This window comes from Crotalus tigris, unplaced genomic scaffold (genome assembly GCF_016545835.1).
Source record: "Crotalus tigris isolate CLP2741 ecotype Arizona unplaced genomic scaffold, ASM1654583v1 scf7180000017892.488125, whole genome shotgun sequence".
Lineage (NCBI taxonomy): Eukaryota > Metazoa > Chordata > Lepidosauria > Squamata > Viperidae > Crotalus > Crotalus tigris.
The window spans coordinates 344,157-488,125 of NW_024096708.1; the positions used below are offsets into that span (position 1 = coordinate 344,157).

Sequence of the window (143,969 nt, forward strand, 5' to 3'; positions counted from 1 at the left end):
ATGCCATGCCATTCTATTGCATTCTATATTCTATTTCATTGCATTCCATTCAATTCTGTATTCTATTCTATTCTACTGTTCTGTTCTGTTCCGTTCCGTTCCGTTCTATTATATTCTATATTTTATTCCATTCCATTCTATTGTACTCTATATTCTATTCTATTCTATTCTATTCTATTCCATTCCATTCCATTCCATTCTATTATATTCTATATTTTATTCCATTCCATTCTATTGTACTCTATATTCTATTCTATTCTATTCTATTCCATTCCATTCCATTCCATTCCATTACATTACATTACATTCTATATTTTATTCCATTCCGTTCTATTGTACTCTATATTCTATTCTATTCTATTCTATTCCATTCCATTCCATTTCATTCTATTCTCCATTCTATTTGGTTCTGTTCTGTTCAATATGAGTCCCAGCTGAATGTCTCTAAATAACTAACTGGTTGCTACTTCATCCTATAAGCTGGAAGAAGCACTGAGACTGTAAATGTGATTTTTCTCTTAACCATTTAGAGGTTTAAATGATCAGACAATGTTTTAGCACACTTCCATCTCCCGTGAAATGGGAACACCACAAAGTTTAAGTCAGTTATGTAGAATCTACCTTCCCCCTATGTCTGAATCAAGATATGGTTTCAGGGCATAGAGAATAAATCAATCAACACACCTACACAGAGAGAGAGAGAGACCACTCCGAGCACAAAGGAATCCGTGGTAAATGAGGCTGACCTTTCCTCTCTGCTCTGGTTTCGTCTGCAATTATCGAAGCAAGACCATCCTTCCTTGAAGGCTATCATCAAACCTTTTGTTCCAGCAGCTCTCTTGGTGGAAATTTGGCCAGAAATCACTTAGGAAAAGACTTTTATAATAGTATAATCTTCTTGAAGATTTCCCCAAATACTTCACTGCCAGGAGAAATCTGATTATTTCAGGCCTTTTGGTCTTCTCCTACAGATAATCCTTGACTCACTAACCACAGCTGAGCCCACAATTTCCGTTGCTAAGTGAAACAGTTGTTAAATGGGTTTTGCCCCATTTTGCGACCGTTCCTGCCACAGTCGTTAAGCAAATCACCACAGGTATTCAGTTAGCCACACGGTTGTGAGTTGCTTCCCTATTGACTTTGGTTGTCAGCAGGTCGCAAAAGGGTGTCATGGGAAAACCCAATAGAAAAGACAAGAGGCAGCAACACAATAATTCTTACTTTACGATTCAGAGGTTTATTTTGCTGACGATTTGAAACATAGCAAGCGACCATCGTAAATATGAGTCAGTTGCTAAGCGGGTGGGGACGCTGCAACGGTCATAAGTGTGAAAAACAGTCGTAAGTCACTTTCAGTAATATTGTAACTTTGAACAGTCACTAAACGAACTGTTGTAAAATTGAGCACTACCTGTCACTACCTGTGTTTTTTTCAAAAGAGCTTTAATTCTCGGGTCTTCTTAAATAATGTGTGTTTTAAGGTGGGTTAGTCTCAAACAGTTTTTATTTCTACTCTGTGGTTTTATTTGGATGCATTTTTGTTTCATTTATGGGTTGATCTGTTGTTGTTTTTTTACTTTACACTGCCACTAGATCTACCGGATACAGGCAGCCAGTAAATCTTAGAAAGAAATCACAACATGCCATTTTACATGTCTGTGGAGAAGCAAGTCAAATTTTATTTTGTGGAATTTACTCGTAGCTAGGTAAGTATTGTACTGGAGTCATAAATATTAGTCTCGACTGCAAGGGAAGTTTTTATCCATGTCTACCTCAGATGAAATAGAGAAGGTCTTTCTAGTTTTCAACTTTTGATCCCCTTTTGGAATGTGATCACTACATGTTGTCCACACCTGGATCTGCCTCTCAAAAGAATGAAGAAGAAGAATAACTGAGCCCACAAGTTGGAAAGGACCTTGGAGATCATCTAGTCCAACCTCCTGCTCAGGCAGGAAACCCTATACCATTTCAGACAAATGGCTGTCCAGTCTCTTCTTAAAAACTTCCAGTGTTGGAGCATTCACCACTTCTGGTGGCAAGTTGTTCCACTGGTTAATTGTTCTCACTGTCATGAAATTTCGCCTTAGTTCTAGGTTCTTCTCTCCTTGATTAGTTTTGTTCTAGACCTAACTCAGTCTTTGTAACCTCAAGGTGTGTGGACTTCACCCTGTCCCCCATAATTCCTAGCAATGCCTGTGTTAGTTGGAGAACTCTTGAAACTTGGATAGAAACTAATCAAGGAGAGAAGCAACCTAGAACTAAGGAGAAATTTCCTGTCAGTTAGATCAACCTATCAGTGGAATGACTTGCCCCCAGAAATTGTGGGTGCTCCATCACTGGACGTTTTTAAGAAGACAACCCTTTGTCTGAAATGGTATAGGTTTTCCTGCCTGAGCAAGGGGTCAGACTAGAAGATCTCCAAGGTCCCTCCCCACTCTGTTATTCTGTTAATCTGTTAAAGAAAGTCTGAATCATCTGGCTCAAAAGAGAATTGAATATTGCAACCTCAGGCCTCCATGATCAGCAGAAAAGATGAAGCCTCTGGGTTTTCTAGAAGCTTGATATTCTGCTTTTGGCTAGATTACAAAGCAGGGCAATCTATTTAGTTCCTTTTTCAGTCCTTGACCAAAATGACCTCATCTCTCTGTCTGATTTCCTCAAAAGTTTCTAGGAACTGTTTGCCAGTGGTTGGAAAATGAAATGCTTTGTCTTCTTTATCGGAGGAAGAGAGAAAGTTTGCATTAATATCACATTAACTATCCATTATAATGCGCCGTGCCCAACTTCTTGCAGCTTAAACATAATGTGGGCTATTTAATAACTTCCGTGTTCTGGCAGATTGCTCAGGCCTGTCATGCAGCACTGATCGGATAACAAGGTTATTTGTTGGAGGTGGGAATTGTTCCTTTTTAAGTGCACCCTTGAAAAGGGAATAAAACTTTCCCAGTGAAGTGAAGACACCGTATCGTTAAGCCCAAAGGGATGAGCTGAGATTAAGTAGGGACGGTGAAAAAAAAGTACACAGCCTAGAACAACCTCAACTTCCAAAGCTCTTTAAAGCAGACCATGGCTTTAAAGGGGTCCTTGGCACTCTCTGAGCTTGCTTGTTTTCTTGCAGACGTTTCATTACCCAAACAAGGTAACATCATCAATGCTAGGAAGGTGTGGGCTTTGCTCTCAGTTTATATTCACACCGAATTTTGGGTGCCAGGGACCAGTTCCATGGAGGGTGGGTTCCACGGACCGGGGGAGTGTGATTTTGCATTCTTCCTGGATCCTGCACATGCACAGATGGGGCTTCCCTTGCTTGCTTGCCCAGTTCCTAGTGGGCTGCAGACCCTGGTTCTAGGGGCCTGCCCTGTCTGTGGATGGAAACCAAAAAGTGAACAGTAGGACCAAAACACCTCCCCACTAGTGTTTCAACACGCAGAAGAGGAGAGATAATCTCCAAGATTAATATCAGACCAACAACCAAGAAGTAAACAACTGCCAAACAAGCTAATAGTAAACAGCCCAACCAAACAAGATTATTCCCACCAACAGTGACAGGGCAAGACACTAGTATAACAAAAGCAGGAAATGAATGAATGAATGAATGAATGATGAATGAATGAATCAATCAATGAATCTATCTATCTATCTATCTATCTATCTATCTATCTATCTATCTATCCATCTATGTCTATTTATGTATCTATCTATATCTATCTATCTATATCTATCTATCTATCTATCTATCTATTATCTACCTACCTACCTACCTACCTACCTACCTACATATCTCTCTCTCTCTGTCTATCTATCTATCTATCTATCTATCTATCTATCTATCTATCTATCTTTCTATCTATCTATCCATCTATGTCTATTTATGTATCTATCTATATCTATCTATCTATCTCTATCATCTATCTATCTATCTATCTATCTATTATCTACCTACCTACCTACCTACCTACCTATCTCTCTCTCTCTGTCTATCTATCTATCTATCTATCTATCTATCTATCTATCTTTCTATCTATCTATCCATCTATGTCTATTTATGTATTTATCTATATCTATCTATCTATATCTATCTATCTATCTATCTATCTATCTATCTATCTATCTATATCTATCATCTATCTATCTATTATCTACCTACCCACCTACTTACCTACATATCTCTATCTCTATCTCTGTCTGTCTATCTATCTATCTATCTATCTATCTATCTATCTATCTATCTATCTATCTATCTGTTGTCTGTCTGCCTGCCTGCCTGCCAGTCAGTCAGTCAATAAAAAAAATAAGTCAATAAATAAATAAGTCAATAAATAAATATTATTTCCCTCCTTTGTACTCATTGAAATCATGGGCAAGTAGAACACTATGTAAACAATATACAACTTTGTACCCAGTAAAGGAATGATCTATGGACAAGAAAGGGAAAAAAAAAAAAACCAGCCCATCTTACTCTGTTGAAATCTCCTTGTCCTCTTCAGGCTAACCTCTCCTTCTTGGCGTTCCCGCTCGCTTTCGTTCCATCGCCTGACCTGCTCTTCCCTCATCTTGTAAAAGAGGATGTGTTTCTGCTCTTCGTTCAGCTCTGCCAAAAGCTCCGGGTCAATGTACAGGTCTCGCAAAATTTGCTGCAGCATGGCAGGCTGGGGGACTGAGCTAAAGCAGATGGGTAGAGCTTCACAAAAGGGAGGACAACTCAAAGTCAAACTCAAGTCCCGTCGATGCCTACCAGGTGGAACTCCAAAGCTTTTTCAGAACCAAGGAAGAAAAAACAAAATAGACGGGGGATACTCCCGGTAAGCGTGGTGGGGTTCCTCCTGGTCCACTTGCACCCCTTCAGTGATCCCCAAAGTAACTCCGGAGGGCTTCACCCATCAACAGCATGCCAGAAGAAGGATGGACTCAAGGCTTATTATATTGGCCCAAAAGACAGACAAGAAACACAAGACGTTCGCTCTTGTTAGTTGCCAGAGTAGAGCTCAGAATTTTTTTTAAAATCAGAATATGACACATGGTTCCCGCTCGGTTGTGTAGTACAATACCAGGCATTGCTTTGACTTTACATCCCTCTACTTCTTCTTCTTTTTTTTTTTTAAATCTGTGATGTCATGGGTAAAACTAACAACTACACCGGTGATATCTGTGTCATGTCAGGGAATTGATCTCCTCTAGGAAGAGCTGAACACCTGAATCCTTTCGTCGCTGTAACCCATGCTACCAACTGCTCGTTCCAGGGTCATGTTTAGTTACTGTCAACACACACACACACACACACACACACACACACACACACAGGCACGGTGATTCAGCATTCCCCCTAATTAAAAAGGATTTCTCATCTCGGAAGAAGGGGACGGAGAGAATGAGGAAGACTGCCTTACCAAACTCATAGGGCAGGTAATTAATATTAATTTAGTCTTTTTTGCCCATCGCTGTATTTTCCCACCTCGGGGAAAGAGAAGGAAACAAGATTGCTTTTAAAGCCAGCAGTGACCTTTGACTGCTCACTGGCATTTCCTTGCTCTTAATGAAATAATATCGATAGCCCTTTAGGATCTTGGTTGAAATAACTCAAGACGCCGCGGTTTGTTTCATCCAACAATCTCAAGGTATAAGGCACGTTGGAAAGCTTTCCAAAGCCACAGGTAGTTGATTACCTTTTGTGAAGTCCTGTCCGAATGGCATCAAATCAGACAGAAACTTTTGAAATAATGTAATAGAAAAATTATTATCTGCTGTTGCCAAGAAAACATTGTTAAAGTGTCCATGGATTGAACTTGACTCTGTCTTTTCTTTTCCTTTTTTTAAATGATTTTTTTTTCAATAATCACAGTCCCCTTGTGATTGGATCCAAGTCAGCCTGCCAGCTTTCACGCCTAAAATGGAACTAGAACTCATTCTTTCCTGGTTTTTAGACTGATTCGTTAACCACTAGACCAGGGGTAGGCAACCTTGGCTCTTCTATGACGCGTGGACTTCAACTCCCAGAATTCCTGAGCCAGCATGGCTCAGCTTGGAAACCTCCCCCTTTTCCCTCAGCGTGGCTGGCTCAGGAATTCTGGGAGTTGAAGTCCACGAGTCATAAAAGAGCCAAGGTTGGCTACCCCTAATCTAAGTCCTCCTGTTCTAAACGGTGAGCCTCCTAGACTAGCGGTAGGCAACCTTGGCTCTTTTATGATGCGTGGACTTCAACTCCCAGAATTCCTGAGCCAGCATGGCTCAGCTTGGAAACCTCACCCTTTCCCCCCAGTGTGGCTGGCTCAGGAATTCTGGGAGTTGAAGTCCACACGTCATAAAAGAGCCAAGGTGGCCTACCCCTGCACTAGACCAAACTGGTGCTCAGTGTATTAATTCTAATTAATATTGATTCTTGCTTGCAGTTCATATGTACAAGTGTGCCACTTAACTATTATTGGCCTTGCTAAAATGAATAAAATTAAATTAAAAAAACAACCAAGCTGTATATATATTTTTTCCTACCTAAGCTGCATGCTTTTCTCTCTGATCTGATAGGAAGTAAGGAAGGTGACCATGATGCAAGAGCTATTATCTAGGCAAAATGAGCTGAAACGTTTTAACTGGGTAACATTCAGAAATAGCTGTCAAGCACCAGAGAAATCAGGAGATCCAGGCAATACAAATGTGCAATAAAGATTTATTGTAAGCTTAAACTCTCTACAAGAATCCGAGATCAGTCGAAGGAAATTACCAGGAGTGAAGAATAGAAAAGGATTCAAGATAGGATGGAGTTAGATCTCATCTGGGCTTGCAAGAACTCATGACTGATGATGTGTTTGACCCCTTCCTTGGGCTCAGCCTGATCAAACCTCAAAAACAGTAACTATGAGAGGAATATTGGAGTCCTAGTGGACGATCACTTAAACATGAGCCAGCCGTGTGCGGCAGCAGCCCAAAAAAGCTAATACAATCCTTAGTTGTATAAACATAGAATCAAAATCACCTAATAATAATAATGATAAAGTTGGAAGAGACCCTGGAGATCATCTAGTCCAACCCTCTGCTCAGGCAGGAAACCCTACACCATTTCAGACAAATGGCTGTCCAGTCTCTTCTTAAAAACTTCCAGTGTTGGAGCATTCACCGCTTCTGGAGGCAGGATGTTCCACTGGTTAATTGTTCTAATTGTCAGGAAGTTTCTCCTTAGTTCTAGGTTGCTTCTCTCTTTGGTTAGTTTCCATCCGTTGCTTCTTGTCCTGCCTTCAGGCTCTTCGGAGAATAGCTTGACTCCCTCTTCTTTGGGGCAGCCCCTGAGATATTGGAACACGGCTATCATGTCCCCCCTCGTCCTTCTCTTCGTTAAACTAGACATACCCAATTCCAGCAACCGTTCCTTATATGTTTTAGCCTCCAGTCCCCTGATCATCTTTGTTGCTCTTCTCTGTACTCTTTCTAGAGTCTCAACATCTTTTTTACATCGTGGTGACCAAAACTGGATGCAATACCATTTAGTAACACCACATACGAATACTGGATGAATACTGGATGTTATCTCTAATGGGATAGTAATTGGGCCCTACCTAACAACCCTGGAGATACTAGGTGATATTTTTTTATTATTTCTCCAGACATTTTGATTTGTGAAATCTCACAATTTGCTGCTATGTTATGGATATTGGACGTTACTATTCCATTTCATTAGCTGTTAACGGACGGAATTGTTGATACTGTTCCAAGCTTCCCTAGAATCTAAACTTGACAAAAGATGAACTAGTCTTATTTCAACTAAATAATTTTAACAACTTCCTGTTGGGCCCCCTTTCCCACTAGCACTGTAGACCCAATTTTGAGCATGCTGTTTGGAAAAGAATGATGTTGTGTTTTAGGTAGATGCCAAATGTTTCTTTAATGAGACTTATGCGGATGGATGTGTTGATTTTACAAGCATTCCAGCAAGTGCTCTACTTATTGTTTAGAGCCAATATATCCTATGTATATTAGGATGTCGGCTTTCTAATTCGTTATCAGTCTTCCGGTGTTAGGCCCGAAAGATGTGAAGGTGTAATTAAATTGATTTATTGTTACTCAGGCTTATGCGCAGAAAACTTCTCAACTTAAAATTAGCAGCTGCTTAGAGTTGGAGGAGAATTCAACAGAATTCAAAGGAGATTGGACTTAGTTTGCTTGGGACCATGAAGGGATTCTAGGCTGATTCCTCTTTTAACTCCACCCCCAGGTTCTGCCACTCCATTCCTACATCCAGTGAACAAACAAAAAGATGGGTCCCTTTACTAAAAATGGAGAAGTTCACACTGGAGGTCCCAAAGGTGCTTTTTTCCGAGGCAACTGGACTTTCTTATTTATTTATTTATTTATTTATGAGACTTATATACCGCTTTAAGTGCAAGCACTCTCTAAGCGGTGTACACCAGTAAGCAATGTATGTGTGTGTGTATGTATGTATGTGTATGTATATATATAGTTATAAAAATACATATATATATTTACATTGCCCCCAACAATCTGGGTCCTCATTTTACCTACCTCGGAAGGATGGAAAGCTGAGTCAACCTTGAGCCGGTGAGATTTGAACCACTGACCTGCTGAACACAGTCAGCTAAAGTGGCCTGCAGTACTGCACTCTAACTGCTGCGCCACCTCTTGTTTTTCTTTGAAGATGTTTCGCTTCTCATCGTTTCTTCAGCTCTTGGAAGCTTCTTGGATGAAAAGAGAAACATCTTCAAAGACAAGCAAGGAAGTCCAGTTGCCTTGGAAAAAGCACCTTTGAGACAACCATGATCTGGATGATTGAGAATCTCCATAGACATTTCTGAAACTTCCTGAAACTTTCCCAGTTAGAGAAAGAACTCATACACTTCCCACGCATCTAAAAATTCATGGTTCCCAGATTGAGCAAATAGGACTTTATGAGCTGTTTCTGTAAATTAATGTACTGTATAGCTGGCTTTGGGGAATGTACTGTAGAAGAGAGATGGGGATGGAGGGAAAACTTGAAGGAGTGATTACACAGTCCACAGATTGAAGCAAACATGAGGAAGGAACTCCAGATAACTTGGCATAGTCTTTCAAGCCTGTGAAAATCCTTCTGGATCTTGAGTCTATCATCTAAAGTGTTGGCTATTCCCCCCAGCTTGGGGTCATCTACAAATTTGATGAGTCCTCCTTCTATTACCACATCTATATCAGTTATGAAGATGCCATGTTTTCCCCAAAATAAGACTGGGTCTTATATTACATTTTGCTCCAAAAGACACATTACGGATTGTTTTCCGGTTAGGGCTTATATTAGGGAAAATACAGTACTAAATGCGTCCACCTGGCTGACAACTGGGGCTTATTTTGGGGGTGGGGCTTATATTACAAGCATCCTGAAAAATTGTGCTAGGTCAGTGACGGCGAACCTTTTAGAGACCAAGTGCCCAAACTGCAACCCAAAACCCATTTATGCATCATCGAGTGCCAGGGGGATGTGGCCCATTGGCTGGGTGTGGCCCATTGGGTGGGCATGGCTGGGGCGGTAACAGCAGACTGGGTGGGACTAAAAAGTTCAATCAATCAATTCCAACTTTGCAAGATCTTTTTTTTTTCCACGAGAAGTTGAAATTGACTGATTGAACCTTTTTTTTTTTTTTTTTTTGCACAAAGTGGCAGAGGCCTAAAGCGAAAAGGTTTTATAAAACCCAGCTGAAGGCCTAGGACTGGGGCGATGGCGCGTGTGCCCACAGATTTGGTTCTGAGTGCCGCCTCTGGCACCCATGCCATAGGTTCGCCACCACTGTGCTAGGTGCTTATTTCCCGGTTAGGCCTTCTTTTCGGGAAAACACAGTATTGAAGAGAACTGGGCCTAAGATTTTGGAAGTTATTATTGCTGCTGTTGAAGGAAAAGTCTTCATCATGATTCAGTCCAAGCCGGGAATAAACAACATGGTGACTGCTTTAGAAAGAAGGTTGCAGTTTATTAAAGAGGAGAGCCAGACAGAAAGATGGCTCTGGAAGAAAAGAGAGAGAGCACATGTAGGGAGTGGGTTTTTATACCCTCTGGAGCCTTTTGTTTGGAATTGTTCCTATGGCATGAACTTTGACCTAAGTCTGAGTGTGCCTTTCTGGTATTCTGATGGTGGTGGGTTAATCCTATTATGCCCCATAGGTAATATTCTGCTTCCCTGGGGCTGTGGCTGATGACTGTTGGATTTTTTGGGTGTGAGGGATTCTTGATTCTAGGGATCTTTCTTCCTAATCCCAGTTTCCTGACTCCAGTCTTTCTGACAAGATTATCACATCTGCAATCCTGCAGACTTGGTTTCTCTTTGGGACAGAGAAACTTGGGGCAGAGTTGGTTTCTGCTTTTAAAATCATTTAGGGAAATATATTCTGCCTTTTAAATATTTCCAAAAATATTTCTTTCCGGGGGGGGGGGTGACTTCCCATACTGCTGTTAACTATTTACACCCATTTGTTCTGGCTGGATTTGATTCCCAAGGCTCTGAGCTAGCAAAAGATGTCGCAGTAACTCCTGCATTATTCCAAGAAATGCAACATTTTACAGTTGATGAATTGATGATTCCTTCCATCCAAGCAGTTTTCAGAACTTTGGTGTGGCGCCAAGCAGATGGTGATCATGGTTATCATCTCTATCTTCCCCCCACATAGAATCATTTAAGAAAAATACAGAGGGAATTTATGCCAAGAAAAATATTTCCTGCTCTGAACTTCCCCCCAAATCGTCGTTCTTTCCCTTAATATGGTTGGTTTGTCTCAGTTCTTCCAAGAATATACTTAAGCCTATAGTGCCCTCTAATGGACAGACTTGATTATGGTTTTGGAAGGAAGGAAGGAAGGAAGGAAGGAAGGAAGGAAGGAAGGAAGGAAGGAAGGAAGGAAGGAAGGAAGGAAGGAAGGAAGGAAGGAAGATTTGGGTGGGTAAGAGGAAGGAAGGAAGGAAGGACTGGGTGGAAAGAAAGAAGGCTAAACTTTTGCATATACCATTGTTCTTAAAGAAGTGAAACCACAATAAGATTTTTTAACTATACAAACATCTGTCCATTTTCCCCTTTGGGAGGGAGGGAGGGAGGGAGGGAGGAAAGGAGGAAGGGAGGAAGGAAGGAAGGAAAGAAGGAAGGAGGGAGGGGAGGAAGAAAGGAAGGAAGGAAGGAAGGAAGGAAGGAAGGAAGGAAGGAAAGAAGGAAGGAAGGAACATTCCCAGAGGGAAGGTATATAGATCTCAGCATTCAAAGGGGAAAGGAAGGAAGGAAGGAAGGAAGGAAGGAAGGAAGGAAGGAAGGAAGGAAGGAAGGAAGGAAGGAAGGAAGGAAGGAAGTCTCAGGAGCATTCCCAGAGGGAAGGTATATAGATCTCAGCATTCAAAGGGGGAAGGTAGGAAGGAAGGAAGGAAGGAAGGAAGGAAGGAAGGAAGGAAGGAAGGAAGGAAGGAAGGAAGGAAGGAAGGAAGGAAGGAAGGAAGGAAGGAAGGAAGGAAGGAAGGAAGGAAAGAAGGAAGGAAGGAACATTCCCAGAGGGAAGGTATATAGATCTCAGCATTCAAAGGGGAAAGGAAGGAAGGAAGGAAGGAAGGAAGGAAGGAAGGAAGGAAGGAAGGAAGGAAGGAAGGAAGGAAGGAAGGAAGGAAGGAAGGGCTCAAGTAAAACATAACCCTTTCCTGAACTAAGGCAGCAAAGATAAGAGTGACTATTTTGCCATCATGTGGAAGTGTTCTTACAATCACCGGTTCATGCATCAATCAATATCCCCTAAGCTGCTTTGGAAATCATGATCCTAAGAGGAGAATTATCACTCCTTACAATGGATTTTCAGACATTGATAAACTTCAGTTTCCCTCATTCTTCAGTGTTAGCATTGTGGCAGGGATGGCCAGGAACTGCCATTCAAAAATGTGGGGACAGTTTGAAGAGGTTCTGCATCTTAGGAAACTAGTTGATACCATCACAGCTGGGGGAAGATGCTGCATTCTCATGTTTTGACCAAGAATAGCAGGGTGTCAACGCTGCTAACATTGGATGTTTTTGCTTTGACAACAGTTAAGAGATGCAACCATTTTCTTCTTATGTTTTACTTTTAAAGTTAGATGATGCTGGTGAGGGGGGAGGAATGTGCATGAGAGTTTAGATAGACATAATAATACTGGACTTAGTGTGAGAATCAAGGTTATTGAAATAAGAGATGATAAGAGTTGGGCTGGAGAACTGGAGGGGAAGCCTGGATTTCAAACTAATTGGAGAATGTGATTTATGACTGTTAATTGGAGGAGGGAATTGTGCTTTGATACTATGTGCTCAGGGGAGGGGAATTCAGATTTTGGCTTTGCCTACCACATATGCCGGCGTATTAGGCGACCCAGCGTATAAGACGACCCCCATCTTTATCGTCGAGCCGCATTCCTAGAACGTCATCTTATACGCCGGAAACTACCAGTATTTCCGGCGTATAAGATGACTCGGCGTATAAGACGACCCCTGTCTTTGGCGCTGAGTTTAGCGCTTCCAGAAGTCATCTTATATGCTGGCATATATGGTATGTATGTGCCGACGCTATGCTACTTGAATAAAGATTCTTTAAGGTAAACAATGCCTTGGAGTTCTTTGAAGAGTTTCATCTGTCGGAACCAGGACACAGAGATTCTGAGTAAGGGGACGTAGAGCAGTTCTGGACACCAGCCACGACAGAGAGAGGACGGTTCAAGGGAAATAATGAGAAAATATCTCACCAGCCAAGGTGGGGATGGAATAAGCATGGATTGTTGTCGGTCCAGCTGGAGAATCTGCTGTGCCAAATATGTTCTGGAAAAATCTTCACAAAGCCGACATTAAAAAAATGTTGGTGCCGAAGAAAAGGACTCACTGTATCATCCTCACCTATGACTTTTCCTACCTTTAGTGGAACCATGGATCATCTACGCATTGTTCTCTAAGGATCAATCAATCAGAATAGAGCTGGAAGGGATCTCGGAGGTCATTTAGTCCAACCCCCTGCTCAAGCAGGAAATCCTAGACCAGGGGTAGGCAACCTTGGCTCTTTTATGACTTGTGGACTTCAACTTCCAGAATTTCTGAGCCAGCATGGCTCAGCTTGGAAATCTCTCCCTTTCCCCTCAGCATGGCTGGCTCAGGAATTCTGGGAGTTGAAGTCCACCAGTCATAAAAGAGCCAAGGTTCCCCACCCCTGTCCTAGACCATTTCAGACAAAGGGTTGTCCAATCTCTTCTTGGAAACCTCCGGTGATGGAGCACCCACAACGTCTGGAGCCTAGCTGTTCCACTGATCAATTGTTCTGTCTTGTTCCTCCCATTCTGGCAACAATCACCTGCCTAATATGTTAGTCCTTGACTTCCATCTGTTCATTTAATGACTGTTCGAAGTTACAATGGCACTAAAGTGACTTAGGACCATTTTTCACACAACATTTCAGAAAAAAACTCAACTTTAGAATGAGCTTACACTTGCAAGAAATGTTCAAAACAATTTTAAAGATATTATAGGGTCACCTAGATTCAGAGTACAGGAGAGGGGGGAAAAAGCTAAATTTTTAGACCAACCTTCAGCTTGATGGATTCCAGGCTGATGCCTGGTAATAAAGATAAAATGAAAGCAACACAGGCAACTGAAACTGCAGAGGTATAAAAGCAAACAAAACCCATTTCAAATTATTGGATAAAGATAAGTATCTTGACCTAATCCTGAAGAAACTATAATATCAGCTCCAATTCTCATTAGAAGTAATATCCCTAGAGGCTATAATAAAGAAAATATAAAACGTATTAAAAAAGCGTAAAAATTATCTCTTAAATTAGCTAAACTCCTGATGACTTCACAGAAATATTCATCTGATTTTCTTGGCAACAGAATCCACGGCATTTCATTTCTGCTGGCCAGTGGCAGTCAACTTGTACTCTGTTCTGGGCCCAGTGCTCTTCAACATCTTCATCAACGATTTGGACACAGGGATGGATGGGGAACTCATCGAATTTGCAGACGACACCAAGCTGGCAGGAATAGCCAACTCTCCAGAAGACAGGCTTAAGATACAGAAGGATCTGGATAGACTTGAACACTGGGCGCTATCTAACAAAATGAAAAACCAAATGCACAGGTATAGTATAGGGGATACCTTGCTCAATAGTAGTAACTGTGAGAGGGACCTCGGAGTCCTAGTGGACAATCACCTAAATATGAGCCAGCAGTATGCTGCAGCTGCCAAAAAGGCCAGCACAGTGCTAGGCTACATTAACAGAGGGATAGAATCAAGATCACATGAAGTATTAATACCACTCTACAATGCCTTGGTAAGGCTGCACTTGGAATACAGCATCCAGTTTTGGTCATCACGATGTAAAAAAGATGTTGAGACTCTAGAAAGTGTACAGAGAAGAGCAACAAAGATGATCGGGGACTGGAGGCTAAAACATATAAGGAACGGTTGCTGGAATTGGGTATGTCTAGTTTAATGAAGAGAAGGATGAGGGGGGACATGATAGCGGTCTTCCAATATCTCAGGAGCTGCTCCAAAGAAGAGGGAGTCAAGCTGATCTCCAAAGCATCTGAAGGCAGGACAAGAAGCAACGGATGGAAACTAATCAAGGAGAGAAGCAACCTAGTACTAAGGAGAAATTTCCTGACTGTTAGAAGGATTAATCAGTGGAACAACTTACCACCAGAAGTTGTAGATGCTCCAAATGAGGACCCAACACTTAAAGTGGTATATAAGTCTCATAAATAAATAAATAAACAAACACTGGAAGTTTTTAAGAAGAGATTGGACAGCCATTTGTCCGAAATGGTATAGGGTTTTCTGCCTGAGCAGGGGGTTGGACTAGATGACTTCCAAGGTCCCTTCCAACTTTTTATTATTATTATTATTATTATTATTATTATTATTATTATTATTATTATTATTATTAACTCCCCTTTTTATAAGAAGCTCCATAGAAGAAAAAAAAAACGAAACCAGCCTGCTCTTGAGCCTGTCAGCATGAGAGTGCCAGTGTGCGGTGAACCTGTGGCACAGGGCTTCACCCAAGGCATAACGTTTTGAAGGGCTCCGTATTTCCCCTATACAGCCAGGCGCAGAAAATATATGTTTCAAGTTGTCAGCTTCATCTCCTGCCGCCCTTGTTCCATGCACGGTTACTTGGGCCTAGGAAAGCCTGCAAAATTCAGCAGAATTCCTTAATGCTTTGACAAACTGGTCAGAAAATGCACGACTCCAATTTTGGTTTCAACGGGTAGACGGGGTTTGAAAAGCTGGTCCGCGCTACAAAGGGCGGAGGCTAAATATAACTAAGAGAACTTTTCTTAAGTTTACTCAGTTTTCTTTTCTTTTTTCCTCAGGGCAAAACACATCATGGCGAGCAATGCATTCATTTTATAGGCTTGGCTCTATTTCATCGTTTCTTGCTTGCACAGCACCAGATAGAACTCGTCTGAATATCTTCAGAAGAGAAACTGGAGCAAGAACTTCCTAATAGAAGAGAACATATGTAGCTTAAAGTTGAGCGGTGGAGTCTTGGTGCTCTCTGAGTTTTGAAACTTCCTGGTGAAGCTTCCATTTCAAAATGGCTGGTCGTTCTGGAGAAGCACAAGTCTCCTGTCCTTTGTGGGACCATCCTTGTTGTGATATCAGTCACCTAGCCTTGTTTCAAAGAAGCTAGTCAAAGCAGGAAGTGAGCCATAATCTTTTGAGCATTACGCAAGATAGCTGCAAGAGCAACACAGTGGCAAATGGGACTTAGTGCAAGTATTAAATATTCCTATCCTTGATTGAAAGACCTACAACAGTACTATTTTCATGGACTGATTGTTTTTTTCAGGAACCTTGTATTACTGATCTAAACAGCCACATTCCATGCACTGTGGCTACAAGATGGGTGATTTTTCCATCCTGCATTGTTCCAACAATCTTTCAATTTTGCTCTGCGGAGCAACGAAATATGTTAGATGAACCCCAATTGGTTTTAGTACACTCTCTAGCATTGCTTAGCTTCATTACATGCAATTCAGCTAAATCATCCCCCATAAAGATGATCAGGGGGCTGGAGGCTAAAACATATGAAGAGCAGTGGCAGAAACAGTGTGTCTTATCTAATGAAGAGAAGGACGAGGGGTGACATGATAGCAGTGTTTCAATATCTCAGGGGCTGCCCCAAAGAAGAGGGAGTCAAGCTATTCTCCAAAGCACCTGAAGGCAGATTGAATGGAAGATAAATTTATCAGGACAATTGTGGGAAACTGGAGTAATAGGGAGAGACTAAATGAATATAATTGGGCGAGTCCTTCAAAAAAAAACCCTGTAATTAAATGGTCTTTCTAATTTCAAATAATACATATAATAATAGAGGGAGAACTGTTTGAGGATTTAAAAGTACTGACATGGAAGATTAGTTGGCAAAGGAAAAAAGCCAGAGTAAGGCTGAAAGAAACTAGGGTTTTGATCTAGTAAAAGGGATTTTATACTATTGATTAGTGGTTTGAATATGGTGGAAAATAGATAATTTTTAGAAAATAAAGTAACATTATAATTGAATAGGTAAGATGTGTGATAAAATTAATAGACTTTTGGTTTAATATGGTGAAAAATAGATACTGTAACTTTTAGAAAATAGAATAAGATTATATGCAAATTGACAAGATGTGTATTTAGAATTCTAGATTTTGTTATAAAAAGGGAAAAATGTAAAAGTTGAGATAAGGGAAACTCTGGTCGCCTAAAGCTTGGAAATTATAATATACCAAACGTTAACTTGAATATTGAGGGGAAATTAAAGCCTGGGGGAAAAGCGATAACAGGATATTGATTGTATATAAGGGTTGAATGCAAACACAATTAAGATATGGATAAGCTAAAAACTATTGATAAATGTAGCAAAGATGGTTTTACTTAGTTGATAACAATAAGAACTATATCAGCTCAATACGAGATAGTAGATATTAAGGTAAAAAGAGAGGAAATATTTGATGTTGCAACTTGAGATTTGTGCTAAAGATTTAGGTATGTTGTTGAATTATTGACTACCCAGCCACCACGTTGCTTTTTAAATGTTTAATTGTAAAATTAGAAAACGAATAAAATATTATATATATATATATGTATATATAAAGGAGAGAAGCAACTTAGAACTAAGGAGGAATTTCCCGACAGTGAGAACAATTAATTAGTGGAACAGCTTGCCTCCAGAAATTGTGGGTGTTTCATCACTGGAGGTTTTTAAGAAGAGACTGGACAGCCATTTGTCTGAAATGGTATAGGGTCTCCTGATTGAGCAGGGGGTTGGACTACAAGACCTTCAAGGCCCCTTCCTACTCTGTTATTCTTTATTCTTTACATCCTCAAGGTATAGAATTGTTAAAAGGAGAAGCCCAATGCTTTCCTTGAATTAACACAATCTCGGGACCAACATAGTCTAAATCAGTGGTAGGCAACCTTGGCTCTTTTATGACTCGTGGACTTCAACTCCCAGAATTCCTGAGCCAGCATGGCTCAGCATGGAAACCTCTCCCTTTCCCCTCAGCATGGCTGGCTCAGGAATTCTGGGAGTTGAAGTCCACGAGTCATAAAAGAGCCAAGGTTGCCTACCCTTGGTCTAAATCCTTATCACAGCTTGGACCGCCAATCAAGAGGGCATGATTTTTCAAATCAAACTTTTCCCTTTTAACACCCAGTTTCCAGTTTGTCTGGGCAACTAAAGTAACAGCACAGCACACACAAACACACTCATTGCTCCAGTGTTCATCTCATGTAATGAGCTCCTAGTGGAACAAAGCAGACTCTGTTCCCAAACAGAGATGTCACCCAACAATACAGTTGCCAACCTTTATAATTGCTCAGATGCACAAAGGTAATGCAATAATCCTGATCTGGCAATTTGATTTAGTCTTTATTTTTGGTCTCATAAAAGGATGAGAATTGCCACCATAGCATTCTTCCTAGGCTGGGAAGCAAAGCCTTTCACAATTCCACTTCTGCAATGCATCAGCCTTTTTTGCAGATCAGTGCCCGTCCAGAAATCCCATTACAAAGAGCAGGGAGAATTCCACAGAATATGGGCTAGTTTCGCTTCTGTTAAATTTCCTTCATCTACTGGGAACCCTGAAGTCCACATATATGAAGCTGTAGGTGTATTGAAAGAAAACATGAACAATCATATAGCCAAAATTATATTTGGCCCAAGGGATTATGAGATCCAGCATTCAGCTTCCCTCTTTAACTAGCTAACAATTTCTGAGAAGTCCATTGGTCAAGAGTTGTCTTACGTTTATGGTCTTTCCCCATCTACTAGTTAGTTATGTTAGATGCAAAGTAACTCTAAATGCAAATGAGAGTCTCTGTATTCAAATGTAGCATGATGGATAATAGCCAGTTATAATTATCCTCCAGGATAGCTGGGCTGGAAAGCTCTGGACCATCAACCATCATGGAAGGAGGTACCAGAAATTCTTTTTACTGTCTTTCACAGGCATCTGGATGATTCAGCCCAGATATTGGAGTCCTGTCTGCTATATCATTGCCCTCAAAAAAGGACCAAACAGATGAATCCAGTATTTTACAAACTGAATAATCCAGGTCTAGTAGAATCAATGCTTTCAAATGTAGGTGCTAGAGAAGAGTCCTGAGAATCCCTTGGACTGCAAGGAGATCAAATCAGTCAATCCTAAAGGAAATCAGTCCTGACTGTCCTTTGGAAGGACAGATGCTGAAGCTCAAATACTTTGGCCACCAGATGAGAAGAGAGGACTCCTTAGAGAAGACCCTGATGATGTTGGGAAAGATGGAAGGCGAAAGGAGAAGGGGACGGCGGAGGAGGAGATGGTTAGATGGTATTATTGACACAACGAACATGAATTTGGGCAAACTCCAGGAGACAGTGGAGGACAGGGGCGCCTGGTGTACTATGGTCCACGGGGTTGCAAAGAGTCGGACACAACGTAGCGATTGAACAACAATAAAAAAGCACCTTTGGGATTACCAAACTTGGATCACAGTGTGAGCATATGCCGCCAGCTGAGTACAATCCTGTTGCAATATTCCAAAACCCACATTACAGGATGGATGCTGAGAAGAAGCTTTCAGCTTTTGATCTTTCTCTCTATATATCTCTAACAAATCCTGGCAGGGTCACATAAGCCAATGAAAAACTCAACCTGCAGATCATTGATCAGACAGTAAAATTCAGGAGCTACCTAAAAATACACACTCAGATGCTTTCTATTTTTGGTCCTTGGTCACTGGTGGAGAAATGAAAGCCAAGGTTACACCATGTCACATAAATACTTGCAGAGCCATCTGGATAGGTTTTAAGTAAAAGGAACATCTAGGTCTACAATTAAGAATAAATGTGTTGATGCCACTAGCCTTCCAAGGAAGGAAGGAACATCTAAGGATATGGTAAAAGTCCAAATCCACGGCCATACTTGTGTATGGACAACATAGCTTACCTCTGATTCTTCACCCCAAGACAGGGACAAGATTAGAAGGAGCAACTAGCGACTTACAAATGACCTGCATCTCCAAGGAATTGAAATTCAGAGAAATCGTTAAGCAGAAATAAATGTACTCGCTGTGTGAATTATGGCCCATCGCGGTTGTGTCTTAGGACATCAAAATAATGACTATGCTCTGCGGGAGTCATTGAAAAGAGGACAAGGTCCTTTTCAGCACTGTTGAAAATCCTTCTGGAGAACACTGACAAACAGCTGTTGTGCAGGATCTGAGGTGTGGCTGGGTAACAGATGCAAAAGGCCAGAAGTTGCCTTTCAGTTTTACGTGTTTATTCAGCTGGACCAAGATGGAGCCCCTCTCAAAGAGAGGAAGCCCCAAAGGACAAGAAACCCTTGTATTTTTTCTTTTTGATTACATAAGCAATCCAGCCAGCAAAGCTGGCACACAAAAGATAAAGGATTGACCCAGAAAGGCTGGCACACTATAGATAAGAGAAAACAGAAATGGCTAAAGATATTCTTTTTGGCTGTTTCCCTAAGGACATAAAGGAATATAAAGTAATGATACTTCATATTCACATGGATTTTTTATGATCTATACATTCTAAATGTTCTTGTAAGATAGATAGATAGATAGATAGATAGATAGATAGATAGATAGATAGATAGATAGATAGATGGGTGGGTGGGTGGGTGGATGGATAGATAGAATAGATAGATAGATAGATAGATAGATAGATAGATAGATAGATAGATAGATAGATAGATAGATAGATAGATAGACAGACAGATAGACAGATAGGTAGGTGGATAGATAGATAGATAGATAGATAGATAGATAGATAGATAGATAGATAGATAGATAGATAGATAGATAGATAGATAGGTGGATAGATAGGTGGATAGATAGGTGGGTGGATAGATAGATAGATAGATAGATAGATAGATAGATAGATAGATAGATAGGTAGGTGGATAGATAGATAGATAGATAGATAGATAGATAGATAGATAGATAGATAGATAGAAAGATAGATAGACACACAGAATGACAGACAGATAGAACAATATTTGCTGATGTTATAACTGATATACTTGACACTGAGTCCTCTCAACTTGCTTTTTAGGATTCATACATTCATCCTGGAATTGAATATAGTCTGATCTATTTATATTTAAAATAAGCATACCAGATAAGCTTTTCTGCAATGTTCTATCAGGTTTAGGAGGAGGAGAGTACATAACTGCACTGAATGAATTGAAAGGTATCAAACAAGCCTCTGTCCAATCTTCCACACACGTTTTTGAGGTCACGAAATGAACAAGATATGATCCATAATATATTTTTCCCCTTTAGGATCCAGGCCAGAAAGTCCCCTAATCTGGGTGATTGCTAATCACCTTAATATGATTCTCAGGTGTCTTGGAACATTGGGTGTTTCCCTGAGTGACTTTTCATGACTCTGTGTCCATGACTGTGCAAGTACCCAGAAATAGTGGGGCCATCTGCACGTATGCACAATCTATGCTTTCTCCTGATTCCTGGTAACAACACAGCAACAAGATGGCAGTGAGATATCCCAATTCTTAAGCTCCATTTTTGCCCATTTCCTGTTGCTCCAGGTTCTTCTGTAGACCTTCAAGGATGGAGAAGAAGAAAAGAGAGCCTTCAACCATAATGTGTAGGGTAAATGTTTTCTGAATGAGAGTTTGGCTGGCTGATATTTTTTCGGAGAACATACAGTATCCGTATGTTCTTGGGAAAAGTCTCACTTAGCAGCAATTCAAACTAAAGAAACCCTAGTCCAGTGATAGCGAACCTTTTAGAGACCGAGGGCCCAAACTGCAACCCAAAACCCACTTATGTGTCATCGAGTGCCAGGTGGGTGTGGCCCATTGGGTGGGTGTGGCCCATTGGGTGGGCGTGGCTGGGATGGTAACAGCAGACTGGGTGGGACTAAAAAGTTCAATCAATCAATTCCAACTTTGCATGATCTTTTTTTTTTCCCGCGAGAAGTTGAAATTGACTGATTGACCTTTTTTTTTTTTTTTTTTTTTGCACACGGCGGAGGAGGCCTAAAGCGAAAAGGTTTTATAAAACCCAGCTGAAGGGCTAGGACTGGGGCGACGGTGCACGTGCCCACAGAGAGGGCTCTGAGTGCCGCCTCTGGCACCCGTGCCACGGGTTCGCCACCACTGCCCTAGATTTTTGTTAGAAAAAAGGCAGCAAGAGGGACATGCTAAAGAAATGACGAGCCCAAAAAAAGGAACATCAGCATTTCTCAGTATCAACTGTCTCCGAGAAGAATTAGATTGACTGCCGATTTGTACGAAAGGAGAAACCGCACAAGGTGTACGAATTTCTCTACCCCTGGAAAACATATTTTGTTTCCCTAATGAAAACTGCCTTTCTTCCTGAATGGAAATCAGTCTTGCCTCTCCATCCATTCCTTCCTGCAAGGAGCAAAATATATAGGGTTTCATGTTTGAAAGGATTGCAAAGTAGTATCTCTCATTAGCATCACTTCCTGCAAATCAGGATGGCTGAAACTGATCTCTTGGTAGAGATTTTTTGTCCCAAGAGAGCCAGTGGAAGCACTGAATGCTTAAGTCTGGAGTTAAAGTTACCCATCTGCTTTGGCAGAGCAACCAAACAGGACATGTGTAGACTGCAATCGATAGTTAGGATTGCAGAAAGTACAATTACAACCAGCCTTCCTTCCACTGAGAACCTGCATATTACGTGGGTCAGGAGAGCTGAGAAAATATTTACAGACTTCTCACATTCTGGACATAAGCTGTTTCAACTCCTCCCTAATCCGCACAGAATTATTCTATGTCTAAGTAATTTTACTCAGTTTGTATGGCTGTAGTATTATTTTTATCCTTCTCATCTTCTCTAGTACCCCCTTTTATTGATATCATATTATGCTTATTATTACTCTGTTGCTTTGCATGTACATGGAGAGCTTCTGCACTGGAGACAAATTCCTTGTGTGTCTTATCACACTTGGCGAAATAAAGTATTCCAATTCCAATTCCATTCCGTTCCTTTTGACTCAACTCGACTCGACTCTCCATTTGTTCTATCCCAGCCTTTAGCTGTCCTTGTTAAAGGCACAAGGACCAAACCCCTGTTGATAAAATAGGCTGGAGACTTTAAAACAAAACAAACCCCTTTTAATATGGGTGACAAACCTGCCAAATAGTCCAGAAACAAAAGCAACAAAATTCAATCCAAAGGAAGGAAATAGTCCACATGAAACATGATGCAAACAGAAGAGTAGTCACAAGCAAGACGAACAAAACAGGATCCCATGAAGTACTTTGCAAACAGTTTCCTTCAGCAACCAGCACCGCCCACACCTCCTTCTTTTATACAGCAGTCCCAAGGCGTTGCCTCTCAGTGCCTTCTCCTTTTACCCTGGAGTTGCCGTATTGACTGCTGCTGATTTACTCTCGCTAATTGACGACGTGTGTGTGCATCAATTAGCATGTCCATCAGGTGTGAGTCCTCCGAGTCTGACTTATTCTCCTCACACAGCTGAGCTTCATCAGGAACACGACTGGAGGACCCAGGCTCTGCATCAAATCGTGAGTCCTGTAATTCATCAGAGCCTCCCTCTGCCCCTGATGGCCCTTCAAATGCCTCCTCCACCTCCTCCTCAGATTCCTCAGACTCAGCTGTTGGGAGCACAGGCTGGCACGGAATCACAACACCATTCTCTTCTCTTCTCTTCTCTTCTTCTCATTCCATTCCATTCCATTGCTTACTTGTTCTCACTGTCAGGAAGTTTCTCTTTCATTCTAGGTTATCCCAAAGGGCCTTTGGGATAAGCAATGGAATGACTTGCCGTCAGAAGCTGTGGGTTGGTCAAGAAGAGATTGGACAGCCATTGTCCAGGCTGGTATAAAGTCTCCTGCTTGAGCAGGGGGGGGTGGACTAGAAGACACCCCCCCAAGGTCCCTTCCAGCTCTGCTATTCTGTGTTCCACATTCAAAGGACAAGATACTCCTCTACTACCATCTAATGGTCATCCAGGTTTTCGTAGGTCTTAGTTCATATATCCCCAGGAGAGCCATACTGGGATAACACAGTCCTTTGTGATAGTTCAAATAATTATATTCTCCCGATGATTTGGAATTATTAACATTGTTCTAACATAGCTACTAACTCTCTGTAGAAGGGAATCATCATTCATTCCCAACTGAGGGTGGCTGCAGGGGAGATAGGGAAACCATAGAAGATAAATATGATTCAACAGAATAACATTAATTGATACATTACAATAGAGTCAACATAGCAGAAAAGATGAGGACTGGCAATAATTTTGACTGTTCCAAAACAACTAATTTCATCACTCGGGAATCGTAAAGTGACAATTCATCTCAAAACCTGTCAGCATCTTTTTATGGCTAAACCTATTATTACACCAGCCTCTTACTCAGCCAGAGACCCTTAATGCAAACTAAAATTACAGGATGCCTTTCAGCTTTGGGATGGCAAATACTAGAACGAATTTGATAAATTCCAGAATCCTATCCAACGAAGCCCTAAATGGCTATTACAATGAATATGTGACTTCCATCGGAGCATATTAATTTTCCTCCTGACCCATGATTACCTTTTGTACAGGTTAGTCTGATACAAGTGTAACACCCAATGTTTTGCATGGCTCTATCTTTGTCGGAAATTGTGTCTTGAAGCAGGAAGGAGAAACACACAATCGTGGCCTGATGCCACGAGTGCATTTCATTAGACGTTATAGTGGGAGGCAATACTTGACATTCAATTACCAGTCTTAATTAGTGATCAGGCAATTATTGCAACATGACGTTTGGCCTTAGTTAAGTTGTATTGTGGCTGAGAGGAAATGTTGCAAGCAACATTTGTAAGCAGACAGCCTTGTGGAGCTAAGACTGAATGCATTTCAGCATAGAGGGCCACCACAAAATTGTACATTGGCTCCCGGCTGGCCTGGGCCAGGGCCAAGACAGCGGGGGCCGTCCCCTCACTGTTTCCAGGATGGCTTCACAGGCCACATGAAACCACTTCGTGGGCCGCATCCGACCCCCGGGCCTTGTGTTTGACATGTCTGATCTATATGTATTTCTTGGTTTGGTTTAGAATTGTTTTCAGAGTCTTAGGAAATCACCATAAGAAGAAGTAAAATACAATTTTTGCAGCTCAAACCTGTAGCTAATCAGTTGTGTATATGCACAATCTCTCTCTCTCACACACACACACACACATCCAGCTGTGGAAAGCAAGTCCCCTCCGGGTTTCAAAGGCAATCTATTTTGCTTTAGTTCTATGTTCTTGGAGGTTTAAAAGCTGGATGGCAATTTAATTTGACAAGGCAACGGGAACTCTGTTTGAATAAGACATATGGGAATTGTAGCCCTGAATACATATCTTTCAGCTCTCCCTCCTTCACACTAAAAGGCACTGTTTTCTGACATTTTGCTCCCTGGTAAATCAGTGTCTCCTTCTGAGGACGAATGCCTTTTAAAAGATTTTCCTAGGCGGAATCACCATTCTTGGGGCATGTTAGCGCATGTGAATGTCACGTATCACCCATGACCTTTCTAGTGCTACAGTGATTGAAATAGGATTTGAGTGATTGGTAACTTGGTGGCAACTCATGGGTAACTTATTTTCTCTTGAATTGCACATCGTCTTATATCGTTCATATCATACATCTACAACAAAGATGTAAAACAAGATAAATGAATGTGGGGGGAAAAGATCCAAAGAAGAAAATTGTGAATTAAGGGGCTTTTGCAGATGACATGTTGGCTTTGGAAGATCCTGCAAAGGGAATTGTAACATTATTGAACAAATTAAAAGAATGTGACGCATGAGTAGATTTCATGACTGATAAGCAGAAGGTGAGGATGTCAACAAAAATGTGAAAACAGATCAGAGAGACTTGTTGACTTAAGCAGATTTTGAAATTGAGATAAAGGCAAAATTGGGTATCGCCATGACAGACATGAATTATACGTTATTCCAAAATAACTATCTTAAGACAAGGAGTGAAGTTAAAAATATATCTCATGATGGGAGAAATTACAACTGTCGCTGTTGGGCAGAATTTTTGTAATCGAAGGCTTGCCTAGAGTGATGTTTTCGTTTCAGACAATACCTTTTTTTTTTGACAACTGATGCACCATTTAACAGCGACAGAAAGATACACCTACATTTGTGTGGCAGGGGAAAAAAATGAGTTAAAGGTAAGGTTTTACAAAGCACAAAGGAAAAAAAGAGGATTGGGTCAACATGATTTAGTCATTAGTCATTACTAAAAGCCAACATGGGTTTGTCAAAAATAGATCATGCCAGACAAATCTTATTGCATTCTTTGACCAAGTGACAAAATTAGTGGATCAGAGGAATGCTGTGGACATAATTTACTTGGACTTCAGTAAGGCATTTGATAAAGTAGATCACAACCTACTACTTGACAAGATAGAAAAATGTGGGGTAGACAGAACCACCACCAGATGGATCCGTAGCTGGCTGACCGGCCGTACTCAGCGAGTGGTCCTCAATGGAACTGCATCTATATGGAGGGAAGTGTGTAGTGGGGTGCCCCAGGGCTCTGTTCTGGGCCCAGTACTCTTCAACATCTTCATCAACGATTTGGATGAAGGGATAGATGGGGAACTCATCAAATTTGCAGACGACACCAAGCTGGCAGGAATAGCCAACACTCCAGAAGACAGGCTTAAGATACAGAAGGATCTGGACAGACTTGAACACTGGGCACTAACTAACAAAATGAAATTCAATGGTGAAAAAAGCAAGGTTCTACATTTAGGCAAGAAAAACCAAATGCACAAGTACAGCATAGGTGGCACCATGCTCAATAGTAGTAACTGTGAGAGGGACCTCGGAGTCCTAGTAGACAATAACCTAAATATGAGCCAGCAGTGTGCTGCAGCTGCCAAAAAGGCCAACACAGTGCTAGGCTGCATTAACAGAGGGATAGAATCAAGATCACGTGAAGTATTAATACCACTCTTCAATGCCTTGGTCAGGCCACACTTGGAATACTGCATCCAGTTTTGGTCACCACGATGTAAAAAAGATGTTGAGACTCTAGAAAGAGTACAGAGAAGAGCAACAAAGATGATTAGGGGACTGGAGGCTAAAACATATAAGGAACGGTTGCTAGAATTGGGTATGTCTAGTTTAACGAAGAGAAGGACAAGGGGGACATGATAGCAGTATTCCAATATCTCAGGGGCTGCCATAAAGAAGAGGGAATTAAGCTATTTTCCAAAGCACCTGAAGGCAGGACAAGAAGCAACGGGTGGAAACTCATCAAGGAGAGAAGCAACCTAGAACTAAGGAGAAACTTCCTGACAGTGAGAACAATTAATCAGTGGAACAGCTTGCCTCCAGAAGCAGTAAATGCTCCAACACTGGAAGTTTTTAAGAAGAGACTGGACAGCCATTTGTCCGAAATAGCGTAGGGTTTCCTGCCCGAGCAGGGGGTTGGACTAGATGACCTCCAAGGTCCCTTCCAACTTTACTACTATTACTACATGATTTGAAATTGCATATTTTGCTTGCTGTTTAGTTTGGGTGAAAACAGTTGGAGTCCTAGTGGACAATCATCTAAATAGGAGCCAGCCATGTGCTGCAGCTGCCAAAAAAGACAACTCAGTGCTAGGCTGCATTAACCGAGGGATAGAATCGAGATCACGTAAAGTGTTAATACCACTTGGTAAGGCCACCCTTGGAATACTGCATCCAGTTTTGGTCACCACGATGTAAAAAAGATGCTGAGACTCTAGAAAGAGTACAGAGAAGAGCAACAAGGATGATCAGGGGACTGGAGGCTAAAACATATAAGGAAGGGTTGCTGGAACTGGGTATGTCTAGTTTAATGAAGAGAAGGATGAGGGGGGACATGATAGCAGCGTTCCAATATCTCAGGGGCTGCCCCAAAGAAGAGGGAGTCAAGCTATTCTCCAAAGTGCCTGAAGGCAGGAAACTCATCAAGGAGAGAAGCAACCTAGAACTAAGGAGAAACTTCCTGACAGTGAGAACAGTTAATCAGTGGAACAACCTGCCTCCAGAAGCGGTGAATGCTCCAACACTGGAAGTTTTTAAGAAAAGACTGGACAGCCTTTTGTCTGAAATGGTATAGGGTTTCCTGCCTGAGCAGAGGATTGGACTAAATGACTTCCAAGGTCCCTTCCAACTCTGCTTTTTTTTTCTTATTCTGTTATCTTCCATGGATGGACGGACGGATGGATGGATAGATGGATGGAGATAGAAAGATGAGAGAGAGAGAGACAGAGAGAGACGGGATCCTTTGATACCAGCTTGTCTGGTGAAACATGCAGCAGATAAAAAGCTAGAAAAGGTGTTCCTGAATTGCCCACAAAACATTTGCCCTGCTACAAAAAAAAAAAAAAAAAAGCCTATTAAGACTGAGATTCTCAGTGAAGTACAACAGTGTCTTTCCTGTGTGTTTCCGCTTCCAGTCAGGCAGAATGTTTTTCACAGGCTGAGACAATGGGGGCGAACTGCAATCTGAGCTGACCTGGAAGACTCCACCTGTCCGAAAGACTAAAGGAGCATCCATTAACACTGGCAGCTCTCCGCCTCGTCAGAGCAGCTTGCTTTCCATCCATCCATCATTGCCAAAGGAGATTTGCAAGGCAGCAATCTGGCCACGTTCCCAAACAGGCAGCCCCTCCTTTGCAGCGTCCTAGGTATCCCTGCCTCTCTGCCCTTTTACAGTCAGCCCGTCCATCTGTCCTTGAGTCGCTTCTCCAGACGCTTTGCTGAAAGGGGATGTTCTGCCTGATTTGTGCAAAATCTCTGGGCACTAGTGGAATCAAAAAATACCTCAAAACTCTTGAACCTCTGCATCCCTTCGTTAGCACCAAACTCTGAAATTTCCTGCTGCTTTTCAGAGAAGGCAGCTTGCAGCAATTAAAGGGATTTACAGGCTTCCTGTTTATTTATTAAGGGGTCACGTGTAATAACAAGAGTTGGAAGGGACCTTGGAGGTCTTCTAGTCCAACCTCCTGCTCAGGCTGTTTCAGACAAATGGTTGTCCAATCGCTGCTTAAAAACGTCCAGTGTTGGAGCATTCACAACTTCTGGAGGCAAGTTGTTCCACTGATTAATTGTTCTCACTGTCAAGAAGTTTCTCCTTAGTTCTAGTTTGCTTCTCTCCTTGATTAGTTTTCATCCATCGCTTCTTGTCCTGCCTTCAGGTGCTTTGGAGAATAGCTTGACTCCCTCTTCTTTGGGGCAGCCCCCCTTGTCCTTCTCTTCATTAAACTAGACATACCCAATTTCACCAACCGTTCCTTATATGTTTTAGCCTCCAGTCCCCTAATCATCTTTGTTGCTCTTCTCTGTACTCTTTCTAGAGTCTCAACATCTTTTTTACATCGTGGTGACTAAAACTGGATGCAGGATTCCAAGTGTGGCCTTACCAAGGCGTTGTAAAGCGGTGTTAACCCTTCACCTGATCTTGATTTTATCCCTCTGTTAATGCAGCCTAGGTCCATCAGAGCCTGGAACAAATTATTTCTTTATTCCCTGGATGCATCCAGAGAGAGCAGTCAACAGGATTGTGGGTTTAAAGAACAACTGGAGAAGTGGAGTCATTTTGTTTTTCCCCTAATTTTCCATCGTGTTGTTGTATTTATCCCTCCGCAGGGCACTGTGTGTTTCAAAAAAAATTAGGCAGAGAGGGATTTGCGTTGAAGTGAGTGTATAAACAGTAGCATTAGTTTGTCCAGCTGGTAGGGTGGCCAAGACCAAGAACAATATGGATAGAAAGAAGGATGGAGATTTCAATAAAAAAAAATATTGTCCAGTCCGGCTTACAACAGTTCATTCAAAGTTAGTAATCTTCAACCCAGCATCCTCACACACAAGCCACTGTGTGCTCCAATGAATGTGCACCATTGGAAATAAGAGGACTCACAATTGTCTACACAGAAATCTTAACCAATGCAACAAGACCATTTCATGTTTCTCTCTGTTCTCATCCAGTGGTTATAAAGATTTCTGCAAATATCCGCCAAATGGAGCTTGGTGGTCAATCAGATCACCACCTTAAAAGGCAGGAGTCCATGAAGCTTACATTTACTCTTTCTCACCTCAATTTTCTTCCAAGTGGTAAGAGATGCAAGCAGGATCAACATTTTTAAATAGAGAGCACACCACAGAGCTAGCCTTGGAAACCTCAGTAGATTATTGGCAGTCAACTAAAAACTAACAGAAATGTTTCTGCCTTTCCTCCTCCATGTTTTTCGTTCCTCCCACTCTTGAAAAGAGAGCATTGTGTTCAGCATTCAGAGGACAAACGCTGACCGTCACTGACCTTCCGCAAGTTCCATTAGTTACCTAACTAAATTGAAAAGCTTGAAAGATGGAGGTGTTGCTTCCTAGAAACAAGGGTTGAATGTTAGTGACGTCGGTCTCTCTCGCTTCATGCGTTGTCCTAGGGATAAGTCTATGCAAAAGTTGTTTTCATAGAGATATGGCATTATTGACTAGAATATTAATGTTTGGCTTGCATCCAGACCGATCCAGTTGCAGTGTGCAGGAGGGCTGGCCATTGCAAATGTTGCAAGGAATGGTAAGAATGGAATAAAAGGAGTTAGAAGTTAGTCACCATGATGTAAAAAAGATGTTGAGACTCTGAAAAGAGTGCAGAGAAGAGCAACAAAGATGATTAGGGGACTGGAGACTAAAACATATAAGGAACGGCTGCTGGAATTGGGCATGTCTAGTTTAATGAAGAGAAGGACCAGGGGTGACACGACAGCAGCCTCCCAATATCTCACTACGCTGAATTCAGAAGCTTTCCACATTAATTGATGTTCTCCTGAATTTACCTATGAGCCAATATTAACCTTAATTAACTCTGCACAATGCACTCCTGTGAATACAGTATCTTCTAGCAAGTCCTGTCTAAATTAACTGATTGCATTAGCTAGTGTAAATTCATTACCGGGCCTATCACGGGAACATTGCTATCTGCAGAATTTTGAAAAGCACGTTCCTTTTTTTTAATTATAGGAATTTGAACCCTTGAAGTTAACAGGGTTTTTTTTTTTCCTTAATGACCCCCACTGTAAGGAAGAGCTTGCTTACTAAAATCGCGTCTCGCTTTTGTGTGTTTCTGCAAGACAGCCGTTCAAAAAAGGCACGGCAACAGGAGATCTCTGAACAAATGTTGCTATACATTTCATAAGTGCATCAGTAAAGCTAATTTTGATTCCCGTTAAGCCTTCCGAACAGTGGCTACCAGCTACCAGCTCATTTATGTCATTTGTTCTGAATGACATCGTGCAACAGTGGCCAGATATAATTGTCACACATCAAATGCACCCTTTGGTTTATGGACTACATTTTTAATAGAAACAGTTCTGCATTTTGTCAGAAGCCCCAAAGGACTGGTTTAGACATGCCCATTTAAGACTTGATGAACACTAAATATAGGGATTTGCATGCATAAATCAGTACCTAAATACTCTGGTGGATATGTATAATGTTTCTCATCGTGATCTTGTTTTGTGTTTTTTGACAGAAGCCATCAGAATGCAGACATTATTTTTTTTAATGTTCTTTTCTCTGTTAAAATATTTATGTTTAGGATTCAATGAAGACCAGGCTTTACGGCTTTTGCATGTTTTTTTTTTAAATTTATATATTAAATTGTGTACAGCCTCTCTTCCAGAAGATCAAAGTGGTCTGCGTAACATGGCTCACACTGCATCTTAAACCACAAAAGCCATGATGGCACAGTGGTTAGAATTGCAAAAATTGCAGACTGACTCGGTCAACCTCCAGGAGTTCAATTTGGAACCACCTCAAAGTTGACTCAGCCTTCCATCCTTCTGAGGTCAGTAAAATGTCTCTGTGAACTGCTTAGAGAGGAGTGTAAAGCACTATGGAGGGCATATAAGTCTAAGTGCTAAGTGCTACACCAATTTCTTCCAGAACAAAAATTCAGAAGGATAGGTTGGGTTGAGGGAGGATGTGAAGGCTGAAATCATAAAATCATTGAGTTTGCTGGAACGATAGAGATCAGCTAGTCCAATTGTCTGCTCAAGAGAAGATTCATCAGGATGATGGCAACAATACCATGTCTGCTTTAATGCATTTAGATTTCTAGTTCAGTCCTTCTATTCCTCATACTGTTGTTAAGTGCAAAGACTGTTTTTAAATTTACTTTTGCAGCACTGTGATAACTTGAGTGTTTGCTAAGCAGAACAGCCATTAAGCAAGGACAATTGTGCACACATGGGAAAACATGGAGATCATGGCTACTGGAGACCTTTTCAAAACCTTTACCAGCCGTAGCCATATTTTTGTATACCTGTGTGTACTGGGAAGCATGAGACAAGTTATCACAAAGGTGCTTTTGCAAAAGGCAACTGGACTGTTTTTTTCCTTGAGGAAGAAGAGAGAGTGGGGAAGAGAGAGAAAAAGATGGAGAGAGAGATGATAGATAGATAGATAGATAGATAGATAGATAGATAGATAGATAGATAGATAGATAGATAGATAGATAGATAGATAGATAGATAGACAGACAGACAGACAGACAGATAGATAGATAGAGATGATGGATGGATGGATGGATAGATAGATAGATAGATAGATAGATAGATAGATAGATAGATAGATAGATAGATAGATGGATGGATACAGATAGATGAGAGAGGGTGGGAGGAAGAGAGAGGGAGAGAATAGAGAATGGCTTTATATTTTGCATGCAGTACTGAAATTTAGAAGAAAATTATTTTATCGATCATTTTCAACTGAGGTTTGCCTGACGCTTGAACAAAGATACATAATTTTTTGCAAAACTGACTCTCCTCCACAACCGTGCAGGGGCTGCAGGAGGAGAGAAGCAGAGTGTCTTTCATGTTGATCCATTCATCTGCTGCCAAGGAAGTCCCAACACCATCATTAACCATCACTGTCCTTTGGGCTGCACTTGTTCTGTGGCTTTTAAATCTGATCTCTCCTTCTCGTTGTTCTATAAACAAAAACTTGTGAGCACCTCTCCAGAGGCCCAAGCAGTGAAACACCTGATTTCTATAGCAATCAGCAAGTAGGTCATACTGCAGAATGAAACACTGATTGCCTTGGCAATAACGTCTGTAGTCCATTTACGTGCTGAAGCTGTCCGTGAAGTGGACAATGAACAAAAGAGGGGCCACTAATTCATTACCTAAAGCCTTTCTAGGTAAAAATGTATCCACCAAAACATCTATATTCTTTCACTCCCCTTTATCACGTCATGATAAAGGGGAGCTGAGGTGGCGCAGCAGTTAGAGTGCAGTACCGCAGGCCGCTTTAGCTGACTGTGTTCAGCAGGTCAGCGGTTCAAATCTCACCGGCTCAAGGTTGACTCAGCCTTCCATCCTTCCAGGGTAGGTAAAATGAGGACCCAGATGGTTGGGGGCAATGTAAATATATATATACATTGCTTACTGGTGTACACCGCTTAGAGAGTGCTTGCACTTAAAGCGGTATATAAGTCTCATAAATAAATAAATAAGTTGTTCACAAGAGCTTGGGCTAATGTGACCAGTAAGAATTTGGATCCACAGAACTGAAGATATTGATACAGTTCGTTTTCTTTGTTTCCAACATGGGAATGGAAGAATGGAATGGAGTGGAGTGGAGTGGAGTGGAGTGGAGTGGAGTGGAGTGGAGTGGAGTGGAGTAGAGTAGAGTAGAGTAGAGTAGAGTAGAGTAGAGTAGAGTAGAATAGAATAGAATAGAACAGAATAGAATAGAATAGAATAGAATAGAATAGAATAGAATAGAATAGAATAGAATAGAATAGAATAGAGTATATATAGAGCAGTGTTTCTCAACCTTGACAATTTTAAGGCATGTGGACTTCAACTCCCAGAATTCCACAGCCAGCAATGTTGGCTGTGGAATTCTGAGAGTTGAAGTCCACATGCCTTAAAATTGTCAAGGTTGAGAAACACTGGTATAGAGTATAGAGTATAGAGTATAGAGTATAGAATGGAATAGGATAGAATAGAATAGAATAGAATAGAATAGAATAGAATAGAATAGAATAGAATAGAATAGAATAGGCTAATTTGATTGTTGTGCCCACAATCTATCAAACGCTCAACACAATACTGCTAGGTAAGAATGTTTCCTGCAAACCAAAGCCTTGTAGAACAGTTGATTGCTCACAGTTGATTGCTCTCAACAGCATGAGGCTGCAGTTCCCTTTTACTGTATGTCCACATCAGTTGAAGCCCCTTACTTTTTCCTGCTTTTCCCACCTTCAAAAGTCTTCTTTGCTTCATGTACTCCGGCTTTGAAGAAGAGCAGTTGTTGACATGTTTGACATGCTACCCTCAGAACCTCAGGCTGTCAGTTTCTACCTCACGGCAGGGGTTCCCTTCTTCCTTCCTTGTTCTACTTTTGTCCCTTCCAGCTGTGCACAGAGAAGGCAACACTCAGCCTTGACAAGAACCTACGGTTGGGTTAGAACGATCCAGTTGGATGAGATGTTAAAGGAGTTCTGAGTGCGAATAGATGGGAAAGATCTGAGAGCAACCTCCTTCATCCTGTTGATCACTAGGGTTAAATCAATTGACGTGGTTGGCTGGTTAGGAAAAGCTCCTCTCCCCTCATTCTCTGTGAATCTTTGTTAAAGGTTGGTGCTTCCTGGAAGCAGATGACAAAAAAGGATCTGGATATTCCAAATCTTTCCTACGTCTCTCCTACAATCTCCTAGGGCAGCACTGCCTTTGTTGGAAAATGCAGTATAGTCCAACTGCCTGTCTTATGTTCCTGTTTTAATAGTCTTTCTGAAGTTGCTGGATTTTGTTTTTTTTTTTTTCTCTTACAACTACTTGACGCAGATCTCCCTTAAGGGACAGCAAGCAATGGCAAACCGACTCCTTAATGCTGCCAAGAAAACTGCATGGATAGATGTCGCCAGAATCCACCTGGGAAGGAAGAGGTTAGCTTGCAAAGCCCCAAGTTTTGCATTTGTTTATTTAAGAATCCATCCAATCCAAGGCTGTTTTGACGGCACAAACACTAGGTGACGTGGCTGATTGAAGGTTGTCAGCCATGCATTTCGATGCCTGCATCTTAGACAAGATTTTATATAAGTGTGTGTGTGTGTGTGTGTGTGTGCGTGCGTGTGTTGAACACTGAGTTGCAAAAAACATAGTTTAAAAAATGTGGAAAGGTCATCCAACGAAGCTGATTGGCAGAGATTATGGAACAGATTAAAAAAAGGCGGTATTTCTTTACATAATGCATAAGACACTTGGAGAATTCATCACCTCAAGATTTATTTATTTATTTATTTATGAGACTTATATACCGCTTTTAAGTGCAAGCACTCTCTAAGAGGTGTACACCAGTAAGCAATGTATATATATATTTACATTGCCCCCAACAATCTGGGTCCTCATTTTACCTACCCGGAAGGATGGAAGGCTGAGTCAACCTTGAGCCGGTGAGATTTGAACCGCTGACCTGCTGAACACAGTCAGCTAAAGTGGCCTGCAGTGCTGCACTCTAACTGCTGCACCACCTCGGCTCCATGTGGGGGGAGGACTACTATGGAGTCCTTAGTACTGGCTAAACTTGGTTGTTTTCCTATAGACATTTCCTTTCCTGGAGACATTTCGTTTCTTTACATCTTTAGTGCTGGAAAAGACTGGGGTTTGCTCTCTATTTATTTACAATAGGTTCCCTGCCAATGTTGCTGGGGATATATGTCTGTGTGTGTGTGTGTGTGTGTGTGTGTGTGTGTGTCATCATCGTCATACTGCTGTTGTTTCTTGGCCAGAAACTAAAACTATCCTTTGGGTGAATAGTTATCATTTGCAAGTCTCTGGTTCTTGTTTTGTCCGATTATTCTTACCACCAACAGTTTGGTAGTTTGTTGTCTGGTGGTCCCACCAACAGAAGCTGGAAGGGACCTCACAGGTCTTCTAGTCCAATTACTGCAGGAGACCTTATACCATGATGGCGAACCTTTTAGAGACCGAGTGCCCAATTGGCAACCCAAAACCCGCTTATTTATCACAAAGTGCCAACACGGCAACTTAATATGAATACTGAGGTTTTAGTTTAGAAAAAAAAAACAACTCATACATAACTATCTTTTTCGTCTTAAAAGAAAAACACAATAACAAAGCTTTCAATGATACAACTTTTTTTACTGAAAGGTAAGTTTGCATTTGGCACGCTTTTGAACAATTCATGTGATTTTTTTACTGTTGTATACATGCTGATAATTTGTCTAACCTTGATTTATACTTTGTAACTTTGAGAGCAACACACGCAGCACTCGGGTCATCTGTTAGTCTGTTTCTGGTGTCAGATAATTCAAAGCTGAAAACAGCCCACTCGCTCCAGAGGCTTGTTTTGGCTAGGAAGGGGCTTGAGAAATGGCTTTTTCCTGTGAAAAGAGCGAGGAGCATGGGCCCGCAGAGAGGGCTCTAAGTGCCCCCTCTGGCATGCATGCCATAGGTTCGCCACCACTGCCTTATACCATCCCAATCAAATGGTTGTCCAGTCTCTTTTTGTACAGGATGATAATAATAATGATGATGATGATGATGGAAGGGACCTTGGAGGTCATCCAGTCCAACCCCCTGCTCAGGCAGGAAACCATATACCATTTCGGACAAATGGCTATCCAATCTCTTCTTAAAAACTTCCAGCGTTGGAGCATTCACCGCTTCTGGAGGCAGGTTGTTCCACTGGTTAATTGTTCTAACTGTCCTTAGTTCTAGGTTGCTTCTCTCCTTGATTAGTTTCCATCTGTTGCTTCTTGTCCTGCCTTCAGGCACTTTGGAGAATAGCTTGACTCCCTCTTCTTTGGGGCAACCCCTGAGATATTAGAATACTGCTATGTCCCCCCTCATCCTTCTCTTCATTAAACTAGACATACCCAATTCAAGCAACTGTTCTTCATATGTTTTAGCCTCCAGTCATCTATTAATTGTTCTCACTGCCATATTTCCAGGTTGTATTTCCCTCTGATGAGCTTCCCCACATTGTCTTCTTGATCTGCCCTCAGGCACTTTAGAGAATAAGTCTTCTTTGTGACAGCCCCTCAAGTACTAGAAGACATTTGTCATGTCCCCCTTAATCCTTCTCTTAAGACAGGCTGCACCCACCTGTAGCTCCCTCAACCATTCATCATATGATTTAGGCTCCACATCCTTAATCCTCTTTGTAGAAGATCAAGGTGGCTCGCACAGTTTAGGATGTTGAGTTGGAGGTTAGCAAGCCTCCATTTGAGACCCAAGTGCTGATGTGGGTTGGGGTGAGCTCCTGTCTTTCACTCCAGCTCCTGCCAGGGATGTGAAAAGTCTTCTCCAGGGCAACAGTGATGTCATTGGCTAATACTTTCGATCTGGAAGCATCTCAGTGAGTGCAATGGGATCAGCTTCTTCTTCTCTGCATGCTTCCTTGGGTCATTGGCTAATACTTTCGATCTGGAAGCACCTCAGTGAGTGCAACGGGACCAGCTTCTTCTTCTCTGCACACTTTCTTGGGTCATTGGCTAATACTTTTGATCTGGAAGCACCTCAGTGAGTGCAACGGGACCAGCTTCTTCTTCTCTGCACGCTTTCTTGGGTCATTGGCTAATACTTTCGATCTGGAAGCACCTCAGTGAGTGCAACGGGACCAGCTTCTTCTTCTCTGCACGCTTTCTTGGGTCATTGGCTAATACTTTCGATCTGGAAGCACCTCAGTGAGTGCGACGGGATCAGCTTCTTTTTCCCTGCAAGCTTTCTTGGGTCATTGGCTAATACTTTTTATCTGGAAGCACCTCAATGAGTGCAACGGGATCAGCTTCTTCTTCTCTGCAAGCTTTCTTGGGTCATTGGCTAATACTTTCGATCGGGAAGCACCTCAGTGAGTGCGACGGGATCAGCTTCTTCTTCTCTGCATGCTTTCTTGGGTCATTGACTAATACTTTTGATCTGGAAGCACCTCAGTGAGTGCAATGGGATCAGCTTCTTCTTCTCTGCACACTTTCTAGGGGCTCAGCATCTGTCTCTCTTTTTTTTTTTATTGTGGTGACAATGACACATTAACTGGGTTTCCCAAAAGCACAGAACAAAGAATAATAAAGTTAGAAGGGAACTTGGAGATCTTCAGAATAAGAAAGCTTTCTCCTTTTTTTAGTGTTCTGCAATGGATTATGGTAAATAGACACGGGGAAATGGATGTTTTCAGAAATTTGAGTTGACCGAAGAGCTATGACACGGGACCAATGGCTGAAGACCAATATGTAATCCTCAGCCTAGTTGCCCCAGAAATGGAGATGCCCAGAACACACTTGTGATTCAGTACTGCTAGCTCTCAACCTCCTAATTCTGGTTTCCACCATTGTCACTAACATTCACCATGAAATGATAGCTGTTCCCAATTCCCATCATGAAGCATTTTTCGCCAACCCACATATCAGAAGCTGTCCTCCCTGGCCAGGGATATTCAGGAAACACAACACAGAGCTGTTTGTATCCAGCGAAAAAAACATCTGACACATTGCAGGAACAAGGTTTTTTTTTTCCCCTCACCTTAGCAACGTGTTTGCTTCATTAGTCCACCAAAATAGGGCTGTAAATTCCCAAAAAGGAGCACATGCTTTAAAACCAACTTTACACAAAACGGTAGCGCCTGGTGTTCCGAGCAGAGAAAAGATCTATTTTAGACAAAGAGAATTGTGTAAGCAGTGTAATTTTTATGGCGCCCAAAAGCTTTAAAAATATATAAAATGATACAAATTCAAGCTTCATATGGTGTCAAGAGATTATGAAAGTTGCATTCATGAAAAACCAGCCACAATGAAGAGTTGTAAAACTCAAGCCAAGTTAAGCACTTTGACACCCTGCTGGTTTTCAAAGGGTGCTGAAACCTGCATTTCTAGTGGTGTCCAAATACTCAACTTGGAGATTTACACATAAATAGAACACAGAATAATAGAGTTTGGAAGGGACCTTGGAGTCTAGTCCAATCCCCTGCTATCCTATACCATTTCAAATAAATGACTGTCCACTCTCTTCTTGAAAGCCTCCAGTGGTGGGACTACCACAACCTCTGAAGGCAAGCCATTCCATTAGTTCATTGTTGTTACTGTTAGGAAATTTCACTTAATTCCATGTTGCTTCTCTCCTTGGTTAGTTTCCATCCATTGTTTCTTGTCTTAAGTCTTCAGGTGCTTTGTAAAATAGTTTGACCTCCGCATCTTTGTAGGAGCCCCTCAAATATTGGAACACTGCTATCATGTCACCCCTAGTCCTTCTTTTCTAGTACCCAATTCCTGCAACCGTTCTTCATATGTTTTATCTTCCAGTCCCCTGATACCCAATTCCTGCAACCATTCTTCATATGTTTTATCTTCCAGTCCCCTGATCGTCTTTGTTGTTCTTCTCTGCACTCTTTCCAGAGTCTCAACATCTTTTTTATATTGTGGTGACCAGAACTGAATGCAGTATTCTAAGTGTGGTCTTACTAAGGCTTTGTAAAGCCTTAAGAGATTATTTGATCACCAGATACTATTAAACAGTATCTGTAGTCAAATCAAATTGGAAATTGTTGAATCAAATGTCTCCAAATCGGGACCAGATCTAGATCTAAAAGACCACTTCTACTAATAAATGTAACTCAGTTTTCTGAACTGGAAACCTGAACCAAACCGAAGATTTGAGTCCAATTGTAGCTGATTCAGCCTTAATGCTTAGACATTTTCTTAAAAGTATTCAAAGTGCTTCATGTCCCATGTAATTCTCTAAATACTCATATGGAAATAAGTCTAGTTAATAAGACTTTCTCCCAAGTAAGTATATATAGGATTATAACCTTTAGCTGAATGATGTACTGTAAAATTATTCTAATAATCCCTGATAGATATTGACGACATTGTCCCAAAGCTGTATTTCAGAGGAATTTAACTGAAATTACTGAAGAAACCTCTAAAGTATGAAAGCTTTGGCCATCAATTCCCCTGAGAATCGCAGATTAGCTGTCTGAAAAAAAAGTGCATGTTCCATACTACCACTCAACTGTATTTTTCACATTTTCAGAAGGAAAAAAAAACCTTTTGTCTGGTACCCACCAGAACATTTTCTTCCAAGTTGGATCTGCTCTCCATCTTGGACCTGCATGTCCTCAAATTTCTAGCCTACAGTTGGAGTTACAAATCCCCAACTTGGTAACCTTCTCCAAAGCTCTTGGAAATGCTAGATCAGTAAGACCTGAAGGAGCACAGAATCGGAACCCGTTTATGTTACAACAGACTGGGTGGGATGACACTCAAGCTTCCATACCTGAAGGCCTTCCAGTTTTTATGGGCAGTTCAGCTTTCAGAGAAGCAGTAAATATGAGATGAAACAAGCCACTGGAGGCATCATTCATGGCTTAGGTGTTCCAAGTTCCAAAGGCTTGTGGACCTTTTTTCAGGTGGAGCTAATGTCCAGTAAGTCTAAATGCTCCAATTATCCACAGAACAAAAGTAGGCCATACATACATAAGGCATCCCGTTTTGTTTTCTTCTTTCAAATGGGTCCTGTCAATGCATTTGAATGTTTCAATGCATCCAATTCTTCCTTCGTATTTAGGGAAACTAAAGGTTGTTTGAAATGCTACCGCAGGGAGGGAGGGAAATAGAACGCATTTTAGATCAATGTGTGACTATTTTTTTTTCTTTTGAGAAATATATTTCACTATATTTGGCCATGTCCATCAACAGATGTGATTTTGCACAACCGCTTCCTGCAACGTCAGCTATGCTGTAGGACAACAGATTCCCTTGTCCAAACCTCTATAAATAACAAGACCAATATTGCAAAAAGCCTAAAATGTAGAAATGACATCAGAATACAGTGAATGAAAAGAATAGCATTTGTTTTTTGTTTTGTTTTTTATAAATCCACTTAGGTAAAGATTTTTCAATCTGACGAGAGTCCTTCGGAAGCAAAGCCAGTGTCCTCTCCAGATCTCGTAGCTTCTCAAATGGATTCATTGGATCTGGCCTCCAAGAGGAGAACTCCCATCTTCTCTATCCATGAGGTCCAACCAAAGGATTAAGGAAGAGCAGGAATCCTTCATCCCCGCCCGTCCACACAACTCCGCAAACACGGCTTCCGTGTTTAAAAAAAAAACAAAAAACCTCACAAACAATATACTTCAATTTGTCAACATGCACAACATTCCCTGAACGCGTTTTTTTTTTTTTCAATATCAACATCGTCTCGCAGGTCTTCCCGTCTCCCCATCCTTCAGATATAATTATTTGGCATCGTGGGACTTCCCCCCCCCACCCCAGGCACTGATCGACATTTGGAATGTAACATTTTAACTTCAAAATAGTGTAAAGAAAAAGGAAATCAGGAAATAAAGACAGTAGTCCTGATCGGGATGCCACTAACAGGAAGTCGGTGTTGCACGCCCTGGTCTTCACCCATCAGCATGCAGAAGGCTGGAGGTGAATGTATCTCCTTCCAACAAAACCATGTTGAAAAACAATTCGCAAAACTTAAGAGCAGGAGGCCATCTGGCATTTTAACCAAAGACAAAGAGAGCGGCTTTACATTCTAGATGTGTCCAAGGTTTTCTAAAGCCTCAGAGATCCTTTCCTTTCCCTTTACAATCATGGTACAAAGAATGAAGATCGATTGGTCTTCCCAGGTAGTTTTTATCTTGGGAAATAGAAGCCAGACTTCACTGCATCGATATCAGAAATCAGCATCTTAGCCAGGTAAATCCCAAAAATCTAATGAAAAAGAGGGGAAGGGGAGAGAGAGAGAGAGAGATGGAGTAATCCAATTTAGAATAGATAACTGATTTTACAGTTTCCCCAAATAACAACAGAAAGCAATATTATCTCGTTGGCTCTTTTGTGTTCACAAAGGCACAAATGATCCTACTTTGGAGACATTAGGCAAACACCTAGTTTTCTGGAGAAGACTCTGATGCTTGGTGGGGGGAGGAGGAGAAGGAGGAAGAGGAAGAGGAGAAGAAGAAGAGGAGGGGGAGGGGGAGGGGAGGGGGAGAAGAAGGAGGAGGAGGAGGAGGAGGAGAAGGAGAAGAAGAAGAAGAAGAAGAAGAAGAAGAAGAAGAAGAAGAAGAAGAAGAAGAAGAAGAAGAAGAAGAAGAAGAAGAAGAAGAAGAAGAAGAAGAAGAAGAAGAAGAAGAAGACGAAGACGAAGAAGAAGAAGAAGAAGAAGAAGAAGAAGAAGAAGAAGAAGAAGAAGAAGAAGAAGAAGAAGAAGAAGAAGAAGAAGAAGAAGGGGAAGGGGAGAGTGAGGGGAGGGGGAGGGGAGGGGGAGAAGAAGGAGGAGAAGGAGAAGAAGAGGAGGAGGAGGATAAAGCTCAGCTTTATTTCACCCTTGAATGAAATAATTAAATGCTCTAACTTGGTGTCCCCCTGTAAGAAAGACACAATCGTAGCGGTGCTCAAAATATCAGGCTTCAGACTATGTTCTGGGCAAAACTTCACACCAGGTCCTCTTTCCAAAGCCTCTTTTACACTCAAAATAATGTTAGAAAATCCCCCACACACACACACACACACAAAACCCATTTGGCCTACAAAACAGGACGCGTTGTGAAGTTTTCAGCTCAAACTCGTTTGGAATGAAATGTTTTTCAGACAAGCTCTGGTGGATGAGGGGGAACAAGGCTCAACCCTCAGCAAGTTGGGAAACGCACACGCGTCAATATGTAGTCTGCAGCCACTGACCTGCAACAGTGAAATCGCAACGAAGACGCCTGCAACGATATAAATATTTCTGGGCAGCCAGGTTTCCAAGGCAGCGATGCAGCCCTTCGTGAAGATTCGCTCCTCCCAATGCGATAAAGACTACAAGAAGAAATGGAGAGGGTGAGGGAGAGGACCCAGAGGAAGATTAGTACATGGATGGAGACCCACAGCTGAAAGCCAGCTGGATCCTTACGAGGGCATCCAAAGCGCTAAACAAAAGTGGTGATTTGCCCCAGTTCTGATCATCACAAGGCTCAAGGAACCAATTTGTTAAAACACTACAGGTTTCTGATGCTGCTTCATTTCACCAGTTGTACAAATAGACAGCACACCACACCAGCATGGATGTAAGAAGTCTTCCATACTTTAAGTCTGTGCTGAACCCAAATGACCAAAAGATCTACCCATTAGCCAAGATGCTGGTGATTTGGGAAATAGAACTAGAAATTGAAATCAACTCCTTTCCTACATGGGGATTAACATGTTTCATCAGCCAATCATTTGCCTCCTTCTTCTTCTTCTTCTTCTTCTTCTTCTTCTTCTTCTTCTTCTTCTTCTTCTTCCTTCTTCTTCCTTCTTCTTCCTTCTTTTCCTTCTTCCTCTTTCTTCTTCTTCTTCTTCTTCTTCTTCTTCTTCTTCTTCTTCTTCTTCTTCTTCTTCTTCTTCTTCTTCTTCTTCTTCTTCTTCTTCTTCTTCTTCTTCTTCTTTCCAAGAGCTCCTATCTTCCACAGAACACTGGGCTGGTAAAAGGATGTGAGAAATGAGGAAATGAAGAATGAGGAAATACTCACCATATTTCTGATGTCGTAGCCACACTGGGTATTCACCACATTTTGCTGAAGAGAGAGAAGAAAAGGACTTGACATAACTTTTTACAACACTTCAGAGGAGAGATTTATTTTGCCTTCCCACCAAGGGTTCTCAACGGTGCTGTTTTTGCTCCAATTTTCCAACATAGCAATAATAGCCATAGCACTTAGACTTATATACCGCTTCACCGTGCTTTACAGCCCTCTCTAAGCAGTTTTACAGAGTCAGCCTATTTGCCCCCAAGAATCTGGGTCCTCATTTGACTGACCTCGGAAGGATGGAAGGCTGAGTCAACAGCAATAGCACTTAAGACTTAAGTAGTGGAATTTTGCTTGCCTTCAGAAGTTGTGGGTGCAAAGAAATTGAAATAATATAGGCTTTCCTGCCGGAGCAGGGGGTTGGACTAGAAGACCTCCAAGGTCCCTTCCAACTCTTATTATTATTCTGTTATTCTGTTAAAAGATAGTACCTCCATTTATTGCTGACTAGAAATCCCTTATGAACTTTTTCCATGAAATATTAACAGGAAAAAAATGAACTCCTGATTTATAGTTTTTATGATCCGACAGCACAGATGATAGAAAAAGGAATTATTTTGTGTAACCGTTGAGTAAATTTATAATCGTTATTTATAACTGCTATAAACAAGATTGGGAACTATGCATTTTTCTATTTTTTTCCCCCTTTCTTTTCTATTTCTCTTTTACTTTCTTCCCTTTTTTTTGCATTTTCTGTTTCTTTTCTTTCGCTTACGTTAGTTTGTATTAGTTTTTATCTTGGTTTTTTAAAAAAATAATAAGAGATTTTAAAAAATGCACAGAATCTTAACATTCTTTGGGGGGAGGGGACGGGCAAATGCTCAAGACGTAAAAGATAGGCCTCGTCCTTCGAAGCATAGGAAACACTTCCCTGCACCCCAAACCTGCCATAAATGTAGGGACAGAAAAACAGAACAGAATAATACTAGAGTTGAAAGGGACCTTGGAGGTCATCTAGTCCAACCCCCTGCTCAGGCAGGAGATCCTATACCATTTCGGGCAAATGGCTGTCTGGTCTCTTCTTAAAAACCTCCAGTGTTGGAGCATTCACAACTTCTGGAGGCAGGTTGTTCCACTGGTTAATTGTTCTCACTGTCAGAAAATGACTCCTTAGTTCCTGGTTGCTTCTCTCCTTGATGAGTTTCCATCCGTTGCTTCTTGTCCTGCCTTCAGGCGCTTTGGAGGATAGACTGGGACAAGAAGATGGCAAGTAGCTCACCGCAGGATCTTGGATGCAACAGGAGAACGGGACTCCGCATCTTTCCCGACTTTTGCTCACACTGCTACAGTTGAAATAAATGTTGAGGTTCCAATCGTTTGGACCCTGAGCACCGCAACACTGGTTCTGCAGGAGAGAAAACAAAAGAAGGAAAAGGCATTGGAGCATCCGATGGGCACAACAAGCGCGGAGAGAGGCCAGGAAGAAGCTAAGCGACATCAGACAGCTTTAAAATTGCGGTTCATTCCAGAGCAGAAGCCTAGATTAAAAAAAATTAACACAGCGTCGTAGGAAAAGTAATGAATCAGAATACAGCTGGAAGGGACCTTGGAGGTCTTCTAGTCCAGCCCCCTCCTCAAGCAGGAGAATTTATACCATCTCAGACAGGTGAATGTCCAATCTCTTCTTAAAAACCTCCAGTGATGGAGCGCCCACAACTTCTGAAGGCAAAGAGTTTAACTGGTTAATTATCCTCGCTGTTAGGAAGTTTCTCCTTAATTCCACGTTGCTTCTCTCCTAGACTAAAAATGAAAGTTTTTAAGAAGAGACTGGACAACCATTTGTCTGAAATGGTATAGGGTTTTCTCCCTGAGCAGGGGGTTGGTCTAGAAGACCTCCAAAGTCCCTTCCAACTCTATTCTATTCTATTCTATTCTACATTCTACATTCTATTCTATTCTGCATTCTATATTCTATATTTTATTCTGCATTCTATATTCTATTTTGCATTCTATATTCTATTCTATTCTATCTATTCTATTCTATTCTGCATTCTATATTCTATTCTATTCTGCATTCTATATTCTATATTCTATTCTGCATTCTATATTCTATTCTATTCTATTCTATTCTATTCCATTCTATTCTATGCATTCTATGTTCTATATTCTATTCCATTCTATTCTGCATTATATATTCTATATTCTATACTATTCTATTCTCCATTCTATATTCTATATTCTATATTCTATTCTATTCTGCATTCTATATTCTATTCTATTCTATTCTATTCTATTCTATTCTATTCCTATTCTATTCTCAGTTAAAACAGCACTGGAAAAATGGTTAAGAGAACTAAAATGTGGCTATTTAATCTTTTGTTATCTCACTGTCTACTGGCGGGTTGCTACGGAAAACACAAATCAGCCCTAACAGAGATCTGAAGAGATAGCCTGCAAGGGCTTTGGAAATTATGCTAAAGGTCATGTGAAATTAAACAGGAATCTCCAAGCTGCCCACCTCTGTGTTAGGAAGAAGAAAAGAGATTTGGAAAGGCAACTCAGCGGGAGAAAAAAAACTTGCACAAATGTGCTTCCCCCCTCTGTGGTCTTCTGACATTTGCTCATGTCACCTCCGCTGCCGTTTTCTCCTTGATCCAGGGCTTCCTTCCTGCCTTAGAGATGTGGCCTTTCTTCTAAGCAACGTGGAAAAATCAACAGGAAAACCATTTGGAACAGTGGTTCTCAACCTGTGGGTCAGGACCCCATTTGGGGTCGAATGACCATTTCACGGGGGTCGCCCAACAAGGCTGTCCGCCATTTTTTCCCCCTTTTCTTTGGCCACGCCCCTGGCACCCAGTGATGTATAAGTGGTTGGGCGGTCACCACAACATGGGGACCTGTATTATGGGGTCGCGGCATTAAAAAGGTTGAGAACCACTGATTTGGAACCTCCTTTCTGCATACGGGGACAGCTGCACATGCCAAATATTGGAAAGAAGAAGAAGAAGAAGAAGGAAGAATGGCGGCGTAAGGAGGCATACTGAAACTGAATGAGTTAGCAGAGATTGTGAAATTAATCGTGTCGACTTGAGACAAGGGTTTGGACAAGTTCATAAGAGATGGGAAGGTGTTTGTGGCGTTTCCGGGAGTTAAATGTAATAATGGACTGTCAACAGAGGACTTTGAAGTTTATTTTTAGGGCAGTGATTCTCAACCTTTTTAATGCCGCGACTCCCCCCAACCGGTCGTAAGTTGAGGACTACTCAACCGGTCGTAAGTCGAGGACTACTCAACTGGTGCAGCACCGTTTGCAGAATGGGACTTTTGGCGGGCTCAGCAGGGCAGAGACAGCCTGGACAATTCCTATTGACTTTTGAAAGCCAATAGAATTAGACTCTGTTCAAGAGAGTCTATTCTATTGGCTTTCAAAAGCCAATAGAATAAAAGGGAGTAGCACAGCTAAGGAAAAGGGGGAAAAATGGCAGATTGCGTTGTTTGGCGACCCCCGTGAAATGGTCATTCGACCCCAAATGGGGTCCCGACCCATAGGTTGAGAACCGCTGTTTTAGGGGTTAATAGTTACGGCTTTCTTACCCTGAACAGATATTGGATTGAGTTTATGGACAGACCATAGATTTATATATTAGGGATATCTGTTAAGAAACGTAAAATAGTGATTTAGCAAGCGTAGGTAGAAAATGCATAACTATTTGTAGACCCTTAATGCAAAAGGTGGGGGGAGGGCAGGCCTATTAGATTTCAGACACAGGTATCAGCATTCAACCAGGATGGAGGATAAATGCTTACTGTTAATTTTATATTTGTAATATACATTATTTTTGTGACTTGTTTGTAATCATTTTTTTAAAAAAATTGTATTTTTACCTTTGGGGGGGAAAGGAAGGATGGAAGGATGGAAGGAAGGAAAGAGGGAGAAAGAGAGAGAGAGAGAAAGAAAGAAAGAAAGAACAAAACAAGGAAGGAAGGAAGGAAGGAAGGAAGGAAGGAAGGAAGGAAAGAAAGAACAAAACAAGGAAGGAAGGAAGGAACAAAATAAGGAAGAAAGGAAGGAGGAAAGAAAGAAAGAAAGAAAGAAAGAAAGAAAGAAAGAAAGAAAGAAAGAAAGAAAGAAAGAAAGAAACCCAACAACTCACCAGTTTTTGCAATGAATCAATCAGGTTCTGCAAATCAATGTCATCTCTGTAGGCCTTAATGTTGTTTTTGAAGAAAGTCTCCACTCGGTCTTTCACCCAGTCCTGGAACAAGAACGCCAGCACAGCCAAGGCCAACTCTAGGATGAAAATGAGCACGATGGTCCCACAGAACTACAGCAAAGAGAGAAGAGAAGGAGACAAGCCACTTTAGGAAGGGGAAGAACGCTTCCATCCAAAACAGAAGAAAGCCAGTCGAGGGGTCCTTGGTGCTCTCTTGAGCCTGGCATCTAACGTGATCTTGATTCCATCCCTCTGTTAATGCAGCCTGGTACTGTGTTGGCTTTTTTGGCAGCTGCAGCACACGGCTGGCTCCTATTTAAATGATTGTCCACTGGGATAGGACAGTCCAGTTCTGTCAAAATGGTTCTGCCCCCTCCCCCCCAACACAAACACATCAGAATTCAGCAACTTACAAATTTCAAAAGGCAAATATTTTCCCGCAGGGCTCCCACGCAGCCAGCAAACCCCAGCACGAACATCACCCCTCCGACGAACAAGATAAGGAACACGGGATCAAAACCATGCAGGCGAGTCATCTTGGATAGATCAAACAGCACGCCCTAAAAGGGAACACAAATGAACGAGGATGAAGTCCTGCTGAACTTTCACGTGGGACCTACAAGGCAGACATTCCCAACGACAATCCAAAGTGTCGCGAGCGTGCTAGGGTTCCACAAAAGTACAGAAAAATGTTTAGCCTTTGACTACAAGTGCAAAATCCTATTTTCTGAGACCCTCACTTCATTTAATCTCTTTAAAATAAGTTTATGGGGATATAGCAGAGGATGCAAAATAATTCTATTGGGGGGGGGGGAAGATGGCAGGAAGAGTGGCCAAAGATTGTATGGTTGAATAAATGAATGAATGAATGAATGAATTACTCCACCAACAATCCCAGGAATTGTCCCCTTCAAAATAATAATCAATATCTTTGTAACATGTATCAGCTTTCTATAATCTTAACAGTCTGCAGATATGTTATACTGCAAAGTCAGAATTCACAATAGCTAGGAAACAGCTTGTTGAGAATTTGGTTCATTGGGAATAAAAAAAAAATGGTGGATTCAGTCTAGGAAGGTGGTAGATGACCCTTCCGCAGAGAAGTATTTGAATTCCAAAATACTGAACTACTGGGCTAAAAAAATAAAATCTACAAAAGGATATTTGTTATACAGTCTTTCATTCTGACCTTAAGTCAAGCTCAGAAAAGGAATTTTCCTTCCTTCCTTTCTTCCTTCCTTCCTCCCTCCCTCCCTCCCCTTCCTCCTCCATCCATCTTTTTACAAACAACATTTGTCAACAAATGAGCATTGCAAATCCAGGGAAGCTTTTCCCCTTCCAGGGCTGCATTAGGGGTATGACAGAATTCTTATTACACTAAAAGGTTTGTTTTTAATTTATTAATCAAATTTGCATAGCCATCCATCTCAGCCAAAGCAGCTCTGGGCTTACAGAAGCTCATTTTAATGCTGGATTGTGAATGCATCCAATTCTGTAACGGACAAATAGAAGAACTTGGAATAAGACTACTCAAAATGAAGTAAGTGTTAAAGCGAGATTTTTAAACAGGCAAATGGATTTTCAGAATAAAGGAGGAGAGGAAAAAAAACACGTTGCTTGCCTTGCCACAGGCTGTTCCCAAAAGGAATGTGTTTTTGCATTTCCCTTAGGCCAGGGGACAGATCTTATTTACTTCAATATTTTAAATCTTTGGTCCAAATAAAATGTGACTTAATATTTACTTCGGATTTTGAAGGGGGGGGGCTTCTAACAGATAATAGTTATCTCCGTGCACCCAAAAAGCACAGTGCAATAATTCTATTGCCACTGAGGTTCCACTTTCAGTCACTTTCCAAAAAAAGGCACAAAAGTGGGCCATTTCTCACATATAATTCTCCAATTCTGCACAATGGATGTTTTGCAAGAAACAAATTTACTGGAAATCACAACATTGTTCAAGTAATAAATCCAGAGTTTCAGCTTTTTGATCAGTGTGTCTTTGATGTGATGGCCAAATGTGGCTCTTTTAGGCTCATGCCTCTGCATGCATATTTTCCAATGAGACAAACCGAGACAGGAAAATCATTTTATTACAGTTTATCAGAATATTCAGACAAAAGGGATTCCACTCGTTCAAAGAGGGAACCCCGATCTTTAGCTTACAACACCTTTTATAGTTAGCATCACAAAGAAACATCCAAGAGGAAAATTGATTGGATAGGATAACAGTCACCTCCCCTTTGCATAGGAAATCAATTGCATGTGGTCAAGCATGTTACATATTTGCATCCCACAATATCACACATAGGTATTTAAGGTTTCTAATTTAGCAGAAATGGCTAAAATTTCTGCTTATTTAAAGGATCATTCACAAGAGAGAGATGTTATTGTATGGAGAAGATGGATAGAATATGTTCAGAAGAAATATGGAACTACAAAGTTTCATTTATTTTATGAGTAATGGATTTGTTTATAAAATTATGATGTTAAAGTTTGAAGAGAGTTAAGGGTTAGTATGATTTTGGTTATTGTATAATTAGTAAACTTAGTAAACTTAGATTATGTTTAATATGTTTGTATAACCCTGTACTTGGCTCTGGGAAGTGGGTTGGGGGTTAAATAGGTCAGATAAGTAGAAATAGTTTTATTGTATATAATATTGATGTTTCAATTTGGAGAGAGGAATTGCTCAGGCATTTCTCCTGGACTGTATCCGGAGTGAGAAGATAGGAGGAAGGGGAGAAGTAAGTAGGAAGGTTGAGGAGAAGGAGGAGAGGGGGAGAATGAGGAAGAAGAGGGAAAGAGGGAAGTGAGAGAAGAGGTTAGAGGGTGGATGCGGTTTGGGGGGAAATGGGTGAGCAATACCGAAAGTTGTGTGTATAAACTTATTCTATTCTTTATCTGAAGTACTCTTTATGAATGTAATGAAAAATTGAAAATAAAAAAAAATTACAATTAAAAAAAAATATCACACGTTTATTAAAACGAGGTCTGACGTCAGGAGAGGTGTACATTGTAAGGAAAAGGATTGTTTAGAGTTCACGAAAGAGATAAACCAGACCCCAATTTGTACTAACAAACTTGGTCTTATCTTCAGATCATCTCCAGCCTGTTTATCTCTTCAATTTAGGCATGCTAAAAGCTATTCCTAAATCCCTGTCTGTATTGTACTTGAACAATCAATCTGAAGATTGATCTTTTCAATTTAGGAACGTTAAAAGCCATTCCTAAATTCCTTGAATATTCTTTTGAGACAGAGAAAATAAGTCAAATGGAAACGCTAAAATAACTGTCTTAAGATATAAAGTTCATATTCGAAGTGTCTATGTTAACTGACAATTACAAAACTCATGCCTGTCGTTTGTCCCTCAGATGACAAACCAGGTTTATCGCTGGCCAAGAATCCTCAGCAAGCCAGCCCATCTGAGAAGGAGGAACTATAAGACGCCTCCACTAGATGGAACAAACGAGCTGAAGATGGTCCGGGCGTGTTTTTATTGCTGTTTGGAGCAGAGTTTACTAGTGTTTCTGTAGCAGTTTCCTGCTTCCGGGACAACAAAGCCAAAATAGCAGTTCATCTGATGGCTGTTTATTAACTAGCACTTATCCGCAAAGAAGCCATCAATTCTCCAGAGTTGCTTGTTGTTTTTTAGACACCTGGGCATTCAGCGTAAAAACAATCATAAAACACTCCGGGTTAGAATGAGCTGTTTTAAGCTGGGGAAACAACAGCAGAAAGAAAGGATGGGGAAGAGAGCAGAATGTCAGCGGAAATGGCTGACCTGACCCCTTGGATCTGGGAGGGAACACGACTGCCTTTTATAAAGGGCTGGAAACCCTTTATGGAGGTTTTTGTTGTTGTTCTTGTTGAAAATGGAGACAAATCCATTTCCGGATTTGCTGGTTAATAAGGGTTAAAAATGAGAAGAAGGGAACCAGGTTATGTTCTTTAGAAGTGGAGAAAGAGTTTGCAACATTAGTTTGTGGAGAAATGTTTTGGGGGAATAAAACTGCCGGAAAGAAGATAAGAAGTCACTTTTTAAAGCTTCTTTTCTTTCTCTTCATTTTCTATTGTTTTCAACTCTTTCTTTCCTTTCTTCTTCCCTTTCTCTCTCTCCTTTCTTCCTCTCTCCCTCCCTTTCTCTCTCTCCTTTCTTCCTCTCTCCCTCCCTTTCTCTCTTTCCCTCTCTCCCTCCCTCCCTCCCTCTCTCCCTCTCTCCCTTCCTCTCTCCTTTCTTCCTTCCTCCCCTCCCTCCCTCTCCTTCCTTCCTTTTTTCCCTTTTCTATACTGTTTTGTGTTGATCTTTTAACCTTGTGTGTTCATGGATCTGTGTGTTTGTGTGTGTGTGTGTGTGTGTGTAAAAGAATAAGCTGTCTGAGCACACTGTTCAGTGCAAAAATTACTTGGTGCAGTAAACCACCTAGACAGACCAAAATAGACAACCTATCTTCAGCCCGAACACACCCAATGAATGGAGACCGCCACCTGAGAAGCTTTTGGTAACACCCAAGTGGAGTCACCTTCTTCTGGGTGTCCTTTTAAGTGTTTGAAGACCATGATTACGTTCCTCCTTAAGTCTTCTAAAGGCTAAACATTCCCAATTCTTGTGTATCTTTAGAGAAGTTGGTTTCTAGTCCTCTGAACACCCAAACTATACTCCGTTGTCTCTGAACGTTCACTAATTCCATTTTCACATCTCAGAAGTGCGACTAGACACCAAGATAATCTATATTGGCCTGTACGTCCTCCAAAGAAGATTCAGAAATTATTTATTTGCTTACTAACAACAATGAAAGGGAAAGATACCAGAATTTGTTCCACAGGACCAAAGATTCTCTGTTTTGTAGGAATGTTGGTCATGAAGGACATACCCTTGGCGACTGGTTGTTGCATTTTTTTGTTGTTGTTTGTTTAAATAATGGCACCAGCTATACAAATGGGGGGGGGGTGTTTAGCAAACCAAAAAGGAAATGGGAACAAATCATGAAGCAACAAAGCATCCACAACTCCAGGAGGCAAACTCTATGCTAGGCTTTCATTGCCTCTTTGATGAAGTGATTAAATTAATGGATCAGGGAAATACGGTGGATATAGTTTACTTGGAATTCAGTAAAGTAATGGCTCTTTGGCCTTCCAGAGATGCTGAAATACCTCTTTTTCAAGTAGACAATTTTGAAAATATTTTTTTAAAAAGCTGCCTTCGCTGCCTACGAAGTACTTCAGCCAAGGCACTTTAATTTGCTTTCTATTGGCCTCACATCACCTCACGATGGATATCATTTGTGAATGCAATGGTTAACCAAAGGACACAAATTGGCCAGAAAAACATACTTCTGAGTTTAATGGGCAATGAAGTAAGGAGTTGTATATTCAAAGAACGTGGGCCCGAAAACATGAGCCTAGTCATGGTTTAATGAAACCTACTCATAGGAAAACATGGTTAAAATCCTTACAAATAGGTACTCCTAAACTTAGAAGGGCTTCATTTTGAGGCATTTATAGGGTTATACCAGCGGTTCTCAACCTGTGGGTTGGGACCCCATTTGGGGTCGAACGACCATTTCACGGGGGTCGCCAAACAATGCAGTCCGCCATTTTTTTTCCCTTTTCCTTAGCTGTGCTACTCCCTTTTATTCGATTAGCTTTTGAAAGCCAATAGAATAGACTCTCTCGAATAGAGTCTAATTCTATTGGCTTTCAAAAGCCAATAGCAATTGTCCAGGCTGTCTCTGCCCTGCTGAGCCCGCCAAAAGTCCCATTCTGCAAACGGTGCTGCACCAGTTGAGTAGTCCTCGACTTACAACCGGTTGAGTAATCCTCGACTTACGACCGGTTGGGGGGAGTCGCAGCATTAAAAAGGTTGAGAACCACTGGGTTAGATTAATCTCTGCGTTCCTGAATAAAGAACTGATTTCACATCCATGAATAAAATCAGCATGGAGACAGACACATTATGTCATGTATTCCTTTATTTACCAGCCTTTCTAATCGAGCTCTCTAAAAATAGACATGTCGTATTTCTAGGAAAGAGACTAAATCCTATGAGGTCTAAAAGATCTTATTTTGCTTACCTTTTCACTCCATGCCCAAAGACCAGCTCCAAGGAATGCCACGCCAGCTAACTAAGAGAAAAAGAAAAACATAGATATTACTTTGTGCGCCCAATGCACAAGTCAGAACATGCATGTGTAAAAGCTTCTCCGTGTGATTTCTCTGTAAATGTTGTAGGTCTATGATGCATGTTGTTGGGAGGGGGGGGAAATAACATGCCTTAGCAAATTTGCACCAACGAAATCCACACTGAACATTGAGTTGTCTCATAAAGGGATAATACAATCACTGAATGCTAGATAACCTGGCTCAGATCTCTCAACAGTAGTGACAAATAACCGATATCCATTCTGGGGATTAGAACAAAAAGGACAGAAATGAAACTCACCACGTTATAAAGATTGTACAAAGCTTAGGATGTGGAATATTCTGGGCAACCAATCTCAGGAAGACTACTCAGCTGTATGAAAACGAGCAAGAGAAAGGAAGCAAGTAGCAGGGCTATATTACTATTATCTTTCTCTTTCCTATTGCCTTCACCGATTAGTATCATGGTTTTATCACTTCGTGGCTTGTATGTACACTGAGAGCTTATGCACTGGAGACAAATTCCTTGTGTATTTGTGGGAAGTCAGCCCCCCACCCCAGAGAAGGAAATATTAAAGAGGCAGAAAAGCATGCCCAGTTTTTTCTTAATAGCCCCAAGTCTCCCTCCCCCAGGCACAAACCAGCTCTGTAGAAATGCAGATGTAAATAACCCAGGAAAGTTGGAGGCCCCCAGCTAGAAGCTTAGTAAGTAAGACAAAGACCTAAAATCTACACACCCCACCCAAACTCTAAGTTTCACTCACAGATGCCAAAGGACACACTCAGACTCAAGTCAAAGGTCATGCCACAGGAACAACTCCAAACAAAAGGCTCCAGAGGGTATAAAAACCCACTCTCTACATGTGCTCTCTCTCTTTTCTTCCAGAGCCATCTTTCTGTCTGGCTCTCCTCTCCAATAACCTGCAACCTTCTTTCTAAAGCAGTTGCCATGTTGTTTATTCCCGGCTTGGACTGAACCATGATGAAGACTTTTCCTTCAACAGTCCAGTCACATTTGGCCAATAAAGAATATTCTAATTCTAGCCAAAGGAGTGAAGCTTGCTAATTGCAAATATGTGGGTAGGAAGGAAGGTTTCCTGTGTCGAGTGGGAGTCAGGCAAGGAAATGGTGACATTAAAAAAAGAAACATTAGATTATCTAAAAAAACGAAGAAGAACAAGGACTCCATCTGGTCGTTGAAGGCGCAGGAAGAGAGGGAAGTCTCGGGGACCAGACAACAGATCCTACTGAGTCAATTCTTCTGCTATTTTTTTTTAAACAAATGCCATTTTCACTTTCCAAAGACCAGGAAGACAGCTGAGCTAGCAAGTTAATGTGGCCTCCCTCAGCCCTCTTATCTGCTGCTGACTCCACAAGACTATTGGGAAAGAGAAACTCTGCAAGCAAAGATATCAGCATGGCTTGTCCAAGCCTACATCTGCTCAAGCTGCCTGCATGCAGGCCGAAGATTTAATCTTCAGCTACAATTCTCTGGAGCTATAAAGTGGGGGAAAAGATAAGACAGAAGTCTAGGGGGTGTGCAGAAACAATTGAAAGCATTCGGACGCCATCTCAACATTCCCAAAGTTTTCTGAGACCCAAACGACTCTTTCAACTTCAAAAAAAAAAAAAAAAAAAAATGATTCCTTGAGCAAAAACAAGAGTTTCCCAAGTTAAGAATGTTTCTAGAAGGGTTGGGATACTTCATGCAAGATGAAGGAACTGATTCAAGCTCAAATACTACAAAGTCAAAACGTCATGGCAATCCCAACATATGTATAAATTGTTGTTGTTGTTTCTCCAGTAATCACTTTTCTTGAAGGGTGATGGAAGGGGGGAACATATTAATACCCAATGTGAAGAGAGAACTGTGAGTAGCTGATGGCAAAATGGTGTGGACCTGTCAAAGAAGTAATCTATACTTTTACAAAATAATAAAATAAAATAAAATAAAATAAAATAATAAAATAATAAAATAAAATAAAATAAAATATAAAAAGTAAATAAAATAAAAAATAAAATAAATAAAATATAAAAAGTAAATAAAATAAAATATAAAATAAAATAAAATATAAAAAGTAAATAAAATAAAATAACATATAAAATGAAATAAAATAAAATATAAAAAGTAAATAAAATAATATATAAAATAAAATAAAAGTAAATAAAATAAAATAAAACAATATAAAAAGTAAATAACATAATATATAAAATAAAATAAATAAAATAAAAAGTAAATAAAATAAAATATATAAAATAAAATAATATATAAAATAAAATGAAATAAAATAAAATATAAAAAGTAGATAAAATAATATATAAAATAAAATAAAAGTAAATAAAATAAAATAAAACAATATAAAAAGTAAATAACATAATATATAAAATAAAATAAAATAAAAAGTAAATAAAATAAAATATATAAAATAAAATAATATATAAAATAAAATGAAATAAAATAAAATATAAAAAGTAGATAAAATAATATATAAAATAAAATAAAAGTAAATAAAATAAAATAAAACAATATAAAAAGTAAATAACATAATATATAAAATAAAATAAATAAAATATAAAAAGTAATTAAAATAAAATATATAAAATAAAATAATATATAAAATATAAAAAGTAAATAAAATAAAACAATATATATAATAAAATAAAATAAAATAAAAAATAAAATAATAAATAAAATAAAATAAATCCTTTGAATCCAAAATCTATTTGCTGAGGAGTGTGTTAAATTGGATCATTCTACCTCACATCTTTGTTTTCTGTAGAAGAGAAGTTTCTTATCTATTCTCCTTATAAGAGGAATAAATACTAGTCTATCAAAGGGAAAGCACCACAATAGAAAACAGCAAATGGGGGGGAGGAGAGAGAGGAGGAGGAGGAGGAGGAGGAGGAGGAGGAGGAGGAGGAGGAGGAGGAGGAGGAGGAATACAAACAGATGATGAGTAAATAGGTAGGCAGGTAAGTAGGTAGATAGACCTACTTTCAGATAGGACCGGGACCGCTTGTGTTAGAACCAATTTCCCCCACTAACCAAGAGTAGGCATTGAAATGCAGTACACCCTTTATTTTTCCATCACACTGGCGCATGCTCCGCCCTCTGTCTGTTCAAAGGAAGTTTATTTTGAGCTCAAAACAATCAGCACAGCAGGGCACCATTTCTGCTAATTCACTGTTGCGTAAAGCCAGAGAGGGAAACAGAATTTTTATGTGAGAAAATACTTAGGGGTAATTTCAAAGAGAGACAGAGAGAGGAATATTCAGACTCCGAGCTCAGGTCAGGGAAATCCAGGGGTTTAATGCACAGTGTTTAACTGTGGCTACTCCGGAATCAAATACCATGGCCCAGATGAAGACCTTCATAAATTAAATGCCATTTTTTTTTACGTTTCTATTGTGTTTCTATATAAGATAACAATGGATAGAAACTAACCAAGGAGAGAAGCTACCTAGAACTCAGGAGAAACGTCCTGACCGTTAGAACAATTAACTTGCCTTCAGAAGTTGTGGGTGCTCCATCACTGGAGACTTTGAAAAAGAGACAGGACAACCCTTTGTCTGAAATGTTCTAGGGCAGTGAGGGTGAACCTTTTAGAGACCGAATGCCCAAACTGCAACCCAAAGCCCACTTATTTATCACAAAGTGCCAGGGCCGCATCAGCATTGTCGTGCCCTCAGGGGGAGGGGGGGCAAGGAGGTGCCTCTGAGTGCCGCCTCTGGTACGGAAAAACCAGGGACGTAAAAATGTCCAAACACCCAACACAACAAAGCTCCTTTGAGTTGAGTTTCACTTCTGGCGGATTCAAACCCATCCATGCAGGATTCTTAGAACAATATGGAAGGGATTTCCTGTAGACCAATGGCAGAGCTCCAAATATCATCTTGAGGGCCTACTATCCAAACATCTAACTTTCTTGAGAAGTCTATAGTACTGGGAAAGATGGAAGGAAAGAGAAGATGACGGTAACCAACAGCAAGAGGGATGGACTCCATTACAGAAGTTGATAGATGCACCTTTGGAAGACTTGAAAGACCAGGTCCAGAACAGATCATCCTGGAGAAGATCCATCTGGGTGATCACTAGGAATGACCTGACTTGATAGAGCATAACCAACCAACCAATCAATCAAGTTATGGTGTGCCACCAAGTCTCAATCAATAAGAGTGTTTATAAATGTTGCACACAAGGAAAGAAACATTACCATCCTTCAATGGCTGGGTATTTTATTATTCAATGATTTCCTCTTAGCTACTGTGAGGGACACCAAAGAAAGCTCTGCTTTTAACAGCTCCTTCTTCCTTATTCTTCACTCACACAACTGTGACTTGTGCCACCTTCCTTCAGAAGCTGCGCCTCAGTGCTCTTGATGACACAACAGAAGAGACTTCAGTTCAGTCTGGAAAACACCAGACTTAGAGTGTCTCTTATTGCACAGACAAAGATGAAACTGTATCCTTCTGCCAATCAAAGGACAAAGCACAATGGCAATAGAACTTTGAGCTGTCTCTACGGAAATCAAGTAGCTATTCATACAGGCCAGACTGTCGCCCCTGGGAGATACCAGTAGATCTGCATGTTCACAAAAGTGGAAGCAAGCTGGAATTGCTCAAATGGGTGGATGAAGGGACAGGATGCAAATCCAATGGCTGCATCTTGTCCTTTCCAAGGACAGGTTCCACATTCAACTTGTCCTTTTATGTCCTCCCTACAAGGCTTGTAGAGTATCAAGAGAACAAGATCCATCCTTCGATTGCTTCATGGAATATATATATAAAAAACAGTAGAGCAGAAATTACCTTAGAGGTGGGGTTTTAACAATATATTTTGCATATATTATGTGAGGATTCTAGCTCTCTGGACAAGCCTCCAGTGCTGAGAAAGATGAAAGTAAGAAAGAAAATGATGTGTAGATGACCAGGCTGAGCCTGAGGGAGGGGTCAAATGTGTCATCAGTCTCAAATCTCTTTGTGCTCACAAGAGGTCTAAGTCCAGCCCATCTTGAATTCCATTGATTCTTGTCTACTGTCGGGCCCTGCGAGGCTATCGGAGCATGATAGAAACGCCCTCCGGTTTATGGATCTGTCCCAGTCTCCTGCAAGCACTTGTCTCCGTCTTGGTCAGCCGTCCTCAGAGTCCCAGGGGTGTTGCAGCCTTCTTATGACATCATCACTTGGTGCCTCCACAGCGGACGAAAGAGCTTCGGAGCCTCGCAGAGGCCCGACAATAGGCAAGCGCATGGCCAGATGATTGTCAGCAGGCGCATGGCCAGATGATTGTCAGGAGGAGTTAAGGGCGCAGGGGCATGTTATTTATGTTTTGTGGCCAGATGGTGGTTTACAGGGTGTTGGCTCGGTGGGGTTGGTTTCACTGGGGGCATGGCGGGCAGGTCCATTATGTAAAGACGCTGAGAACAGGCGGTTCCCAGTGCCAACTTTTCTCAAACTTCACTTCTTCAGTAAAGTTCGTTCATCGTTCCTGTTTGTGGTTTATTTCTTTGTTACGAAACACCAGGCTAGGATGGTGTAACAGTAAGTTGGCACTGGGAACTGCCTGTTCTCAGCGCCTTTACATAATGGACCTGCCTGCCACGCCCCCAGTGAAACCAGCCCCACCCAGCCAACACCCTGCAAACCACCATCCGGCCACAAAACATAAATAACACACCCCTGTGCCCTTAACTCCTCCCGACAACCATCTGGCCATGCGCCTGCCAACAATCATCTGGCCATGCGCCTGTTCACAGTCCTCAGTCTATTGTCGGGCCTCTGCGAGGCTCCGAAGCTCTTTCGTCCGCTGTGGAGGTGCCAAGTGATGACGTCATAAGAAGGCTGCAACACCCCCGGAACTCTGAGGACGGCCGACCAAGACGGAGACAAATGCTTGCCAGGAGACTGGGACAGGTGCATAAACCAGAGGGCGAAGAGGTGACCGGTGGGGTTTCTATCACGCTCCGATAGCCTTGCAGGGCCTGACATCTACTACCTATTTGCTTTGAGCATTAGGAATTCAGATTCTTGTAGAGAACTTTAGTTAGCAATAAACCTATATACAGTTTCATTTGAACTGCCACTTCCTGTGCTTGACATGATAACTGTCAGGGTGGGAGCTACATATATGTCAGGGCAAACCTCATTTCAGAAAGTAGAAGAACTAGACAGTTCAAAGGTTTATGGAGTTCTTTGATTTGCAGATGGAATGGAATGGAATGGAATGGAATGGAATAGAATAGAATAGAATAGAATAGAATAGAATAGAATAAACAGAGTTGGAAGGGACCTTGGAGGTCTTCTAGTCCAACCCCCTGCTCAAGCAGGAAACCCTATACCATTTCTGACAAATGGTTGTCCAGTCTCTTCTTAAAAGGTTCCAGTGTTTGAACATTCACAACTTCTGGAGGCAGGTTATTCCACTGGTTAATTGTTCTCACTGTCAGGAAATTCCTCCTTAGTTCTAGGTGGCTTCTCTCTTTGGTTCATTTCCATCCATTGCTTCTTCTCCTACCCTCAGGTGCTTTGGAGAATAGCTTGACTCCCTCTTCTTTGGGGCAGCCACTGAGATATTGGAACACTGCTATCATGTCCCCCCTCGTCCTTCTCTTCCTTAAACTAGACATACCCAATTCCAGCAGCCTTTCCTTATATGTTTTAGCTTCCAGTCTCCTAATCATCTTTGTTGCTCTTCTCTGCACTCTTTCTAGAGTCTCAACACCTACATCTACATCTACAGTTTAATCTTTGTCTGAGCAATTGCTTGTGGTGATAAATACACTTTGGGAAGACCTAAAGGAACAGATCAACGGGAGGTCTACCTACAGTATGTGATTGCTCAGCGGTGACACTGACTCGATGGCAATTGAACAATTCAATCAATCAATCCAATATTTCTCCCAGCTGGAAACCTGCCAGTCTGTTCTTAAGGGATCATAATTCAAAACTAATAAAGGGAATGGAGGACGTTTTTTAGCAAACTATCCTTCACCAAGTATTGGAGGTGCCTTGTCTGCTGGTTTCAAGCTTCATAAGGACTGAGTCAGCCAACAAAAAAAATCGGCAGAATATTCCCTTTAAGAATGATTATTTCCTTAGTGGAAGTCAGGAAAGAAGCTAGCTGAACTCATAACCCTGACAGAGAAACATGATTTAGTGGGACACGGGGTTCCTACATTGTGTGCAATGCTTCAGATGTGATTCCAAAAAAAATGTCTTTAGGGAAATGCAAGAGTTCACACTTAACACCTGTCTGCAACTTTTCTAAACAGCTTTATCTTTTCTTAGAAAATGCATATTACTCTTTGTCCTTGGCAGCCATTGTGTGATGATTAAAGGCCCGGAGACGAAAATATATCAAGAACGGTTGTAGGATTTGGGAATGGCCAGTCTAGAGGAAAGAAGGACCATGGGGGACATGATAGCAGTCTTCCAGTATTTGAGGAGCTGCCAATAAGAGGAGGGGGTCACATTATTCTCCAAAGCACCAGACAGCAAGACACGAAACAATGGATGGAAACTAATCAAGGAGAGAAGCAACCAGGAACTAAGGAGAAACTCCCTAACATGGAGGACAATTAACCAGTGGAACAGCTTGGCCTTCAGAAGTTGTGCGTGCTTCATCACTGGAGGTTTTTAAGACCAGACTGGACCGCCACTTGTCTGAAATGGTATAAGGTCTCCTGATTGATCAAAGAGTTGGACTAGAAGCCCTCCAAGGTCCCTTCCAGCTCTATTTTGATTCTGATCCTAAAATAGCTAAGGTTGCCCATTGTTAGCCAAGAAAGCATGCCACAAAGCAAACACTGAGACTGCCAGAATGAAATATGAGCTCCAGGACTGCACAATTCTACTGCCAGTAATATCAGATCTGGATTCGATCCGCAAAGTTCCACAAAGTGATGGCCATCTGGATGGAACGCCAGATGGAAAGCTATGTCCCCTACAGTTTCCTCCCCTCTCCGTCCTCCCAGCTGACAATGGAAGGGTGGGCTTTCTAAACTGCTTTTAAATCTATTTTAGGACAGCCGCTAGGATTTGCGAATTTCCTGATTCAAAATGAGGATCTTTCGCTGCTCATTTTCAACAATTACGCCAGCAAAATTCGAACGTACGGAAGAGGGAGGCTAACAAAAGCAAAAAGACATCTCCATTACGGGGCGCTCCTCTGCTTAGGACCCACGATGGAGCCCCCCCCAGTTTCCATGGTTAAAACAAGGCAGATGTTAAGTGAGCTTTGCACCATTCTACGACCTTTTCACCACACAGTTGTTAAGCGAATCACAGCCATCGTTAAGGGGATTGTGCGGTTGTTAAGCACATCTGGCTTCCAGCTGGTCAGAAGCTGGCTAAGAAGATTACAAAGTGTTGTTCACGCGATCCTGAGACAACGCAACTGTCACAAATGCATGCCAGTTGCCAACTTTTGATCACGTGACCCTGGGGAGGCTGGTGTGAAAATGATCACAAGTCCCTTTTTTTCAGTGCTGTTGTAACTTCAACCAGTCACTAAACACATGTTTGTGAGTCAAAAATTACCTATATGCCTTCCCAGGGCTACTGCCCTTAAGTTCATAGGTCTATTCTTGACAAACTTGAACAGCGGGCCCTATCCAAAAAAAGAGAGAAGGAGCAGGAGAGGAGGAGGAGAGAGAGAGAGAAAGGGAGAGAGGTAGAGAGAGAGAAGGAAGGAGCAGAAGAGGAGAGAAAGGGAGAGAGGGAGAGAGAGAGAAGGAAGGAGGAAGAGGAGAGAGAGGGAGAGAGAAGAAGCAGGAGAGGAGGAGGAGAGAGAGAAAGTGAGAGAGGGAGAGAGAGAGAAGGAAGGAGGAGGAGAGAGAGTGGGAGAGGGAGAAAGGAGGAGAGGACGAGGAGAGAGAGAGAAAGGGAGAGAGAAGGACAGAGGGAAAGAGAGAGAGGGAGGGATAAGAAGCAGGAGAGGAAGAGAGAGAGAGAAAGAGGGAAGGAGCAGGAGAGGAGGAAGAGAGAAAGGGAGAGCGGGAGAGAGAGAGGAAGAGGGAAGGAGCAGGAGAGGAGGAGGAGAGAGAGAAAGGGAGAGAGGGAGAGAGAGAGAAGGAAGAAGGAGCAGGAGAGGAGGAGGAGGTAGTGTGTGAGAGAGACAGAGACAGAGACAGACAGACAGACTGACAGACTTGGGACTTACCCAGAAGATGATGTTGTAGCTGAAGAGGAGATATTTATACCAACAGCTGATTTCAGCAGAAGCATATCGGTAGTAGTGCATCTTTTAGAGGGCAGCAACTGTGCAGAACCAGGGAGAGAGAATTGCCGGTTAGCAAGGGAGAAGTCACTGGATTCTGTTTATGTAGCTATCCAAGTAAGAGCAGCACGGTGGCCTAGCAGGGAAGACGCTCGCCTCCCACTTGGAAGGTTGAGAGTTCAATCCTAGGCAGCAACAGATATTTCTCTCCTAGCCTCAAGGAAATATATATATATATCTGCTGTGTACTCCACATAGGCATCAGGAAGGGCAGCCAGCCAGTAAATGCTCAGATCCGTATAGCTGCCTTGACTTTACCCTAGATTAAGAGATTACAGGAGTCATAAAAGGGAGTTTTGTGTAGCTATCCAAAAAAGGTTCAAATTAGTATATATTTCCTTGGGGAAAATATAATATTCTGCCTCTTTTTTAACACCCCCCAAAATATGTCCTTCTCTAGGAGGGTGGGTGGGACTGACTTTCTACAGTATCTTAGAAACCCTCAAGGCATTGCTGGAAGTAAAGTCTTCATCCTGGTTCATCCAAGCCGGGAATAAATAAGCAACATGGCGACTGCTTTGGGAAGAAGGTTACAGTTTATTGAAGAAGCAGAAAGATGGTTCTTGCAGGAAAGAGCAGAGGAGAGAAGGGCTGCGCACATGGGCAAGGGGTTTTTATACCCTCTCTAGCTTTTTGTTTGGAACAGTTTCCTCTTCCTGTGGCATGAACTTTGAGGCTATTTCCTGTGTCACGTATTCTGACCTGAACCTAGGTGTACCTCTCTGGTATACTTGATGGTAATAGGTTTGTCCTATTAGGTTACAAAAGTCATATCCTGCTTCTCTGGTGATGGGGCTAATGACTTAGAGCAGACATGTCAAACACAAGGCCCGGGGGCCGGATGCGGCCCGCAAAGTGGTTTCATGTGGCCCGCAAAGCCATCCTGGAAGCAGTGAGGGAACAGCCCCCACTGCCTTGGCCCTGGCCCAGGCCAGCCGGGAGCCAATGTACAATTTTGTGGTGGCCATCTATGCTGAAACGCATTCAGTCTTAGCTCCACAAGACCGTCTAGAAACAGCAAGGAACCAGCCCCTGCCGTGTCGGCCCCACCCCCCTGGGTGAATGCTGGGGAGGTGTCACCCTTTGTGAGGAATGAAGAAATGGACCATGCCTTGGCACTTGCCCCCGTCCCACCCCCTTCTGCCAGAGACCCTCAGATCTGTCCCACTCCTGCCCAGGCCCCCACAGGCACCCTTGATGCGAACAATATAGAGCTGGCCATGCCCACCCAGTAGGCCACACACCCCCTGACCACACCCACCCGCCGCCCCCCAAGGGCAGCCACAATGCTAATGCAGCCCTCAATGAAATTGAGTTTGACACCCCTGGCATAGACACATTGATGTAATTGTAGCACTGGTAGCACTGCATAAATGCTGGGCCACTGACGTCTTTTGGAATGTCTTCTTCTCATTCCAATCCAGCTTTTTGGCCCTGGATTTTCCTGGTATCCAACAACCCTTTTTGGGCCTCGCTTTGTTTTTGCATTTCAACCAAGCCATCCTGGAAACAGTGAGGGAACGGCCCCCGCTGCCTTTGCCCTGGCCCAGGCCAGCCGGGAGCTAATGTACAATTTTGTGGTGGCCATCTATGCTGAAACACATTCAGTCTTAGCTCCATAAGCCCCCGCCCTGCATGGCCTGAGAGGAACGGTGAGGCTCCTCCAGTGGACCGTGCCTTGGCACTTGCCCCGGTCCCACCCCCTTCTGCCAGAGACCCTCAGATCTGTCCCACTCCTGCCCAGGCCCCCACAGGCACCCTTGACGCGAACGATGTAGAGCTGGCCATACCCACCCAGTAGGCCACACCTACTCCATCCACACCCACCCAGTAGGCCACACCCACCCGGCCCCCTGAAGGCAACCACAATGCTGATGCGGCCCTCAATTAAATTGAGTTTGACACCCCTGACTTAGAGTTTGGGTGAGGTATGCAGATTTTAAGTCCCTTTGTCTTTATTTATTTATTTATTAATAAAATTTATATGCCGCCCAATCCCTAGGGACTCAGGGCGGCGTACAAAATTAAAACAATAAATATAACAATAAAATGAGTGCATTCATACATCATGCCCCAATCGTGTCTCGCCCCCCCCCCAGGGACATCAACCCCAGGCCTGCCGGAAGAGGAAAGTTTTAATGGCTTTCTTGAAGGCCGGCAAGATGGGAGTAGTTCGAATCTCGGGGGGAAGTTGATTCCACCACGTCGGAGCCACCACAGAAAAGGCCCTTCCCCGAGGGCCCGCCTGCCGACATTGTCTGGCCGACGGGACCTGAAGGAGGCCCAATCTGTGGGACCTCACCGGTCTCTGAGAACTATGCGGCAGTATGCGGTCCTGTAAGTAACCTGGTCCTAAGCCATGAAGGGCTTTAAAGGTGGCAACCAACACCTTGAATTGCATCCGGAGACCCACAGGAAGCCAGTGCAGCTCGCGGAGGATAGGTGACACGTGGGTGTACCTTGGTGCACCCACAATCACTCTCGCGGCTGCATTCTGAACCAACTGCAGCCTCCAAACGCTCTTCTGGACTTCCCTGGCTCCAGCTTTCCTGATGGTTTTACATCTGCATTTGTATAGGGCTGGCTCCTGCTTGGGGACAGAGAGATTTGAGGACAGGTTTCTGCTTTTCAAAAAAATGCTTTTAAAAATCCTTTTGAAGAAAAATATATTTTCCTGCCCTTTTAATATTTCCTTCTCTGTGGGGGGGGGGCTCTGACTTCCCACAGCATGTAGGATCAGCTTCAATACCAGGTCAGTCAGTTTGCAGTAGTAAAGTCACTTGCTCCTACTTAGCAATACAGGAGTGACATACATTGGTGAGCCAAGAAGGAAAAACAGAAAGGAGAATGAAGAAGGAGAATGCAGACTCTTTTTTCTTGCTTTCCTTCCATCTGTTTTGCAACCACGGCTGTTATTGCAAGTAGAGACAGCTCAGCAGAAAACATAAAACAAGAGTTTGCAATTTGCTTTGCCAACCCCGTTAAACTCCTATTTTCCTCACCCAGGCAGTGAGGAATTTTGCTGCTTGCAAGCTACAATGTGGAGTTTTGTTTTGTTTTTTTTTTAAAAAAAAAAACCCTCTTTTTCTATGCTGGAATTTGTGAAAAGGAATGCCCGACATCCTAAAATGAATTAGCAACGTCAGGAAAGAATAAAATATAGGGCAAACTATAAGTCTGATTATTAATCAACTGTAAAATAAATGTAATTAGCAATCCTGCCAAGTAATTATACATGGCTGTGCCCATGCAGAGGGGTTTTTCAGACACAAAGAGTTCATCATTCTGAGCACTTTAGAGAAATGTGTAAAAAAAACCTCAGTTGTGGTTCAAGCAGGCCAGCTAGAAACATTAAACGTTGTGAATTTGCGCCTTTAAACCAAATTAAAGCTAGCTCATTAATTTCCCCTCTTAATAAATTATCCATTTCAGCTCTTTTAGGCAACCATTGTGCTTGCAGAATGTATAATTAACAGATAGGTAAGATGCAGTCACCTGTCTCTCCTATCTCTTAAGGAAAATCTGCAGAGGTTCCTCATAATAAAACATTTTCACCAGAATTGACAATTTGCTAATTGAGAATCTGAGATTCAATAACGTCCCTGGGATTCGGAAGAGCAAAGACAGAACACATTTTAGAAGCTGCTGCTATCAGACCAAACTCAGCCTGTTGTTCCTGTTCCCTTCCTTCCTTCCCTTTAAAAGAAAATATTTTGCAATGGAGCAGTTGAGCAAGGGAAGACGGCGGCTAGATCTGGAAAGTCAGATGTGCAATAATCTGTGTCCAAAGATTCAGCTAAAGTCATTCTGCAAAGGCTCACATGAGACAAAAAGAGAACCATATTTTTTTTAAAGGGGTTAGAAATATTGTTGTTGTGTTTGTTTGTTTGTTTTAAAAAACTAAATGGTTACAGGCTGAGACACTATTCCCAGTTTAACTAAGAAGAATTCTCAGTGGGAAACAATTGGGACTGATCTTTAAAAAGGAAGTAAGGGAGGGTTTGGAGTGCCAGAGACAATATTCCCAAATCTTCAGAGGGAAATAAAAGATTCAGCTGGAGAGGTTTTTTTTTTTTTTTTGGTTCTATCCATTTCTAGATTTAAAGAGATATTTTAAACAAGGTTGCCTACATCAGAAGCGCTTTGGGACATATAAAGCTAAAGATTTGCAGTTCTGCTTTTTTCCTTGAGTTCCTCCCAGGAGCAGAGCTACAATCAAAGGCTCTGAAAAGAGTTACCAGCAAAATAAAACCTCATCTCTTTTAAGGACGTTCTGTTTCTCCCTTGGAGAAGAATTTCTGGATACTTTCCATCCAGATATAATTCATAACACTGTGGACACAGTCCACCCTCAAATTTCTGGGATGGCAAGGACCTCTCCAGAAAGCAGATTTCCAAAAATGGACAGTCCACCCCACTTCCCCATCCACCAAGGTTCTGAAAATGCAGAACATTCCTATTTTGCACCTTTGTATTGCAACCCCTAGGTCTCTAAGTAAGAAGCAGGAGGCCTTTGGAGATTAAAAAAAAAAGAGCATTGTAAACATAGAGATTTGGGACCTTGAGTTCCTGTGTTTTGTTTTGTTTTCACACATTCTAAGCCTTTTAGCAAATCAAGGTCAGCCTTGGGCAAGCTGGTAGACCATCTGCATATTTTTCTAGACCGTAATATGCAAGTGGTTTACCTTGCACAGCTTTTCAAGATCAGTTGAAGCTGTCTTAAGTTCTCAGCTTGAGCAAAACCTTCACTAGGATGCTAAATCAAATGTTGGCTGGGGAATTCTGGGAGTTGAAGTCCACCCATCTTCAAGTAGGCCAAGCTTGATAAACATTAGTCTATTTCCCGGAGATTCTCAATCATCCAGGTCACGGTTACCCAAAGGCGTTTTGACCAAAGACATTCTTGGTTTTCTCCTTGAAAGCTTTTCCCTTCTCATCCCAGAAGTTACTTGAACTGAGGAAGCTTCTTGGATGAGAAGCAAAATGTTTTTAAAGGAAAAACAAAACAAAACAAGAAAGTCCAGTTGCCTTTTGGAAACGTATCTTTGGGATGACTGCTCCGTCGGTTTAGGACATAAGGAATGCAGACATGGCCAAGATGCAAGTGAGTGCTTTTTATACAGACGGGCTGAGCGATACTTTTTTCTCTTCTCTGAGCTGTTGTTCTCCTTTTAAATGTTACCTAGGCTGGGCCCACTTTAAAAAACAGACGGTGGTTTTGTGTCTCCACCACCTTAAAACCACATCGCCTTTTTCAGCCTCTAAGTAAAGAGTGCTCAATTCATTGCAACTTTCCCAGAGAATGACTTTGGGGGCAATATAAACCGTATCTCCAAATACCTCTTGCTATGGATTTGTGTATTTTTAATAAATCCTTTCTCTGTTGTATTGGACCCACAATGTATCCACGAACCAGACAGAATCAGGATGATGATATCTGGATGCTTTTTGACACAGAATTTATCAACCAACGTTTGGGAACATGCGGTCGTAAAAATCTCTGGAGATTGGGGTATCAAAACAATTCAGGTTTCATGGACGCTATGCTTGTATTTCCTCACTGTAAAAGTTTAACAGGTCTATATGTCTACACACACCCTCATTTCCTCCACTTCCTGCTTAAAGAAATCCAAGAACAACGTAACACACCAGATGAACATCCTGTTCCCTCCCCATTTTGTGCAGTGACACCCCGCCCCATTTGAAAGAACAGTGGAGTTGGCTAAAACCTCTTGAGTTCAAAACAGAGAAGATCCATAAAGCTTAAAGTCTGTGCACTACAAGGGGTTAACTGAACAAAAGCAGACGGGTGGCTATTTTCTGAAGAATACTAATCCATGGGTTGGGCCACCTCACATCAAACAAAACTTTGCATGAATGTTGCCATGATAAATTATGAGCTGTTCTAAGCCTCCCAAAGTAACTTAAACCTGTAAATTCATGCTGTAGACCAAGTTTTATTTTTGCTATTTTTTTTTTCCACAGGTTGAGATCTAACCCTGGGCTTCGAATGTCAAGTCAGGAACTGCCTATCAAAAAGTAATAAGTGAGGCAAATTGAACACCTAAACCAGGGGTAGGCAACCTCGGCTCTTTTATGACTGGTGGACTTCAACTCCCACAATTCCTGAGCTAGCATGGCTCAGCTTGGAAACCTCTCCCTTTCCCCTCAGCGTGGCTGGCTCAGGAATTCTGGGAGTTGAAGTCCACGAGTCATAAAAGAGCCAAGGTGGCCTACCCCTGGCCCATACTGACATTTCATCGGAATTAAAGAGAGCTGATGCTCCACTGTGCATTCTCATTGAAAAGACCATTACTTGTAATAGCTAGGGGAGAAGTGGAAAGATATAAAGATAGAATAATAGTCTCTCTCTACCCAAGGTGTGGCAATCTTATCCACTAATCCAAGCTATGAATGAATTCCAGGAAGAGGAGTAAAGTATATTTTAATGAGATCATCATGACTTATTAGAAACTATGATCTCATTGAGATCTACTGTACTTTTCTTCCTGGAATCATGACCATGTGCAAAGCCAGGCATACATGCAATCCTTAGACTAGCTTAGTGTTGCAACTGTGTCTTGCATTGACTGCAAATACTGGCTAGCATTAACCTGTTCAGCAAAATTTGAAGTCCGCAAAGCCTCCTTCACTAGAATTATGATTTAACCAAATAAAAGAATTGGAAGGGACCTTGGAGATCTCCTAGTCCACCCCCCCTCCCACAAACACACACCCCGGTCAAACATTCTGTGTATTCTATAACATTACGACTGGCATGTAACAAATATGCATGCCAGCAACCTGATCAATCTCATAAAACATAGAACAACAGAGTTGGAAAGAACCTTGGAGATCTTCTAGTCCAGTGGTTCTCAACCTGTGGGTCGGGACCCCATTTGGGGTCGAATGACCATTTCACGGGGGTCGCCAAACAACGCAGTCCGCCATTTTTTCCCCCTTTTCCTTAGCTGTGCTACTCCCTTTTGTTCTATTGGCTTTTGAAAGCCAATAGAATAGACTTTCTTGAATAGAGTCTAATTCTATTGGCTTTCAAAAGCCAGTTGGAATTATTCAGGCTGTCTCTGCCCTACTGAGCCTGCCAAAAGTCCCATTCTGCAAACGGTGCTGCACTTACGACCGGTTGAGTAGTCCTTGACTTACGACCGGTTAGGGGTCGCGGCATTAAAAAGGTTGAGAACCACTGTTCTAGTCCAATGTCCTCGCTCAAGCAGGAGATCCTACACCACTCTGGACAAATGGCTGCCCAGTCTCGTCTTAAAAACCTCCAGTGATGGAGCATCCATAACTTCAGAATAGAGCTGGAAGAGAACTTGGGAGGTCAATCAATCAGAATAGAGCTGGAAGGGACCTTGGAGGTCTTCTAGTCCAACCCCCTGCTCAAGCTGGAGTTCCTATATCCTTTCAGATAGGTGGCTGTCCAGTTTCTTCTTAAAAACCTCCCGGGATGAAGCACCCACAACTTCTGAAGGCAATCCATTCTACTGGTTAATTGTCCTCTCTGTTGGGAAATTTCTCCTTAGTTCTAGGTTGCTTCTCTCCTTGATTTAGTTTCCAGCTGTTGTTTCATGTCCTCCCTTCAGGTGCTTTGAAGAATAGCTTGATTCCCTCTTCCTTGTGGCAGTTTCTCTAATCTTGGAAGATTGCTACTGGATCATCTCTAGCCATTCTCTTTGTTTGACTAGACCAGTGGTTCTCTTTTTAATGCCGCGACCCCCAACCAGTCATAAATCGAGGACTACTCAACCAGTCGTAAGTCGAGGACTACTCAACTGGTGCAGCACCATTTGCAGAATGGGACTTTTGGCGGGCTCAGCAGGGCAGAGACAGCCTGGACAATTCCTATTGGCTTTTGAAAGCCAATAGAATTAGACTCCATTCAAGAGAGTCTATTCTATTGGCTTTCGAAAGCCAATAGAATAAAAGGGAGTAGCACAGCTAAGGAAAAGGGGGATAAAATGGCAGACTGCATTGTTTGGCGACCCCCGTGAAATGATCGTTCGACCCCAAATGGGGTCCCGACCCACAGGTTGAGAACCACTGGACTAGACATATCCAAATCTTGCAACCATTCATCTTACGTTTTAGCCTCCAGCCACCTAATCTTTTCTGTTGCTCTTCTCAAAAAAAAAAAAACAAAATGCTTCACCAGTGTGTGTGCTTTGTTAGTGCAGTTATAACCTTAAGCCACGGTGAACTCCACATAAGCATTCATCCCTCTCCTGAGACGTTCTTAAAGAGTTCAGCAGGATTATTATTATTTTTTTTGAACGGAGCCTCCAAATTATAACCTTTCACCACTCGTCCCAAAACACAGTTTGCGAGAGTTGTATTTTTAGTAATGCTGGCAACAATGCTATGATTTTCTCGCTGTCTTTCACTCTACGCAAGTATTTGCAAAAGATACAGAAAGGCATTTGCAGGCAAAACACAAGACGCAAAAGGGTTTTATGGACTGAAACGTAAGGACAAAATATGTCTGGTATCTCCCATTTGGACTTTAATCCAAAGCTCTATAAGCTTGACAGAATAAAGCTATCTCTATCACAATTCACAGATACAGAGTCCAATTTAATTAAGGTACTCTAATGAATATGAAGTCTGGAATAAAACCTGGTTAAAACTATATAGTTTTGAGGGATTGTTTTAAGGGAAAATTAGGGTCAACTGAAGTTAATTGGGAATTGAGCATATCTAGTTTATTGAAAGGAAGAACTAGCAGTGACATGATAGCAGTGTTCCAATATTTAAGGGGCTGCCACAAAGAGGGAGGTCAACCTAGTCTCCAGAACAACTGAAGAAAGTCCAAGCATTGGATGGAAACTAATCAAGGAGAGAAGCAACCTAGAACTAAGGAGGAATTTCCTAACAGAAGGAACAATTAATCAGTCGACTGTCTTGCCTCCAGAAGTTGTGGATGCTCCAACACTGGAAGTTGGAAGTTTTTAGCCATTTGCCCGGAATGGTACAGAGTAGTGATGGCGAACCTTTTAGAGACCAAGTGCCCAAACTGCAACCCAAAACCCACTTATGCATCGTCGGGTGCCAAGTGGGTGTGGCCCATTGGGTGGGTGTGGCCCATTGGGTGGGTGTGGCCCATTGGGTGGGTGTGGCCCATTGGGTGGCGTGGCTGCAGTGGAAACAGCAGACTGGGTGGGACTAAAAAGTTCAATCAATCAATTCCAACTTTGCAAGATCCTTTTTTTTCCTGCGAGAAGTTGAAATTGACTGATTGAACCTTTTTTTTTTTGTACATGGCGGCGGAGGCCTAAAACAAAAAGGTTTTATAAAACCCAGCTGAAGGCCTAGGACTGGGGCGACGGTGTGTGTGCCCACAGAGAGGACTCTGAGTGCCGCCTGTGGCACTCGTGCCATAGGTTTGCCACCACTGGTATAGAGTCTCCTGCTTGGATTAGAAGACAGAATAACAGAATAACAGATTTGAAAGGAGCCTTGAGGTGTTCTAGTCCAACCCCCTCCAAGATCCTTCAGGATCCCTTCTAACTCTGTTATTCTGTTGATTAGACCACTTTACTCCTCTTTAATGCTCACAAAATGGAAGAAGCAAAGAAAAAGGGAGAGAGAAGGTCAACAATGAAGCCTTACCTAGTGCCAGTTCCTCTCAAAACCTGATGTAAGTAAACAGGAGTTCCTGCTGACTTTCCCCCTTGGTGCAAAGACTCTGAGACAATTAAAATGGGAGCAGATGAATAAAGAATCTCCAAGTCCAGTCCACCAATTGTGGTTGGTCAAAGTATGCCAAAAGGCTGCTCCTAATTTAAGGAATTTATCTTCGGACTAGAGCTACACCACAAAGGACTTCCTTTACCAAAAATACACACACTGACATTGGAGGGCACCATACCATCTAAAACACAGTTCTGCAGCTGCTAAGACACTGTGCATACAACCGTTGGGCAGACTAGAAAAAGCCAAAACACTGTATCTACTTAGATCTTAATTCTGCCATAATTCCAAAGGAAAAAGATTTGGACGAGAGGAGATTTTAGATCCTTGTCGGCCAAAATTAAAAGGTCAAGACAAAGTGTCCTTTCAAATGAAGCTTGACTGTACAGGCTAGACATGTCAAACACAAGGCCCGGGTGCCGGATGCAGCCCGCGAAGTGGTTTCATGTGGCCCGCAAAGCCATCCTGGAAACAGTGAAGGAACAGCCCCCGCTGCCTTGGCTCTGGCCCAGGCCAGCCGGAAGCCAATGTACAATTTTGTGGTGGCCAACTATGCTGAAACGCATTCAGTCTTAGCTCCACAAGGCCATCTGGAAACAGCGAGGAACCAGCCCCTGCTGTGTCGCCCCTGCCCCCTGGGTGCATACTGGGGAGGTGTCACCCTTTGTGAGGAATGAAGAAATGGACCATGCCTTGGCACTTGCCCCAGTCCCACCCCCTTCTGCCAGAGACCCTCAGATCCGTCCCACTCCTGCCCAGACCCCCACAGGCACCCTTGACGCGAACAATGTAGAGCTGGCCATGCCCACCCAGTAGGCCACACACCCCCTGACCACACCCACCTGCTGCCCCCCAAGGGTAACCACAATGCTAATGCAGCCCTCAATGAAATTGAGTTTGACACCCCTGGCATAGACACATTGATGTAATTGTAGCACTGGTAGCACAGCATAAATGCTGGGCCACTGACGTCTTTTGGAATGTCTTCTTCTCATTCCAATCCAGCTTTTTGGCCCTGGATTTTCCTGGTATCCAACAACCCTTTTGGGGCCTCGCTTTGTTTTTCCATTTCAACCAAGCCAGCTGAAATTCTCCCAACAATTGTGTCCTATCTGAGTGGTGAAGCTGCAGGGTAGGGCTGAAACAGAGATAAGGCTTCCCCACCCTTGTGCTGATTCATCTTCCTTAATCAACACAGCTGTTCTGGCAGAAGATGTTGATGGAAGGTTCAGCCCAATACAATTGGAGAGCAGCTCGCAATATACCTCTATACCAGTGTTTCTCAACCTTGACAATTTTAAGGCATGTGGCTGTGGAATTCTGGGAGTTGAAGTCCACATGCCTTAAAATTGTCAAGGTTGAGAAACACTGCTCTATACAGTAGAACAGGTTGGGAAAGAAGACCCAACATATCTCAAAGGCAACTGGAGTTTCTTGGGTTTTTTTTCACGGATAACATTTCACTTCTCCTCTAAGAAGCTTCTTCGGTTCAGAATTGAAGAGGCTTCTTGGATGAGAAAAGTTTTTAGAGAATAAAACTAAGAAAGTCCAGTTGCCTTTTAGAAAAAGGCCCTTCGGGACAATCGTGACCTGGATAATTGAGAATCTCCATAGCCAAAGACCCTGTATAGATCATGCAAATAATAATGAGCACCTTCTAAAGCAGATGTCTATGGAGCTTCTCAGTCATCCAGATCATGTACTTTGGATTGTTTTTAGGAAAGACTCCACTGAAACCCAACGAAGTGGAGAGAAGAGGGGAGGAGAGAAAAGAGAAGAATAGAGAAGGGGAAGGGGAAAGAGGGAGGAGAGGAGAGGAGAGGAGAGCTGGAAGGGACCTTGGAGGTCTTCTGGTCCAGCCCTACCAGGGAAACCTATACCATCTCAGACAAGTGAATAGAATAGAATAGAATAGAATAGAATAGAATAGAATAGAATAGAATAGAATAGAATAGAACATAGAATAGAATAGAATAGAATAGAACAGAATAGAATAGAATAGAATAGAATAGTGATGATAAGAAGAATAGAATAGAATAGAATGGAATGGAATGGAATGGAATGGAATGGAATAGAATAGAATAGAATAGAATAGAATAGAATAGAATAGAACAGTGATGATAAGAAGAACATAATAGAATAGAACATAGAATAGAATAGAATAGAATAGAATAGAATAGAATAGAATAGAACAGAATAGTGATGATAAGAAGAATAGAATAGAATAGAATATGGAATGGAATGGAATGGAATGGAATAGAATAGAATAGAATAGAATAGAATAGAATAGAATAGAATAGAATAGAATAGAATAGAATAGAGTGATGATAAGAATAGAATAGAATAGAATAGAATAGAATAGAATAGAATAGAATAGAATAATGCAACTGCAACAGCACTTAGACTTATGTACTGCTTCACCGTGCTTTATAGCCCTCTCCAAGCGGTTTACAGAGTCAACCTTTTGCCCCCAACAATCTGGGTCCTCATTTTACCGACCTCGGAAAGAAGGATGGGAGGTTGAGTCAACCTTGAGCCGGTCAGGGTCAAACTACCGAACTGCTGGCAGCCGGCAGTGGGCAAGAGTTAGCCTGCAATGCTGCCTTCTAACCACTGGGCTACCACAGTCCATAATGAGGCATCGAATGAAGCCAAGCCAATGACAGCAGATGTGTGATCTCAATCTCTAAGCACTTCCAGACTACTGTCAAGCTTCACCCCCAAAGACAGATGAGTCACTTAAATAAATTCCCGACTACTCCAACAAATGTCAATATCAAGTCATTATTCACTGATGTGATAAGAAGTAACTCTTTAGAGGCTGGAATGAACTGGCTTATCCTATTAAATTCATCATCAAGTTTTCGCCTGTTGATTATTCTTGTGAAAGTTTCATAACTAACTACAGTTTCATCACTAACTACATTACTTTCCTTTTCCTTTTCCAGGACATTTTGGGTTGTCCTTGATCTATATTTTTATTTCAATTTTTTAATGAATGTATCAAAATATAAATATAAAATACAAAATACAAAGGGAAAAAAAGAGAAAATAATTGTAAAACAAGGGAGGGAAAGGGGAAGAGAGAAAAACGTAAGGTAGAAGAGATAAAGAGAGAGAAAAAAGCATTGACTTCCAACGCCTTTTGCTGCAGTAGAATAAGATAATAGCACAAAACCTCAACGTTTTACTTTTGCATAATAATAAATACTCGCCATTTCTATAACAATAAACCTTTCTACTTGGCAAAACCCCCAAAATCAAGGTTTCATTTTTGTTTCCACCTCAAGCACATAAAGTGATTTCCAAGCATAAACAAAGTTAATTGTATTCTTTCGTTTAATCAAAGCAGTCAATTTGGCCATCTCTGCCAGCTCCATCAAATTTTGTAGCCATTGGTCCATGGTGGGAATCAAAGAGTCCTTCCATTTTTTTGTGGATAAAGTAACCTTGCTACCATCAAGTTGTCCTTTAACTATATTAAAGGCATTGTCAATTACTTGGGCAATTACATTGTCAGGCATCGGCTAATTTTCCCAAGGGCTGAATTTAATCTATCACTAGATGGGCTTTTGGAAATTTCTTCGTAATGAACTGTTTTATCCCTGTGATGAAGCAGGAGGAAGACATTTCAAAGCACTCTGTCCTTTGATAAATTTCAAACTGATTAACCAAGTGGATTACTCACCCCAAGTCATCTGAATATCTCAGAAAGAATCCTGAGTCGTATTTGACCTTTTTCCGGAGCAGACACCAATAAAACTATTTGCTCTCTTCTCTGCCAAAGTTTGAAATTATGCTGCAAAATTGCAAAAGTTATAGCAGACACGTTTCCGTTTAAGCTGATTCTCGCCTGTCTGATAGATGGATGAGATTTTATTTACTGGGATCCCACTTTTATTCTTTTCACAAACAACACAAGGTGGTGAACATATCCAAACACGATTTCTTCCTCCTGTTTTCCTCACAACTACAAGGCTGTGAGGTGGGCTGAGAGAGCGCCAAAGTGGGCCAAAGTCACCCACTTGGTTTTCATGGCTACATTAGGTCTAGAACTCCCGGTCTCCTGGTGATTGGCCCAAAGTCACCCAGCTGGCTTTCATGGCTAAGTCAGGACTAGAACTCACCAACTCCTGGTGATTGGCCCAAAGTCATCCAGCTGGCATTCCTAAAGCAGGACTAGAACTCCCAGTCTCCTGGTGATTGGCCCAAAGTTGGCTTTCATGGCTAAGTTAGGACTAGAACTTTCTGGTGCCTAGACCAGGGGTAGGCAACCTTGGCTCTTTTATGACTCGTGGACTTCAACTCCCAGAATTCCTGAGCCAGCCTGGGTCAGCTTAGAATCCTCTCCCTTTCCCCTCAGATGGCTGCCTCAGGAATTCTGGGAGTTGAAGTCCACGAGTCATAAAAGAGTCAAGGTTGTCTACCTCTGGCCTAGGCCTAGGTCCCTTCATGACTCGTGGACTTCAACTCCCAGAATTCCTGAGCCAGCCTGGCTCAGCTTGAAAACCTCTCCCTTTCCCCTCAGCATGGCTGGCTCAGGAATTCTGGGAATTGAAGTCCACGAGTCATGAAAGAGCCAAGGTTGCCTACCCCTGGACTAGACCAAACTGGTGCTCTAGATGCTCCTAAGGACATCCAATTCTTGTAGCTTTAAGTCTTGATTAAGAAAACAAAATGATTACTAAGAGGCATAAAGAGTCTGCCTTTCAGTGACTGAAACAAATAAATAAAAGTAACTACTAAAGGATTTTATTTAGTTTCCTGTTCCGATCTACAATAAAATCCTCAAAGCTATAGCTGCTGGTGGGCCCACTGCCATATTTAATAATCAACATTAGAAATCTACAGAAGTAATCAACAGTTCAACTTTCAGCCTATGCGTGAGTTTCATGTCAGCTTTGTTGGTCTTTTTCCGGTGTTAAAAAAAATTATTTCTATCAAACAGCTACGGATGGGAGAAAATAATTTCTCTGTCCTCCACCAGACCCCTCCAGTTCTGAAGAAAAATCAGCTGATCTACTGGACCCAGTAAAAGAGAAGGAGACAGATCTAAAAGCACACAGCTGAGCCACTCTCCTGTACACAAAGATGCTCAACGCTTTCTCCAGATTCAAATTTGTAGGAGGTTCTGCATGAAGTTCCCACATCAGGTTATATATATATATTTTTAAGTCAGCTGCAACACACTGCACTTGAACAGCAGAGCTTTCAACCCAAGTAATCAGTCAACAAGAAGCAAGAACAGATCAGAACTGTGCAAGTTGGGGAAACGAAACAACCACTTCATAAACGCACATGACACAACACAAGAGAACAAACCCATCAGAATAAGAGTCAGCAGTCCATCTGCATTTAAAAGACAAAGGCCACTCTTTCTAAGTCCATATTTTGGACAGAGAGGACCAAATGGTTTGAAAGAGAGGTCAAAGAGGCCATCTGGGTCAAAATTGAATAGCCCTCTCTCAACAGACGGGCGGGGATATGATATCATCTATCTCCAGCCTACAAACACAAGTCCTTTCAGCAGTTCCAAGAAGGCTCCACACCCATTTGCACCACTCAGGTGACCCTGAGGACACAGGTAAACTTCTAGGTGGCCTCAACGACTCTCTAAAAGAAGGCAAATGACCAGCTGTTTGCAAGGAGTATAAATCCTTCCATTTCCCCACCGTCCAGTCAGAGCTGAAGAAGCTTCTTGGATGAGAAGCGAGAAGTCTTCAAAGAAAAACAAGGAAGTCCAGTTGCCTCCTGAAAAAAACCATCTTTGGGATGGTATTCCCTGTAATACTCAAGGGAAATGTAAGTTGGACTTGAAAGATGTAGGAGGTATTGACACTTTTGAACTCTGGTGTTGAAGAAGGCTCCTGAGAATACCTTGGATAGCCAAGGAAACAAGCAAATGGATCATCAAAGTAATCAACCCAGAGCTTTCACTCAAGGCATTAATGACCAGACACTAATTATCCTATTTTGGACACATTAAGCAAAGAAGACCAGTTTTCTGAAGAAAGTTCTGACGCTTGGAAAAGGTGGAAGGAAAGAGAAGGAGGAGGAGGAGGAGGAGGAGGAGGAGGAGGAGGAGGAGGAGGAGGAGGAGGAGGAGGAGGAGGAGGAGGAGAAGAAGAAGAAGAAGAAGAAGAAGAAGAAGAAGAAGAAGAAGAAGAAGAAGAAGAAGAAGAAGAAGAAGAAGAAGAAGAATAAGAAGAAGAAGAAGAAGAAGAAGAAGAATAAGAAGAAGAAGAAGAAGAAGAAGAAGAAGAAGAAGAAGAAGAAGAAGAAGAAGAAGAAGAAGAAGAAGAAGAAGAAGAAGAAGAAGAAGAAGAAGAAGAAGAAGAAGAAGAAGAAGAAGAAGAAGAAGAAGAAGAAGAAGACAACCAGCAGCTATGGTGGTGATGAGTGCACCATTGGAAGAAGTAAAAGACCAGGTTAGGAATAGATCTTCATGGGGAAAACCTGTCTTGGTAAGAATCAACTGTGGGAAGTCAGCCCCCCCCCCCAGAAGGAAATATTAAAAGGGCAGATAAATATATTTCCTCAAAGGATCTTAAAGAGGCAGGAAAAGCATGCCCAGTTTTTCTTAATAGCCCCAAGTCTCCCTCCCCCAAGCAGAAACCAGCTCTGTAGAAATGCAGATGTGATAATCCATTCAGGAAGGTTGAAGCTAGAAGATTAGGAAGACAAAGATACCTAAAATCTACATACCCCACCCAAACTCTAAGACAGGACATAATAGGATTGACCCACAGATGCCAAAGGGGCCCACTCAGACTCAGGTCAAACTTCATGCCACAGGAACAACTCCAAACAAAAGGCCCCAGAGGGTATAAAAACCCACTCCCTACATGTGCTCTCTCTCCTTTTTTTCTTCCAGAGCCATCTTTCTGTCTGGCTCTCCTCTCCAATAAAGTGCAACCTTCTTTCTAAAGCAGTCGCCATGTTGTTTATTCCCGGCTTGGACTGAACCATGATGTAGACTTTTCCTTCAACACAACAATGACCTGATGGCACATAATCAAAATCAATCAACCAAGCTTGATTGATCCAAGAAGCTGTTAGCACCTGGATGAGGGAATCATCAAGAAATTCGCCAAATGAATTGTAACATTCTTAGATAACTCTGCTGAGAAAACTGCATGGAGTTGAACAAGGATTTTAGAGGCCAACCTGGTTGGCCAAACAAATGAAAAGAAAGTGAAACTAGAATCAAGGAAGCAGGTTGCCTTCTGGCAGATTTGAGGCATGAATTCTGTACATCCTCCCCTTACGTTTATTTTAAGACTGACTGAGAAAATTACCTGCTGAGAAAGAGAAGGTTTTGGGGAAAACTCAAAAAAAAAAATATATGAATCAATGCTTTACGATGCCACTGGGTGCCGAGCCCACCACAAAAATGAAACCTATATTTATTTCAGGAACAACAACAACAAAAAAAAAAAGCTGAATTCTGCAACAATATATGCACTCTGCTTGTAAAAAGGTGGATGGAGAGAAACTTTCGTACCTCTGAATTTAAACTTCATCTTTCAAGCCGGCGTTCAAATTCCAGAGTCCCTGTACCACTGCACAAAATTAACTCACCAAGCAATAATTATTTTTCTATAGGTTGGATTCCAGTTGTAAACATGAGAATGCCTTCTTATTTTAGGAGTAAATTTTATAGTAACTGTTGTAGAGATTTGTTTATATGACTTAATTTAAGGGGAGTTAAAGGTTAAGTATGATGTGTTTTTTTTCTTTCTTCTTTTCTTTTTTTTATTATCGTTAACTTTCTTATTAATAACCCTGTACTCTGCTCTGGGAAGCGAGGGGGGGAGGGTTGAGTGGGTGGGTGATGATAATACAGTCATGGCAAATGCTTGGGCATTTCCCCTATGCTGCGTTCAGGGATGAGAGGGGAGGAAAAGGGGAGGAAGGAGTAGGGAGGAAGTAGGATGGTTAGAGGAGATGGGGAGGGGAAGAGAGTAGGAGGGGAGGAGAGAAAGAGGAGGGAAGTAGGGAAGGTTTAGAGAGGGTGGACGCAGCCTGGGGGGAATGGGCAGGCGGTACCAATGGTTAGGAATTTAATTGTATTTTGTATGAATAAATGGAAAATAAAAACTTTTTAATAAAAAAAAACATGAGAATGCCTTCCAACCTGTTCATTGTTTGGTGGAGACTGAAGGAGTCAACATTAGAAAGAGTTGTATCCCCCCCTTTTTTTTTGAGTAGTTACAATTTAAACTGGACTCATCAACCAACAAAGAGAAAAATCAGAGAATGCAGACAAGGACAGATTTAGCACAATTGCCATCTGGGGCTCAGCAGAAAATAAATTCCCCATCCTGTTTTCCAGTCTTCTCTGCAATGGATTCCCAACGTTATCTTCACGCCATAAAACTGCGACAAAAACAACTTAGGTAACAACTGGATGTATTATCACAAATTTTCAAAAGCTCACGGTGACAGCTGCCCAGAGTTATCTGGACTGGAAATTAAGCAAAGTCCCAGCCCTAGTTTTGGCATGGATAGGAGACCACGTAGAGATCTCAGATCTGTGGTTAATCTGGAAAATTGACCAAAAAAAAATCCTTAAAAAAAAAGGTCACAACTAATCAATTCAATGCCATTCTCAAAAAACTGACAGTCCATGACATTTCCCGGAGTTGAGGTCAGCTCAAGAGATTCTTTAGTTGCAATATCCTGTATAATCACTTAACAAGATTATCCTGCTTGAGCATGGGGATGGACTAGAAGACCTCCAAGGTCTCTTCCAGCTCTATTCTATTCTTTATCTGAAAGTTGCTTCTGAATCCCAGTAGAGAGAGAAGTAACCTGGAATTAAGGAGAAAGTTCCTAACAATGAGAACAATTAACTAGTGGAATAGCTTGCCACCAGAAATCACTGGAGGTTTTTAAGAAGAGGCTAGACCAGTGGTTCTCAACCTGTCGGTCGGGACCCCATTTGGGGTCGAACGACCATTTCACGGAGGTCGCCAAACAACCCAGTCCGCCATTTTCCCCCCCTTTTCCTTAGCTGTGCTACTCCCTTTTATTCTATTGGCTTTTGAAAGCCAACAGAATAGACTCTCTTGAATAGAGTCTAATTCTATTGGCTTTCAAAAGCCAATAGGAATGGTCCAGGCTGTCTCTGCCCTGCTGAACCCGCCAAAAGTCCCATTCTGCAAACGGTGCTGCACTCGTTGAGTAGTCCTCGATTTACGACCGGTTGAGTAGTCCTCAACTTACAACCGGTTGGGGGGGAGTCGCGGCATTAAAAAGGTTGAGAACCACTGGGCTAGACAGTCACTTGTCTGAAAGGGTATAGATTCTCCTGCTTGAGCAGGGGGCTGGACTAGAAGACCTCCAAGGTCCCTTCCAGCTTCTATTCTATTCTTTATCTGAAAGTTGCCTCTGAATCCCAGTAGATAATTCAAGAGTTTATAAAAGGGAGACAGGACCAGGCAGGTCGAGGTTTTGGGGAAACTCAGGAAGTGGGGAAATAGGTAAGGAAGATCAGGATTGCGTTTTCCCACGTTCAACTAGGCGACCCGCAGGTTCAACCCACAAGCATCCAGGAAGAGGAAGTTACAGGTTGGAGTTCCAGCAAGCCAGGTAGAGAGAGGGAGGGGGGGAGGCAAAGGAGCTCCGGGGGGAGAGAGAGAGAGGCGAAAAGAGATCCAAAAACAAACAAACAAACAAAAAACAAAGAAACCCACTCGGATCCCGCAACGGACCTCGAACCGCGGTTCGAAACCAGCCCGAAACCGAGAGCCGCCAGCAGCAGCAGCGCGGTTCCCACGCCCCAAAAAACGCCCTCAACTTCCAAAAGGGGAAGGGTGGGGGGGGGGTCTTCCGACCCGCCGCCCTTCAGGCTTCCCTTTCGGGCGCGGGCCGGGCCCCATGGGCGTTGTAGTCTCGCCCGGAAAGGGGGAGGACAAGCCCCCCCACCCACCCAGAATGGCGCGATTCGGAGGAACAAAGGAAACCTCTTTTCTTTCGCCCCCCCCTCCCACCCCAGAAGAGGCAAGGCTGGTCTTTGAGCCAAGGGAAGGAAGGAAGGAGGAAGGAAGGAAGGAAGGAAGGAAGGAAGGAAGGAAGGAAGGAAGGAAGGAAGGAAGGAAGGAAGGAAGGAAGGAAGGAAGGAAGGAAGAAGGAAAGAGAGGGAGGAAAAGAAGGAAGGAAGGAAAGAAGAAAGAGAGGGAAGGAAGGAAGGGAAGGAAGGAAGGAGGGAGGGAGGGAAGGAAGGAAGGAAGGAAGGAAGGAAGGAAGGAGGGAAGAAGGAAAGAGGGAGGAAAAGAAGGAAGGAAGGAAAGAAGAAAGGAGAGAGGGAAGGAAGGAAGGGAAGGAAGGAAGGAGGGAGATAAGAAGGAAAGAGAGGGAGGAAAAGAAGGAAGGAAGGAAAGAAGAAAGGAGGGAGGGAAGGAAGGGAAGGAAGGATTCCCCCACCCAACCGGGGAAGGAAACCCTCACCGCCCCCCCCCCCCAAAATAAGGTGGGGACCCCAAGAGGGAAGACAGAACCCCCCCGCCGCCGCCGCCTTACCAGCTGAGCAGCCTCGGCTGGACCTGGGGAACTTTGCACCAAGTTGGCCCGGTTCGCTTTTCAGGCTTCTCCCGCCCGGCTCCGCCCGGGTCCCATCTGCTCCCCTTCCTCGCCGGGCTCGGGGAGGAAGGGGGGGGGGGACGCAGGAAAAAGCCGCCGCCTTCTCCGCCCTGCTGGCCGAAGCGAAGCCCCGCCCGGTGGCCGAGCCGCCCCGCCTGCTCGCCTCTGTCCGCCGCGGAGCGCTTCGGGCTGCCCGAGAGGGCGAGCCGTCCGGGAGCTTCGCGGCTGCAGCCTTGGCTTGGCCCCGGGAAGCCTTTGGGCAAGGGGGGGGAGGAGGAGGGAAGAGAGGGCGGGGAGGCCACGAGGAAAGCCCAACCTCTTTGCTAGCTGGGAAGTGGGGGGGTGGAGAAGGAGGGAGGGAAACAACACTTCCCTCTTGAGATGGATTGGCCAGAAATACGAAATGCGAATAAATATGTTTATTTTATGTTGCCTTTACACACACACACACACACACACACACACACACACACACACAATAACATTGTCTAACATTTAGCAAACAGCATGTTGTCTGGATTCATGTGTTTAGAAAAACAATCAGTAATAATTAGTTTCTGTATTTTCATAATATGTTAGTTAATAATATGTGTCTTACATCTTCACTTCATCTGATAGTCTTCATAATAATAATAATAATAATAATAGTCCTTAAGGAAAAATGCATACAAAGTCAAAATTGAGAAGACAGCAACAGACAGTAAGTGCCGCCTACGCAAAGAAGCTGAAGAAACAGTGGACCACTTGGTGAGCTGTTGCAAGAAGATTGCACAGACTGACTACAAGCAGCGGCATGACAAAGTAGCAACAATGGTGCATTGGAAGATCTGCAAAAAATATCACTTGCCTGTAAGCAAAAACTGGTGGGATCATAAAATAGAGAAAGTCATAGAAAATGATAAAATTAAAATGCTCTGGGACTTCAGAATTCAAACAGACAAGCAACTGCAACATAACACCCCAGACTTAACAATTGTCGATAAGAAAGACAAAAAAGTCTGGATAGTGGATGTGGCAGTGCCTGGAGATAGCAGAATAGAAGAGAAAGAACTGGAGAAGATAACAAAATACAAAGACCTACAAATAGAAATAGAAAGACTGTGGCAAAAGCAAGCAAAGGTAGTACCAATAGTGATAGGCTCCTTGGGTGCAATCCCAAAGCAACTGGAGCACCACTTGAACACCATTGGCATTGACAAATTCGCTATTAGTCAATTGCAAAAGGCGGCCTTACTAGGAACTGCTTCCATCCTGCGACGATATCTGTAATGCCATCAAACATCCACATCTACCTATCCCAGGTCCTGGGTAAGGACTCGATAGGTAGACAAAATGCCAAATCCAGTCTGAACATCTGGCTGACTGTGCGATGATCCATAATAATAATAATAATAATAATAATAATAATAATAATAATAATAATAATAATAATAATAATAATAATAATATAAACAGTTGGAATGAATCTTGGAGGTCATCTAGTCCAACCCCTGCTCAGGCAGGGAACCCTATACCATTTCGGAGAAATGGCTGTCCAGTCTCTTCTTAAAAACTTCCAGTGTTGGAGCATTCACCACTTCTGGAGGCAGGTTGTTCCACTGGTTAATTGTTCTAACTGTCAGGAAGCTTCTCCTTAGTTCCAGGTTGCTTCTCTCCTTGATTAGTTTCCACCCGTTGCTTCTTGTCCTGCCTTCAGGTGCTTTGGAGAATAGCTTGACTCCCTCTTCTTTGGGGCAGCCCCTGAGATATTGGAAAACTGCTATCATGTCCCCCCTCGTCCTTCTCTTCATTAAACATTAAACTCTTCATTAAAAAAGGTTTAATTCTCTGCATCCCCATTGCTTGTTTGCTGATTGTTCTGAACATGCTTTGTTCTACCAGTCAGGTGCTGTTATGCATAAATCCACACTTACACACTTGCATCTAATAATACTTTTAACCAAGCTAGAACAGAATAGAAAAATACGTTCTAAAATGCTTTGGGCTGACCAGCAGAGGGCAGCATTGTAACAAAATTAGCAACAGCCATTGTTTAAGAAGGATGTCAATAGTTTTTCTAAAAATGCTGCTAATCATATGCATATTTTAATCCTCTAAATAAATTACTCGTGCAAGGCTTTATCTTCAGATGAACTTATGGCATCGGGTTGGTGGAATAGATTAAGTTCCTGAACTGAGTCTGCATTCATTGTTACTATAAGCGAAGGGAATTCAAAAACGCGTCAACGATACTATCTCATTTTTTTAATTTTCAATGGCTAAACTGTCAATCTTTACGCATTGGCTCATAAACTCAAGGTTATTAGCCCAGAGGAATAATTTGGTCACATCACCTGGCAACACAATAATTTATACAGTAACTGCTTGTTTGTAAACAGAGGACCCAGTTGCCGTGGGAACACTGACAGAAAAGAACAAAGTGTGGAGACAAAGGTGGGAATAGTGACATAGAAAACAGAAAATCTTATTTTATTTGGTCGGATGGTGGACATGGGTTTATCCCAAGCATGTTTAAACGAGGCTCCTAACGACTGACCCGCTTCCTTTGCTGGAAATGGGGTCCAGGTGAGGGAAGTTAGCCCAGAGAAGGAAATATTAAAAGGGCAGGAAAACTATATTTTTCCTCAAAATGATTTTTTTTAAACCAAACCTGGCCCCAAATCTATCTCTCTGCCCCAAGCAAGAGCTAGCCCCATACAAGTGCAGATGTAAAACCATCAGAAAGTTGAAGCCAGAGCACTCAAGAAGACAAAAGAGAAGATCTGCATGCCCCACCCAAACTCTAGGAGTCATTAGCCCCATCACCTGGGAAGCTGGATTAAACCACAGATATCAAGGCCTAGAAAAACACTCAGAAATGGCCTCAAGGTTCATGCCACAGGAACAGGAAACTATTCCAAACAAGGCTAGAGGGGGTATAAAAACCTACTGCCCATGTGCTCAAATTCTCTTTTTCCTTTCCTCTGCCCTTTCCTGCAAGGACCATCTTTCTGCTTCTCCAACAAACTGCAACCTTCTTCCCAAAGCAGTCGCCATGTTGCTTATTTATTCCCGGCTTGGATGAACCAGGATGAAGACTTACTTCTGACACAAGCTTCCACTCCTCTTTCTGTGAAGTCATGCTTTCTAACGTGACTTTTGACCTTCCTTTCTGCCAGTTTGAGCCCATGTCCGCTTCCCCTGTTCTTGATTTTTGCCTAATATGGAACATGATTCAAGACTGGGCAAAGGAGGAGTTGGGTTAAACAGTTTTAAGCGCCACTGATTTAAAGAGGAAAACAAGGCGGAAATTCCAGGGATTCTGAAACAAGCCAAGCAGCCTGGGACAAAAATGCATGCCTGGTTCATCTCATAGAACATAGAATAACAGGGTTGGGAGGAACCTTAGGGGTCTTCTAGACCAACCCCTTGCTGAAGCAGGAGACCCTACACCTTTTGGGCACCAGGGACCGGTAATAATAAATAGAAAGACTGTGGCAAAAGCAAGCAAAGGTAGTACCAATAGTAATAGGTGCCTTGGGTGCAATCCCAAAACAACTGAACACCATCATTGGCATTGACAAATTCTCTATTAGTCAATTGCAAAAGGCGGCCTTACTAGGAACTGCTTCCATCCTGCGACAATACCTGTAATACCATCAAACATCCACATCTGCCTATCCCAGGTCCTGGGTAAGGACTCAATAGGTAGACAAAATGTCAAATCCAGTCTGAACATCTGGCTGACTGTGCGATGATCCATAACCACAACAACAACAAAACAACAACAAAACAACAACAACAACAATAATAATAATAATAATAATAATAATAATAGAAATAGAAAGACTGTGGCAAAAGCAAGCAAGGGTAGTACCAATAGTAATAGGTGCCTTGGGTGCAATCCCAAAACAACTGAACACCATCATTGGCATTGACAAATTCTCTATTAGTCAATTGCAAAAGGCGGCCTTACTAGGAACTGCTTCCATCCTGCGACAATACCTGTAATACCATCAAACATCCACATCTGCCTATCCCAGGTCCTGGGTAAGGACTCGATAGGTAGACAAAATGCAAATCCAGTCTGAACATCTGGCTGACTGTGAGATGATCCAAAATAATAATAATAATAATAATAATAATAATAATAATAATAATAATAATAATAATAAAATACAAAGACCTACAAATAGAAATAGAAAGACTGTGGCAAAAGCAAGCAAGGTAGTACCAATAGTCATAGGCGCCTTGGGTGCAATCCCAAAACAACTGGAGCACCACTTGAACACCATTGGCATGGACAAATTCGCTATTAGTCAATTGCAAAAGGCGGCCTTACTAGGAACTGCTTCCATCCTGCGACGATATCTGTAATACCATCAAACATCCACATCTGCCTATCTCAGGTCCTGGGTAAGGACTCGATAGGTAGACAAAGTGCCAAATCCAGTCTGAACATCTGGCTGACTGTGCGATGATCCATAATAATAATAATAATAATAACTGAAATTAGTATATCAGGAAGGCTTACTAACTACTGGAGAGACCAAACTGGCCTACAAAAAAGACCAAATGAAGAACAGAATAGAGGCATGGGAAAACAAAGCACTACCTGGCCAGTTCATTTAAAAAAAAAATAGCTGGGAAAGCAGATAATAACAAGACCTGGCAATGGCTAAGAGCAGGAAAGTTGAAGAAAGAGACCAAAGGACTAATTCTGGCTGCACAAGACTGAGCCTTAAGGACAAATGCATATAAAGTCAAAATTGAGAAGACAGCAACAGACAGTAAGTGCCGCCTATGCAAAGATGCTGAAGAAACAGTGGACCACCTGGTAAGCTACTGCAAGAAGATCGCCCAGACTGACTACAAGCAGCGGCATGACAAAGTAGCAACAATGGTGCTTTGGAAGATCTGCAAGAAATATCATTTGCCTGTAAGCAAGAACTGGCGGGATCATAAAATAGAGAAAGTCATAGAAAATGATACACTTAAACTGCTCTGGGACTTCAGAATTCAAACAGACAAGCACCTGCAACATAACACCCCGGACTTAACAATTGTCGATAAGAAAGACAAAAAAAGTCTGGATAGTGGAGGTGGCAGTGCCTGGAGACAGCAGAATGGATGAGAAAGAACTGGAGAGGATAACAAAATACAAAGACCTACAAATAGAAATAGAAAGACTGTGGCAAAGGCAAGTAAGGGTAGTACCAATAGTAATAGGCGCCTTGGGTGCAATCCCAAAACAACTGGAGCACCACTTGAACACCATCGGCATTGACAAATTCGCCATTAGTCGATTGCAAAAAGCGGCCTTACTAGGAACTGCTTCCATCTTGCGATGATATCTGTAATACCATCAAACATCCACATCTGCCTATTCCAGGTCCTGGGTAAGGACTCGATAGGTAGACAAAAATGCCAAATCCAGTCTGAACATCTGGCTGACTGTGCGATGATCAACAACAACAACAACAACTATTATTACGGATCATCACACAGTCAGCCAGATGTTCAGACTGGATTTGGCATTTTGTCTACCTATCGAGTCCTTACCCAGGACTTGGGATAGGCAGAAGTGGATGTTTGATGGTATTACAGGTATCGTCGCAGAATGGCAGCAGTTCCTAGTAAGGCCGCCTTTTGCAATTGACTAATAGCGAATTTTTCAATGCCAATGGTGTTCAAGTGGTGCTCCAGTTGTTTTGGGATTGCACTCAAGGAGCCTATTACTATTGGTACTACCCTTGCTTGTTTTTGCCAGTCTTTCTATTTCTATTTGTAGATCTTTGTATTTTATTATCTTCTCCAGTTCTTTCTCGTCTATTCTGCTGTATTATTATCAATCATCGCACAGTCAGCCAGATGTTCAGACTGGATTTGGCATTTTGTCTACCTATCGAGTCCTTACCCAGGACCTGGGATAGGCAGATGTGGATGTTTGATGGTATTACAGGTATCGTGGCAGGATGGAAGCAGTTCCTAATAAGGCCGCCTTTTGCAATTGATGATGATGATGATGATGATGATGATGATGATGATGATGATGATGATGATTATTATTATTATTATTATTATTATTATTATTATTATTATTATTATTATTACATGGACGAAGTCCCAAAACTTGATTGCAGCCTTAGGGAGCATTTAATCATTACATGTTTTTCATTCAAGCCAGAACACGATGTTGAGACATCAGCCCACCTTATCCTCTTTCAAATGCTTACCTTGTCATTTTTCATCTTGATCTGACGTTATCTGTATTTTCAGAAATGGATATCAAATATTCTTAGCTGTCTCGAGTGCTTTTTTAAAAATATATATATATATTTCATACCAGCCCATGGTCGCTAGTGCTTCCTAGCTGAACATTTGTGAGATAGTAGAGCTTGTCCCCACCCCCCCAAAAAAAAAATCCAGGAAAAAAAAGCCCACTGAGTTAACCACCCCACCTATCATTTTTCAATTACAAGTTTTACTCGTTTATCAAAATATAAAAGACAAAAAGACATTTTTAAAAAAGCAATAGAAAACTGGTTCGAAGTTCATCAGTCTTTGGAAGACAAGAGCACTGGTTAATGTGCGCTGCAGCCACATCTCCATGTGGTTGGACTAGACGCCCTCACAGGTCCCTCCCAACTATTGTTATTCTGATTGCTGGAGGCAACTTTCCATAGCAGGCAACAGCCACTTGGCTGATCTCAAAACAGCTAAGCAGAGTTTACCCTGGTGGCTCTTTGGAGGGGAGAACATCAAAGAATATCAGAGCTGGAAGCCTGGTGATCTACCTTGGAAAAAAACCATGACTAATCCTTTTGTATAATCGGATTGAAAGCCTCAGGTACATCACTAAGACATCACTGGAAAATGAGCTGACTCAAAGGAGATTTCCCTTTATGTTATGATCAGCACAGATACTATTAAATAGCCAAGTCATCCTTTTCCACCACCTGCGGATTAGTCACTGGGAAGGCACCTGGCCTGAAGGAAGAGATTTAACCAGGTGTTTCCCAGCTTGCATTTCTACGAAGAATTAAGCCTGGAAAGCTTGGATTGGTTATCAGCTCTGCAGATCAGTTCTTTCCTTTGCTCCAAGAAGTAAACCCCAATTTAATAGCAATAACGCCTACAGTAACAAACAATCTATCTGGAATCTACATCTTCTGAAGCACACGTCCACACATCTGATACATGGAAACATTTTCACGGTTTTTTTTTGTCTCCAGTCACTGATGAAAGCTCAGGGGAATTTGGAAGCTCCACCTAATTGATGCTCCTAGCAAATTTCTTTAACCCTTATGAAGACCAAGAGTCCATAACAACCAAAAAAATCAATGGAATGATTGGAAAATAGAAGTTTACCAGCAGTGGTATTGCAGAATTATGCTTGACTGCTCTTTAGAAGGCCAGATCCTGAAGTTGAAACTCAAGTACTTTGACCACCTAATGAGAAGGAAGAACTCACTGGAGAAGAGCCTAATGCTGGGAAAGATTGAGGGCAAGAGAAGAAGGGGACGACAGAGAATGAGGTGGCTGGATGGAGTCACTGAAGCAGGAGGCGTGAGCTTAAATGGACTCCAGAAGATGGTAGAGGACAGGAAGACCTGGAGGAACATTGTCCATGGAGTCGCGATGGGTCGGACACGACTTCGCAATTAACAACAACATTTCCTAATAATTTTCACAGATAGTGGCATAGATTCCTTGGGATGTTCAGGACTTCTTCCCAGGGAGTGAAATTCTTACACACTGTCAAAAAAGTGCTTTTTCAAGAGGCAACTGGACTTCTGGTTTTTATTTGAAGGTGTTTCGCTTCTCATCCAAGAAGCTTCTTCAGCTCTGACCGGACAACTCAACGACTCTCTAAAACAGTGGTTCTCAGCCTTTTTAATACCGCAACCCCCAACCGGTCGTAAGTCGAGGACTTTCCCTGCCCGGGAGCGCCGCACATGCATGGTGCCGCCCCCTGCACCAGCTGAAGCGTAGCAGAATGGGACTTTTGGCGGGCTCAGCAGGGTAGAGACAGCCTGGACAATTCCTATTGGCTTTTGAAAGCTAATAGAATTAGACTCTATTCAAGAGAGTCTATTCTATTGGCTTTCAAAAGCCAATAGAATAAAAGGGAGTAGCACAGCTAAGGAAAAGGGGGGGGGGGAAATGGCGGACTGCGTTGTTTGGCAACCCCCATGAAATGGTCATTTGACCCCAAATGGGGTCCCGACCCACAGGTTGAGAACTGCTGCTCTAAATGAAGGCAAATGCTAATTCTTCCCGTGATTTTAATTGCCAGTTTTGTCCATCCCATTTAAGTAACTGTCTGTAAGACACCATATCCATTTTAACCCCTCTTTTTATTCCTTCTATCGCATGCCAAGGTATAGCCCATAATGGTACTTTAAAATCACTTTTATAATATTTTCTCCAAATCCTAAGTAAAGAAATTCTTAAAATATGAGATTTAAAAGCCCAATCTATTTTTTAATTAAATATTAAATAGGCATGCCACCCATAAAGTAAATCCCATCCCTCTAGATAAAGTATCTCAGAATTTGTCAAATTTACCCAGTCACTAATTAATGTTAAACCCACCGCATCATAATATAATTTCAAATTTGGTACCTTGAGTCCGCCCCTCTCACGGAAGTCTTGCATAATTTTGAACTTAACCCTTGGTTTTTTCCCTGCCCAAATAAATTTATTGAGACCCTTCTGCCACTCATGTAAATTAATCTCATTTTTCAAAATTGGTAACATTTGAAACAAAAAAAGAAACTTGGGTAGAATAGTCATTTTTATCACTGCAATTCTTCCCATGAGGGATAATTGCAGCTTTTCCCAATTCTTCAAGTCTTTCTGTACCCCGACCCACAACCTTTCATAATTATTTTTAAATAGTTTTGCATTAGAAACAGACAGCATCACCCCCAAATATTTTACCTTATTAACAATCTCAAAACCCGTCGAGTTAACCAAAATCTGCTTCTCCTGACTCGACAAATTTTTAGGTAAAATTTTAGTCTTATTTACATTAATCTTAAAACCCGAGACCAAACCATAATGGTGAATCAACTGTAATAAGTTTACTACAGAATAATCAGGTTGCGACAAAGTAACAACCAAGTCATCCGCAAAAGCTCTCAACTTATATTCTTTTTTATTAACATATATTCCTTTAATTTCCTGAGACTCTCGAATTTTAATCAATAATATTTCCAATGTTAAAACAAACAACAATGGCGATAAAGGACACCCCTGTCTAGTACCTTTCTCTATTGTGAAAACCTCCGACAAACCTCCATTAACAATAAGTTGTGCTGTTTGTTTTTGATATATTACCTTAAGGGCTTGTAATATGTTTTCACCAAAATTCATTTCTTCCATTACTCTTAGCATAAAATGCCAATTCAGTTGGTCAAATGCTTTTTCAGCATCTAAAAATATGAGCCCTGCAGGAACTTGGTTGTTCTTATCTAAGTATTCTAATAAGTTAATAATTTGTCTAACATTGTTTTTCATATACCTTCCTGTTATAAACCCTGATTGATCTTTATGCACAAGATGATGCACCACCCTCATAAGCCTATTTACCAAAATTTTTACAAATATCTTATAATCCACGTTTAAAAGAGATATAGGCCTATAGTTTTTTGGTAAAGTAAGATCTTGATCCTCCTTTGGAATCAATGATATAAAAGCACTACGCCATGAAGGAGGAATCTCTAAACCCTGTAAGATACCATTAAAAAGATCATTTAATGGTTGAATCATCTCCTCCATTAAAGCTTTATAATAAACAGCTGTTAACCCATCCGTACCCGGTGCTTTCCCTAATTTCAATTGTTGAATTGCTGAGGCGATTTCCTCCTTAGTAATTAAACCATTAATTTCATATTTCTGATCCTCAGTCAGTTTAGGAAAACTTGCCTCAGCTAAATATTTATTTATATCTAACAGTTGTACATTAGTAGATTTGTATAGGTTTTGATAATAATCCAAAAAAGATTTTTTAATTAATTCCTTCTGAGAAACTAGTTTACCCTTATAATTTATTTTCTCTATTATTCTCAGTCTCTGTTTCTTTCTTAATTGATAAGCCAACCATCTCCCCGGCTTATTAGCATTACAAAATGTATTTTGTTTCATAAATAATAAATTGGTTGCAGCTTGATCTGCTATCAACATATTAAATTGTGACCTTAATAACTTTACAGATTCTTTAGTACTTTCATCAGAAGGATTTAGAATCAAAGCCCTTTCTTTTAGTTTAATTTCATCTTCAAGTTCTCTACGTTTCTGAGTCTGATTTCGCTTATAAAAATTATTCATTTTTATCAAAACACCGCGCATAAATGCTTTACCTGCATCCCATACCATTGACATTGAAGTCCCCTTATACATATTCAAAGCAAAATAGTCCTTTAAACACTCCTTTAGTTTTTGAACATTCTTCTCTTGTCTAAACAAATTTTCATTAACTCTCCAGGATCTTCTTTCCTCTTTCTCTTGAATCAACTCCATCCAAACTGGACTATGATCCGTCAGTGATCTAGGAAAAATCTTTACATTCTTTACTTTATTATACAAATCCGTGGTAATCAAGAAAAAGTCAATTCTTGAAAAAGATTGGTGTCTGTCAGAAAAAAAAGTAAAGTCTCTCTCCTCTTGATTACGTTCCCGCCAATAGTCCCTTAATTCCCAGTCTTCTTTCATATCAAAAAAGGCTTTAGGTAGCCTTGCTTGTTTAAGAAAAGGAGAGGAACCTTTCTTATCCCTTTGTGTATCTAAGACACCATTCCAATCACCCATTAATACCACCGATCTATAATCAAGCAAAGTTATTTTTTGGTGTAACTGTTTATAAAATTGTTCCTGTTGTTGATTTGGAGCATAAAGTCCAACTATAAGTACTTTCTTACCATAAATACCAAGTTCAATCATCACATATCTCCCCTGGGGATCTGATTCTACCAGACAAGCTGGCAGGTTTTGTTTGACATATATAACAACTCCCCCTTTCTTCCCAGGTGCAGGAGATATAAAATGAGATCCCAAACGAGCATTAACTAAATATTTCTGATCTTTAAGTAGAATATGAGTTTCCTGTAAACAAATAACATCATTGGTATGTTGTTTCAAATAATAAAAGATTTTTTTCCGTTTCTGAGGAGAATTCAATCCATTAACATTCCAGGTCAAAAACTTTGCCATCTCCCTTGGCACGCAGCCTGGAGAAGACACCATCAAACTATGACAGAGCTGCGTGTGTTGCATAACTCTTGGGTCTTGCTCCTCCCACCGGCGGTGATGCACTTCCAGGAGAATTCTCTTTGGGCTCTTTTTTACGTTGCTCTTTCTCTTTACGCTTATAAGCTGCACGAGTCATCCTCTGCTCTTTAGCCTCCATTTTGCGTTGCTTTGCCACTTCTATCATCCCTGCGGAAACCAAATCTAGTGCCTCAGATTGCTGCTCAGGTTCCTTAGCACTCAAAGATTTCCGACCAGAGGAAGTTGAGCCTGCACTCAGGACCGAAGTATAGAAATCTCTAGCTTTGTCAACTGTGTTCAATCTGTAACGTGTCCCAGCATGGCTCAAAACGATACCCATCGGAATTTCCCATCTGAATGGCATCGATCTAGCTTTAAGCTCATTGGTTAAAAAAGCAAAGTCTTTCCTACTTCTTAAAATTTTAGATGGGATTTACTTTAGAATGATGACATCTTGGGCGGCAATCTGAAATCTTTTGTTGTAAAAAGCTTGTATAATCTCATTCCGCAGGGACTTCTTTGTAAAGTAAATCACCACATCTCTGGGCAAATTCTTCTGCTTAGCAATCCAGGAGTTGAGTCTATAAATTTTTTCTAATTCTCTCTGTAATTCTCCTTTATCCATATCCAAAGCCAGCGCCAGATCACTAAGAACCACCTCCATCAAATCTTGATTCATATCTTCCTTGAGGCCTCTAATCCTCAGAGCATACTCCATTTGTCTGTATTGAAACATCAAAATATCTTCTTGTGAGGAGTCCACCTTCCTTTCCACGTCTTGAATTTTGTCATCTAAAGAGTCAACTTTGTCTTCCACTTCCTCAAGCCTTGCATCGAGCTTAACCACCACAGTAGCCAAACCTGAAACAGCTTCCAGTATATCTTGTCGTAATTCATTATTATTTTCTTGCAATTTAGACTTTATCCCCGTTATCTCTTCTTTGAGATCAGATTTAATTTCTGATTTAATCTGTGAAACAAATTGAGTCATTTCCTCTCTCATTTGAACTACAATCTCTCCCATTAGGCCTCTAACCTCTTGCACTGAAAGTCCAGGTAGAGGAGGGGAGGGTGGTGGCTGAGCCGGTGGTGCATGTTTAGATTGTTGTTGTAGCTGTGCAGTGGAAGTTATAGGAGAAGAAATAACCTTGGGTACTGAGGAAGGCTGCTGCCTCTTTGAAGCAATTTTAAAAAGCACAATTGTCACTTCCCTTTCCCCTCCAGCCAAAAAGGGAGGAGGAAAAAAAGAAAAAAAGAATTTTTAAAAAGAGACAAACTATAATCATTAAAAGTCCAGAATAAATCCCAAGAATAAGTAATAAAAGAGCAAACAATTCAAAAAAAAAAATTCTAAGCCAACAGCAAAAGCAAAAGCAAAAAACAATCCTTAAAAAGGGAAAGTAAAACAAAAGAGAAAGGAAAAAAAAAACTCCGACACTTTCAAAACGCCATCTTAAGTCCTTTCACTAGTATAACAAAGAAAAGGAGGAAAAATAGTAAAAATCAAAAGATAAAAAAATAAACACCTAAAATATAAGAAAAAGTCCTTAAAACTGCTCCGTCCGTTTAAAAATTACTCACCAAAATGCTGTAAACACGGAGATAGAAGCGGCGGTTTCTTTTGCTTCCAAGGAAGCAAAAACAGCTGGGAGGCGGAGATCAGCAAGAGCTCCGAGGGAACACTCCTTTCACCCCCTCTAGACATAAATCCAGAGGGGGTTCAGGGGTTCTACCTCTACTCTTGCGTTCTCTATCCCGTCCCTTTGCCCGGGAAGGGATTTCCGAGCCGCGGGCCAGCTGATGCGCGCTGCGCTCCGCGGCTCTGACACTTCCCCAGCTGGACGGCTAAAAGCTAGCCGCCATCGCCGTCGCCTCCCACCTAGTCCTTCTTTTCTCTAGACTGATGTTAAACTTGATCACAGCCGCGAGGCTGTTAATTGGACAATATTGGAAGAAGGAATCTTTGCCTACATTGCAGGAATGGTTTTTTAAAGTAGCTTATCAGGCAGAAATGGCAAAGATTTCGGCTTTCTTAAAGCAACAAACGCAAGAGAAGTTTTTTGCTATCTGGGACAAATGGATAAAATTTATACAATTTAGATTGTGTATACAAAAATATTATATAGCTTTTTCATAAGTTTTATTTTTATATATATTATAGATATCTTTTTTATATATATAAATATAAAGTTTTTAATTTAATTTTTATTTTTATTTTTATTTTTTTATTATTATTTCTTAAGCCTATATTCTGCTCTGGGAAGCTCAGGGGGGGGGGAAGGGAGGGTTTTTGGGAGGGGTGTGGGGTGGGGGTTTTTTTTATATGTATTGTTTAATTTTTTTTTCTTTTGTATATGTTGTTTTTTGTTCTGTATTGTTCTTGTTTTTTTTTGTAAAATTTATAAAACTTTTAATAAAAAAAAAAAAAAAAAAAAAAAAAAAATAAATGAAGGCAAATGACCAGCCGTCTGCAAGGAGTATAAATCCTTCCCTTCCCCACCCTCCAGTCAGAGCTGAAGAAACTTCTTGGATGAGAAGCGAAACATCTTCAAAGAAACACAAGGAAGTCCAATTGCCTCTTAGAAAAGGGACCTTTGGGACAACCATGAGCTGGATGACTTGAGAATCTCCATAGACCACCTTCCACCAGCAAGATTAGCAAAAAATGTTTAGAAATATGTCAGATAGATGTTGGAAATGTAAACATAACATAGGCACGTATTATCATATTTGGTGGACATGTGGGAAGGCAAACGCTTATTGGAAAAAATATACATATGTGGTTAGAAAAAATATTGGGCGAACAAGTGGATTTTAAACCTGAACTTTTTTTTACTAGGCATTATGCCTGAAAAGACTAATAAGCAGAAATTATATTTAATTTTACATATCACCACAGCAGCAAGAATAATTTTTGCACAGTACTGGAAGAACGAAGGATTGCCATCAGAGGAAGAAATAATCAGGAAAATACTGGAATGTGCAGAGATGGACAGATTAACTATGAGGTTGAAAGACAAAGAAGATACAGACTACTATCAAATTTGGAATTTATTTTATTCTTGGTTAGAGAAAAGAATGAAGGATTAGGAATTGAACATGTATTAGCATAGCAAACTCCAGACAACTTGTTGATTGGAAAAATTAACATATGTTGATGAAAAAAAAATTAAAAAAGAGAATCTCCATAGACATTACACACTGTCATTTAACTGTTTGTGTATCCGGTGCACTGTAGTTATTTTTGTAGAGTACGTTTTTAACAATGTTTGTAAATAAATGCGTTGAACTTGTGTAAATGCAGCCTGGAGCTGAAGAGAATCTAATAAATGCATGCTGTTAAATAGCGTGGCCTATTGTAACACTTACCGCTTACTGTTAAATAAAGGCTTACAACGCTGTCTACGGTTATGCTTTTTCTTTTATTTTAACGTTGAAGATAATTTCGTTCAAACCAGGCCTACTGAAAGATAAAAGGACATTTCCCTTCTCCACTGTACCAATTATCCTCTTGATGCAAATAGACTCGGTGGCCAAATGTGTGTAAACATATACATTTAACTAATGGCTTCAGGAGGAAAGAAATTTTTAAAACTTTCTCCTGTTCTGAACTGGCCTCCTCTAGTTCAGAGTGGAAACGCTTTCATTTTTTAATAAAATGCTTTCCAAAAATGGCTTTTCCATAAAGGTAGAATGCAGAATCGTAAATCCAGATGTAAACAGATATTTTTCTTCTGTTCTTCAATAATAATAATAATAATAATAATAATAATAATAATAATAATAATAATAATAATAATAATAATATTGACAAATTCGCTATTAGTCAATTGCAAAAGGCGGCCTTATTAGGAACTGCTTCCATCCTGCGACAATATCTGTAATACCATCAAACTCCACATCTGCCTATCCCAGGTTCTGGGTAAGGACTCGATAGGTAGACAAAATGCCAAATCCAGTCTGAACATCTGGCTGACTGTGCAATGATCCATAATAGATGATGAAGATGATAACATTGGAAGGGACCTTGGAGGTCATCTAGTCCAACACCCTGCTCAGGCAGGAAACCCTACACCATTTCGGACAAATGGCTGTCCAGTCTCTTCTTAAAAACTTCCAGTGTTGGAGCATTCACTGCTTCTCTCTTTCCTTTCTTCCTCTGCTTCTTTCTTTCCTTTTTACCTCCCTTCATTTTTTTCCTTCCTTCCTTTCTCTTTCTTTTCTTTCTTTCTGCATCACATTTTGGTTTAAAATATGGAGCCAGTAGAGATGGTGCTGTCCCTTTTCTTTCTTTCTTTTTTTCTTTCTTTTTTCTTTCTCTTTTTTCTTTTTTTCTTTTTCTTTCAACAATCATACGCATCAATATATTCCTTATTTTGCCCTGTTTACTGAATGAATACAAGCTTTGGGAATGGTTTTGACTGTATAAAATAGCACAGCTTAAAAGGTTTCCTAATTTTGCTCGTTGAATTGATTTAGCTAGAGAGACTACACAGAACTCTCTCTCCCCCCCCCCCATCTTCATCATCCCACTAAGAACCCAGAGATTCAGCTTGGGCTGAAAGTGATCAGTCCAAAGTCATCTTCCATTGCTGAGGGTAAGAGTACCCAGTCACCACTCAACACCTTGATTGTTACATCATAGGGGCATTCCTACTTTAGTTCTGCTGAGTCCAAGTGATGCTCCAGTTAAGATATGTCCGTATGTGGTTATTATCATCAAAAAGGCAGGAGATTCTGAAAGTACTTCTAAGGTGGTGGCTGCTTACCATTTTTTAAGATGATGTCTAGTCTGACCTTCAGGGCTGAAATTATCCAGCCAAACTAGTCCACCTCCTCCTCCTCATTCTTCTTCTTCCTCTTCTGCCATATCCGTTATCGGATGTTGGCGATCATGTTGGCGATCCTGTTTTTATCAGCAGCCGCACGAAAAAGTGCTGCTGAGTTTTGTCCAAACCAGTCCCTTAGATTTTGAAGCCACGATGTTCTTCTTCTGCCTGGACCTCGTTTGCCTTCAGTCTTTCCCTGGAGGATGAAATGGAGTATGCTGTATTTTTCTGGGTGTCGCATCACCTGTCCGAAATATTCAAGCTTTGGTTTTTTAATTGTTTTGATGATTTCCCTGGGCTTTCCCAGGTGGCTTATCGCCTCCTCATTTCTGATCTTGTCAACCCAGCTTCTACGTAACAGCCGCCTGTAAATAGATCTCATTGGAGACATGGAAAGTACCAGGTTAGCAAACTTGGGTTTTCAAAATCACGACAAAAAGCCACCGCATTTGAACTTTCAAAACAATGTTTATTAAGCTTTCCATCATCCTCTTGACACCCCGATACACCTGAATGTTTTGTTCCAACTGGAAAGGATCTTGGTCAGACCTTAACAATTTCAGATCTGGCCTTTCATTAACCCAGCAGGACAAAGACAGAAGGACTCGGCGGTATCTGAAGAACGGACAGAAAGAGCTACGAGGAAGGTGGACTTTAGGCTGAGGTTATTGGGGAGAAATTGAGAACCTGGCAGAGACTAAGACCCACGTTTGCGTGGCAACGTTTAGCATTTGCAACAAAAAAGGAAGGGGGCTCTATTCTCCACGGTCTAAAGGTTGCGCTTTGATCTTCTTAACAGCGTCAAGGACAGCATCCCGGCTAACTTTGTCTCCAAATTCTTTCTCACGGTGTTCCAGGAGAAGTCCCTAAAAAAGAAACAAGAGCTCAGGAACAGGGTTATCTCCAAAAACTACAATCAGAAAACTTTTAACATGCTCCACCATTTACCTAGTTCTCCCCCTTCTGGGCTTAGGAAGAATTTTATACCAAGATTTTCAAAAAATTTTTAAATCATCAATATCATCAACTTCCAGTTCTCCATGTTCAATTTTACAAAATTAAACAGGAATCCTGGTTTCAGAGGTTCCTCATTCATAACGTTCTGCGACACAAGAAACAGGATTGTATCTCCAAAATAATACATAAAAGAAGTGAAAACAGAGAGAGAGAGAGAGAGAGAAAGGGAGATAGACAGAGATAGAAGTAGAGAGCAAGAAAGAGGGAAGGAGATAGAGAACAAGAGAGAAGCAGAAGGAGAGAGAGAGAAAGAGAAGGAGAAAGAGAGAAAGATAGTAAGAGGGAGACAGAAAAAGACAGAGGGAGAAAAGAGAGAGGGAGGGAGAGAGAAAAAGAGAAAGATAGCAAGAAGGAAACAGAGAAAGAGAGAGGGAGAAGAGTAAGAAGGAGAGACAGAAAGAGAAGCAGAAAAAGAGAAAGAGATAGAAGAAAAGGAGAGAGAGAGAAGGAAAAAGAAAGAGAATGAGAGAGAGGAGAGAAGGGAGAGAAATAGGAGAGGGAGACAGAAAGAGGAGAGAGAGAGAAAGAGAAGGAAAGGGGAGACAGAGAAAGAAGGAGAGAGGAGAGAAATAGAAGAAAAGAGAGAGGAAGACAGAAAGAGGAGAGAGAAAGGGAAATAAAGAAAGAGAAGGAAAGAGAGGGGGAGAGAGAAGGAGAGAGGAAGAGAAGGAGAGCAAGAGGGAAATATAGAAAGAGAAAAAGAGAAGAAAGAGAGAGAGAGAGAGGGAGGGAGAAAGAGAAATCCTTCAGTCTGGAAGAGAAAGCCAATTGCTAAGGTCCTTTCATGGGCTGAAAGCTGCAGAGAACGGAGACTCCCAGGCCACAGGGACAGAAGAGCCAGTAACACCTGCCTTTCCCAGCCACACCTGTCCGCTCTCTACCTGTCTCCCTGGGCCGATGACAAACACGCCTCCCAGGATCACGCCTTCTCCATCCATGTTGCCCGTGTAGCCGCTCCGCCAAGCACGCCAGAAGTTCCTCCAGACGTTCCAGCGGAAAAGGGCCAGAAACAGCATCTTTCTTTTTTGAGGACCGTAGAATTTCCTCTGGAGGAAAAAAAAAAAAAAAAATGGGAGAGGAACTCCGTGGCAAAAACCAGACTTAGGGAAGACCCACTGAACACGACCACATTAAGCCAAGAATTGCTGATCTTGGGGAAGAAAAGAAAGAAAGAAACGGGTTCGAACCCCATCTTTAAAATCAATTTTCACGCTGATGTTTATTGTTTTTATGTTTTATCTGGCTGCTTTCATTTGGCTGTAAGCCGCCTGGTCTCCTCTAGACAGGATGCGTGGCATGCAAATTTAAAAACAATTAGTCAAGGAATAAGGGCTGGATATTTCACCATCTGCTCCCTTCTTTTCCATCTCTGCACCATTTCTTTTCGTAAATTAGATGGCTCAAAGATTAGAACAGGATAGAGCTGGAAGGGACCTTGGAGGTCTTCTAGTCCAGCCCCCCACTCCAGCAGGAGAACCTATAGCATCTCAGACAAGTGACTGTCTAGCCCAGTGGTTCTCAACCTGTGGGTCGGGACCCCATTTGGGGTCGAACGACCATTTCATGGGGGTCGCCGAACAACGCAGTCCGCCATTTCCCCCCCCTTTTCCTTAGCTGTGCTACTCCCTTTTATTCTATTAGCTTTTGAAAGCCAACAGAAGAGACTCTCTTGAATAGAGTCTAATTCTATTGGCTTTAGACTCTATTCTCTTGAATAGAGTCTAATTCTATTGGCTTTCAAGAGCCAATAGGAATTGTCCAGGCTGTCTCTGCCCTGCTGAGCCCGCCAAAAGTCCCATTCTGCAAACGGTGCTGCACCCGTTGAGTAGTCCTCGACTTACGACCGGTTGGGAGGTCGCGGCATTAAAAAAGTTGAGAACCACTGGTCTAGCCTTAAAAATCTCCAGTGATGGAGTGCCCATGATTCCTGGTGGCAAGCTGCTCCACTGGTTAATTGTTCTCACTGTTAGGAAGTTTCTCCTTCATTCCAGGTTGCTTCTCTCTCTTTGATTAGTTTCCAACCATTGTTTCTCGTCCTGCCTTCTGGTGCTTTGGAGAATATTCACCCAGAACTGCAAAAAATCCTCAACGTTTTAATCTCGGAAGTTCCCGCCACAGGGAGGCCTTTTCCAAGCATACAGAAAACCTTCTTCCCAAACACCAGCATTTGCCAGGGGAACAAATGAACTGAACAATGTAGGTTTTGGCCCATTTCCCCCCAAACCGCGCAAGCAAGGATAATTTTACACTTCGATGGGTCCTCTCTTCCTCCTTAATCCCTTGCAAAAATCCCACCTACCTTTTCATCCAGAAATATTTCTCCCTTGAAATATGGCTGAAAGTCGGCCACCTCCGTCCCAATGCTCTCTTTCACGACAGCATAAAGCGGCACCCCAACCTGATCCAGCTGGGGTTTCAGAGAGGATAGCTCAGAGGCCTCCTATAAATGGAAGGACAAGTTAGATAAGATAAACTTTATTGTCATTTTTTTACCGTGGGCACAACGGCACAGTAAATTAAATTTAGTTGCCCGCTCTCAAAGTTAAACACATACATGACACACACCTAAACGTACTATGTACAACATAGATATGGACCCACACCCCTACATATACGTAGCAAATAAATATTAAATACTTTTTTTTTTTATTGAAAATTTTTATTTTTTAAAAACATACAATCATTTATAAAAATACAATAAAATTTTAAAATAGAGAACCCCCCCCTTACCCTCCCTCCCACCCCCACCCTCCCTCCCTTCACTTCCCAGAGCAGAATACAGGGTTAAGAAAAAAAAAGAAAAAGAAAATTATAATAATTAAAAAAAGGAAAAAAAAAAGAGAAAGAAAAAAAAATATCATAATTAACCTTTAACTCCATAACTTATAAAACAATTCTCTATAATATTTGATATTCATTCATAAAATAAATAAAACTTTTTAATTCCATATTTTTTCTGAATATAATCTATCCACCTTCCCCATACAGTAATATATCTTTCTTTTGTATGATCCTTTAAATAAGCAGAAATTTTTGCCATTTCTGCAAAACTAGATACTTTAAATATCCATTCTTCTAAAGTAGGCACAGAATCTTTCTTCCAATATAGACCTACTAGTAACCTTGCTGCAGTTAATAAATTCAACATCAAAGTAGTTTCTTTTTCATTTAAGTCAACAAAAATAGTTGAGGAGTAAACTTTATCTTCTTTCTAAAAATCTTTTGAATGTTCCACCAAATCATAATCCAAAAAGCCTTTACTTTTTTACAATTCCACCAAATATGAAAGTATGTCGCATCATTATTGCCACATCTCAAACATTTGGGCTGTATGTTGGAATACATACAAGATAATTTTTTAGGATCTAAATGCCATCTATAAAACATTTTATAAAAATTTTCTCTCAAATTTTGAGCTTGTGTAAATTTAACATTTCTTATCCAAATTATCTCCCATAAATCCAATGAGATCTACTTTTGAGTAGATTTTAGATAATTATTAATAGTATTAATTGTATTATTATTTTTGTTTTAATTTGTTAATATTTGTTTTGAGAAGGAGTTAAAGTGTGTTATGGTCTTGATTGATAGTTTAGTTGGTTTGTGTTAGCTAGATTATGTTTGTTTATTTGTTACCCTGTAATCAGCTCTGGGAAGTGGGGGGGGATGGGGGGGTTTATATTGTAATTTGTAAAACTTTTAATAATAAATAAATATTAAATACTGTCCATCTTGAATATATAACGGAAGGAGGAAGCTTGAGAGTTCGCAAGGTTAATGCTGTATGGAATGCAACTCTGGCTGAATCTGGATGTTCTGCTTTGGGTACCACGAAGTCTCCCCATTCCAGAAGGGAACAAGGAAAACAGGTCGTGGAGAGGATGTGTAGTGTCCCACATAATCTTACGGACCCTGCTCAAGCAACACTTCTGTGCTATGTCCTGGATGGGAGGGAGGGAACGGCCAATGATCTTTTCTGCCGTCCTCACCACTCTCTGCCCCACCTTCCTCTCTATTAAAAAGAGGTTGCTAAGTGAGACATTTCTTCAATGAAGTTCGCTCTGTTTTACAACCTTCCTTGCCTGGGCTGTGGAACTTAAGCAATTAAGAGGACGACAAATTGCTAGGAAAAAAAAAGGATTGTAACCAATAAATGGAATAACCGCAGGAGGGCGACTAGCATCAGAAGAAGATGCAATTAGGATTAATAGGAGCTTATTTGAATACTTAACGCTAATTATTTGAATTTAAGTGCTTTATAGACTCAGCCTATCTCCGCCAACAATCTGGGTCCTCATTTTACTGACCTCGCAAGGATGAAAGGTTGAGTCAACCTTGAGCTGGTCAGGATCGAACTCCAGACAGTGGGCAGAGTCAGCCTGCAATACTGCTTTCCAACCACTGCACCACCACGTCTCCAATCTTAAGCCAGTCAGGATCGAACTCCTGACAGTGAGCAGTGAGTTAGCCTGCAATATTGCCTTCTAACCACTGCACCACCACAGCTCCAATCTTAAGCCGGTTAGGATCAAACTCCTGGCAATGGGCAGAGTCAGCCTGCAATACTGCTTTCTAACCACTGCGCCACCACAGCTCCAATCTTAATCCGGTCAGGATCGAACTCCTGGCAGTGAGCAGTAAGTTAGCCTGCAATAGTGCTTTCTAACCATTGCACCACCACAGCTCTTAATGGCTCTGCTCCTAGTAGAGTAGAGAATAGTCCACCTCTGTCCTTTCTGCACTTTCTGCACTCTCTATCCTGCCTTAGTTTTAATTGCATTTTTAATTTTAAGATCTTTATTGTTTTAAAGCTTTATAAGGCGTTTTAATCAATGTCTGTAAAGTCGCCTTTAGAATATAAGTGTAATAAATAAAGACAAAACCACTACAACATTCCAGGCTTATAGACTAGGCTGTTCATTAAAAAAAAAAAAATAACAGAAAATTACACAGATGCGTTTGTGAATTCACCCGAAGCGCAGCACAACTCAAAGGGAATTTTACTTCGAATTCCTAAGCAGAAGCTAAAAAAAACCGTAAGATATTTTCCTTTCCAGCTGCCCAGATAAATCCCATATCTACTAGAATCTCCTTGGGGCGGTGAGCAAGCAATGGGCACATAAGGAAATATTCCTAAAAACTGGTCTAAGCTTGTCTTGCCTTTATTCTTTTTAAGACCGAGCATTTGTATTTGAGGGTTAACAACTTCAGGTTGCTTCTAGGGATTCATGCTCTTAAACACACACACACATACACACACACACACACACACACACACACACACACACACACAGCAATAAACATATAAACCTCCGCCCCCGTAGGAAAATCAGATTGCAGGAATGAGATTTCTGGCTTGCAGCACATCTGATACGTTATTTTTTTCCAGGCAGAGGAAAACAGATAAGAAAATATGAACAAATTGGCAAACAGGAGTCACTTAAAATACGAAGGGATGATATCTCAGTGTAAGATTCTGCTTCAACATCGTGCTACGTTTGGGCTGTGTCACCTATATTGCTCTTGAAGGAAGACATTTGCAAATCCCATCCTTGTGACAGAAATTCCTGGCCTTAGGAATCTGATTAATGTTCAACTTTTTGTTGAATGGTAGAATCACAAGACAGAATCAGAATAGAGCTGGAATAGAATAGAATGGAATGGAATGGAATAGTAGAGTAGTAGAGTAGAGTAGAACAGAATAAGAAAGAATAGAGTAGAGTAGAGTAGAGTAGAGTAGAGTAGAGTAGAGTAGAGTAGAGTAGAGTAGAGTAGAGTAGAACAGAATCTGGAAGGGACCTTGGAGGTCTTCTAGTCCAGCCCCCTGCTCAATCAGGAGAACCTATATTATTTCAGACAAGTGGCTGTCCAGTCTCTTCTTAAAAACCTCCAATGAATTGAGTGCCCAGAACTTCTGTTCCACTGGTTAATTGTCCTCAGGAAGTTTCTCCTTAATTCCAGGTTGCTTCTCTCCTTGATTAGTTTCCATCCATTGTTTCTTGTTTTGCCTTCTGGTGCTCTGGAGAATAGTTTGATGCCCTCTTCTTTGTGGCAGCCCCTCAAATACTGGAGCACTGCTATCATGTCTACCCTAGTCCTTCTTTTCTCTAGACTGGCCATCCTGCAACCGTTCTTCATATGTTTTAGTCTCCAGGCCTTTAATCGTCTTAGTTCTGGAAGGGACCTTGGAGATCTTCTAGTCTAACCTTTGCCCAAAGCAGGTCCTTGTTTCATCCTGGACAAATGTTGTCCAATCTCTTCTTAAAAATTTCCAGTTGATGGAACATACACAACTACGGGAGGCAAACTGTTCTACAGTTGTTCTGTGAAGAAATTTTTCCTTGCTTTTTAGACTGTATCTCTCTTTAACAAGGTTCCACCCATTGCTTCTTTCCTGCCTTCAGGTGCTTTGCAGAAAACGTTAATTTAATCCCCTCTTCCCTGTGGCAGCTCTTCCAGGGATTATCCATGACTGCCTCGCTATGTGAAACTGCACCAGTAACTCCAGCTAAGCCAGTTCAAACCTCCTGCTAGAGAGCTGGCCTATTTCCAGTTTAATAAGCTGCTACCGTATCTCTGCTAAGCTGCAGAATTTCTTCTTTTGGGTCCCACTGTTTTCAAACCCCTGTTCTCTGCCTTTTGTGCTCCTAGAGATTAAAGCCTTTTGTTCTTTGTCATTTTATTTTTTTCCCCACCCATCCAATTTCCCTGTTCCTGCCAGTTGTCCCCGTTTTAAATGTAGATTTAGACATGCTTAAAAGCTTTGTTCTCTCCGGTGCTCTTTTTTTGGTCCGCTGCCCAAAGGATTGGCAGTTAAGGAACACAGGATGTAATGGTACGCTTGAAACCAGAGGAAGATTTACATCCTAACTAACTGAACATTCCTCCATTCTCAGTCAAGAGAACAAATCAAGTTCACAGAAGAATTGTAAATAAGAGACTGAGAAGCCATCTGCCACAAGCACCAGGAGATCAACTGAGCTTTCTGTAATCCTATTCTATCCTCTTCCAGTTAGTCTTACTAAGCTTATTACTGGAAGAACCTTGCTTTCCGTGCAGGCTTAACAGAGTAAGAGTTGGAAGGGACCTTGGAGGTCATCTAGTCCAGGGCTTTTCAACCTTTTCACCCATGGTACCACTTTTAGGATATGGCAATATCCGAGTACCAGCAGTTGCCTAGCAAGGTGTCAAAAACTTGATGACCAAAAGAAAAAAAAGGAAAAAAGTGATAAAGTACAAGTAGTCCTCGACTTACAACAGTTCGCTTAGTGACTGTTCGAAGTTACAACTGCACTGAAAAAAGCGCCCCCCCAAGCCACAGCTGAGCAAGACACCTGCCTGCCCCCCCCAGTGGCGCTCTTCCTCCTGTCCGAGGTTTTCATTGTTGTGAGCATTTCTGTTGAGGATTGGCAGTGGGGGTGGGGTGGGGGGGTTGGTTTTTATCCCCCCCCCATCTGCTGGGTGGTTGCAGCAGGTTTTGGTCACTTCCCATGACCCTGGGACACTCTGACCGTCATAAATATGAATCATTTGCCAAGCATCTGAATGTAAATCACAAGACCCTGGAGATGCTGCAACATTCAAGCTGATCCTGGCACTTCTTCTGGGCTCAGCAGAAGCGCCAGGATCAGCGCCGAGCTTCAGCTGGAGCCTGGCGCTGATCCTGGCACTTCCGCTGAGCCGACAGCCCTGCAGCTCCAGCCGTCTCTCACTCAGGCTTGTGCGGTGCTGCCACCGGTTCAGCTCATTCCCCTCCCCTGCTACTTTTCTAGGATGGTCGCGTACCACCTGCCAGGTGCCAATGTACCACAGGTGGTACCCGTACCACTGGTTGAAAAGCCCTGATCTACTGGAGAACATGCATTACCTCTCTGCACAAGAATCATCCAGGCCGCCTCACCGCCATGATGACAGCGCCGTTCGTCTTCCACAGATCCTTGGCTTTGAATGTTCTTTGTTCTCCTTGAGATCAAAGGGAAAAGGGAAGGAATATCTCATTTAAGTTCAGCTCCTTTGAATCGTGTTCACGTCCTGGTAAAATGCACGGCAAAGTCCACAGAGTTGTTTTAGCAGCGAGATGGAAGGGATTGGATTCTGCCTTCGACACGGATGTTTTTCTCAACTTTCCAGTGTAACCTACTGTGGGGTCCTTGGTGCTTGAGCTTGGTTGTTTTCTTGCAGACGTTTCATTACCCAAGTAGGTAACATCATCAAGCACTGATGATGCTATCTAAGAAAACAAGCATAGAAAGCCCCAAGGATCCCACAATTCATCCTCCAGCCTACAAATATTTGTTTCTATTCGTAGCCTACAATTCTTGGAGTTTCAAGAGTTTCCTGTCCAATTCTCTCCCTAGCTTTTCAAGATCAATCAAAGTATCTCCGTAAATCAGTGGTTCTCAACCTTTTTAATGCCGCGACCCCCAACCGGTCGTAAGTTGAAGACTACTCAACAGGTCGTAAGTCGAGGACTGCTCAACCGGTGCAGCACCGTTTGCAGAATGGGACTTTTGGCGGGCTCAGCAGGGCAGAGAAAGCCTAGACAATTCCTATTGGCTTTTGAAAGCCAATAGAATTAGACTCTATTCAAGAGAGTCTATTCTATTGGCTTTCAAAAGCCAATAGAATAAAAGGGAGTAGCACAGCTAAGGAAAAGGGGGAAAAAAATGGCGGACTGCGTTGTTTGGCGACCTCCGTGAAATGGTCGTTCGACCCCAAATGGGGTCCCGACCCACAGGTTGAGAACCACTGGTCTAGCCTCTTCTTAAAAACCTCCAGTGATTTCTGGTGGCAAGCTATTCCACTAGTTAATTGTCCTCACTGTTAGGAAGTTTCTCTTTAATTCTAGGTTACTTCTCTCTCTACTGGGATGATTTCTGGTGGCAAGCTGTTCCACTAGTTCAGTGGTTCTCAACCTTTCTAATGCCGCGACCCCATAATACAGTTCCCCATGTTGTGGTGACCCCCAACCACTTATACATCACTGGGTGCCAGGGGCTTGGCCAAAGAAAAGGGGGGAAAATGGCCTTGTTTGGCGACCCCCGTGAAATGGTCGTTCAACACCAAATGGGGTCCCGATCCACAGATTGAGAACCACTGCCGTAAATCATGAAAACATGATCAGCAGATAATTAATTCTATTACCGTCTATTAGGCCAGTTTGATGCCTTCTAGACAGCCATGCTTCTCAGGAATTGTAATCCAATGTGTTGAAGGGCACCAAGCTGAAGGAGGTCTGGGCTATTTTAACCCCACTTCCATATACTTTCTCCCAAAGAGAGCTTTGGGAGAATACTTGAATTCTAAAAGTCCACGAACTCCCTTTTTCTCCAAGCTGAATCCCACCTTCTGAGTCCCCAAACTGTAGAACCAGGAGTGGGTCTCAACAATACAAGAGGATGCATGTTCTTGCATGCATTCCTGCATTTCGCGTGGAAAGGGGATGCATCTTTTCTGAGACACAAATCTCACACGTCAATGAAATGCAATGCTGCTCAACCTGGACCTTGAGAGTCCTAGGGGATGATCACCAAAAAAAGCTAACACAATCCTGGGTTGTATAAACAGAGGCACAGACTCCACATCACACGAGGTATTAGTACTGCTTTATAAAACCCTAGCAAGATCACACCTGGAATTCTGCAGCCAATGTTGGTCACCATATCACAAAAAAGATGTTGGGACTTTGGGAAAAAATTCAGAGAAGAGCAAGTAAGATGACCAAAGGCCTAGACACTAAAACATACGAAGAATGTCTGCAGGGCTTTGACTAGTCTAAAGAAGAAATTGGGGATAGCAGTATTCCAGTATTTGAGGGGCTGCCATAAAGAAGAGGGGGTCAAATTATTCTCCAAAGCACCAGAAGGAAGGACAAGAAACAATGGAGGGAAACTAATCAAGGAGAGAACCAGCTTGAACTAAGGAGAAAGTTCCTGACAGTGAGGACAATTCACCAGTGGAATAGCTTGCCCCCACTGGAAGTTTTTAAGAAGAGACTGGACAGTCACTTTTCTGAGATGGTATACATTCTCCTGCTTGACTGGGGGGCTAGACTAGAAGACTGTACTAAGAACAAAACAGAACTGGAAGGGACCTTGGAGGTCTTCTAGTCCAGCCCCCCCGCTCAAGCAGGAGAACCTATACTGTCTCAGACAAGTGACAGTCCAGTCGTTTCTTAAAAATCTCCAGTGATGGGGTACCTGAAACTTCTGGTGGCAAGCTGTTCCATTGGTGAATTGTCCTCACTGTCAGGAACTTTCTCCTTAATTCCAGGTTGCTTCTCTCCTTGGTCAGTTTCCAACCACTGTTTCTTGTCCTGCCCTCTGGTGCTTTGGAGAATAATGTGAAAGACCTCCAAGCTCTAATTCAATTCAATTCTATTCTATTCTATTCCAATTCTATCTTATTCCATTCCATATTCCATTCCATTCTATATTCCATTCTATATTCTGTATTCCATTCCATATTCCTATTCTATTCTATATTCAATTTCATTCTATATTCCATTCCATTCTATATTCCATTCTATATTCTATATTCCATTCCATATTCCATATTCCATTCTATTCTATTCCATTCCATGATTCTATTCTATTCTATATTCTATTCTATTCTATATTCTATTCTATATTCTGCTCTCTCCTATTCTACTCTACTCTACTCTGTAATTCTATTCTATTCTATTCTATTCTATTCTATTCTATATTCTATTCTATATTCTACTCTCTCCTATTCTACTCTACTCTACTCTGTAATTCTATTCTATTCTGCAATTCTATTTTTATTCTGTAATTCTATTCTTTCTGTAATTCTATCCTATCCTACCCCATCCCATCCCATCCCATCCTTATTCTTATTTCTATTTCTATTTTCTAACTTTCCAAGTGAGGAATGTTTTCTAGCTCTAAATCTCTCTAGCAGAGTAAACTCCGAGGCTTGCTATTAGCCCTTTATCCACTCCAGAAAAAAAAAAGAAGGAAGATTTGTCTCTCCAGTTGCATTTCTATAATTTGCAATTAGGACCGTGGGAACAATCTCTGCCCGAGTCTTACCTTGGCCCAGACTCTTGAGATCAATTTCTTCTAGAAACTCCAGCGAGGCATTTTCTGCTTTAGTGAGAAACAGATCCGTATTGGCAAGGATGATCCCCGTCACAGCAGCCCCGATGGCGCCGAGACCCAGAGTCCACATGGCTACCGAGAAGTCAATCGGGAAAGACATCTCTAGAAAGATTAAGGAAACGAGTGATTACACCAGCAGCCCCAAAGATTCATTTTTTTTTTTTTTAAAGGGAGAAAAGGAATGAATCTCAGTCCAGAACAATGGGGAGATAAATAAAAGTGTCTGTTGAGTCAGGCTCAGCTCCTAGTGACTACAGAGATACGTCCGTGTGTTTTTTTTCACCCCTCAACAACAGTATTACTCATTTGATAATCAAATAGTTTTGCTTGCTTCCCTGCAAAAAACGAAAATGCTTTGAAAAGCGGAGCTGGATACTGGGGCGGGCTTTCAAATGACTTGACAGCTTACCCCCAGAAATCGTGAGCTCTCCATCACTGGAGATTTTAGAGAAGAGTCTAGACATTCACCTGTCTGAGATGGTATAAGTTCTCCTGCTTGAGTGGGGGGATGGACTAGAAGACCTCCAAGGTCCCTTCCAGCTCTATTCTATTCTATTCTATTCTATTCTATTCTATTCCTTATTCTATTCTATTCTATTCTATTCTATTCTATTCTATTCTATTCTATTCTATTCTATAATATTCTATTCTATAATATTCTACTCTATTTCTGTTCTATTCTATTCTATTCTATTCTATTCTATTCCATTCCATTCCAAATTTCATTCTATTCTATTCTATTCTATTCTATTCTATTCCATTCCATTCTATTCCATTCCAACTTGCATTCTATTCTGCTCTATTCTATTCTATTCTATAATATTCTACTCTATTTCTGTTCTGTTCTATTCTATTCTATTCTATTCCATTCCATTCCAAATTGCATTCTGTTCTGTTCTGTTCTGTTCTATTCTATTCTATTCCTTATTCTATTCTATTCTATTCTATTCTATAATATTCTATTCTATAATATTCTACTCTATTTCTGTTCTGTTCTGTTCTATTCTATTCTATTCTATTCTATTCCATTCCATTCCAAATTTCATTCTATTCTATTCTATAATATTCTATAATATTCTACTCTATTTCTGTTCTGTTCTGTTCTATTCTATTCTATTCCATTCCATTCTATTCCATTCCAAATTGCATTCTGTTCTGCTCTATTCTATTCTATTCTATAATATTCTACTCTATTTCTGTTCTGTTCTATTCTATTCTATTCTATTCCATTCCATTCCATTCCATTCCATTCCAAATTGCATTCTGTTCTGTTCTGTTCTGTTCTATTCTATCCTCTATCCTATCCTATTCCTGCTCTATTCTATTCTATTTCTGCTCTATTCTATTCTATAATTATAATCTACTTTTCCTTCCCAACAGTAAGCAAAAAAAACCCAAGCATTAGCAGCTCCATACATCATTATCCCAGTCTCAATTCTATTGCATTATATGCTGCTCCTGAATGTGCAAATTCTCAACTATTCTTAATCATTCTCAACTATTTTGATTTCATACGGCCCTGTGGTTTTCGATGACAAATAGCCAGCATTCCTTTTCTGTGGCTGTAATAAAACTCAGTCAAGCACCTTCCCGCTGAAGATGCAACATTCCCATAATTTAGGACAAAGACAGGGGTAACTCCACCAAGCTGTCTTTCCTTCTGTTGTGAAACACAAGTGTGAAGTAGCATACAATACATCGGAGGGAGACTATTACAGTCTTCTGGCTTGAATTCCAAATGTATCATAGGCATAAGAGGAGACACCTACCAGCTTTAACGTGGATGCTAAACGTTTGAAGACCTTCCAGTGCAGGTGTCAAGAGCTATCTGAGCAAGGTGAAGGCAAGTTCTGGATGAAAAAGTCTTGAGCAAACAGGGAGGTGACTATCCTGCCCCTCTAAGACAAAACATGGGTAGGACAGGCTGGCTGCCAGCCAAAAGAACATTGGCGTTCTTCTCAAACAAATTGCTGCAAGCAACCTTACCCAACACGTCTTGGGTGGAAACAGGACTGGATGGTTAGAAAATTGTTAAGCAAAGGACTCAAGTTCCCTCGGCATCCAGAATGAGTGGGTGGGTGGGTGGGGCCATCAAAAGGAGTGGATCTGAATTGGGACACGATTGACAAGTAGGTAAGAAGGTGTCAATTACAACTGTTAATTAAAATCATTACAAGAAAGAAAGAAAGAAAGAAAGAAAGAAAGAAAGAAAGAAAGAAAGAAAGAAAGAAAGAAAGAAAGGAGGGAGGGAGGAAGAAACAAAGAGAAAGAAAGAAAGAAAGAAAGAAAGAAAGAAAGAAAGAAAGAGAAAGGAGAGAGAAGGGGAGGGAGGGAAAGAAGGAAGGAAAGGAGGGAGGGAGGGAAGGAAGGAAAGAAAGAAAGGAGGGAGGGAGGGAAGAAAGGAAGGAAGGAAGGAAAGAAAGAAAGAAAGAAAGAAAGAAAGAAAGAAGAGAGAAGGGGAGGGAGGGAGGGAAGAAAAGAAAGAAAGAAAGAAAGAAAGAAAGGAAGGAAGGAAGGAAGGAAGGAAGAAAGAAAGGAAGGAAGGAAGGAAGGGGGGAGTGAGGGAGGGAAAGAAGGAAGGAAAAGAGGAAGGAAGGAAGGAAAGAAGAATAAAAAGGAATCTGAGAAATCATATCTTCCACTTCAGTTGGACTCAAAATTCCCATAATCCCCAGATAGCAAGGCTGAGGACCTCATGTCCTGGGAGTTGAAGCACAAGACGTTCAGAAACAAACGGGGGAGGAAGATTTACACAACTGCATCTTTGTGTATTGTTTTATTGACTGTGGTGACACCGGACACAATGAATCTGAATACACTCAAGATTGTGCTGCTATTCTTACTTGTAACAATTCTACCAGGGATGCAAACACCAGCGCGTCAGCACGAGGGCTCTTGTAGCTTCGAACAGTCACCAAATTAAACTGTTGTTAAGTTGAGGACTAACCTGTAACTTCATTCCTACGTTGTGACTAGTCTGGGTCATTGACCCGTAATAAGGAATTGGATGATTTGATGATAAGTTTACATTTGTGTTGGCTGGGGGGGAAAAAAAAAACATTCACACAGAACGTTAAAAGGTCACGTTTCCTGAAATGCAGTGGCCCCAAGACCTCGTTGGATCATTTTGAGGAACTAGAAAACTGCAAGGATGAAGAAAATCAACTAAACACCATGTGTTCGATCCTCCTAAAAAACAGCTCTGATCTGGTGTGCGGCCACTGCTGGCACGTAAGCATTTCTCTGAAAAATATCTGGATCATCGCTATGCTGTTGTTGTCACGACAACTATATGAGAAAACTACATGGAATAGCTTGCCTTCAGAAGTTGTGGGTGCTCCATCATTGGAGGCTTCCCAAAAAAAAAGACCAGACAGCCATTTGGGATCTCCTGCTCCAGCATGGGTTGGACTAGAAGACCTCTTAAGGTCCCTTCCAATTCTTTTATTCTACGTTCCATGTTCTAAATCTCTGGAATAGTTCGTGCACAATTAGATCTTTTCTTCTGCAGCTGTTTTTTTTTTCTTTCCCCAGAATTGATTTATATCCATATATTGCTAGACTATTCTGGACAGCTTTAGCTTGTTTTATAAGTGCTTCTAATTTTAACAGCACTCTGCAAAACGGTATTTGGATGGGTTTTATGTCAGACTTTCACCCAGAGGAATAATTAAAAAATAGTATGTCGCAATAACGTTGAGATTCTAGTTTGGAAGTTCATGGTCAACACCAGATCAATCAATCAATAATTCTGCCAATAAAGCTAAGGTGACGCACACCTACATTATACAAACATTGAGAGTGAATATTCACAAAAATAAAATAAAAAAATCATACTGGCTAAGACAAGAATACTCTGTTGCTGGCTTTTCTTTCTCACGCTACAAATATTTTAAGAATTGACATCTCAAAGAGGTGAATTTGCTTACCTCAGGAAGGGTGTCCAGCTGGGTCCCTATACTGCGTTTGTAATCCCCATACTAGCTGGGAGTTATAGTATCGGTCGCCTAACACATCTAATAATGCGAAGATACGCCAACTGGTTCAACCGAACGCTCATTATAATTGCGGTTGACATGTTGACACAGGCTTGCATTCACCCCACCCTGAAGCCTTCGTTCTTCAAAGTGTTTGGAAACCTCATGTTGAGGCTTCAACCTAATAGGTTATCCGGTGTCATTTTAAGCATCTTCACCCAAAAGGTTTCATGCCATCAAAAAAATGGCTTGGGAAGACAAGCAACCAAGCTTGAAAATCTTTTGAACGCCTAGCTATGTAAAACAATGTAAAAAAAGATGTTGAGACTCTGGAAAGAGTACAGAGAAGAGCAACTGGGGACTGGAGGCTAAAACATATGAACAACAGTTGCTGGAATTGGGTATGTCTAGTTTAATGAAGAGAAGGACGAGGGGGGACATGATAGCAGTGCTCCAATATCTCAAGGGTTGCCATAAAGAAGAGGGAATCAATCTGTTCTCCAAAGCACCTGAAGACAGGAGAAGAAGTGACAGATGGAAACTAATCAAGGAGAGAAGCAAACTAGAATTAAGGAGAAATTTCCTGACAGTGAGAACAATTAATCAATGGAACAACTTGCCTCCAGAAGTTGTGGATGCTCCAACACTGGAAGTTTTCAAGAAGAGACTAGACAGCCATTTGTCTGAAATGATGTAGGGTTTCCTGCCTGAGGAGGGGGTTGGAGTAGATGACCTCCAAGGTCCCTTCCTATCCTATCCTATCCTATCCCATCCCATCCCATCCCATCCCATCCTATCCTGGAACAATGGACCCTATTCAACAAAATAAGTTTTAATGTGGAGAAATGCAAACTTTTACATTTAGGCAGGAAAAATCAAAGATATAAGTACAGATTAAATGAGACCTGGCTCAAAAACAGTAACTGTGAAGGGAACCTTGACTATGAGCCAGCAATGTGCAGCAGCAGCCAAAAAAGCTAATACAATCCTGGGTTGTATAAACAGAGGCATAGAATCAAGATCACGTAAAGTATTAGTACTGCTTTATAAAACCCTAGTAAGGCCACACCTGGAATACTGCAACCAATTTTGGTCACCATACTACAAAAAAGATGTTGAGACCTTGGAAAAAATTCAGGGAAGAGCAACTAAGATGATCCAAGGCTTAGAGACTAAAACACACGAGGTAACGGCTGCAGGACTTGGGTTTGGCTAGTCTAAAGAAAAGAAGAAACAGGGGAGACATGATAGCAGCATTCCAGTATTTGAGGGGCTGCCACAAAGAAGAGGGGGGTCAAGCTATTCTCCAAAGCACCAGAATGCAAGATAAGAAACAATGGTTGGAAATTGACCAGAGAGAGAAAAAACCTGGAATTAAGGAGAAAGTTCTTAACAGTGAGGACAATTTACCAGTGGAACAGCTTGCCTCCAGAAATCATGGGCACTCCATCACTGGAGATTTTTAGGAAGAGACTGGACAGTCACTTCTGAGATGGTATATGTTCTCCTGCTTGAGCGGGGCTGGACTAGAAGACCTCCAAGGTCCCATTCTATTCTATTCTATTCTATTCTATTCTATTCTATTCTATTCTATTCTATTCTATTCTATTCTTATCATCACTCTATTCTATTCTGTTCTGTTCTATTCTATTCTTATTCTTATCATTATTCTATTCTATTCTATTCCATTCCATTCCATATTATTCTATTCTATTCTATTCCATTCCATTCCATATTATTCTATTTTATTTTATTCTATTCTATTCCATATTATTCTATTCTATTCTATTTCTATTCTATTCCATTCCATTCCATATTATTCTATTCTATTCTATTCTATTCCATATTATTCCATTCCATTCCATATTATTCTATTCTATTCTATTCTATTCTATTCTATTCTATTCTATTCTATTCTATTCTATTCTATTCTATTCCATTCCATTCCATATTATTCTATTCTATTCTATTAACTTCAAGCTCAAAGAGATTTAACTTTGATCAAAACAACTTTACAGAAATGCCGGCCTACCATATTTCCCCCAAAGTAAAACCTAATTGGAAAATAAGCACCAGCATCATTTTTTCAGGATGGTCATAAGTCCTACCCCCAAAATAAGCCCCCGTCAGCCAGACAGATGCATTTAGTACCGTATTTCTCCAAAATTAACCGGAAAATAAATCCCGATGTATCCTTTGGAGCAAAAACTAATATAAGACCTGGTCTTATTTTTGGGGAAATATGGTACACGGCTTTTTTCCAGTACCAGAAAAATAACCCATTTAAGGTTGATACATTAAACAGAGAGGCTGAACTATTTCATTCACCTGTAATTTACAAGACGAAGAGTACCGAATACTTGCAAGCTTGGTTAAAGTGAAGCAAGACTCTTGAAAGTCCAACAGCAGACTTGTGTGTGTCCTCCAAAAGGTTGTGAATCAACAACCACATAAACCAGAACTTCTTATTTATAGAGCTGGGCTGTAAAGAGAAGAATGTTTTCCCAGCGGCAGGAAAAGTCCCACGGTATTTATTCCCCTTTCACACTGGAGGCAATATTAAATCCGCCGTAAAAACAGCGAGTGGGTTGTGTAAGGGAGGGTTGGAAATAACCCAATTTTCTATGCCTGGCCTCTGGACTGGATTAGTTCACAAGGATAATAATTCTAAATGTCCTTCTCGGTACTCTTTGTCTTATAAATAAAATTCCATACCTAATCTTTTCCCATCTAAGAAGGCACGAGAGAAAACCATCCACCCATTTATGTTCATTCATCTGTCTAACCTTCCTCTCGCTCTCCTCTCTTTTTTCTCTCTCCTTCTCTTCCTCTTTCTCTATTTTTCTTTTCCTCTCTTCTTTTTCTGTTTTCTCTCACCTTTTTTCTCTCTCCTTCTCTTCCTCTCCCTCTTTCTCTTCCTCTTTCTTTTCTCTCTTCCTCTCTGTCTTTCTCTATTTCTCTTCTCTCTCTCTCCTTCTCTCTCTCTCTCTCTCTCTGAAATGAAATCTAAAGAAGCTTGTGGTGAAGGTTGCATCATTTAACTAACAACCATGCAAGCTTATTAGACTTGCAAAACGACTCTGAGGACTATTGTCCATTAACCTTTACTCAGAAGAGTAGCAGGATCTGACCCAGGTAGCCTCACCAAAGAAGCCAAACGGGCTACAACAATCTTGTAGAGAGAGGGGCAGCAAATAAGCCTAATAAATAAGCCTTTTACTGTCCATGGGGTCCATGAAGGCCAGATCCTGAAGTTGAAACTCAAATACTTTGGCCACCTAATAAGAAGGAAGGACTCACTGGAGAAGAGCCTAATGCTGGGAAAGATGGAGGGCAAAAGAAGAAGGGGACGACAGAGAAGGAGGTGGCTGGATGGAGTCACAGAAGCAGTAGGCGTGAACTTAAATGGACTCCAGAAGATGGTAGAGGACAGGAAGAAGGCCTGGAGGAACGTTGTCCATGGGGTCGTGATGGGTCGGACACGACTTCGCAATTAACAACAACAACAACAAATAACCCTTTCTTGGTTATAAACATCTCTTCCCGACAGAGGAGCTGTTCTTCATATGTTTTAGTCTCCAGGCCTCGGATCATCTTAGTTGCTCTTCTCTGAACTTTTTCCAAAGTCTCAACATCTTTTTTGCAGTATGGGGACCAAAATTGGTTGCAGTATTCCAGGTGTGGCCTCGCTAGGGTTTTATAAAGCGGTACTAATACTCAACGTGATCTTGATTCTATGCTTGTTACATGCATGACTTTTGAGTTGCACGGAGACTTGTTCACACATGCAACCAGGAGCCCTGCATGCAAACCTGAAAGTTATTTCTACAGCTTGTAAAAATCTGGAAGGAAGGGGTTAGCAATCTCCACTGGCAACTCTGAATTCAATAGATAAAAATAATTTAGTTTTAAAACATTTTGAGGGAGGGTGGGTTTTTTTTTTTGGTCTGTTTTTTTTTCTTCTTCTTGGCCATCTGGGTTTATTTGAACACAAAACCTTGTGTTGGCAACTTATAACTAATAACTCTAACTTTGCCGATTCCCCAAATCTTGGTTTAAAAATGGCTGTTAAGAAACCAGGACTGTTATTCTGATGGAGTCCCAAAGGTGCTTTTTTCAAGAATGTTGTTTTTCTTTGAAGATGTTTCGCGTCTCATCCAAGAAGCTTCTTCAAGAACAAGAAAGTCCAGTTGCCTCTTGAAAAAACACCTTTGGGACCACCAGGACCGGGATAGCTGGAGCAGCTCCATAGGGATTATTGTCGGGTCCAATTTCTCAACGTAGTTGAAGCAGAATCACCCTTTCAGAGATTGCAGAAACCTCTTTTCAAAATTTTTATTTCTGATCTAGCCGTCTCCCAATGAAAAGGAAGTTCGTGGCTGTCCCGTTTTCCTGTCTTTTGGGGAATGAAATGGATAAACAGATTTTATTTTTTCTTAGAAGCGCACACCTAAGCATCTTTGCATCTTTAAAACCCGCAGGGAAAGTTTATTTTTATTTTTATTTATTTATTTTTAAAAAAGGAAACCTGAAAACAGCTAGCTCGTCCCACCTCTCTCTCTTTCAGCATTCCTTCTCTAAGTGATAAAGGACTCGTAACTTTTTTCCTAATTGCACAATTGTAACCTTTTGCACCAGCCGTTGTTTGCTCTGCTGCATTGCATTTTTAAACAAGAGCGCAAGAGAAGGGGAGGGGGGGGGAAAGTGTCATTTTATGGGGGGGGGGAACCAAAACAAAACAAAATTCCCAATGCAAAAAAAAAAAAAAAAAAAGCAATTCTATTTTTCTTTGTTCCAAGGAAGGGCTCGCACGCCTTTGGAATCGCGTGGTTCTATTTCTGCAGGAATAAAAAAAAGATCGTGCATGCAATTCAATGGAAAAATATATATATATCCTGGGCTGTGACGGCCTTTGCTTCCCGAATTCGACAGAAAGTTGGCTTATATCTAGATTGGTTTCTATCCAAGGCCAGCCACATTTTCCCCTAGCAGCAGAAGGGGGGAGGGGAACGGGGGGGGGGGAAGGGTCGGAAAAGCGAGCTCGAATCTAAGCCTCCCCAAATACAAAGTCGAGGGAGGGGGGAGGAAAAAAAAATCAAGTCTTCTGGTTGGACTCTTGAAGATTTTGCAAACGGGTCAATGCTGTTTTTTTTTTTTTTCAAAGCAAGAAGTGGGGAAATAGTTTTAATTTCTACCTGGTTTTTCTCCACTTCGCATCAAGGTTGCTGCTGCTTCTGGCTCCTGAGCCCCGGGGCTCAGGTTTTTTTGCCCCCATCTGGCTGCAAAACTCCAGATGGCCACTAGAGGGCGGCAGCCAACCCCAAGGATCGCCTCTTTCTGCCGCCCTCTAGCGGCCGTCCGACTATTTGCAGCCCCGAGCGTAGTCCAGGCGTATCTATCTATCTATCTATCTATCTATCTATCTATCTATCTATCTATCTATCTATCTATCTATATCTTTCTGTCTGTCGTTTGGCTCTTTGTCTATCTATACACACACACACACACACACACACACACAGATACGTATACACTCCTCTCTTTTTGTCTTTCTCCTCTCTCTCTTCCTCTTTTCTCTCTTCGTCTCTATTTCTTCCTCTCTCCTCTCTTTTTCTCCTTCTCTCTTCCCCCCCTTCCTCTCTCCCTTTCTCTATTTCTTTCTCTCCCTCTCTTTCTTTTCTCTCTCCTTCTCTCTCTCTCTCCAGCTCTGGGTGCAGATGATGCTGCGTGCTCGGTGGGGACCCAGAAACTCCGACAGGGAAGGAAGCCCCGAAGCCCCCCACTCCCACCCCCGGCCTGCGCCTTTGCAGAGGACGCGCGTCACCGCTTCCCAAGTGCTTTTCTGCAAGGCATGGCTGACAAAGACACACACACACACACACACACACCTGACTTGGCTGGCGCAGGGACGCGAACTCACACTTTCAGAAGAGCTGCAGACACACACACACACGCACACTGGCTTGGCTGGCGCAGGGAGCGCGAACTCACGCTTTCAGAAGAGCTGCAGACACACACACACACACACACACACTGGCTTGGCTGGCGCAGGGAACGCGAACTCACACTTTCAGAAGAGCTGCAGACACACACACACACACACACACTAGCTTGGCTGGCGCAGGGAGCGCGAACTCACACTTTTAGAAGAGCTGCAGACACACACACACACACACACACTAGCTTGGCTGGCGCAGGGAGCGCGAACTCACACTTTTAGAAGAGCTGCAGAGGATGCTCGCGCCGGCTCTCCATCGGCAGCTTGCTGCGCCACAAGCCGCCAGCCTCACCTGCCCTCACCTGCAGCCTACACCGGCAGCGCTGGCAGCCGGCCCACAGCCCATAAGCCCCCAGGGCATGAAGGGCGGGGGGAGCCAGGAAGAGTCTCCGCTCAGGCCGACTAATCAAGCAGGGAGGCGCCGATTCAATCCGGAGCGATCTGGGTTAAAAGCAAGCCGGGTCTTCGCGCGCGCTGCGCAAAAACAGCCCTTTGATCCCTTGGTGTGAAAGCGTCCTTTGCGCAGCTGGTGCTTCTGTTGTCCTTTGGGGGAGAGGGGTGTGTGTGTGTTGTGTGTGTGTGTGAAAGGGGGGGGGTGGAGTCGGGCTTGGCTAAAGCAATCCGTCTGGTTAATTCGCAAGGTTCGTTTTTTTTTTTCTAGCCAGGCATCATCCGGATTAGACTGTGTTGTTCTCTGGGTCTTCGAATGTATGTAGGTCTATGCGTAATTCTGTATTTTATTTATTTGGTCATGTTTGGGTCGAGTATATTGGAGGTGATGGCCTTTTGAGAGCTGTGTTGCAACGCGATTTCATTTTAATGTATGCCTATCAGGGTACGTTCAAAGTGACACTAAAGTTATTATTCTATTCCAGGGGTCTTCAAACTTGGCCCTTGGATGACTTGTGGACTTCATGTAGGTCTATGCGTAATTCTGTATTTTATTTATTTTGGTCATGTTTGGGTAGAGTATATTGGAGGGGATGACCTTTTGAGAGCTGTGTTGCAACGCGATTTCATTTTAATGTCTGCCTATCAGGGCACATTCAAAGTGACAATAAAGTTATTATCCTATTCCCAGGGTCTTCAAACGTGGCCCTTGGATGACTTGTGGACTTCATGTAGGTCTATGCGTAATTCTGTATTTTATTTATTTTGGTCATGTTTGGGTAGAGTATATTGGAGGGGATGACCTTTTGAGAGCTGTGTTGCAACGCGATTTCATTTTAATGTCTGCCTATCAGGGTACATTCAAAGTGACAATGAAGTTATTATTCTATTTCAGGGGTCTTCAAACCTGGCCCTTGGATGACTTGTGGACTTCAACTTCCAGAATTCCTCAGCCAGGCACGCGTGCCTGGCTGAGGAATTCTGGGAGTTGAAATCCACAAGTCATCCAAGGGCCAAGTTTGAAGACCCCTGTTCTATTCTATCGCCAATTGGCTTTTGCTAAGAATAAAATAGAATAGAGCTGGAAGGAACCTTGGAGGTCTTCTAGTCCAGCCCCCTGCTCAAGCAGGGGAACCTATCCCATCTCAGACAAATGTCAGCTTGAAACCTCAATGACTTGGAGAGGATCTGCAAAGAGGAGTGGGACAAAATCCCTCCTGAGATGTGTGCAAATCTGGTGGCCAACCACAAGAAACATCTGACCTCTGTGATTGCCAACAAGCATTTTGCCACCAAATACTAAGTCATGTTTTGCAAAGGGGTCAAATATTTATTTCACTCATTAAAATGCAAGTCAATTTATAACTTTTTTGAAATGCATTTTTCAGGGGAGGGGATTGTTGTTATTCTGTCTCTCACTGTTAAAATAAACCTACCAGTAACATTATGAACGGATCATTTCTTTGTCAGAGGGCAAACATACATACAAAATCAGCAGGGGATCAAATGCTTTTTCCCCTCAGTGTGTGTGTGTGTGTACGTATACATATATATGATGAGAGCTAAATAGCTCAAAATAGCTATATTAGCCTCCTTTTAACTTTGTTGGCAATCCAAATTTAATATAGAAATGATTTGTCGCAGTAGCGACTGCTGCCTACATACATACATACATACACATACATACACACATATTTATATATCACTGATTGCATGACATCTGTAGATGCCAGCAAGAAAACTTCATTAAAAAAAAAACCCAATGGAAGCTCAATAAGATCAACCTTTGGTTTACTCAAGGCCTGATGACCCACTTAAGCAGCTGACTCATCTGGCTGAACAAGTCAAAAGGGGAAAGATGAAGAGAGCAAACAGCAGCTTCAGGAGGAGGAATAGATCCATCTTCTGCAGGCAAAAAAAAACCCAACGGAAGTTGCCCATCAAATAAGAACGAGTAGGTCCCACTCCATCCTCTCCATGCTTAACTTAGGAATGTCCATTTTCTTATATACTTGCTTTTAAAAGCTCTGTGCTCAGTGGTCAGTGAAACAAGTTTTTGCAGATTTCAAAAAGACCCCCGTGCGCTTTGCAAGAGCATTGGCGTGGATTGAAACTTACGTGTTGTGATTCCTCGCCAGCCAGTGCACCCGGCAACTGAGTCTGAGTCTGAGGAGGAAGAGGGTCCTGGAGTGACATCAGAGTCAGAGGAAGGCTCTGAGGAGCTCTAAGACTTACAGTCAGACAAGGAGCCTGGCCCCTCTACTCGCGCTCAGGCTGAGACACAGCTGTGCTGGGAGCTTGAGTTGGGACAGTGATGAAGAACAGCTGGGACAAATCCAGGATGCACGAAAAGAGAGTAGGACAGAGGAATGCAATGGGGCAGCTCCAAAGGCAAAGGAGAAGGCATTAGGAAGCCACACCCAGGCTGTATCATAAAAGGGAAGGTGTGGGAGGTGCTGGCTGCCGAAGGCAACCGTTTGTGTTGAGGATTGAGTTTCTGTGAACTGTGTTTATTTGCCTTGGACATTGACTCAGGTCTGTGAATAATAAAAGGGGATTGTTTTTTTTCCTGCAGTTCCAGCCTGCTTGTTGGAAGAGGGGTTTCTCCTTGTGCGCTTAACAAGGACTCACATAGGCTGGGACACAACACTATGGAAGAGGCCACGGATAACTCAGAACTTCTCAATGGCTGATTCCACTTTTAGAAAAACGAGAGATTCGGCTGCCTTGAACCAAACTGAGGATCAATGTCAGTGAGCACACAATGGATTATAAAAGTGATCTTGGGAAAAAGAGCATGGCTGTTCTAAAGTGCTTTGGGGCTGCATGGGTACATCTGCCATCAAAGCCCTCCTGCATATAGAAAGCATAAAAACGCCAAATTTAAATGCTCCTTGAATACCACATTTTATAAGCTACTGTCTGATGAACATTTCAAGGCCAGCCCTTCTTCTAAGATACCCTGTGCATTTAATTAAAAAAAAAAACAAAAAAAGCAAAGAAAACAATTCTACAAATACTTTCAGAATCAGTGCAAAATAGCGAGGCGTCAACACTGGACAAACAAAACAGAAAGAAATCAATTATCACAGTGATACAAAATAGCAACAAATCAATACTACAGTAATCGCGCCGTAATAAATCAAATTTAATTTTTTCCTCTTAGAGTTGCTGTTATTATCATTTATCCATTTGAGTTAAAATGGGATCTTCGTTTTGGCTCCTGGCCTAAATAGTGGATCAGGTTTTCACTGCAATGCTTTCTTATAGTATTTTTGTGCTTTTAAGAGAAAGCTAAATAAATGTGTAACAGAGGAGTCAAATTCAATACCAAATGTTAATTTTGCAATTTTTTTAAAAAAAGCTGTATCCAAAAGGTTAAATCTTTGAGAGAAACTTAATTTTCTGGGTTTTTTTTTCAACAGCAGTAAATTTCTCTGGTCATCTTTATTTATATTTCATTTTTATAGCATCTACTTTACAGAATAAAAATAAAAAAAACCTCAGTCCTATGCCCATACATACATTTCAGGGAATTAAAAAAAAAATCCTCTCGAAAATGTCTGTACATATTTGCAAATAAAATGAAATGAAAACCAATTCCCCCCCCCCCTTCAACAGCATTGCAAAACCAAGATTTACCAGGAAGTTTGGGAATCTTTACAAAAAGTCCACTACTAACTACACAACTTCCCATTTGAAAAATTTGCCGGATGAAGTATAAGAAAAAAACAAACAAAAAATATACAGAGTAACAGCTTTAGTTTGTATTTCCCATATAGCTATAAAATATTTAAATATGTAATATATTTTTTTTCTTTCTCCCTGGAAATTTATCATGGATCATCATACATCCTCTCCCCCCCCCCCCGATCAGTTTTCTAAGAGTTTTGCAACTACACATTTCCTCTGTTCGGCTGTCATATGTTCACAAGCTTCCAAAACGTTGGCTATTATTAAAGTCTGTTGAACTGTTTTGGCTTTTACCCAGATTCTTCCATTCATTCCTAGCACTAGCTCAAAAGGATAAAGTTGTCCCAAATCCCAGATGATTTCACAATCGGGAGCCAGGAGTCTGAAATTAAAACAACGGGGAGAAAGGAAGGGGAAAAAAAAACCAACAGAAATCAATTCACGACATCAATCTGATCTCAATTCTTAATAGTTGATTATTTTCCTTGGACATCTAGGCAAATCCTTGCTAAGAGTCAGACTGCTTTTTAATTTCTCTTTTTCTGGGAAAGCAGAACTGTTGCAAAGAGGCCTAACTCCTGAAGACTGTTGTGCCATGCAGAGATATAAAACGACTTCTCTATAGCTTTTGGTGTACGAGTTTTCCCTTGGTGTGTGTACGTGTGTGTCTGTGTCAGTTCAGAATAGCAAAACTCTTGAAAATCCTGACAAGGTATCTATCTGCATTGAAAAGAGCTAGTACTGATGGGGAATGAAATCTGTAAACATTCTGACAAAAGGGGAAAGAAACCAGAAGTAAAAACAAAAAAAAATGATGACTTCAAATTTACTGTTCAGTTAAATGATGCAGTTTGAGAAGCAAAGAAATCTGAGTAAGAATTCCTTCACACCTACTTTCTTATTAGGCCTAGCGAGACCTTGAATAAGAAGCCGTCCTGCCCTATGATTCCCATGCCATTCGCCCGGCCGCTGCTGTCTATGCAGACCATCTCAGGTTCCATATCTTTATTGGCCACGATAAACTGGCCATAAATAACGTCACCCACCTAAAGAAGGAAAGAAAAATCAACACTCTTGGCCTACACCGTTGGCAGTAGAGATTTACGTTTCAGCTTTTTCACTAGATGTGCAAAGTTGCCTATCCTACACTCCCACGTCAGTTGTGTCCTCACCACTCTGTGCAGGACGACGGGAGTAAGAACCGAAAGAATGAGCAAAGTACCCACAGGGTGGTCCCTGGTTCCAGATCAGCAACTTAACTACTATCTCAGAGTAACAAAAGAGCAGTCGCTCAAGGATCATCAGGGTTGGTTTGGTAGAACTCAATCCGAGGAGAGCGTAGCAAAGGTGCTTTTTCAAAAGGTAACTGGACGTTTTCTCTTATAGGATATCTTTATTCTCCTTCTGTATCTCAAAATGAAATTAAGTGCTGTCCACAAGTGCGCACTACACACAAGTAAAAAAGTACATTATATACACACGTCCTTCGCATTCGATTCACCATTGCGCTGCCCCTAATATTGCACTTCATTGTTGCACTGTACAGTAGCGTTTAATATGGTTACAGCTCTTGAAGACGTTTTGCTTCTCGGCGAAGAAGCATCTTCGGTTCTTGGATCAGAAGCGCCAAGTCTTCAAGGAAAAACAAAGGAAGTCCAGTTGCTCTTGAAAAAGCACCTTTGGGACAACCATGATCTGGACGACTGAGATTCTCCATAAACACTTTGAGGGGAGTGATCTTCTGTGTGAGAACAGAAGCATCACAACTGTGCAAAAGAGCATTCACGGCATCTGCAGTTGACGTGCAACTCAAGAATGTTATCAGAAAAATCTTTTGCCCAGTACGGCAATGGTGTTCTCATTAAACTGGAAAACCAAGTTCATCTGTTGTTAGAATTGACACATCGGTCAACTGACAAGTGAAACGTTGTCCTATCCTAACTTGATATCCTAAATCTAACAAACAATACCCCGAAGAAGTCAAAGGGAAAATAACCAGGGAGAGAAGTGAATGCTTTTATCGGCAATACAATGACTATGATTATACTTAATATTTAGCTTTCAGTCGACCAATGAGATGTGTTTCCAGTTCACATTCTCATACACACCCAGAAGATATATCTGGCAACTTGCTTGCTATCTCACATGCCCTTGTTCCCCAAAGGTTTGCCTGCTCTTAAGGTAATGTCTTTGAAATTTAAGACATCCTAGTGACCCGTAATATGAGGATATTAAGAGTTGACCCCATTGTAGCTTCTTAGCGCAGTGAAATGACCCCAGCCGCATCTGTTTTGATCCAGTTTAGAAGTATTGACCGAACACGTTCTTTTTTTATTTATTTATTTCATGTCCAGATCAAAGCTTAAACTGCCAAAATGAGGCCCCCTTTGTGGCTTTGTCATTGGCCAGAAAGAAACCATTTTTCAGACCAAACCACTGGCTCAAACCAAGAAGCTAGATCAAACATGTTGACTTTCAACACCAAGCACTAAAGTCATGGCTCAAATCCCACCCGGGTCTGCTCAGAAGTACAACGGGATGATCTCCCCACTGGTGGTGCTTGAATGGGTTTCCTCACCTGCACGTTGGGCCTGTTCCTTTTGGTGGCCCCTTCAAACGCCAGGTAAGAGAGAGAGGCATGCTCACTGCCTCCAACATCCAGTTTGAATATGTCCCCAGCTTTGGCCGTCACTATGCCTATCACGTGATCTCCTTTCACTGGGACATACTGTCAAGAGTAAGGATAAAAAAAATGGATTTTTTTTATTTGGGTGAGAAAACAAAGCCATGGTATTATGCAGCCCTCCCCTCCCCTGCAATCCATCATAAATATAGTGCTTTTTTTTTTTTTTGCAAAGAAGAGCCGTGGTGGTTCGAATGCAATATTGTAAGCTAATTTACTGCTCAATGCCAGGAGTTTGATCCTGACCAGCTCAAGGTTGACTCAGCCTTCCATCCTTCCGAGGTCAGTAAAATGAGGACCCAGATTCTTGGGGGCAACAGGCTGACTCTGCAAACTGCTTAGAGAGGGCTGGAAAGCGCTGTGAAGCGGTATACAAGTCTAAGTGCTACGGCTATTGCTACATAAATACCGCATTCCTTCCCCAAATATTTATATTTATTACGTAACATGTACTATACTTAATGTAAATGTGATGTGAACGTGCCATACGATGTATACTACTATGCATATCAATATATTTATAAAAAATTACACTGCATTATATAAATTTATATCAATATATTTTATATAAATTATATTTCATGTAATCATAGCCTATTTAATATGACTGTATTATACAATTATAATTTAATACAATTAAACGTGCACTACAAACATATGATATATAATACAATTATATTAAATAGGTTATATATATTATACAAAATAATTTATATAAAACATAGTACGTTTAGGTGTGTGTTATGTATGTTTCACTTTGAGAACGGGCAATTAAATTTCATTTTTAATGTATGCCGTTGTGCCCACAGTAAAAAATGACAATAAAAGTTATCTTATCTATAAGGCAATATATAACTTATTTAATGTGATTATAATGTATATTTATAATTATAATTTAATATAATGAATTAACATACAATACAATAATGCAATATATAATACAATCACTTAAATAAGTTATGTTGCATATATAATTATAATTTAATATAATGAATTTAACGTAATTAAAATATAATATATAATTAATTTAATATATAACACAATCATATTAAATAAGTTATATATATATAATTGCATTATCTACAATGAAAAGTTAATATAATGTGTTAATTTAACATAAAATTACAGTGTACAATATTTTAATATAGATTCTTCCGTTTTTATAGCCATGCACCTATTTGCAGGTACTGGGGCTGCGAGCAGAGCCAGTCTCCGAACTGCGCAGGCGCAGCCCTCTTACCCGCTTCTGTTGTGAGTCCACCCAATAGGTTCCCCCGGAACTACTTCCGCTCCCACTTCCGGCCTGAGCGGAATGGCCCCGGTAACGCAGCAGGCCGCATTGGGTGACTAATAGGCCGTCGGCGCCACGTCTCAGGCCCGGCCCGCAAACCAGCCGTCCCTTCTGCGGTCCGGTCGTAGTCAGGCGCAGCCGTTCGCCGTCCGCCTCGCCCTGGCCGGGCAAGAGCAACGCTTCCCCCGGCATTACCACTTGCCCCACCCGCGTCTCGGCCAAGCAAGCGGCAGCGCCCGCCATAATTTCAGAAAACGGCCTTGCTTCTCCGCCTGTTGCGCCTGCGCAGAAGAAAGGTTCCCCCGCCGCTAAGCCATTAGCTAGCGCTCGAGCTTGGGCCTTGCACATGCGCAAATGAAGCCCTGCATCTTTAGAATTGCAAAAATGGAGTAGCAATTTTTAGAGGGATGCTAGGCTTGGCGTCCTCTGGCTTTTAATCTCTTGATTTATTTTATTTTCTGGTTACAGAGATGAAGCAACCCTTCAAAGAGGGGTGTTTTATCCCTTCAAAGAGTGCAAAGAGCATCTAACCTCAGCAGACATGGATCAAGATTAATTTCTAAGTTCAACCCTGGCCAGACAAGTTCTTTTGTGCCGGAGCTGGGCCATCTCTGAGCAAATAAGCACCAGAAAAAGCCCGCTAAAAAGAGAGACAAGATAGTGCATGGAGGCAAAGGATTAGCACCCCTAAACTTGTGCAAAGAAAGCCGTTTCACTCTAAGCCCATCTAGTTTTCTGGAAAGAATTGTGATGTGTGCACGCAACATTATCAACAGCAGCAAAGTTTGTTTGGAGCCTTATCTCAAAAGAGACTTTTCCAACTTCCAGAGCTGTGATCCGACTGATAATGTTCTGTGTCTGACCAATGTCTTCGAAATATGGGAAAAAGGAATTTAATGAAATAGCGGATACTGTTTTTGGGTACTGAAGTGCGGTATATGCACAAAGCTTAATAACTTCACAGCAATTCATTCTGAATGATTGGATTACATTCTTCAAAACAAAACATGGATTACACCTTGTTAATAGCTGAAAGATGTGAGCTAAACTGCAAAATTGAGGGGGGGGGGAAATCCCAAAGACATTTAGCTGGACTTAAAGACAGATTGAGGTTTCTACAGATCGGTTGTATCAACTTTGCACAACAAAAGAAGAAAATGTTTTTAAAAGACACCTCAGTTTATAAATGTTACTTTCACTTGCTGGGTACAATTGTCAGTTAGATACAAAATGAATTGGTGTCGAAGTTAGATGAATTCCTATTGGAAAAACAAGCTATTAATACCGATGTACAGAAGTATGAAATATTCTTTGGCTCAGAAAAAAAAGGAGCCAAAATCATACAGGGATCAGTTTTATGCCATGTTGATTGGCTAATGGACACAAAGGACCAACTACATCAAGTTATCCAGAAGACTAAAAACTCTTAAAAACAACATCAGATAAAACTTTTCTTACACTAAGTGAAACATATACCAAGCCATTCTTGCATTTTCAACACTTGTAAACTTATCAGTCAGCAAAACTACGAATAAATCAGTCTTGGTTCTTATATACCATATTTGTCCTGGGATTTCTTCCTATGAACATTTTGGAATTGTTTCTTTTCTTTTTTTTTACAGCTCAGCTAATACTAAGTCTTCTCAAGGAAGCTGACACAGGGTAAACAAGACCTATACTGGTTAAGCTACACTTGATGGGTCAGATCTGCAGCATATGCCGTCTTAACTATATCTGTTTTAAGTCGCTTTTTTGCAAATATCTTTATAGCTGCAGGTTTTCTAATTTAACAGATTAGAGAAAGAGGGTGAAATGATGAATTAGTTCCTGGATTATTAAACTTCAGCGACCTCGTCTGGCTGACAGTGGCATAGCAATATATGAGAAAATTATAAAATGTGGAATACTATACTGAAGAAAGAGAACGTTATACTTTTAAGTTGAAGTTCTAAAGCAGTCGTTCTCAACCTGTTGGTCGGGACCCCATTTGGGGTCGAACGACCATTTCACAGGGGTCACCAAACAAGGCTGTCTGCCATTTTTCCCCCCTTTTCTTTGGCCACACCCTTGGCACCCGGTGATGTATAAGTGGTTGGGGGTCACCACAACATGGGGAACTGTAAGGACCCACCCCACTTTGCATCTTAAGAAGACAGAACTCTTGGAATAGCTCTTCCAACAGGAATCCTTTATTAAGAGAAAATGGTTGCAGGCATGCTAGACAGGACTTGGGGTTCAAGCTCTCCCATTCAAGGTTTTAAGGGGTTCCCCAGTAGTCCCACCCAATCAACCCCCCTTCCAGTGATAGTTTCAAGTATCACAATTCCATCCCCTTTCTTCTTCCGTCTGGATGGAGACTTCAGATAACTACATGAAAGGCAATTACTCTTCTTTGATATGTTAAAGCTTAGAGGCCACAATAAACACACATTCAGTCCTTTGAAGTGTGCTGAAGGAAGTGAGGGCCATAAAGCCCCTTTGCTCTCCCCCTTTTCTCCCTCTTATGGCAGAATCCAGAGAAGGCAGAATTGGGAGTTTCTATGTTTGATAATTAAAGATGAAATATAATTGGATTCTGACATCCGGCCCCTCTTAACAATAAGAGAGATCCACCTGAAAGAAAACACAAGTAAAAAATTTAGTTAGGCTTGTTAGGATACTCTGTGTGAAACTTCTTCAATAGCTTCGGGGCTCTGACGTGACGTTTATGGACCCACTCATTTTGTGAGGCAGGGAGGTGTTTCCAGGCAACTAGGTACTGAGTTGTTCCACGATATCTCCTAGAGTCAAGGATCTCTTTTATTTCGAAGTGTTGTTCCCCCTCCACCATGATTGGAGGTGGTGGGGGGGGGATTTTTGGCCGTAGAGGTGACTGATGCTCTCTTTTCAGCAAGCTGCAATGAAAAATTGGGTGTATTTGCCTGAGGTTTTTGGGTAATTCTAATTCTACTGTTACTGGATTTATGATCCTTTTAATTGGAAAAGGTCCTATATATTTTGGTCCAAGTTTTTTACAGGGCTGTAGGGACTTTAGGTATTTTGTAGATAAGTACACCATTTCTCCTATAATGAATGGTGTAGGCTCAACCCTTTTTTTATCGGCTTGTGCTTTGTATGCCCGCCTAGCTTCATCTAGTGATTTTCTGACTATTGGCCAGGTGTTTTGTAGGTTTTCCATCCATTCTTTCAGTGAAGGGATCGTTGGTTCTTTTGGGGTTAACTCTGGCATAGGGTTGAAACTTTGGCCGTTGGCTATTTGAAAAGGAGTGTAGCCTGTGCTGGAGTGGACTGCATTATTGTAGGCAACTTCTGCAAAAGGAAGTAAGTCCGTCCAATCACTCTGTTGGAAATTTAAAAAACATCTCAAATATTGCTCAAGTACCGACTGGCAGCGTTCCGCTTGTCCATCTGTCTGAGGGTGATGGCTAGATGTCAGTCCCTGAGTGGTCCCTAAGAGGGATAAAAATTCCTTCCAAAATGTAGACGTAAATTGCACTCCCCTATCAGAGATGATGCGTTGGGGTGCCCCGTGCAATCTGTAAATGTGCTGGATAAAAAGTTTTGCTAAGGCCTTTGCAGTGGGAATTTTTTGGCAAGGGATAAAGTGCACCTGTTTGGAAAATAGGTCCGTGACTGTCCAGATAACAGTATTCCCATTGCTTTCAGGCAATTCCACTATAAAATCCATGGCTATTTCCCTCCAGGGGGCTGAGGGACTTGCCACTGGTTGTAACAGCCCTGGCGATTTCCCTTGCAACCTCTTTGCTGATGCACAGGTTGGGCAGCTGGCAACATAACTTTCTATGTCCTTTTTTATTGATGGCCACCAAAATTGCCGTTTAATTAAGTGTAAAGTTTTTACAAATCCAAAATGCCCTGCTGATTTTGTGTCATGGCAAAGTTGCATGAAAGTTAGTCTTTGAGTTGTTGGTATATATAACTTTTCCCCTACCCAAGGCAATCCGTCTCTCATTGTGCACACATGTTTGTTTTTCTGGAACCAATCATCTGTTTCCAAACTTTTTCTGAATTCAATCCCAGTTTGGCTGTCCAGTTGTGGTTTTATTTTGGCTTGGGTTCTTGTGGTTACTGGCGCTGCCAGTTGTGATTCTGCCATTATTGGTCTAGAGTCTGTGGTTCGTGCGCTGTTATATTGGGGCATGCGAGATAGTGCATCTGCCAGGAAGTTCTTTCTTCCTGGTAAATGTTTGAGCTTAAATTGGAATTGGTGAAAATGCTGGGACCAGCGGGCTTGTTTGGGATTGAGTTTCCTGGAAGTTTTCAGGGCTTCTAAATTTTTGTGATCAGTCCATACCTGGAAGGGGATTTTGTTGCCTTCCAGGAACTGTCGCCACGTGAGTAATGCCCAACGTATCCCATAAGCCTCCTTCTCCCATACGGGCCAGCGCTGTTCTGTTTCCGTGAGTTTCTTAGATGTATATGCACAGGGTTGCAATACTGCATCATCATTTTCTTGTAATAGCACAGCCCCCACTGCCACATCACTTGCATCTGCCTGTATTATGAAGGGCTTGTCCATATCTGGGTGCCTTAGTACTGGTTCGGCAGAAAAAAGTCTCTTTAGTCTCTCAAACGCTGCTTGGCACTCCATTGTCCATGTTAGTGGCTGGCTAGGTTTTACTGAGGATGTTCCCTTCGTTTTTAGTAAGTTGGTGAGGGGCAAGGCTATCTGTGCAAATGAGGGGATGAATTGGCGGTAAAAATTTGCAAAGCCCAGGAAACTTTGTAGTTGCTTTCTTGTGCGGGGTGGTGCCCATTCTAATACTGCTCTGACCTTCTCTGGGTCCATTTCAATGCCCTGTGGGGATATGCGATAGCCTAGGTAGTCTATCCTTTCCTGGTGGAATTCGCATTTTGAGAGTTTGGCATATAGGTGAGCGGCTCGCAGCTTCTTTAAAACCGCTCTGACAAGTTTGACGTGTTCTTCTTTTGTTTCGGTAAAGATAAGAATGTCGTCCAAGTAAACAAGGACCCCCTTAAACAGGTGCTCCCTTAGAACGTCATTGATTAATTGCATAAAGACTGCAGGGCCCCCTTGTAATCCAAATGGCAAGACTTTGAATTGATAGCACCCCATGGGGCAGTTAAATGCAGTCTTCCATTCGTCCCCTTCCTTGATTCTCACGCGATAGTAAGCTTCCCTTAAGTCTAGTTTAGAAAAATTTTTCCCTTTCGATAGGTGTGACAGCATGTCTTTCATGAGGGGCAGCGGGTATAGGTTGCTTTCACTGATTGTGTTCAGGGCCCTATAATCCACGCATAAACGTAAAGAGCCATCCTTCTTCTCTCTAAAAAGGACCGGGGCAGCCACTTTAGGCTTAGCTGGTTCAATGAAACCTCTCTCCAGGTTTTTTTTTATAAATCTTTCCATTTCCTCCTTCTCCTTTGGGCTCATGGAGTATAATCTGGGTTTCGGGAGTTTTGCCCCAGGCTTGAATTCAATGGTACAGTCTGTGGGTCGGTGGGGGGGAAGCTCATTCGCCCTCTCCTCACTGAAGACTTCAGCAAGGTCCCTATATTCCTCTGGTATTTCTGTTAATCTTTTTTCCTCTCCTATGGATGCTTTTTCTATTCTTGATTCTGGTAGCCTCTCTTGGGGTTTTAAGTCCATAGGGTCCCCCTTCGGGAATTTGATTTCTGTCGTCCTCCAATTTACCCAGGGGTTCCATTTTTTCAACCATTCCATCCCTAGAATCATTGGGCATTCCATACCTGGGGTCACCACAAACGTTAAGTCCTCTTCATGGTTGCCCAGGGAGAGGTGTATTGGCAGAGTGGCTAGGGTAGCTGGCACCCCCCCTGCTATGGATCCATCTAGCTGGCCAAATGAGATTGGTTGTTCCAGTCTCCTGGATGGGATGCCCAGATTCCCCACTAGTGTTGGGCTAATGAGGCAGCGGGTGCAGCCAGAGTCTATTAAGGCTTTCACCTTCACAGCTTCGGGCATGGGGGGGATTAATATAGTCACTGTTTTGAAGATGGGTGTGATGCGTCCACTTACCAGGGGTTCGCCTTCCGAGCTGTCATCTGAGGCATCCACCGTCCCTGTGGTGTAGGCTGGAGTTCTTTCCCCTTGGTGAGCAGAGGTGGGGTTTTCTGCAATTTCCATCATTTTCATGGCTGTTTCTTTTGGCTTAGCTGAATACCCTCTGGGTTTGTTGATTGGGGATCTGTCTGGGTTGTGCTGGGGGGCCTTTGAGCGGCATTCTACAGCTCGATGCCCTTCTCTTCCGCACTTGAAACACCCCATCTGCTTCTTGGCTGTATCCGATGATTTCACCGGTTGGTGTGTCAGCTCAGGCGGGGGGCGGCTCCATTGTTTTCCTCGGCGATGCCTCTTCAATATGTCGATCTCTGCTTCCTCTGCCAAGACGTACCATTCCTCAAGTCGATGTGGGTCTCCTCGGGGCAGGCAAGCATCATATAGATCATAGTTTAGTCCGTCTTTGAAACGGCCAAGGAGGATGTCTTCTGGCCAATTCAGTTTGCTGGCAATGGCTCGGAATTCTTGTGTATACTCAGCCACTGGGCGTTTGCCCTGCCTCATCGTTGTTATTCTTTCACGGGCTTTGCGATCAGCCAGGGGGTCTTCAAATCGTCTTCTCAACGAGGACATGAAACGGTTGAAGTTACTGAGTTCTGGGGCATTGGAGTCATGCAGGTTCACCACCCAATCTGCAGCTGGTCCATCCAGGGCAGATTGCACGATCCGGATGCGGGCTTTGTCGCTGGGGATGTCCTGCCCATATTCCTCCATGTAGCTGAGGACTTGGGTTAGGAAAAACCCCACGCGTGTTGGCTCCCCTTTGAATTTCACCTCCAACGGTGGACGTCTTGGAATGGATCGGTGCCTCCATTGTGGGTGGTAGTGTCTTCCGTCCAGATTTCCATCTGTGGTCCGGTAGGGGGTGGGAGCTCCTGGATCAGTAAATGTCCCTGGGGTTGCAGGTTCCACGTCCCCCTCGGTGTCTCTCCCTTTGTGGCTCCAGGAACTGGGGCGGGCGTAGGGCTCAGGAATCTCCTTTCCTAGGGAGCTGAGAGTTCTCTTCATCAGGTCAATAGCTCTCTCTAGGATCCAGTCTGAGTACGGCATACAGCTTCCTCCCTCTTCACTTGCGTGCAGGGATTTCTCCATCTCCTGCTTCCATTCTGGTTGCTTGGTCCCCCGTCTCAGGGTCACTTTTCTTGATTCCTTTCCCCACTCGCTTTTCTTTCCAACGCCCATCGACCAGTGAGGCTTGTGGTCCTGTGTCTCCACCACTTCTTCTTCTGAGAAATCTGGCCTCTCGGATCCCAACATCTGGCAAGGTTCCAACTGGGTCAGCGGCTCTCTTTCCAGGGAGTTTTCTCCCTCTCTTGCTTCGTTGTCTGACATGGTAAATTTTTGCAAAATCCCCCGGCAAGGGTCTACCTTCCAGGTGGATTAATTTTGCAAGTCCTGTCTAATGTAAGGACCCACCCCACTTTGCATCTTAAGAAGACAGAACTCTTGGAATAATTCTTCCAACAGGAATCCTTTATTAAGAGAAAATGGTTGCAGGCATGCTAGACAGGACTTGGGGTCCAAGCTCTCCCATTCAAGGTTTTAAGGGGTTCCCCAGTAGTCCCACCCAATCAACCCCCCTTCCAGTGATAGTTTCAAGTATCACAATTCCATCCCCTTTCTTCTTCCGTCTGGATGGAGACTTCAGATAACTACATGAAAGGCAATTACTCTTCTTTGATATGTTAAAGCTTAGAGGCCACAATAAACACACATTCAGTCCTTTGAAGTGTGCTGAAGGAAGTGAGGGCCATAAAGCCCCTTTGCTCTCCCCCTTTTCTCCCTCTTATGGCAGAATCCAGAGAAGGTAGAATTGGGAGTTTCTATGTTTGATAATTAAAGATGAAATATAATTGGATTCTGACAGGAACTGTATTATGGGGTCGCGGCATTAGAAAGGTTGAGAACCACTGTTCTAAAGTAATACCAACGCTACTAAAGTTGGCTTTTATTGATACTAATATATTATCTTCAGCTTTTGTATACAGTTATCCAGTTTCTTTAGGCTTTTTTTGATTTCCAAACAATTTTTTTCCCAAGACTAGAGACAATTCTAAGCAATAACACGTAATGTTAAAACTGGAGAGTGCAAATTGATCATTATTTTTATTTATTAAATTTTTATGCCATCTATCTCCCTTATAAGACGATTTGTGGTTTATGCTTCACCTCCAACAATTATGTCTCATTTTATAATCATGGAAACAGTCTAATAAAACTATTGCTGCACTGTGCTATACAAACCAGAAATGACCATCTTGTGAATTTGCAACCTAACCTTTGCAAAACTGTCATTAAAGGCTTAATGTACAGACCTGTGCCAGTTATGAATATGAATTACAAACGTGCTTGATTACACAACTACACAATTTGTTACAGCACAACCATCATCTGTGGAAACCTTCATGTATTGTATCTGAGATCAAGTCATACAATATTTAATAATGACTTCAAAGAGTATAATTATTAATCTATTTCTTAACGATGCCATTCATAGTCATATTTTAAAAGATTTAGCAGAAGAGAAAGAAAAGAATCACATATTTTGACTCTTCAAAAGATATTTTTATTCGGGACATATTATTTTTGTTTAAATAAACTGGTGTATACACCCGAAGCTACCATGCATGCGTGCTTACATGCATATAGAGATTTATATAAAAAATTCACTAAAGGATAAGCATATTCCTTTCTAACTCCATATGTAGTCTATATAAGTCACCAGTCTTGCGGACATACTTTTATGGTTTTTACATTTGAAGAACATTTATTGAGCATCTTGATATGGATAAATGGCACTTACAGCTTCAGGGACATCTAAATTATTACAAGTGATTACCAAGTTTTAATGAAAATAAAAATCTCACAAAGAGGCTTTAACAAATACCTGCTGATATGTTAATTTTATACATACATTTTAAAGACTGAATAGAAAAAGCAATTGGAAATTTCCACTTTATCTAAGGAATGGGAAATTCTATCCGGAAACCTTTGATAAACCTTAGACTACATTTTATTCAACAAAAAGCAATATTGAATTTATTGGACTCTACTGCATTTGTACAAAAAATAGACAAAAGTTACTGCTGATATTCTCAACGAGAATAAGAGTATGGCTTTGGTCAAGCGTATGTTTTTGGAATATGCTAAAACTTATTATTGGAAGAAGACATTAATTTGAGTTTGACAATGGTCTTAATATTTTGAGATGTCTGTTGATATGAAAATTGGCAGCTGAACAATGGAAATGGATTATCCATACCCTTCTTATTGCTAAAAGAAATGTTGAACAAAAACACTTTGACTTACGAACACAATCAGGACTAGAATTTCCATTGCTAAGCAAGGCGGCTATCAATGAGTTGCACCGGATTTTATGACTTGCTTTGCTACATCTGTTAAGCAAATCACTGCACTTAAGTAAGTTGGAAACCAGTTGGAAAAGTCACATGACCCTGAAACACTACAGCCACCATCAATACATGCCAGTTGCTTGGCCAAATTTTGATCATGGAATTGTGGGAATGCTGCAACAGTTGTTAGTGCAAGACCGGTTAAAGGTCATTTTTTCAACGCTGTTATAACTTTGAATGGTCACTAAAGCAATGATTGTAGGTCAAGGACTACCTTTATACACATAATCATAATCACAGTGATGTAACAGAGGGGAAACAGCTACTTTTCCAACACTGCTCATACATAAGAATAATCAAAAGTTCATTATGTCTTATTTCTAAATGCAACAGCATCAGATGAAAAAAGGAAAAAAAAAAGGAATTTCAGTACGTTTAAGAATAGTCTTTTGACCTCCAAAATGTACCATTCACAAGAAGTATTTATCTGCAATATTCTTTCAGAGAATCAAGGTAGAAGGCTACTACTTTTAATGACAATTTGTTTGGAAGATTGAATAAGTCTGCTACTGAATGCTTTACCTGGCAACATTTTTTTTTTAGAAAGCATGTCACTACATTCACCCTTAATCTGGTTTAGGAATTAACTCACTTTCTGGGTTTGCACCGAACCATAATGAAATGGACTGTGTTCAAACACAGCCACCTAATCACAGAAAAAAAAACTCATTGTGTGAGTGAGGGTCTTAGGTTTGTATCCTGTCTTATTTTACACACACATACACATATCGATAGATGTTGATAATGTTTTGGAGACACTATGTGCACCTATACATCAGAATGCGACCCGTGTATAGAATATACATGTCTCATATACAGAGCCACAAGTTGATATAATGTGTCTCCAAATCAGTGTCACACATCTATAACATTGAGGGTGGTTCTACACATATAACAAAATGTCTTGCATGAACTTGCAATCAATTGTATAACAGGATTTCCAGTTGTAGATAGATACCATTTCTTCCAACAGATAAAAGCATAAAAACAAAAGCTACAAGAACACACCAAGTTTTGAAGAGGCGTGTCGTACACATACTTTCCCAAGACTGGTTACCATCTAATGATCAATCTTCTCCATATAACATCCTAGTGCAACTATGCTGGAAAACTGTCACTATCACACCCTCAAAACCCATCCTTTTTAGATTACCTTCTTTGTGAAACAAAGCCTTCACACAAAGCCTTTTGAAAGCAACAGGATTTCCTTCCAAGTATACATGAATTGTGGAATTACTCTGAATTCCCATCCTGAATAGATCTGTCTATCTCAGCTTGAGTGTCACCTTCAGCTTGTACATCATTCTCCTTCTCAACTGCTCTGTCTTGTTCCAACTGGTCTTCGCCTTTGTCACCTTCAGCTTGTACATCATTCTCCAACTCAGCTGCTCTGCCTTGTTCCAACTGGTCTTCACCTTTGTCACCTTCAGCTTGTACATCATTCTCCTCAGCTGCTCTGCCTTGTTCCAACTGGTCTTTGCCTTTGTCACCTTCAGTTTGTACATCATCATTCTCCTTCTCAGCTGCTCTGTCTTGTTCCAACTGGTCTTCATCTTTGTCATCCAAGACGTTGGGACTTAAATCTTCATCTGCAGCAATTTCTAGTGAGGCTTCCTGAAGGGTTAAACTAGGACTTACCTGGCCTGGTTGCTCATCCAACTCATTTATCACAACATTTAAGTCATCTTGATCCACTCTGTTTTCTAACACCTCTTGTGTTGACCTAGTTTCATATTCTTCTGGGATGTGTCCAACCTTTTCTTCGGTCGTCATCTATGGTTGAAAATTAGTTTTATCTACATGTTAATATCCCTCTTCTCAACCCAATCTTTATTAGTCTAGTTTTTCAAGATTCTGCTACATTACTCTACTAGCAAAAAGGATCATTCTAGAAACCCAAGTGGTTCTTGTTTCCTAAGTCTGACAGTCTTGAAGGGCTTCACAACAATCTTGAAAGCCTCCAAGTTGTCCAGCTCAATTTATACGCAGTGTAACTGGCAGGATTATTCTTAGTCTTTTTCTCATGCTTTTTTCCTACCTGGGAACAAGAAATATTTTCTATAATGGCCCTCCATTATGTTCTCAGAGACTGCTAGATATTCCAGCATCCTAGTCTTAAACAAGACGGATTCCAATTCTTCAAAATAAGGGCAAAAACTAAGCTTGCATGAAAACTAACTTGCAGATTCTGTACAGATTTTTTGACCTGAATGGATTTATTTATCTATCAAGGCAAGGAGGCAACAACAATCCTGAATGAAATGCTCCGTGTTGTCTTATCTTAAACTCTTGTCCTTAAGCTCTTCCAATACTCTGAACCCATAAAGAACATCAAAACAAAAGGTCTGAGAAACTTCCAGTAAGTAAAAATCATTTTAATGCAAAGTGAATTTTAAAGGCCTGGTTTTGTTGTTAGAAGTAATAATAATAACACGTGTGATAAAGCAAGAAAATATTGGAGAAGGATTCATATGTTAATACAGAAAGTCCTTAAACTAAATATAGAAAGAAAAGCAGAGACTTTTCTCTTGCAGTAATAGACAAAGACCTGGAAAAAAAATGGAGCTTTGATACTATATATGTTGAAAGCAAAGCAGAGACATCACCCTGCCAACAAAAGTGCGTATAGTCCAGGCCATGGTTTTCCCAGTTGCGATGTATGGCTGTGAAAGTTGGACCATAAGAAAGGCTGAGCGCCAAAGAATGGAGGCCTTTGAACTCTGGTGCTGGAGAAGACTCCTGCGAGTCTCCTGGACTGCAAGGCGATCAAACCGGTCAGTCCTAGAGGAGATCAACCCGACTGCTCTTTAGAAGGCCAGATCCTGAAGTTGAAACTCAAGTACTTTGGCCACCTAATGAGAAGGAAGGACTCACTGGAGAAGAGCCTAATGCTGGGAAAGATGGAGGGCAAGAGAAGAAGGGGACGACAGCGAATGAGGTGGCTGGATGGAGTCACTGAAGCAGGAGGCGTGAGCTTAAATGGACTCCAGAAGATGGTAGAGGACAGGAAGACCTGGAGGAATGTTGTCCATGGGGTCGCGATGGGTCGGACATGACTTCGCAACTAACAACAACAATGTTGAAAGCAGCAAGATTACGCTCAGAAAAGGAAGATTACATCAATTCCTACAACAGAGGAATGATTACAAAATCTGATGGAGCTAGCAGAGATGGCTAAACTGACTGTACTGATTAAAGAAAAAAATGCAACATTTATTGCTACATGGAAACCGTTTCTAGATTTTGTGCTTGAGGTGGGAAAAAAATGAAATTTTGATTGTGGGCTTTACCAATTAGATAGATTTGATGTTACTGAAATGGCTAGTTTGTATTATTTTGTGAAAGTTAAAAGTTGAGGTTTGAAGGGGATACTCTGTTGCGCCAAAGGATGTTGGAAGCCAATGCTTTTTCCCCCCTTTTTTTTCTCCCTTATCTCACTTCTCTACTCCCTTTTCCCTTCCCCATCTTTCCCGCTATTTACTTTGTATTTCGATTCCTATATTATAAACCAATAAAACTCTAAAAAAAAGAAGAAGTAATAATAACATGTCAAGTGCATTTGTTAAAAGAGGTACTCACTTCCTCTGCCTTCTTTTCAGCCAGCTCTTGTCTCAAAGGTTGGTGTGATGTTCCATCTATTTCCGTTAATTTTTCAGGAGTATCTTCTGTTTGCTCCTGGAAAAGATCCTTCATAGAATCAAACTGCATTCAGTTCCCTTCAGCCACCAACTTTTAACCATCTAGCATCCATCCACTTGGCATAAATCCATCCCTCCATCCACAGTCTAGGAACGGACCCTTTTTTTTAAATATGCATTTTTTTTTAACAATTGCTCCAACAATTTTTCTCATTACACCAACAAGCCAAATATGGTTATTTTTTTTTAAAAAAAAGTTTTTATTTTCAATTTTACAATACGCTACAATCTTAAAAATACTTCAGATAAAAAATAAAACAAATTGATACACACCGCTTTTGGTATTGCCCACCCATTTCCCCCCAAACCGCATCCACCCCCAACGGACCCTTTTTTTAAAAATATGCATTTTTTTTTAACAACTGCTCCAACAATTTTTCTCATTACACCAACAAGCCAAATATGGTTCTTGAAGGAAATAGTTTAGTGTAAAATGAAAGAGACCCAGACCTTCGTCTGCTCTTCAAATTTTGGGGCCGTTGGAGGTTCTTCTGCTCTCAGTTTTTCCGCAGACCCCAGTTCTGCGAGACGTTCTTCATACTGAAGTTCTAGGTGGTCCTTTGCTTTCTTTCTCTAGAAAGGATAGAAGGGATAGGGGGACCAAAGAGAGAAAGGACAGGAAAATTGGGAGGAAAGAAAATTGAATTCAGTCGTGGCTGAGACAAGATTTCTTCAACTTTTTTTTTTGTTTGTTTTAGGAAATGTATCACCTTTTCTTCTCTCTTTCTATTTTCGTTATAGTTGTAAATCCAGGAGGCCAAGAAATGGATGGGGTCTACTGGCCGGCGGTTGGCCACTTCCGCAAGCCCTTCAGCCAAGCACGTTCCGAGATTTTCCTTGAAATATTTGGCATCCATTCCCATCGTTTGCCTTTCGCTCTGCGTTGATCCAAGGGACTGGATGAACCTATACCAAGTTCTCTGTTTACAGGAAAGAAAATAAACTGTTGCAGGACAGCCCTTAGAATAAATCTAGGTCCTAATTAAGTTTCTTTACTTGTTTTTGCAGAGAGGACATGATGCTAGACGCCATTTTCAAAGAGTTTTTTTTTTTTTTAATACTCTGGGAAATCACAATCGTCATCTAAAGTAATAGACCTACCCTGAGTTGAGACATAGAAGAAACAAAATTCACTAGAAGAATAACAGAATAACAGAGTTGGAAGGGACCTTGGAGGTCTTCTAGTCCAACCCCCTGCTCAGACAACGCACCCTCTACAGTTCTGAACAAATGGCTGTCCAATCTCTTCTTAAAACCTTCCAGTACTGGATAATCCACAAGTTCTGGAGGCAGGTTGTTTCACCGGTGAATTGTTCTCACTGTCAGGAAGTTTCTCCTTAGTTCTAGGTTGCTTCTCTCTTTGGTTAGTTTCCATCCGTTGCTTCTTGTTCTGCCTTCATCCAAGATGTGAGGAAAGAGACCCCCTTCCCTCCTCCTCCTCCTCTTCTTCTTCTTCTTCTTCTTCTTCTTCTTCTTCTTCTTCTTCTTCTTCTTCTTCTTCTTCTTCTTCTCTTCTTCTTCCTCGTCTTCTTTTCCTTCTTCATCTTCTTTCTCTCCTCCTCCCCTCCTCCTCCTCCTCCTCCTCCTCCTCCTTCTCCTCCTCCTTCTCCTCCTCCTTCTCTTCTTCTT

The 143,969-nt window shown here is 41.6% G+C and overlaps 4 protein-coding genes and 1 long non-coding RNA gene across 9 annotated transcripts; 1 reads left to right on the forward strand and 4 right to left on the reverse strand.

Moving 5' to 3' along the window:
* Window positions 1-40,146: 40,146 nt before the first annotated feature.
* TSPAN14 (tetraspanin 14) lies at window positions 40,147-83,182 on the reverse strand. 2 transcript variants are annotated; one of them, XM_039344145.1, is made up of 9 exons: window positions 82,855-83,182; window positions 62,506-62,603; window positions 53,279-53,329; window positions 47,620-47,766; window positions 47,147-47,317; window positions 44,272-44,397; window positions 42,996-43,040; window positions 42,184-42,303; window positions 40,147-41,214 (listed from the first exon to the last, which is right to left on the reverse strand). In XM_039344145.1, exons 2-9 carry the CDS (start codon window positions 62,584-62,586, stop codon window positions 41,137-41,139), a joined length of 819 nt encoding a protein of 272 aa, XP_039200079.1. In that variant the 5' UTR covers window positions 62,587-62,603; window positions 82,855-83,182; the 3' UTR covers window positions 40,147-41,136. The 2 variants fall into 2 exon arrangements, with proteins under 2 accessions (XP_039200079.1, XP_039200080.1); XM_039344146.1 differs by lacking the exon at window positions 62,506-62,603 and having other exon boundaries at window positions 82,855-83,181.
* A 16,262-nt stretch (window positions 83,183-99,444) lies between these two features.
* Window positions 99,445-121,585, reverse strand: PRXL2A (peroxiredoxin like 2A). 4 transcript variants are annotated; one of them, XM_039344148.1, is made up of 6 exons: window positions 121,323-121,585; window positions 111,065-111,235; window positions 107,881-107,975; window positions 102,313-102,453; window positions 100,895-101,059; window positions 99,445-99,862 (listed from the first exon to the last, which is right to left on the reverse strand). In XM_039344148.1, exons 2-6 carry the CDS (start codon window positions 111,231-111,233, stop codon window positions 99,752-99,754), a joined length of 681 nt encoding a protein of 226 aa, XP_039200082.1. In that variant the 5' UTR covers window positions 111,234-111,235; window positions 121,323-121,585; the 3' UTR covers window positions 99,445-99,751. The 4 variants fall into 4 exon arrangements, with proteins under 4 accessions (XP_039200082.1, XP_039200083.1, XP_039200084.1 ...); XM_039344149.1 differs by lacking the exon at window positions 121,323-121,585 and adding an exon at window positions 117,439-117,583; XM_039344150.1 differs by lacking the exon at window positions 121,323-121,585 and adding an exon at window positions 115,063-115,178.
* A 1,720-nt stretch (window positions 121,586-123,305) lies between these two features.
* LOC120308286 lies at window positions 123,306-124,999 on the forward strand. Its single transcript, XR_005556818.1, has 2 exons — window positions 123,306-123,452; window positions 124,074-124,999. It is a non-coding gene; the product is annotated as an uncharacterized LOC120308286 (long non-coding RNA).
* EXOSC3 (exosome component 3) lies at window positions 124,631-130,669 on the reverse strand. Its single transcript, XM_039344147.1, has 4 exons — window positions 129,115-130,669; window positions 127,770-127,919; window positions 126,086-126,237; window positions 124,631-125,573 (listed from the first exon to the last, which is right to left on the reverse strand). The coding sequence occupies exons 1-4, from the start codon at window positions 129,511-129,513 to the stop codon at window positions 125,372-125,374; spliced, it is 903 nt and encodes a 300-aa protein (XP_039200081.1). The 5' UTR covers window positions 129,514-130,669; the 3' UTR covers window positions 124,631-125,371.
* Window positions 130,670-137,772: 7,103 nt separating this feature from the next.
* On the reverse strand, window positions 137,773-143,599 carry LOC120308287 (DPY30 domain-containing protein 1-like). Its single transcript, XM_039344152.1, has 4 exons — window positions 143,051-143,599; window positions 142,791-142,913; window positions 142,222-142,317; window positions 137,773-140,415 (listed from the first exon to the last, which is right to left on the reverse strand). The coding sequence occupies exons 1-4, from the start codon at window positions 143,201-143,203 to the stop codon at window positions 139,876-139,878; spliced, it is 912 nt and encodes a 303-aa protein (XP_039200086.1). The 5' UTR covers window positions 143,204-143,599; the 3' UTR covers window positions 137,773-139,875.
* Between the last annotated feature and the right edge of the window lie 370 nt (window positions 143,600-143,969).

Excerpts from the sequence above, each read along its gene's own strand:
- LOC120308287 (XM_039344152.1), bottom strand. The coding sequence starts at position 143,203 with ATGGGAATGGATGCCAAATATTTCAAGGAAAATCTCGGAACGTGCTTG. Across the intron at positions 142,318-142,790 it reads AATTTGAAGAGCAGACGAAG|GAGCAAACAGAAGATACTCC; the intron begins GTCTGGGTCTCT and ends GATCTTTTCCAG. Across the intron at positions 140,416-142,221 it reads CTGAAAAGAAGGCAGAGGAA|ATGACGACCGAAGAAAAGGT; the intron begins GTGAGTACCTCT and ends TTTCAACCATAG.
- EXOSC3 (XM_039344147.1), bottom strand. The coding sequence starts at position 129,513 with ATGTGCAAGGCCCAAGCTCGAGCGCTAGCTAATGGCTTAGCGGCGGGG. Across the intron at positions 126,238-127,769 it reads GGAACAGGCCCAACGTGCAG|GTGGGTGACGTTATTTATGG; the intron begins GTGAGGAAACCC and ends TTCCTTCTTTAG. Across the intron at positions 125,574-126,085 it reads TCGCTAGGCCTAATAAGAAA|ACTCCTGGCTCCCGATTGTG; the intron begins GTAGGTGTGAAG and ends TTTTAATTTCAG.
- TSPAN14 (XM_039344145.1), bottom strand. The coding sequence starts at position 62,586 with ATGCACTACTACCGATATGCTTCTGCTGAAATCAGCTGTTGGTATAAA. Across the intron at positions 53,330-62,505 it reads GCTACAACATCATCTTCTGG|TTAGCTGGCGTGGCATTCCT; the intron begins GTAAGTCCCAAG and ends TTTTTCTCTTAG. Across the intron at positions 43,041-44,271 it reads GTTGCATCCAAGATCCTGCG|CAAAATGTGGTGAATACCCA; the intron begins GTGAGCTACTTG and ends CTCTCTCTTCAG.